Here is a 139352-nt window from a genome sequence, read left to right on the forward strand (position 1 = left end):
ACGGGCGAAGCCGGGGCGGACCGCTAGTTTATAATAAAAATAAATGAATAAATGATAAAATATAAATTCAGCCAAGTCCGAGTCGAACTCGCGCACCGAGGGTTCCGTATAAATCTGTTTTTTTTTTTAATATTTTGTAACTGTAAATTTTACACAATTTTCCTTTATCTGTATATAGGTATTGTATTTAACAAAATATTAATTTTATATTTTACCGGTGCACGATAAAACAGTTCCTTTGGGCGTAGTCAACGTAGCAAAGCCCTTATTCTCAAGCCTCTTGCAAGGTATTACAGTATCTGGAACAATTATGCTCATTATTTGAATACTCTAAGGATCTACTCGTACTTGTAAATTTACTTTTACTAAGCAAAAGGCAGCCTTAGCCTAAGTATCGAGCCCTTAAAGAAAAGGAAATAAATACTTAATAACAAATCGAAGGCGAAGTCTATTAAGACTTAATAACTTGAAATATGAAAAATACTCATTGGCTAAAGGCTCAACGGCTCATTAATAGATGTTTTTTATTATACAGGGAGTTTCAGTTCTGCCAAATATTTTTTTAATATGTAGATTAAATAATTATTACCTGTAACAGTACTGGATGTATTGAGGAAACCATTGTCGAAAGTTATCGTGCCCGTTGATACTTTGGTGTTCGACGGTTCTGGAGTTATTCGCATCGATTTCACTGTTGTATTATTATAAATTATTATTTAGAAAAGTGATAATCCTTATTTTTAAATTAGTTGTTATACATTGTTTATATAAAGAGATAATAATCCATATTAAAAAAATAAATAATAGTTATCTTGGTTTTTTTAAATGTTTACCGTTGCCTCTACAAATTTATGGCTCTACTAGCGGTCCGCCCCGGCTTCGCCCGTGGTAGATATTTCACAATAAAAAGTAGCCTATGTCCTTTCTCGGGTATCAAAATATCTCCATACCAAATTTCATACAAATTGGTTCAGTAGTTTAGGCGTGATTGAGTAACAGACAGACAGACAGAGTTACTTTCGCATTTATAATATTAGTATGGATTTCACATCCTTAACCTTATTTTTGAGTTAAATAGGTAACATGTGTCCTGCCTAGTCGAATTATATCTACATTCAAATTTATCCAAATCAGTTGATGAATTAAAGGCCTTAAAAGGAAAAATACATCTTATAACATTATTAGGGACATCCGGAACCTACAACTAAAAACAGACTTACATAATGTTCCATCTCTTTTTATAATATAAGAATAATATTAGCAGTAGCCCTTGTTTCTTCCTTTTCATACTCCAGACGTGAATAAATACATAAAAGTACACCGAATAATTGTATGAATATCGAACCATTACATTTTACGATATCGGAATCGAACCGACACCGTCATAACGATTTGAGGTATTAACGCAGTTCATAAAATATGATAGAAATCGCTTTGAGCAATGAAATTATTATGTGGATTTGGTTCTATCTATTCGATTTTTCCTTTTATTATAATGTATCCATACTAATATTATAAATGCGAAAGTAACTCTGTCTGTCTGTCTGTTACTCAATCACGCCTTAACTACTGAACCAATTTGCATGAAATTTGGTATAGAGATATTTTGATACCCGAGAAAGGACATAGGATAGGTTTTATCCCGGAAATCCCACGGGAACGGGAACTATGCGGGTTTTTCTTTGACTGCGCGGGCGAAGCCGCGGGTGGAATGCTAGTAAAGAATAAAAATTAAATAACATAGACATACATGGTGAAATTAGGGGACATCCTTTGTTTTTTGTAAGCCTAATAGTTTAAAGCTTTAATAGTTATTCCATATTGTATTCGATGATATTTTTTATAATTTCTGAAGCTGTGGGCTATCACCCCACCTAGTCAAGTATACTTGTAATATGAATAAATAAGTGAATTATATTTTCTTACTCATAGACTTGTGCTCTGACGTAAAATCTTCGGTTAATTTTGAATCGCAGTATAATTCTGATGTTGTAGCCGATGCCTCCAATGTTGGATTGAATTTTATATCGGTGGCTGTAAAACATAATATTAATATATCAAGTTATTAAATAATATCAAACAAGAGCTGCAAAAATACTAAGACAGTGCGCGCACGAGCAACTTTGTCGGCGCAACTATTTTGTCTCTCCACCCATGGGCTAGTATGAAAGTGCGCGCACGTAGCGACGCAACTCCCCATACAATTGACGGGAGAGACTAAATAGTTGCGGAGACAAAGTTGCTCGTGCGCGCTAGCTCTTAGACTATGAAAATCTTTCTCTCCTTAATTCAGTTAAGCTATATATTAATAATTATTCATCATCACTATGTTGTTATAGTATAAAATCTATGAACAGGATAGTCTTGGTAAGCATTAATCATATTATCATCTTCAGATGTATCTATTTAATTTACATTTCTCAATTATTTTGTATCATCCACTAACTTATCAACTATAGGCCTACATCATTCACACTCACACACACACATTTAGATACAAACATAAGTTAGATTCACACTATCTAGGGTTCGGGAAACTAAACAATGATTCACATCAACGGACAAATAGTACAATATTCGATGATATAGGACCCATGGAAGCGTCTAACAGCTTTATGATTCGGAAATATAGGAAGGAGCAGTAGGTATTAATCTATGGGCTACGTTTTGGGTTACACTGTATGTAAGATAAAGCTATACATTTCATCGTTAAGACAATTGTATCCTACTAATATTATAAATGCGAAAGTTTGTGAGGATGTGTATGTGTGTGTTTGTTACTCTTTCACGCAAATACTACTGAACCAATAACAATGAAATTTAGCACACATATAGAGGGTAACTTGGATTAACACATAGGTTTTATCCCGCAAATCCCACGGGAACGGGAACTATGCGGGTTTTTCTTTGAAAACGCGGGTGAAGCCGCGGGCGGAAAGCTAGTGTTTGATAATAGTTCTCGTTTTTAGAATATGTTAATCGATTTTATATCGAATAGAATATAATAATTGACCTAAATTTTACAAGAAAAAAATGTCAGTGAAAAAGTTATAAATAAATTCCGCCATTTTGTGTTCTATTTTCTTTTGTGCCACAAGTGTTCTATGAAGAATAATCCTATTGTAATGTCAATATTATGTTCGAAGAGAATTGGGTCTACATACTAAGACTGTATATTATATTGAAAAATCACAGTAGGTACCTTCTAAATATTCATATAATTAGATCTAAGTGAGTCTTAAATTTATATAACAATTATACAGACTGTGTCTGTAGTTTCGGCACTGTGTGAAAAACTTCAGACAAACATACATTCGTTAGCTTTATAATATAATTATTATTGAAGTGAAACTTATTTAGGCGCGTTGAAATTTCAAGTCCGCGTCATGACAATACCGTCACGTCATGGAGTAAGTATCTATGAATCTTGCCAAAGAAGTTTCACTTCTGACACGTGTGCTAGGCACGCACGCTCTTTTTATTATTTACCTGCATTATTACACGTTATAATCATCTGTGTGCACACGTTTTGTGGTAGTTGGTCCTTCAGGTGTAGCAGTGTGCTCGTTATCTTATTGGTCAGCGGAGGAAGGGATTCTGTAACTGAAAATAGTGTCCTTTTCCGTGTAGATATAATTATAAATATCTATAAATTAGACTCTACTAAATTTCTATGTACTTTTATAACTATGTTGAAAGGGTAATTATTCAGCTATCGAATGTCCGCTGAAGTTATAATACAATTAATTAATGTGAGGTGGGTGTTTATAAATGTTAGAAGGCAGTAAAGTATACGAAACATAATTAGGTAGGTAATACCTACTGAGAATGATATAATACTTGTATGTAGGTAATAATTGAAATGATCAAGCAATCCAGTAGGGTCGAGATAGAGCAAATAATTAAATGAAATTTGAACTATTCCACAACAACACACGTATTACTTACGGTAAGGAATAACGTACATTTCAACGAAACAATTATGTAATTGAATACTACAAATTAGATCTACAACACAAGTTTGAAATAAGCATTTACCTACCGGAGTATAGACGGCCTAGAACTTTCTCATACTCAACAAATACACAACTTATTCATACAAATAACATTGAATACCTGTCCCATTCTCGGCTTTGTCACTCGGAATAACCACATAACTCGTCGACTTACTGAGTTGACGACTCACTGAGAAAAAATGTAAAAATGTTGGAAAAAAAGCGAAAAATTGTGGTAATAAACCGGCCAAGTGCGAGTCGGACTCGCTCACGAAGGGTTCCGTACTATCATGCAAAAAAATACAAAAAAAAAACACGTTTATTGTATGGGGACCTTAATATATTATATTTTTTTAATTTTATTATTTGTTGTTATAGTGGCAACGGTATTTCCGTTTCATTTGTGAAAATTTCAGCTTTCTAGCTATCACGGTTTATGAGATACAGCCTGGACACAGACAGACAGCGGAGGTTCTAGTAATAGGTTCCCGTTTTACCCTGGGGTATGGAACCCTAAAAAAGTGGGAAAAATGACAAAATACAAGAGTCATTGTCGTCCTGCCGCCTTACCATTATTTATCTTTCAAGAGAAACGTGGCGAAATTAGAATAAGTGTTATTAAAGGTGACAATGAATATCTGAGGTTTTTACACCTTTATAAGGTACGTTGCTCACTGAGATGGAATTATTTTCAAGGAAATTATGATAGCATAAAAAATAATTTATTATATATGGTATTTAAAGTAAATTAAATTTGGTTACATTATGCAAATAATTATAAAACATGTGAGCTATATATCAAAGTCGTATATACAATTAAAGGTTTTGGAAAAAATTGTTTACCTACTGCATTAATAATTACTGACAATAATTACTACTGCACAACCAACCACAGAATCTTATAAAGTATACAATATTATATTATATATTATATTTATTTTAATACATCATATAATATTCAGGTGAGCGCTCATCTTTATACAAAAAAGGATTTGTTTTTCAGAGCCTTAAAATTTAAGGATTATATTTTAACACTACACTTTTGGTACCTCAGAGTATAATGTCGCGACTGCTTAATAAATTAAATAAACGAGATCTTTATTGAAATTATTTAAAAACCTTCGTTGGCATTTTTATAATGATATCTATTATGTAATTTTACTTATATACAAGGTATAGGTACTTTATAACAATTTTTATTGAACTACTAGCGGTCCGCCCCGGCTTCGCCCGTAGTACATATTTACATTTTCTCTACATAAGAACCATCCTCGTACTTCAAGGAATATAATAAAAAAAGAATTATCGAAATCGGTTCAGCCGTTCTCAAGTTATGCGCTTACCAACACATTTTGGGATTCATTTTTATATTATAGAAGATATAGGTGTTTGAAAAATATTACACTCCTGTGAACTACTTACCTATTAAGAAAAGCTACATAGTATTAAAAAATTAAATACTTAATATCAATCTTACATCTCATCTTCGCTGACTGATCCATAAGTTTAATTAGTTCTTTGAACGTTTTCAAATCTTGGAAAGGCGACGATTTTTCCACCGACGTTGTTTGAGACACCATTGGTAATTCTTTAAAAGAACAAATCAACATAATAATGGTCTATCTATATATAATATTTCTTGATCTGTATTCTATGTAGAGTTGTTATTGTTAAAGCACTTCATTTTTCGTTCATCCCTGATCTAAACTCACACAATGTCTTCCGATAGCAGGTCAAGAGGTTTCCGCAGTGAAATAGACGTCAAATCTACGCCGTAAATTATACATCTTCTGACTTCTCTGCTCTATATATTTAAAATTCGAGTTACAATGATAGTTACAATACTCTTTCAAAATGGCTGAACCAAAACTCATGAAATTTTGTATGCCTATTGGGTATTTGTTGGTTGTCATCCCATTTTCCTAGCAGACTAGCGAATGTTCGCAAAAAATAAAAAAATCAGTTAGGCCGTTTCTGTAAGTTTAGTTACAAACTTTGTGATACTTTGTGATTTTCTAACAATTTATGGATATTTTGTTCTCCAAAAATTAAAAATGAAAATAGTTCTATATCTAGAAATCGAGTTGATTCTGCGTCGGGGGAAATTACAAACGTGTCGTATTACTGTGGACTATTCTGGAAGTATTTTTCGTAGTTTCTTCTATGTAAAAATTAAAGGCTAAATTAATTGAACAAAACGATCGTATTTATTTAGCATAGGTTAGGTTAGGTTTAGTTAAAAAATTACCTAAAGACTTTTTAGTGAATTTTAAACGACATTATCATGGGAAGACGGACCGCGCTTGCTTTAAAATACTTGAAACGTCCAAACGAAATAATTTACTGAATCACGTTTAAAATCAATTGAAAAGTATTCAATTTCTCTTGCTCTTTATGGGTTGTATCCACACATAGGGAAAATGTAAAAGAATGTAAAACTCAACTTACTCGTCAATTTGACGAATGAGAATTCCGATGGGCCAACATTAACGTGATTCGGATCGCAGTTTGTACACTTTTTTAGTCTTGACGTTGTAGAGGCGACTGGAAAAAAACAATATTAAAAATAATTGTTAGGCAAGTTTTCCTCTAAACTCTCTGAATATTAATATCTCTGATTAACTCTCTAAATTGTGAAGTTTAAATGAATGAAGTTGAAGTGAAGTTCTACATTGTGAAGTTTTTAAAACATCTATTCTTATTTATATATGGCTTGTCCGCGGCTTTGTTCGCATATTTTCTCAATTGTTACCTGTATCTTCTATTGTGATAAAACCCAATTCACTGAAACTCAATGAATTCACAATTCAATGGATTATTATCGATATTGTTATTATAATATTATCAATATTCGTATGTAATACGTCCCTAACATAAATGTAAATATCAAAAACAAAAGCTCGTGTGGATGGTGCTTTTCTAATATTATGAATGTTTTTTTCCTATATCTGTATATTGTTTGAAATATTTTCAAATAATGTGAAGCCAATGAATGTATAAAAATATGGTTTCCTATTGTCAGAGAGCTATTTGTATATAAGACCATATTATAGATATTACTAACGTGGGAAGATTTTATGAAATTTTAAATATTATATTTTTGTATTCAAGATCAAGAAGATTGTAATTATGAATATTACAAGATTTTCTGGAAAGTACGCCTAATTATAATAACGCCTAATTAAGTACGCCTAATAAGCATGTCGAATTTTGAAGTATGAAATTTAATAAATGAAGCTGGGGTTGTTAATGAAACTCTGCTTCATAAATCATAAGTGTAAGAATGTACATATTTTCTTTTCTCATTGGTGAAAAAAAGTAGTCATCACAGTTAAAATTTGAATGGCCGTTTTTTTCGAGACTGCCTATTTTAAGACATACCCAGTATGTCATTTAATTTATTTACCCACCGATCTACAGGGTGTCCCAAAAAGTAGTGATGAACGGAAGCTGGGAGGTAGAGGACCTAAAGGGCTATCCGAATCACCCCCATGTATGTTATGCGATTTTTCGTATTTTCGGAGTTATGACGTTTTTTTCAATTTTTCACCTATCGCCGAGTACGGTGATATTTTCACTCATGGTGACGTCAATTATTGCGGAAGGTGCTTGATTTTTTTTTTGTGTGCTAAGCTGAAAGATAGGCCAATTCAGTATGGTAACATTTACTATCGTTAGATCTTTGAATGGAATAAAAAAAAGAATTAAAATGCCAAGAAAGATAAAATTACCCAGTATGTTCTCCACTTCAAGGGCCCGTAAAAAAATAAAATCACATAAAAAAAGTTTTCCATTTGGCTTTTAAAAACTTGCTCTATCTATCAGGTAGCTACCCTGAAAATTTCATTTTATTATTCAGAAGGCTTCAATCGAAAAATTGAAATCTAAATGAGGTAAGTGCAAAAATTGAATTAACATGATGATTAATAAAAACAAATTAAAACCAATAACAAGGTGTTTAATTACAAGAAATTTTTAAAATGACCCCGCTATTGCTCAGTGCAAGTGCGACATCACCGTAAAAAGTTGTCTTTTAAATGTCTGAATGCCCTTTTATCATTTTTAATGGTTTCTTCTGCTACTATGAATTTCCAGGTTATTTCGTTCAAATTGTGGCAGTCTCTCGTCTTTGTAGTATCCCCACGGAAAAAAATCAATAGGGTTTATGTCCGGGGACCGTCGAGGCCAGGCTAAAGGGCAAAGATACCCTGAAAGATGGATTGGTCGTTGCAGCCTGCGCATGCGCTGGTGACGCCTGCCTTAAAGCCTGGCCTGCACGGTCCCTCGACCTAAACCCCATTGATTTGTTTCAATGGGGATACTAAAAAGACCTCGGCTACTTGAGAGAATGCTACAATTTGGACGAAATAACCCGGAAATTCATAGTAGCAGAAGAAACCATTAAAAATGATAAAAGGGCATTCAGACATTTAAAAGACAACTTTTTACGGTGATGTCGCACTTGCATTGAGCAACAGCGGGGTTATTTTAAAAATTTCTGGTAATTAAACACCTATTTATGGGTTTTAATTTGGTTTTAATGATCATCATGTTAATAAAATTTTTGCACTTACCACATTTAGATTTCAATTTTTCGATTGAAGCCTTCTGAATAATAAAATGAAATTTTTAGGGTAGCTACCTGATAGATAGAGCGAGTTTTTAAAAGCCAAATGGAAAACTTTTTTTATGTGATTTTATTTTTTTATGGGCCCTTGAAGTTGTGAACATACTGGGTAATTTTATCTTTCTTGGCATTTAATTCTTTTTTTATTCCATTCGAAGATCTAACGATAGTAAATGTTACCATACTGAATTGGCCTATCTTTCAGCTTACCACACAAAAAAAAATCAAGCATCTAGCGCAATAAGTCACGTCACCATAAATAAAAATCTCATCGTACTCAGCGATAGATGAAAAATTGAAAAAAATGTCATAACTCCGAAAATACGAAAAATCGCATAACATACATGGGGGTGATTCGGATAGCTCTCTAGGTCCTCTACCTCCCAGCTTCCGTTCATCACTACTTTTTGGGACACCCTGTATAAGGATACCTAAGTGTATAGATTTTTTCTACAACATTATTATAGTAACATACTTGATCCATTTCTAACTTCTGTATCCGTAGTGATAGCGGCAGACCGTTGCCCCTTTGACAGCGCGTCCGTCCCTAAAAAGTAAAATCGTGTCATGGGTTACAATATCCGCAGAATTACGAGGAAATGTACTCCGATCTTCGTCTCAAATGGCCGTGCTAATGCGTCAAATTATATTTTGAAACCTCTTAAGATAATGTCAGCGGAACGATGAGAGAATTTTTCATCCACCCTTCGAGCGTTTGATTTTGCCACGTATTTATTATACGCTTAAAATCAATTCAGAATTTCAAGAGGGTTCCGCGATTTATCCTAACATTTCAATGTCAAAATGGATGCGTCATGGATAGTAATCAGCCGATATTTATTCCAACGACAAAACATGAAATGAAATTAAGTGTAACATGGAATTTCACTTTGTTTTTGTAAATTATTATTCTCCGTTTTTTTTTTCGGATAAGTGGGAATCGAACTGGGTCAAGTCTGCAGGAAACCACACGCTCACAGAAATCACAATAAGTCACAGACGTGATATTATATTAACATGTAAATGTTTGTCTTTCGTTCATATCATTTCCCTAACCTATCCCAGTCCTCTGCTTTATTATATTACTAGCTTTCCACCCGCGGCATCGCCCGCGCAGTCAAAGAAAAACATAGTAACCGCATAGTTCCCGTTCCCGTGGGATTTCCGGGATAAAACCTCGTCCTATGTAAGGACATAGGTGAGGTTTTATATGTCGAGAAAGGTCTCGGGTATCAAAATATCTCTATACCAAATTTCATGCAAATTGGTTCAGTAGTTAAGGCGTGATTGAGTAACAGACAGACAGACAGAGTTACTTTCGCATTTATAATATTAGTATGGATAATCAACTTATTCGTAGAAGCCTAGTATTTTGGGTCCGTAAATGCTCAATAGTTCCTTTGCCCGCTCTTGTATAAAAAAGGTAAATATGATGCTGGTTTATTACCTCTTTCGTTGTATACTAGGACAGTGGTTTGGACGACTGCGTTGTCTAAGTTGTAGCGTTGTAAGTAATGCATCATTCGAACTAGAAGAAAAATAAGTGGTTAAATATAGCTTAAGAAAAGCGTTTTAATTGAGTAATACAGATAAAAAATGTTTATACAATTATCTTCTTTATAAACTGCTATAAAATATGGCGATAAAATAAATGTTGATAATATTAATATGAGGTGGATTATATGCAATGGTCTATAGATTTTATTAGTATACTAGCGACCCGCCCCGGCTTCGCACGGGTGCAATGCTGATACTAAATACACTACAGAAAAACTGTGAACGTTGTATATAAAAACATAGTGGCCCGCTCCGGCTTCGCACGGGTAGGTATTTAAAATATATAGCCGGGCGGCCGGCCGGTACAGCCGCAAACGCTACATCCCGCAATTTTTAAATCTGTAATATCTTCGAAAATATTCACTTAAATCATACTGCCATTTAATCATAGGGCCATATAGATCTATATTAAATGAACAATGTATTCAAGGTACCTTAATTGGTTAAGGATTAATGCTGTACCTATTGGTTAAAATCGCATCGAAAATTAGCCATTATTTGTCGTAAAAAGTAAATGACAAAAAAAAGTTATTGTGGGTTATCCATAAGAGATAGACATATACCATCGCGGACTTTTCTGTAGACCATTTCAATGTGTACAGGTAAATTAGCTTGGAGAAATTTTTGCATATGTAGTGGTGTGTATATTACTCAGATCTTAGAGCGCGTTTCCACTATATCGTTCTGGCCTATACAAAAATGTTTCGATATCCTAACATTACTATTTAATTTTATACTTATTCCTAGCAACACTTTTGTTTTCAATAAAAACAAGTTTTTATTTGAAAGAAAATGGTTTTGACTTTATAAAAAAAAATATATCATTCAATTTTACGTCCTTGAGCAAACGACAAGGCGACTACCGTGAAACAATAAAATATCGTGTCCATAATAATTTGTTTCATAATTAATATTTGACCATAATAATTACGAAACAAAACAAATAAATAAATCGTCACTTGATAGTGGAAAGTGGAAACACGCACAAAACCAGAATAAACCAGTTTACGCTGTCCGCAGGTGCCACGTGCAGTCGTTTGGTACCGTTAGAACATAAAGCACATTTCATTCAAAAATTATAATTATTATGTACGTAGTTTAATTGATAAATTTTGTATTTGTTGATTGTTGTTATTATTGTTATAATATTTGTTGAAGTGAATTACATGTCCCGCAGCCGGAGGCCCCAAATGAAAACTCAGATGTACTTAAAAACTACATTTAATAGCTAAAATGAGACTTTTACACCCATGTCTGCACGATGCAGACCGGAGTTAAAGAATGAATTTATACAGTTTAATAATTATAAAGACGTAAGCTTGGATGCTAACTAAGGGAAATCGCATCCACATTCTATTCCCGTGCGAACGGCGTATTCAGCAGTTTTGTATGAAGGCAGGGCCATAACTAGTGTTTAATTTGTGTGTAAGTGTTGTAACTTTATATTGTTAATTCAATATGGCTCCAGTGTTAAAACATGGTCGAGGCAAGCCTTTGACTTCTCAAACTAAAGAATTAAACTTTAAATGTCGTTTCTTTTTCAGGTTAGTAAATTTTTCATTTTAGTAACATTGTTAATGTAAAAGTTATATGTATGTTAAATGTGCAAATATTAAAATAAAGTCTCATCTTTTTCAGAGGAGAAACACATATAGTTTAATTTAAAATCCCTTATATATACAGGGTTACTTGTAAAACACCGGCAACCTCGCAGGACAAGATAGCTAACATCATAAGTAACAACATTTCGACTTTTGATAATTTGTTAGATTTTATTTTCATACAAAAATAAATATTCATTTAATTTTCCGTCTGAATATTATAAACTCTACGCCTCCCAAAAATTACGTAAACAAAAAGCGAACGAGAGGGGGAAGGTGGCGTCGCGTCGTCCATCCGATAATTAATAGAACATAGACTTACAAATGTAAGGAGAGTACAATAAAAGTTTAAAAAATCATTTAAAAATAATTTATTGCGTTATGCCAAAAGTCGTAGAACAAATGTTGTTACTTATGATGTTAGCTATCTTGTCCTGCGAGGTTGCTGGTGTTTTACAAGTAACCCTGTATAAAATAAAAACTAAAAATAAAATGTTGTTTTATTTTATTTGCTGACCATACACTACTACAAACGCAAAAATTTCTCCAAGCTAATTTACCTGTATAATACTTAGTACATTATTTTGATAAAATTCGTAGGGTTCAGCCTGCGTTTGCAATGTAAGCGGAAATTTATTAATTTTTTACGACATCACATTAGAAAACTCAAAAATAACAGTACTTCTCCACTATTTAATGGATGTTATTATACATATAAACCTTCCTCTTGAATCACTCTATCTATTAAAAAAAACCGCATCAAAATACGTTGCGTAGTTTCAAAGATTTAAGCGTACAAAGGGACATGGGGACATAGGGACATAGGGACAGGGAAAGCGACTTTGTTTTATACTATGTAGTGACATGCAACGGAAATTGTGTAATTCGTTTGCTCTATCAAGATATTTAAAAAAAAATAATAAAGAAAACGTTTTTTATATGTTTTGTTTTCAACGCGTTATTTTATTATAATATCCTCTTCCTAAATTAGTTATACATAGTATGGGTAAGTAGGTCTCATATAAGTTTCGCTTTCCAAACCATACTCTCCCTGAGATTGATTCAATATAGACGTCAATGTGCGATTCCCTCCAAATAAGATTTTCACACGATATTGATATTCAGTTTTTCGTCCTCTAGACGTAAATAAGATCAGCAGTTTGAGTCGATCTTTGAGAAAATTTCATTTTACCATACAGTCATAGTTTTTCTGAGACACCTTTATTTTGTTATTTATATTATATCGAGAGAACAGTTATTTTATTCAATATCAGAATATTAGTGGTACGAAATTGGTTTTCATATGGAAATAAAAGTACCTATATTTTTGGGGTGAAGTTGAACGTTTGAATGTTCAAAGTAATATTCGGAGTTTGACGTTTATTTTAAGGAGTCTATTCTTTTATAAATATCCTGAACTGAATAATATTAAGTTAATAAAAGTCTCGAGAACAATAAACACAAGGACATCATGAACTGTTTTTAAACACAGTAACCGTCCCGTTTATTTATAATATATTCATGTCAGGTTTTAACGCACGGAAAAAACTTGGGACTTTTTAAACACAGTATAAGTAGGATAGCAATTTATACCTTAAAATGAATTTATTATATAAACTAGCTTTCCACCCACGGCTCCGCTCGCTTTGTCACTCTCTATCTATTAAAGAAATATATGTACCATCAAAATCCTTTGCGTCATTTTAAAGATCTGAGCATACATAGACGGTAGAAAGTGACTTTGTTTTATACTATGTAGTGATGATACATACGCAATAATATAGGATACTAGAGGTCCGCCCCGGCTTCGCGCGTGGTGCATATTATTATTTCGCAATAAAAGGTAGCCTATGTCCTTTCTCGGTTATCAAAATATCTCCATACCAAATTTCATGCAAATTGGTTCAGTAGTTTAGGCGTGATTGAGTAACAGACAGACAGACAGAGTTACTTTCGCATTTATAATATTAGTATGGATAGTTACATTTAGCGAATTTTGACGGTGATTTCGACCATTTCGTGAACCGTTGTGTGGTTTTCTTCCAAACGCGATTCCAGCGATGTTTGCACCCTCTTCCAAACACTATGCGGTTTTTCAAGTCTACAAATCGTTTGGATACTGAAAAAATTGTCTTAAGACATTAAAATAATAAATAAATACTATTATTTACTACTACTAATAAAAAGCAAAGCAACCATCATTATTATCAAGGATGAAATTTACCAAAAAAATAAATATTACAGAATAATCTATTAATTGTGGCTTACTCTTGTTGTTTTTATTTGAATATCTTCTATACTTCTGACATTTTTTACATCTTCCTAAAGAATCACGAAGTTTTTGAATATTATTTTCCCGTATGGCCACTTCCTTTCTCCAACAATAATGGTAGTAATATTCATGATAACTGCAATTCGCTAAAACACCCATGAAGTCGTTTAGTATTAAATCTCTAACTTGTCAAACATATGAAAAAATCAAAGTTATTTGAGTCATATCTACATTTCAACCTTCGGAGGTAAACGTTATATTATGATACATTTTCCTTTCAAAAAAACATTTTACTAAGACCACGATCTTTACGACAAATAACAAGCTTAATAAACGCAAACCTGCACATTTCTGCGACGAAAAGTTGCTCGACGGCTTGCACAGGTCACCCCTCTGTCTCCAGGAACCATCCGTCGTCTCCGAGCACTTTGACGACTTGAAGATGGCGCTGCACTGCGAGCTCGGTAGCCTCCAGTCGTACTGGTGACCATAACGTGTCAAAAGATCATAATGGCTTTGCGAGAAAGAGATAGTGCTATACGAACTGTGTAGCTCTGTCTCTCACACACCGGAATAATGCTCTATGCTATGCCCATTGACGTACAACAAATAACTAGACTCACAATCAGCTCAAAAATTGTTTGAAGTTAAACTCTGCATGGACTGCGTGGCAGAGTTAACAATCATTCCTAATTCAAATTAATTTAATTGCCAAAACATGGTATACAGATAGTTTTCTAATGAGCAATACAATGGACTGTGAACTTTACTGTCATGAAATAAGGTGCTAATTTTTATAAATGGTTTATATAGCCTAAAGTAGAGACCTTTTAGTAGGCGATTGTGACTCTAGTTGTTTATCACATCGGTTTACCTGGTCGGTCGCTTCGCTGCTATCATCCATGTGTTCGCAGGCGTGGCTGGAGAGATCGTCTTGTATGTCCACGTCTTTGCCTGTGCTTGACGTGTCGTTGCCTTGGGGCGTATTGTTTATTTCAATTAGGTAGGTTAAGGATATGTATTTTAAATAGGGAATGTTTTATATACACAATATATAATAGGTGAATAATTCCCATAAATTTCACTGGTGGTATGTTTACTTGTGCTTAATGTAAACAGTGGTGATTAAATTTACAAAACACGGATGAATTTTCTACATACAATTCAAAGGCCCACCTACTTGTTGCTCTATATAAATTTATTACTTTCTATTTCGACGTGTCTTCTAAAATTCCATATAGATTTAGGTACCTATTCACTGTTAAAGTTGTGATATTCGGGATTGTATATGGGTAATTAACTAATTTTGAAATAACTTATGCGTAAATTATAATATTGTGTTTAGGCCCCAAAATAATGCAAGAGTTACACGTGTGGATGATTTCATCACACTTACAATCTCAATCCCAAACAACCCGGCCAACCCATATAACTTAACACTATACCGTCTGTTTCAAAGTTGGTGGTCCGTTGTAGAACTTCTGAAGGACACTCGATGTATGAGGGAACTTGTATGCTGTTGTAAGGTTCTTTCTTGCGGGTCGGGTTTGGAGTGGAGGGGAATTTGAAGGTGGCGTAGAATTCTGAGGAAATTAATATGATGATCAATTATTTATATTGTACAGGTATGAGTGGCGTGCTGTTAGATTTTTGTAATGGAAAAATCTCTTTACGTAAGGCGTCTTCAAAATTAAATTTATCCCGAACACCTATTATGGATGTAATGTAACTCCATTAAGCAAATAAAACTGTTGAATTTCAACACATATTATAATTATTTCGTTCATAAATTTTTGTAGCAAAAATATAAATTACTGAAATCAACATGACCCTTAGAAGGAGGAATTACTAAATATAGAAAAACTTTTGATATTAACCTACCGTTGGGAGGCTTCAACGGTTTTGTATCAGTATTCATTTTGTGCAAAGGGTTTACAGGTTTTATTTTAGAGTCCTTAGCTAATATCACAGTTTCTTGCACTGTCATCGATTTAGCTGAAATTAAATAAAAATTTGAATGCCATGAGATAAAAAAGCAATCAATAGTGATTGTAAATTATTGTTGATATTGATATTTAATTAGACTGAGTCCACCCTGACGGCTGAGGGTATCCTTACCAGTTATAAATAACTGGAACGATTTTGAAAACAGCAAAATTGATTATGTTTAATATACGTAACTAAGTGATTAATTTACTTTTTAATAATTACTTAATATTATTTTTTTCCCACTAAAAAGACATAGGATCTTTTTTTTCAGTGATTTTGGAATAAGTTTGACGATCCAGAGCATTTAAATTTATAATTTTACATGCATACCTTTTAATAATAATGAATGGTCTAATTTTTGTAGTTAATTTACCATCGGTATTTTTCTCTATGTCCGTCGTCGACACAGATTTCTTAGTTTGATTTTTGTTATTGAAAAGAAGTGAGTACTTTCTGATAATTTCTGCTCTGGGATCCAAAAAGCCGTTTGATTTCGCTCCACTTGACGTGTATTTTGGCTGACTATCAGAATGGTAACCTAAATAATATTGAAAGAGTTAATAAATGTAAGTGCTAAGATTCTACTGTAGTTCAAGTTTGTAAAAAATAGACTAATAGTTTTTGTACTCTCACTTTGCTAGGGTTTTTCCTTGTAGCATTAATTATTAATGCTCTAAGGGTTTTTCTGAGCTAATAGATACGATCGAACTGATATGATAATTTAGAACGAATTAAATAATTTCAGTTCTTTTTCGATTTGTCCCCACTTGGGGAAGGATAATGTTAAACATAATATCAAAAACGCATAGAAATTTCTACACGAATGAAGACGGGGCGAACAGCTAAATTATTTATGGAAAATGTTTCCAAGATATTTACCTGATTCATTATCTCTTGTGGGATGATCTAGTTCAAACGATAACCAGTCTCTAACGTTATCGTTTGTGGATTGGAAATATCTTGCTCGGTGATTTGCGTTGCTTGTAAAGGAAGAATGCTGGTTGCTCATCCCTTGTTCTAGAACATTTTTATGAAGAGGTTAAGGAATAGGATTTTTATAGTATTTACCAAATTAATTTAAATTAAAAAGAGTTGATAATAAAAAATCATTGTTTTTTGGTTCAAAGTCTTGATTTAATCATAATTAATTTGTCAAAATAAAATTGGTAGAGTTCCTCTTGAACCTTAATTTAGAACACAAGATTGTTACCTTTATTAGTATCGGCCATGTTGAATCCGCTTCCAGGAGATACGTTACTTATATTATTACTATTGCCTGGGGTCACAAATTGAACTTCTAAGTTTTCATTTACTGGACCCAAGAAAAAATCTAAAAATTATTGTACATTGAGCCCTTTACATGATTAGCAATGTGAATATAAAAATATCATTTATCAGGATAGTGTAGCTAATTATTTTATATGAATATTTCTAAAATTATCAAAACATGATTATCAAAGACTAGCTGTGCTCCGCGGTTTCACACGCGTGGTCTTAGAATGATGATAATAATATATAGCCTATAATAGCCTTCCTCGATGAATGCTATGTAACACCGAAAGAATTCTTCAAATCTCACCAGTCGTTCCTGAGATTAGCGCGTTCAAACAAACAAACCCTTCAGCTTCATAATATTAGTATAAAAAACATCATGATCATGTTTACATAAATTAATAAGAAAATTAAACAAAATGGTATTACCATTGTAAATGTCGCTATTAACGACTGAGTTGCCATAAATTTGTCCTAAAGTTGGAATAGGTCTTGTTGTAGCTACAGTAACTGGAATATCATGCAGTTCTGAAAAATCTGAAACTTCTAGTTATAACTTTAATATTTTATTTCAATCAAATAATTTTACAAAAAAATAAAGACGTTTTATTTCAAAAACTCACCCGGTGAAGTGTTATAAATTTGCAGTCTTTGTATATTTTTATTTTGTGATAAGATGCTTTGTGTATTTTCCTTTGATGCTTTTTTCTTCAGAGTGTTAACTTTTCGCATTGGAATATGACTTGGTTTTGGTTTTTTATCTACTTCTAAAAATGTATGCCATATTTTAAAACCTTTAAATTTATATTTAAGATACAAAAAAGATTTAAATATTTTTTTACATACTTGGTCGATTAGTCGGTGCTGGCCTGGGTCGTCTATTTATGGTTGTCGGGTCACCTTTGAAGAAAAAAAGGCAAAATAAAGCAGAGTATGATAATTATATTTCAATTATTATTATTTCAATATTAATTAAGTACCTGCAATATCAATTCGACCGTTGCTATTTGGTATAACTCTTCTAAAATTAACTGGCTGTCTGGTTCTATAGAATTTATTTTCTTCTTTCTTATCCTCTTCACTTTTATGCTTAACATCTATAATTTCATATATTTTATAAATATTTAAGTCCGAATAATTAAATAATATTTTTGTTTAATTTACCTTTGTTTATTTTGTTCCTAGTTGAAGTCATACGGCCAAAGGCAACGGTATAATCCTTGGACTTGGATAGATTGGAACTAACTTCGTGAGAAACATCCATTTCTGCTCTATTAAAATAAATTTTATAATTATAACTTGTTTGACCTGATAAAAAAATAGGGATAACAAATTACTCCAGTGTCTAACGTATAAAAAAATCAAGAATAAGAAATGGAATAGTCACCTTTGGAATTTCTCTATTTGTTGATTCTATTGTTACAACATGCGCATTATAAAGCATGCATTCACTTTTAAATTTTGTAAATAAAACGAACAAAACTTATATTTTTATGTATTTATTTTACAAAGAATTTTAGAAAACCAAAACAATCTTTAATTCATGTTGACAAGCTGTCAGTTATGATTTCTACTTCATATTTTCTGCCAGTCCAGTTATTTCTTTGTCGATGAACATTCAGCTTCAATCATAACATTCATTGGGGTATTTAATTTATTTCCTTCTTCTGCTTTTATTTCTTCTAGCTTTTTGATTAGATCCTCTTGTACGCTGTCTACAATCTCCTTTAAATTCTTGGCTGAAATACACAGAACTTGATTTTTGACATGTGATTTAATAGAAGTGGCATTGATCTATGGTTTATCAATACACAACATAATGTGAATTTACTAGAATATTGTTGACTTATGCTACTTCAAATTCCCTAGGACGCCAAGGATTTACCTGTTTTCTGATTAAACTCTTCAGCTATGAGTGATATTTTTCTCAACGTCCCCACATACTTTGCTATTTCACCAGCGACGTCGTGATCACCTCCTGTGTTCACTGCAACATCTTCCATAGGCATTTTGATCCGTCTCTCTGTTGGCTTGAACACATCACTGCTTGAGACTGGCATTTTAGGCATTTTGAAACCACTCTTTAATATTGGATTTTCTATTTCTGGCGGCTCATCAGCTGCTATGGTTAATGGTTGAGGTACACTCAATGTATCGTTCGGCAATAATTCTGGCGCGTAAGATTGTAAAGTTTCAATTTTTAAAGGTGAATCTTTCCTTGGAGGTGACCGTTTTGATAATCTCACAGGTAGTGCGTTAGTGAGGCTTTCTATTATTGTTTCTATAAAACCAAAAATGCGATTGCTTAAATCCATAATAATTTGAGTAATGGAAATGAATAATATTTGGACACTAACGGACTATGTTTATGGGCGCTTCGGCTTCTTGTTTCTTTTTCAACATGAACTTTTTTGTCAGTTCAGCTATGAACATTGAGCATGTAGGACCTGGAGAAGAACAGTTTAATAATAATGATAACAAATTAGATAATTTTCTTTATAATTTGAAATTACGCTAATAAAAATAGTTACCATCACTCTTTCTTTTCTTCGCTGCTTTTTGCTTCGATGCAGCAGTTTTATTCTTACTCTTGATGCGGATCGGTTTTTCCATAACTGTCGGAATAGCGCTCGTACGTGGCTTTCATATATTTATCATGTGTTTATTAAAGCATCATGTTTTTGAGTTTATGCTACAATTACTAAGGTTCTAAATATAAATTTACCTACCAAAGACCCCGGGAGGTCCCGATACAGCGGGACTCCCGAGTAATATGATATTTAAATAAATCAAAGCTAAAATTAACCCAACACAACAGTAAATTTTCGAGGATAGCTTTTTGACAAAGTCATATTGAATGTCGTGGTTTTGTCAAATTTCTTATTTTTTTAATTAATAATATATTTACAATGAGGTTCATGTCGAGAGTACGTAACAAATGAGTGTTAAATGAACATTTTTTGATATTATGTTCCTTGGTTATGGTATGCTCTATAATCTTGACATCCTACATATTATATTTCATATTTTCATGAGCATGAAAAAGTGAGTACTACGACAAGACTACGATGGTATGTGATATCCAAGTGATATCTCAATAGCATTAGCTACAAAACAGAATTGTAGCAGATTATAGCATAATAAAATATTATATGTACTTATGTGTTAATTAACAATTATTGTAGGTTTTACAATTTCAAAAAATTTGCAATAAATATGAAGGATGCTCTTGAAATATGGAAATGATTGGTCCTGGGAATTAATAAATAACACATTATTATTCCATAAATACTTTATTATATTGTTAATTGTATAACACTTGTTTCTTGAAAGCCAGATGTTTCCCTGAAGATCTGTAAAGATAACATAATATTATATTTAAAGCAAAGTATTATAAGTAAAATATTTAGACCTCTATTCATATATAATTTTTCATAATAAAATTTATAATTGTGCCAGCGAGGTAATATACGTAAAGGTGAGTAGGTGATAAACTTAGATTACAAAATAAAAGACAGATGGAGCGTTGCCGAACTAAACCGAATAATTTATCGTCATTTCCATAAAGCTATGTGTGCTGTCATTTCGCCGTTGCACTGTACGTACACGGTGCTTCTGTGTGCGTGTTATGTTACCAGATAATGAAAAATTTCCCAAATTTTTGCCCGACTACGGAAGAAAGAGGGTTATGTTTTTCGAGTGTAGGTATGTATGTATAATATTTCTTTGACACGCCCTGCAGACCCTGCAGTATAAACTGTTGGATCGATTTTGAGTTGTGACTTGTGAGGTGTCATTGCAATCATCTGAATTATGAAGGTAGCTGTGGTGGTAGTGACGTAGGCTACATAAATTATTAGCAGTCATGTTTTAATTTTTATTTTAATATAAATTCGGGTTTTTGATATTATTTTATAATATTGTAAAAATTATTTTATCACCTATCTAGCTAGTATCTACTAAAGTTATCTATACATGGACAAAATAATTTTATTCAATTTTTATTAAATAAATTACATTAAATTTATTAAATAAATTACATTAAAAAAAATTTTTATTTTTCAAAACATATGAATGCGAATAGCGGTAGTTTTTAGTCGAGAATGCTGGACATTTTATTTTCATCATATCCATCATGTGTCCACATGAATTAAATCGCAAGCGAAAACGACGCTTTTTATAAAAGTAACAAAAAAATGTATAATGCTTTTTAAAATAATCTAATAATGACCATGAACTTTTATTGCACTATACAAATAATCACATTCACGATCGAAAAATCCAACAGCACTACCCCGAATATCTTTTAACCATTTTACCCCTAAAAATGGCAAATTCATTTTCAAAATACTGGCAGCATACGTTGAAGTTTTGAATTCCTTCGTATTTGTAAAATTATTATTTGTATACAAAATTAAATAAGCCAAATAATCTACAGAAAATCTGTAAAACGATGTTTTATCTTTTTGTTTGTTTTCGGGAACAAGTTTTACAGCGTTTTAATATCACAAGACAGCATTTTTTTACTAAAATATCAAACCCCTTTTGACGTATTGCATGACACTAGAATCGCTATAGCACTAGCGGAGGAACGTATTCGTTTTTGATTTCGTATTTTCTTTGACAAGGTCGATGAATGATTGACATGCTCCATCTGTATTTTATTTTGTAATCTAAGGTGATAAAATAAAACGGTTCATAATAATGATTTAATTTTAAAAAGTGAAAAGCTTTGAAAGCGACATTAGACTTAAATTTTACCTTATTGCTTTGCATCTGGAGGAACTACGGGTTTCTGAAAACCATAATATTTTTATTATAAGTTAGTCTTCAACTAAACAAAGTAATAAAATTACACCACTGTTACCAATCATTATGTTATCTACTTTTGCAAAAAAATTAAAAGACTGGTTTTAACTAGCTATTAAAGAACAGTTACTTTATGCTAATCAAATGATTTAAAAATTGATTAACATTGCTCAGTTTTAATATTCACCAAAATGAAAATGTCTCTATGCCTTAAAATTATAGCACGGAATATCCAAAACTTCTTTCGTGTCATAGTATATTCTATCTTCTTATATATAAAAATGAATCGCAAAATGTGTTGGTAAGCGCATAACTCGAGAACGGCTGAACCGATTTCGATAATTCTTTTTTATTATATTCCTTGAAGTACGAGGATGGTTCTTATGTAGAGAAAAAGTAAATATGTACCACGGGCGAAGCCGGGGCGGACCGCTAGTTACCAATATAAATTGTATGTATTACCGTAACAGTAGATGGTTGTCGCGGGGTGGCTGAAGTCCTTTGAGTTGTTGCAGTTTGTTCTACCTTTGGATCTTGACCGTGTTCAGAATGTGCCTGGGCCAAAGCGACTGTTGCTGCGGGCTTTGCTTGGTTATCTAAAAAGTTTTAATAGAACAGATCATTTAGAAAGTGGTGTTATTATAACAAAAATATTAATAAAAAAATTAAGAATTCGATGGTTCGAATTGTATTTTGACTTTTAAGTATTATTACCCTGACTGGTAACTCAAACGTTTGGAGACTCAAACGTTGGCTTAGAGCTGATAACAAATTTTCGAAATACAATACTGAATTGTTTTGATATTTTTAATGTTAGGTACATTCTTTCAAATGCTGCTATCTGCTGTTGAAGTTACTATAATCTTTATTCGATAGCTTTGCAAATACATAAGTACGTATTTATAAGCTGTAACAGTTTTTACCTGGTATATCATGTAAACTGGCATTCGCGTCATAGAACTCCTCCTTTCCCAGATCCTCAACTTTAGGAGTACTATCCGACAAGCTAGATGCCGACGTGCTACTCCTCTCCGCAGTGGGTTGAGCACGTTTCTTCCTCCTCTTCTTTATTCTCAAATCAGTTGGTGCAGTCTTCTCTGCTTGAGGCACGTCTTTCTTGATTTCGTGGAGTTCTAGTACAAACGGTTGATTAGATTCGTAAATTCCTGAATTGGAGGAGGACGACTCTGTGTCTGTCAAGTTTAATAGGTCTTCTAATGTCCTGTCTGCAAGTGAGTTAAAATTGCTCTTGTGAATAACAAAATATAATGCTCAATATACCAAAGAGTGGAGATTGAAACTAGTACACTTTTTCTCGGCACTTTTAAGTAGCTAGAGCCAGTATATTTTTGCTGGGTTTTAAGGTCACAGCTCGGAGGACAAAACTAAGTTTTCCAGCCCTTTTTATCTAACTAAATAATAGAATATTGTTATCATCATCATCATCATCATCATCATCAGCCCATATATGTTCCCACTGCTGGGACACGGGCCTCCTATGAGGGTACAGGCCATAATCCACCACGCTGGCCAAGTGCGGGTTGGCGGATGACACATATCGTCGAACTTTTGATTCTTCGACATGTCGGTTTCCTCACGATGTTTTCCTTCACCGTTCGAGCAGTGGTGATGTTACAACATGCGCAGATAAATTGAAAAATCAATTTATTTCCTGCGCGCTCGCCCGGTCTCGAACCCCGGACTTATCGATTCGAAGTCCGAGGTCTCACCACTGAGCCACCACTGCTCAATATTGTTATAACTGAAGAAAAATCTAATTTCTTCACACGTTTCGGGGATCAAGTGTCTCCTGCATACGAATTAAACGACGGACAATTTCAAATGCTATGACGATGTTTACGATAGCAAACACTTTTCGACTCGGTACTGGAATTTTAAAATTGTTATGTTTGACTAGCTTATACCCGCGGTGTTACTTGCAACGGTATATAAGAGACATCTTTGGCCGTCATGAGCGGTAATGCAAGAAATAAATGACCCTCATAACCATAATTTATTATGGATGAATGAGTTGATTTAATTTTACATTAAAATCATGAGTATTACGTAGAGGTTGAGTAAGATAAATAAATCTGTCTTTTTTATTTATATTTGATTATTATGAATAAAATAATGTTTCATTCTTTGGAATGCCAATAGGGACACATGTGCCGTATCGGAATTCAGGTCGTGGTAGTTAATTTCAAACTAAGATGTTAATAATGGCTCCTCCTCTAACATTGAAGTTGAACTAGGTAGTAAATTATAGATATGTTTTGCACACCTCTACCCAGTCTTTAAGATAAGGCAGAAGTGCACATAAAGAGAACTTACAATACTTACTTGAGTTATCCATTCTATATGGGGTTATCTTTGTATTTATATGAACTGAATGTGTGATTTTACTGTGTTATTGTTTTTTTAAACTTCCATATTATAAATGATTTAATTGTATTATTAAACGGGCATTTTGAGAAACTTGAAGATTTTACTTAATTTTTAGATGTTCTGACTATTTCTGTCAAGAACTGTTCTTTGTCATAAAGTTTTAAATTAGGAATTTATTTTTTAGAATGCGTTAACTATGTGGAACGAGGTTTCAATCGTTACCTAGTGCTTGAAATAATTTATCTGTAACATACGTTTTACATACGCCCTGTAGCAAGATGGAGCGACGATATACGCAGGGTTGCTGGTACTTAATGGCGGCGAAAAGCTGTAGACCAAGCTCTATGGCGTGCCTTAGGAGAGGCCTATGTCCAACAGTGGACGGAAAAAGGCTGAAGAGAGAGAGATACGTTTAAAACTTGTTTAAAACCAATTACTTGTAAGTAGTAAAAAATGTCTTATTATATAAATAGGTAATGTACGTATGTATTACATACGCAACTTCGCTTTGACATGAATACGCATATAATGTTTCATCGTCTATCAGGTATTTAAACAAAACTACCGTCAGCAATTTGTATCCATCGATACCGTTTCAGATAGCAAATATTATTGTAATTGTAATAATATGTGTGATATTACTCCAAAATGTTATAATATCTTCATTCGTGTTAACGTCTCAATAATAAATTGATAGAATTTAAGATCAAAGTCACTCGAAGCTATAATTTGTACGATAAAGGAAAATGGTCCGCTCACACACTTTATGTGACTGTTATTGACCTTTCAGTCCTTTGAGAGTCACTCAATGTACATACATTTAAAAATAATAGTTAAATGTCATAAATATGATTGGTGATCCTATTCCTTAATTCTGAGTGCTAGGAAACATATACACTTAATAAATAAAACCGTCTGTTATTAATTTGAATTAAATTTGACTAATCGATGCATTAGATAAACTGATTGTATTAAGCTTAGTATTAAGACATTACTTTAAAAATGTTTATATATTATGTAATTATAAATTAGTAGCTTTCCGCCCGTGGCTTCGCCCGCTTTTTCTAAAACCTAATAAATTATATACTAAAATCACACTAAAATCCTCTTGAATCAATCCATCTATTAAAAAAAACGCATCGAATTGCGTAGTTTTAAAGATTACTTACATAGGGGACATAGGGACAGAGAAAGCGACTTTGTTTTATACTATGTAGTGATAGTGATTATGTAAAAAAAAATCATGTAGATAAAAAAAAACGTTGGCTCTTGCGTTTTAATATTTCTTCAATTGAATGTGCTTTTTTAAATCAATGTCCATCCAACCATAATAAAATTGAGCCGTGCTACATAAAACTTATAATCATATTATAGAATAATATAAATTATGAACTAATGAGTCGTAGTTGTAATATAAAAGAATATTTGTATTTCAGTAGAAACATTGTCATATTCTTTGTATTTTTGTAACATTGCGGGAGTTTGGCGGAATTTACATAGATTTATGTTCAGTGCTTGCGAAGCGCGTTGTCTAGATTTAGATACTAGTGCCTCGAGAGACCGAGCTTCGTAACAAAACATATACTTATTATATATGACACACTTTGCGTTGTTCTTATGTAATAATGTTATCACAATATATTTATTTATCTTTTCTTATGGATATTGTACAATTTGAAGTAGTTTAATTGGGTTTAAGTTTAACGGTTGTTATTATTAAAATACTAGCGGTCCGCCCCGGCTTCGCCCGTGGTACATATTTACGTTTTCTCTACATAAGAACCATCCTCGTACTTCAAGGAATATAATAAAAAAAGAATTATTGAAATCGGTTCAGCCGTTCTCGAGTTATGCGCTTACCAACACATTTTGCGATTCATTTTTATATATTATATAGACTAGCGGTCCGCCCCGGCTTCACCCGTGGTACATATTTACGTTTTCTCTACATAAAAACCATCCTCGTACTTCAAGGAATATAATAAAAACAGAATTATCTAAATCGGTTCAGCCGTTCTCGAGTTATGCGCTTACCAACACATTTTGCGATTCATTTTTATATATAAGAGAAGATAAGTAAGGTCAGTCTTCGTCCGTTCTAAAAGGTAAATTAAGTGTTAAATGCTCATGTTTTAACTCTATTCTCATCTTTAGGTATAATAAAAATGTGTCGCCAAATGTGATGCTAAACGTAAAACTCGAGAACGGCTCGACCATTTTGGATATTTTTTTTTGTTAAGGTTTTTGAAAACGTAAACAACGTGGTACACACGGATTAAACCGCAGCGAACCACTATTTTATGAATTTATTAATAAAAAGGCGTCTAAATTTCATCTTTCATTATTAAATGTATAACGAAGTTATTTTAACCAGAATTTTTAGTCAAAAGGGCCAATAAAATCGAGTATCTAAATAAAAAATTGCAGCCAATAACGACCAAGCGTAACCAACAATTTTCGCGGCTCGTCGCGTATTGTATTGCCCGTGAAAATATGGTTCCCTCGATTGGATATTCCTATGGAAATATGTTTATTGTGACAATGTAATAAACGGCACGTTGTGTAAGCTATCGTGTTTAAAGAGTTTAGTAGTTCTAAATTTAAAACTTATATAAAAAATGTACTAGTTCAGAGAGCGTACTACAGTATTCAGGAATATATGGACGATAAAAACCCATGGAGGGTTGTCGCGAAAATACCACAGGACAGTTCATTGGCATGTTATTATAATATATGATGTTACATATGTATTTTGTAAAATTGTAAAACTGACATGATAAAGAGCAACTATGGGGTTTCTTGCCGGTTCTTCTCCGTAGATACTGCTTTCTGAATCGGTGGTAAATTTTAAAATATGTAATGACGTTTCAAAAGTGCTTCTATAAGAAATCTAATTGAATAAATAAATATTTGAGTTTGAGTTTGATAAAAGGGATTAATATTTATGAGTCTATGTATATGAAGAGGCTCTAACATTCGTCTATGTGATCAATGATGTTTACATAAAAGGAAACTATACAGCGAAAACGAAATATTCATTCTTAATCGATGAGTGTGAATTTTTAAGTTTGCTTTTTGACGAAGAATGCTGAATGGTACTGACTTAATTCAGAGGTTCTTACTTCTTCCAGTGCAAATGTAGTAATTTTGGCTACTGAGAGTCGCTACGAAGATTTATTAAAGGTATTTGTGTTATATTATATTCCAATATCTTAGAATGTATAATTATCATGTCATGTTAGGTGTATTTTTTATCTGCTCTACATTTATTTCAATATAGACAATAATTATATCTATACTAATTCAAACTACCAAAATTACAATATGTGAATGTGAAAATATAAAATAGTTTACTAGATAATCCGACATCATTATAATTCATATGCCTTTAGATACAAGATCTATTAGAGTCATTTTTCATACTGATCACACGCGTCCAAAGTCCACAAAGACCCTACCATATGTATTATTTATAATTTGGGGTCCCACGAATGAGGTCAATAGGGTAAAAGTCAACAATCTTTACAAATAATTCGATCGATATTCTTATCTGTAATATGTCACCAGCTGGTAAGCATCCGATGGTTGCCTACTCAAAGATCCCTTGATGCGGTGAAAGGAAATGTAACTTTATATTATGAGCGTTATGATGTATCGTGTTTAAAGGTGATTGATTTGTTTTAGTATTGTTTATAAAACAATATGCATTCCGATTGCATTTTCTTATGCTAATTTAAGACACGTCTTTTGTGCTACATGTGCTACATGCTCGTGCTACGCTACGATCTATGCTACGTGCTACGACACCTGTTATCATCTGTTACAGTCTAGGGCCTAGGCAATAATTAACATATACAATTATTTTACACAAATATTTACATATCTTAATTTAATGCACTTCATTTTAAAGCTATAAATTGATCTAATTAATGATCTAATTTAAGTTTTATACATGCCTATTAATTAACCTCTGAAAGTAACGAACTATCAGCTTTATTACAAACTAGCTTTCCGCCCGCGGCTTCGCCCGCTTTATCTAAAACATAATAAATTATATACTAAAACCTTCCTCTTGAATCACTCTATCTATTAAAAAAAAACCGCATCAAAATCCGTTGCGTAGTTTTAAAGATTTAAGCATACATAGGGACATAGGGACCTAGAAAGCGACTTTGTTTTATACTATGTAGTGAAGGTAATAATATTCGTATACCCAATAGAGTATTAGTAAATCATACATTACATTATTCGTTGGAGGCTGCGCTTTATCTCCCGTAATGTAACGTTTATGACTTGCTGTTGAAGATGACAATAAATCGATAGGGACTGCAAATTATCGGTCGTCAGTGACCCGATTTGTTTCGGGTCATGGGTTGCATGGGGGAATAATACTGGCTTTACACTGAGCTTTATAGTGGAGCCTTAATTATGGAAGGGTTGTAAGAAATGTTTATGATGGATTGATTAAGTTTTGAACGTTGGGTTTTAAAGGTTTATAGTTTGTTTTGTTAGTATATTGCCTTGTTTATAAATAGAGTATTTTAACAATGTATGCAGAAAATAAACAAAGGAGTAGGGAATTGAAACTGGTATCTAATAGGTTATATCTACTGGTATACTAAAATTAAATTAATATAAGATTCCTTTACTGTGTCTTATCCTTATTTAATACTAGATTTCCGCCCGTGGCTTCGCCCGCGTTTGCAAAGGAAAACTCGCATAGTTCCCGTTCCCGTGGGAATTCCGGGATAAAAACTATCCTATGTGTTAATTGTAAGTTATTGTAAAATGTAAATTGTAAAATGTAAGTTACCCTTTATATGTGTGCTAAATTTCATTGTAATCGGTTCAGTAGTTTTTACGTGAAAGAGTAACAAACATCCATACATCCTTACAAACTTTCGCCTTTATAATATTATATATTAGATATTAGACTAGCTTACCCGCTTAGCCCGCGGCTTCGCCCGCTTTGTCTAAGACCTAAATTATATACTAAAACCTTCCTCTTGAATCTCTCTATCTATTAAAAAAAACACATCAAAATCCGTTGCGTATAGTTTTAAAGATTTAAGCATACAAAGGGACATAGGGACATATGAACAGAGAAAGCGACTTTGTTTTATACTATGTAGTTATCACTATTATCATAAAATCCATACTAATATTATAAATGCGAAAGTAACTCTGTCTGTCTGTCTGTTACTCAATCACGCTAAACTAACTACTGAACCAATTTGTATGAAATTTGGTATGGATATATTTTGATACCCGAGAAAGGACATAGGCTACCTTTTATTGCGAAATATGTACCACGGGCGAAGCCGGGGCGGACCTCTAGTTTAATATAAACTCTACATGTAATGTTACGTTAGGATAAAATATGGAAATTTAATTAGTTACTTAATAATAATAAATTGACTGAAAATGTAATCAAAGTTATAACTTATAAACATAATATCAGTTTAGATATTCGATATAGGTAATACATTTTGAAAAGCCCGATTCAGTAGACAAAATGTTGCGGAATATGGAGCATGTAGTAAAAATAAGGTGATTAGACAAGCAAAAATACTTTCTAGATAATAAAAGTAACTGTGTTTTTCGTTATCTTTCCTATTCGGTATATTGTTTTCAGGAACTTGTCGCCAAACAAGTGCTTTTTAATGAGTCGATGTCTGGTCTAGTTTTTAAGATTTGTGGGTTTTCTCTATGTGTAGGTATATACTATTATGGCAGTTCCTGGACAGCATAATAGCAATATAAAATTAATGATAATGTATGTTTAATCTATTACATTTCATACGAAGGCTTAAATATAACGTAATATGTGTAATAGAATATTTTATTTAGTTTTCCTTTTTCGTATTGCCTTGTTTTTACTCACCCACTTTTTGCTTTTGTGTATTTCCTATATTTTAAGGGTTGCCTGGCAGAGATCACTGACAGAGCCTAGCGATAAGGCCGCCTTTTGCTTGTTTTATATTATGTGTTGTGTGCTTTTGCATCTGTATTTATTTATAAGCAATAAAGAATTTTCATTCAAGGCTTAATTGCAGCTTTTAAACAAATGTAAGAGATAATAAGAAAGGGAACTTGTACATAATTATGGTTGGTTTATATCATATAAAACAGCGGTTATTAAGTAAAAGTTATGCACAGTATATCACTTCATAGTATAAAACAAGTCGCTTTCTCTGTCCCTATTTCTCTATGTCCCTTTGTATACTTAAATCTTTAAAACTACGCAACGGATTTTGATGCGAATTTTTTTAATAGATAGAGTGATTCAAGAGGAAGGTTTAAGTATATAATTTATTAGGTTTTAGACAAAGCGGGCGAAGCCGCGGGCGGCAAGCTAGTGCATAATAAAAACAATGAAGTAGTATAACTATCTCTTTAGGGCCAGACAATAGTTGCAAAAACACGATTACAAGACATCACGGATTTATGGCGAACAATAAACTGAATTTCACTTCTCTTGCCAGAGAACATTTTATAGTTGTCATATTAAGACATCAGTATAAAATATTTCACACTTTATTGCTCGGGGTAACACGAGTCTCATGGAGTATCTTGCGTTCGCATGCGACTTCGCTTTGCTCTCACTGTAAATGTATTACTATTTTTAACTGTAAAATAACTTTAATGCACGGAAGATTAGTAGATTCTCTCTATTGGGAGCATAATTGACAGGTTTATGTTGCACTACAATCTACATTACATTTAATTACTGGATAAAACAAGAAATGTAAAAAAATGATATTGGTATAAATTAAATTAATTTCTTCATTTTCACACAAGGTGGTATTGTATAAATCATGTTTTCATCAACCGTCACATCATAAATGTCCGTATTTAAGCAAAAAGGAACCACCCAGCAAAAACGCACTTCTGAGATATCAAAGGATTTACAAAAACATTTGCAGCTCTGTTAGATGAAGTAAAATTTAAATTTATTTTATTTAAATTCATTGATAAATTACTTATTTAAGTATGAGTATATAAATTAGCTCTGAATATTCTTAAACTTTCTAGATAATTAAGAAAATGTGCATGTGGTTCCTTGTAACATTTATCAATTGATAGGTTTTCTCTTATACAAAAAGGAACCACATCCCAGGGAATTAATGATATAAATGAAACTATGTATTTATAATATCGTAATTAAAGCTTTAATTAATAAAATATATAAAATAATACTTATATAGGACGTTTATTCGACGTTATCATCAAATTGGATTTCGAAATCCACCGTGTCTAGTCCATCTATGTGGTCTTCTATTGCATCATCACTAATGAGACCGTTATAAAAACTGTGCATCTTGTGGAATGAGATATTGTAATATGGACTGAATATCGCTAGAAGGTGAAGAAAGCTTCTCCAGAGGCAGTGACGTATAAGGTTCTTCGTTATCTTCTGTAATAAAAAGAAAAAAGCTTTAAATCAAAATAATAAAGCCGCGTGGCTTTTATACGTAGGTAGGTATATGGCGACAGCAAAATATTATTAGTTCTTGTAAAACAGTGGCAACCCTAGCAAAAAATTAAATAAACTTGTTAAAATTTTGAATTTCGCAGGCTAGGGCCTTGTTCCGGTCAAAACAGTAGCCGCGCGAGTTTTAAAATCAAACATATTATTATATGCGCTGAATGATGTGGCTGAATGTACTGTACTGAATCTGAATCTAAACGTATTTTACCAAAATAGTAGGTAGGTACCTAGATCATCGACAGTTATTTTTAAAACAGGGTTTAGACTTTAGTAGTTTCATCTCACAATGACAAATGAATCGTAACAAAATGATCTCTTAATTCGACTCGCCGCGCCTTCGTGAACAACGACATTGTCGTTAAAATACGTAAATCCCCAGAGGATTCCTCTTGTACTTACTTAATGAACTATCTTCTTAAAATCACACCACAATCGGGAATGAATCAAAAGTGGATAAAGCGTACCTGCATCTCAGATTCAATAAGTACTTAAATGCATTAAATAAAACTACTTACCCGTTGTATCTTCATTATTATCTTTGGTGTTAGTCTCCAATGCTTTTCTTACCAATTGCTTGCTTATTTATTTATTACTAAACATTTTCACATTTAATTTTAAAGGTAATTAACAAAAACAATAGAACTTACTTCGCGGAGGAAAATTACACCGTCACGTATTCGAACTACTTCGCTGAATATGTCACCTATATTGACAGATGTTCGACGTTTTACTTTAAAAATTGGAGTTTTGCACTTTGAGCTATTTAAGTAATGAAATACGTTGTTTAAAGATGAGAAGCATGTAACAAGTCAAGGCATTTGGTTCCATATAGCGATGATGGGTTTCAGGATGTTTTACAATATTTATTTATGCATAATAGAACCGAATGCTTGTGGTTTTATTTTGCAATAAAAAATTACAATTAAATTATGTATTTATTTTACGCATAACCATACCACAGAAACCTGGTTCCATTTTGTGTATTAAAAATAATTGTTATTAATAGAAATATGTGTAATGTATAATGGTACCAAGTAGGTGTGGATCTGTTTTGTATAAAATGACATGATAGTAATATCGTTTATTTGTTTGAACAAAGCAGTCCCATGGTGCTGTGGTTCGGTTTTGCTTAATATGGTATTATTCGTTGTTGCTGGTGGTTCCTTTCTGCTTTTAGTATACCTTGTTTCCAACGTAAAAATCATGTGGTTCTTGTTTGTATAAGAATTTAGACCACTTTTGAATGAGTATTCTTCAATAAAAGTAAAAAACGAAATTTGTCGAGTGGTTCCATTTTGCATAAATACGGACAAATATAATCCATACTAATATTATAAATGCGAAAGTCACTCTGTCTGTCTGTCTGTTACTCAATCACGCCTTAACTACTGAACCAATTTGCATGAAATTTGGTATAGAGATATTTTGATACCCGAGAAAGGACATAGGATAGGTTTTATCCCGGAAATCCTACGGGAACGGGGTTTTCTTTGAAAACGCGGGCGAAGCCGCGTGCGGAAAGCTAGTTATACATATAGGGATCTAAGTACTAAATAATGAATAAATATAATTATTATTATCTACGCACCACAACTTTCTGGTTGTGATAGACACGCTAAGTTTGTAATGAATTTTGGTACTTAACATTACTTTTAACAAACTTTTTGATTTGATTTCATTAATATAAAATATATTACATATATTACTATGAACAGAATTGGGTGCTCTTATATTAATTTTACTACTTAATCGAATAAATAATATGTTATTTATTTTCAGCAAATAATATGTAATTTCGGTTTCATCAGCCAATAAATAGTTAAATAAAATAACGAGTACGATAAAATTTACTCTCTTGAAAACAGAGTACTTACGATAAAATTTACTGTCTCATAATCTTTGAAGTCTTTTCGAATCTGAACTGTTCATGGTTCAATAATAATAATTAATCAATATAAACCACAGCTATAACTGTCAACATGTTGAAAATTAACGATTGGCATTTAATAAAATGAAACAAAAGTTGAAAGGGCTTTTAGGTAATCTAGATAGGTCATTAGTGTTATTTATTTCTAGTATATATGGAATTAGATATAAACTTTTAGAAACGCAGTTTAAATAAAATATAGTAGGAAATATTTTATACAATATGGCTCTAACTATCACAAACTTTTTTTGCACATAAAAGCAATTTCTTTCATATACTTATATGAGACGACTTAATAGATTCTCCTATTGAAATCGAACAAAAATCACAAAATCACCTGATTTAGTAGCACGTGTATGGAAGTTTTATAAAATATCATTCCAATAGGTAATAATAAGCTGAGAAAAAGCCCATAGAAACAAGATTCGCAATCAAAGTGTCCAACTAGTGATTAATGGCAAATAATAATTACTTGGTTACTTGCAAGTGATTAAGTTGCTTGAGAAGGGTTAAATATACCCTTTGCTGATAGTTATGTGAATAGACTGCTTTTATATACTGTGGAAAAGTAATAGAGAACGGAGTTTCTAGTAATATTTATTATGAAAGGGTTTATTTTATAGTTTTATGTGAATGTTTGTCTCTTTGATCAAGTCATTGGTAGGTATGTGAGATACTTGAGTCTAGTGTTAATCGTAGGTGGAGATTGATATTTAAATTTCAGCCTTGTTTAAAAAAGCCGTGATAATGACCTTTTTTATTAGCAGAATCCACCTCAGAAGTGAAATGCATCTCTACTGTCAGCTGTATCTCTTCCTTATTACTTTTCTGTTAAAAGCAGGAAATTCATTTGTAAAGGCCCTACCTCTACAAATATTCATGGACGGCGGCCGGTTACCATCAGGTGACCCATCACTTTAGTTGCCCGCTGTATCTATTATTAAATAAAACATCTGTAAGAAAAGGTTCATTAAAATTCCAATAAAATATTACTTTAAAAGAATATTTCCTCAAACAACGCCTAACTCCTAATACATTTACACAGTTTTAAATTAATCAAACAGTTAGTATATACTAATGGATCTCTAAACTTTCAATTCTATTTAGAACTAAACTGCAAAGAAAAACTTTTCACTCACATAAAGCATCAGACGCTGTCTTTATTTACACCCTTTGAGATTTTTATAATATTATCAGCGCGACGAATCTCGCCTCTCAAGATTTATTACAGTATAATTTAACTTACAATGGTTGCATTTGAGACATAATTACATTAATCTTTTTATTTAACTCGCAAATACAGTCTAAATAACCAAAATATTAGTTTTCAACTATTTAATTAAATGTTTATGTAAGTAATTTAGATACTAACACGAATCATTTCTTAGAATGGTACCTACACTTGAGAGTTAATTTATTATTTTAAATTTACTAACTTTTTAAACATAAATATGTAAAATGTATATCTCTTATCTTATGATAATAATATCTAATTTAAGTACATGAATAAAACTTTAATTTTTACTTTACGAGTGATCGGTTTATCGATCCGAGCAGAGCCTAAATTGATGTACAATATCTACTTAAATTCATACAAACTTACAGTGAAACCATAAAGCATGATATCCATTCCATATTTATTTTAAGACTAGCTGTTGCCCGCGACTTCGTCCGCGATTACGTCGTTTTTCGTCATTCGTCGTTTAAAAAAAATACGTGACACTTTATTTTTGAATGTTCTTAATTGTCTCTTATAAAAATAAACTACATTAAAATTGAATACTCTGATAAGAAAATCTTAAAATCGGAGGACATCGAAAATCTGAGGAAAACATGAATTTGATTTAAATTCTACATTACTTAGTAATTCAAATAATAATCTAAATTAAATGTAGATTAACAGTTTGAGCGCATCATTATATAATATGTACCTAAGTATTAAATTACGTTAGTTTACATAGTAATTTTACTAAAAACACGATGACTTTCTTTCGCGCTCGGTACAACAAACTAAGCATGTTTGTGGTACGTGGCCCGCGTCACTTGACCCCCCGCGAGTTCCCCTCCGTTGCAAGCATGAAAGGATCCTCTGATAATTGTTGAGCACCAAAGGATCATTTAAAACGCACTACTATAAGAGCGAATATTGTCTAAGAACTGTTTAGATTGCACATGTTCCTCTAAAAGTAGTGATTTCAAAGGTTCTGGTGTATCTTCAAACGAAAGCCGACTCCTTACTCCTCTTTAAAGCATTACAAAAAGAACATACTACGTTAATATCGCCTATACAGAAGATGATCTGTAATCAATTGTGAGGTTATAAGCAAACCCACTTTTATATTTGTCGGACCACACCACCGAATTCGTAGATTGATCTTCCATGTTTACCTCTTAAGTCATTAAGACTGTCGAAATCTGTCTACAGTAAGACGGGCCTCTCGCTATTCGTCCGTTTCAAGGGACCAAATAGTTTCAATTCTTAATCTTTAATTAAAACAAACTTATTAATCGTACTTGTCTCAAATAATCTTGTCTCAAATAATGGTAATATTCGCGTCCCTACTCTAGTCATTGCTTATGCTCATGTTCATCTTCAAGAGATCGAATAATATTATGGTGCACCCTATCATTTGTCAATCGGTCTTCATATTGAGTAAAAGTTTCAGATTATCGAGATAAAATATGCCATTTGCGATCAGCTGTGAGACGTTATACCCTCTCAGTGAAGGTTTCGGTCTCACAGGATAGTACATGCCGTTCGCGGTCAGCTGTGAGCCGCAATTCTCGTTGTGAAGCGGTTTCAGGTTCTCGGCATAACACAATATGTTGTTTTCGGTCAATAGTAAGCCTCTTACCTCTAACGATCCTTGAGAACTCTTATTTCTCATTTTCTTAGCTTTGCTCGAATTTCGATATAAAGATTTTTTAGGTGGCACTGATGCGAGTAAATAAAAATTAAGTTAAAACGGACTGAGAGTGTTATAATCATCAATCATCATCATCATCAATACATATAATAAAATTGTGTAAAAGCGATGTCTGTACAATGAAAATATGTAGAAAAAAATTAGCAGGTGTTATTATTAAATCGATCTTGAACCCAAAACTGTAGTTAAAAATTTTTTTGCCTGTTTATCTGTATGTTTGTGCACGCTAATCTCAGAAACGACTTATCCGATTTAGATGCGGTTTTCACTAATGTATTGTGGTAATCTTCATTTAACAGTTAGTGTTTATTTCATGTCAATCGGTTCATAAATAAAAAAGTTATGACAATTTATAAGTAATCACGGCGAACATTTGCTAAGGCATTCTATTGTACACTGTACAGTGTACGATAAAACGTAATTTATCTGTTATACGCTACAGTTATTCCTTTACATGTCCAGATGATCATATCAAAATTCCCCAAGGGTTTGGGGGTAAGCTGAGGTAGTAGGGGGGGCGGGGTCAAATTAACATTATGGTTACTTCTAATAGGTAAATTTTCCACACAAAATGTCCTTTAAATTATGTCGTATTATATTTTTAACCCCCGACGCAAAAAGACGGGTGTTATGTGTTTGACTGCTATGTATTTCTGTGTGTGTGTGTGTCTGTCTATGGCACCGTAGCTGGCTAACAGGTAAACCGAATTAGATGCGGCTTTTTTTTGTTAGGCAGCATATTTTCCGACGCTGGTTCTTAGATAAATTGTATCGAAATCGGTTCATCCACTTATTATACCTACATGGGGGTAAAAGTGGGAATGAAAAAAATGATATAATAATTTATTTTTAAAGATCGTTGGGAAGTTTATGAAATTATTTATTCCTTTTTCTATACACTTTTCTTCGTCTAAACGGTTAAGTTACGTGCTCCCTCTCTCTCTCTTCAGCCTTTAGTTACGTGCGTGAGACAGGAAACATCTAATTTGGATTTGTTGCTGGATTTGATAAAAATTGAGTATCGATTAAGCTGATCAGTGGCTACACCATACATTATTAAAAACATCCATTTAAGAAAGGAAGGAAATAGAATTTGCTCCTCTCCCCCCCTGGTTCCTAAAAAATAATATGACATAATTTAAAAGAAATCTTACGTAGAATTAGTTAGGCATTTCTTTTTTGATTTTCGATATTATATACTAATCATAATTTTTAATTACAATATTATGTAGTAACTGGTAGTTACTATTTGGTATAGGTTAGGCATTTCATTTCTTGATTTTCTTTAATAAGTTGGTACGTAAGTTTTTTAGCTCAGTTTAGTAAGAATTTTTAATAACAATTCTTTTAATTATTTATGGTAGTACGTATTTACTCAATAATTGTATGCTTACCCTGGCTTTGATCTGGTAGGTACCAATTGTGAAGGGGAGTGGGCGTGGGCGTTGGCGTGGGCCTGGGAGTGGGCGTGGGAGTGGAAGCATGAAAATAAAAACAATTATTGTTGCCCCACCTTGAGCCCATGGTCATAGGTCCCATAGTCACTATTCCACGCGGACGAAGTTGCGGGCACAGCTAGTAGACAAATATAATCAGAAAGCTTTGAACTCCTAAGCTCAACCATAAAAGATAGACATTAATTATGATGTCGGGAGATATTTTTAGGGTTCCGAACCTCAAAAGGAAAAAACGGAACCCTTATAGGATCACTTTGTTGTCCGTCTGTCCGTCCGTCCGTCCGTCCGTCTGTCAAGACCCTTTTTCTCAGGAACGCGTGGAGGTATGAAGCTGAAATTTATATCAATTACTCAGGTCTACTGTCCCTTGAAGCTGTGAAAAAATCAAACTTCTAAGCCAACGCAATCAAAAGATACAGCCGTTTATGCCGCAAATTTTCGACACTTGCAAGGGAATCAAAACCTACAGGGTGTTTCCCGTGAACTCAGAATCTTGAAATTTGGTACGAAGCAACGTCTTATAGCATAGATAATGGAAAAATTACGAAAACCATAAAAAACCTTGTAGGTTTGTACGGAACCCTCGGTGCGCGAGTCCGACTCGCACTTGGCCGATTTTTTATATAATATGGAGAACATTTCTTTCATACTAATAATTGTACCAAGTTTCGTTTAAATCCGTCGAGTAGTTTTTGTTTCTATAACGGTTATACAGACAGACAGACGGACAAAAATTTTTGGCGTCAGTGTCGATCCCTAATCACCTCGTGATAGTTATTTAGGAAATATATTTCATGTACAGAATTGACCTCTACAGATTTAATATAAGTATTATTCATATAATTAGATGCCAATTTCCATGTAACGTTAAATTCGACTATACAATAACTAACAGACAACGCAGGTTACTCTCGTTTCCGTAAGTTGAGGCGGCTACATATTCGGTCCTCATAACTTCACTTTTTGTGAACGAAACGACAGCGCGGTTTAATTCGATGCCAATACCATCAAAAAAAGGAAATATTTTTAATTGTGAAAAAATATTATGATTTACACTATTAATACTATTTTAACATTAACACAAAATATAAGACTGTGAGTGTGTAAAAATAAATCCAGCTAGTTTCACATCAAACTTATGTTTTTAAGTAGGTATACGACATGAAAATATATTAATTACCAAGCAATAATCATACAGGTAAATACTGAACAAAAGTATTAACAGTCAAAGTATATTTTTACTTACAACAAGTAAATGATGAAGGAATAATAATTATCAACGAACTAACCTTTTTGTATTATTGTTTATAAATATAAATTCATAAACAATAAATTTATAAAGAATAGAAAAAATTCGACCACTAAAGAATGCTGGTTCGAGTCCCGCCTCGTTATCGAATTTTTAAAACACGAAGATTTTTAAAAATGTGACCAATGAACACAATCAATATTAGATTAACTGTAATGGTGTCTAGTTTGACTTAAAATAATAAACATCTACCCTCACTTTTAAAAATGTAGTATATTCACACGAATTATAAGCGCACCTTATAGGGAAGGGAAGATATGGGTTAAAGAGTTAAATAAATAAATAACATAATTATATTTAAATTATTAATTTTTAACATTGTGTTCAGTAGTGTTAACATGTAAATTGATTTGATTTTTACGAAATCTCATAGATGGCGCTGTTTCAAATTTGTATACTAATAAATTCATTAAACTGATTCTCTGCCCAAATTACGTAAATGACATAGTTTTTATTGTGTAAAGCTAGATAATAGCGTGGCTTACCCGAAACCAACATTTAAACATGAGTCTTTAGATTGTACGCTGTCGTAATACACGCAATACGTAAGAAAAAAAAAGGTTCACAGCTCCTCCCCCGGAGGTGATAGCATGATAATATGTTTAAAAAAGCGTCACCCGACCTGTTAGTAATATTCATGCAAAATTTGAAGTCAATCTATGCAGTACTTTTCGAGATTAGCCTGGACAAACATACAGACAAACAGACAAACAGACAAAAATTCTAAAAACTATGTTTTTGGCTTCTATATCGATTATAGATCATGGATTATGTATTCTTTTAAAAAAATATTCAATGTACAGTTTTGACTTTCCTACGATTTTATTATATGTAATAGACATTGGACTTGGTAATAGGTATATATCAGGTAATTATACATAATTTAATTGATTATTATCAGGATAGGAATGTTAAAATCAAACACACCACATCGTTTCATACATTTATTTCCCTTATCTATTCTAAACATAGATTTACACATAAGGTACTCATTAAATTCAATTAACATCGATTACACCAAATGACTTAGAGTTTGACTCGGGGCCATTTTGGCACCAGCAGCCGATCCATATATCGGCTTGGAATTTATATTAAATAGACTAATGGTAAATGCTTTGTAACTTCGTGGTATAATATGTTGGGCTTAGAAATATCTCAATTTCGATCATACTTTAGTACTCAATTTCGATCATACTTTAGTAGATAAAATAAGCCTTCCTCTTGTTATTTCTGTTTTAAATTTTTTTCATATATTTTCCTTTTTGTTATAAACATTGAAATCATAAAACCCTTACGATATACCTAATTGTGCAATATTTTGCCAATACTTTAAGTATTTCGCAATTATATGAATTATTTATATTTTAATAGCATACTATATTAAGAAATCAATATTATGATTATTGAAATGCCGATTTGAAATATACTATAGTTAGATTTGAGCCCACGAGATCAGATCATATTAAATTTTCTTAAAAAAATGTAAAAAGCACAAGAGACCCACATAAAAAATTGTAATAAAAGTTCCGATAATTATTATATCAATATAAAAACACCATTCAATCTAACAACGACTTATTCTATCTTTAGTACAAGAGATCGGTAACGTCGTACAAAACATTTAGACAAATTTTGAAAAAATAGCCATTAGTATACATATAAATAATCCCTGTAATATATTTTAACCCTAAGATACAGTGATATCTTAAGTATAATGGCAATGAGATTAAATGCATCGAAATCAAGGTATTTATAAGGATTACTTATTCATTGGGTATACTTCTAATTAATAATAAGTTTTGTAATTGTGTTATCTCATTACCACGTATTATTTTACATATTTAATTACATAGAGACATGATAAAGATTTAATATTGGCAGTTTTAAATCAAACACTGATTAACTTTAAAATAGGTATATTTTTTCCTGAAATATTACTTAGTTTAAAAAATTAAAATCTTTGGCTTTAGTCATAAAGAGTAAAATAATAAAATGACCAAATAAAATATGGATTAGGTAACTGTTTTGCAAATAAAAAAGTTTTGCAAAATACAAATTTTGTCATAATTCAAGTGTCCGTATATAATTCGAGTCATTTTAAAATATAGCGGGATTATTAATTTGTGATTTATCTACAAGAAGGTGTCGTCTCGCCTTCGCGGCTGGCAATTATTATTTATTTGGGTTTGTTCTGGCAAATGGAGCCGAACTTTACGGGAACTATTGCACTGATGTAAGCGCTGCTTTGGGTACTTAATGCTGTCGTCTTTTACCTGAAAAATTAAATAATTATATGAATTATGCATACGGTGTAGTGTAGTGTCTAACGTTTACTTTATTACAGAATCTACTCAGTATAATTAAATATTTTAAGTAAATATTTTTAACAATTTGTAATTCCGGAACTAATGTTTATTAAAAAAATTGAACAATGAGTTTGAAAGTTGTCAAGGTTTTATAGTAGATTTGCGTATAAACAGTATAAGAATGTAATAAAATGTCGAATATTTTATAACTACATTGAAAATTTTGAATCCTTAGAATACTTGAAATCTTATCTATACTAATATTATAAAGCTGAAGAGTTTGTTTGTTTGTTTGTTTGAACGCACTAATCTCGGGAAATACTGGTCCGATTTGAAAAATTCTTTCGGTATTAGATAGCCCATTTATCGAGGAAGGTTATAGGATATATTTCATCACGCTACGGGCAACAGGAGTGGAGCCACGGGGTTGAAACCGCGCGGAGCAGCTAGTTTGAAATATACTGTGAAAATTGCGTACCCATACCTACTTTCCTACCACACAAACTAGTTGACAACATGTCACTACAAAGATACATGAAGATTTTTTATCAAAGAAAAGGGATTTTTTATTAATACGCGCTGTTGCTGCGGAAGACAGACCATTTATTATTAAGGTTTGTAAAGGAATATGACGGTGCTCATAAGTTCTGCATAGCGAAAATGTACTGAAATATTAGTTCCAACTTTTCCTTTTTCCTTTTCATCTCGAGTTCTTTATTATTTATGTTTTTGCGTATTTCTTAACATAATGTTTCATTCTTATTTAAATGATGATTGGATTTGATGAATCATGAATAACAAACGATATTTCAATTTAAATTTGAAACGGTGGACCACAAAGTCGGAATTTATTTTAATTTTTCGACAGTTGCCGGGGTAAATTTGGTCATTTGATTTTGTACGGCATCTGTGTCATACTATTTCTATACTACTTTTAATCAATTGTTCCGCAACGCCGTACAAAAATCATGGAGACAAGGGGAGAAAATCTCTACCTGAACCTTCGAATTCTCATCTGCACTCAGGTGGACAGCTTACAAGTGACGTCATAGTGCTGAATCTTATTATTTTATGCTCTTATATCATTCTAGATAGGTCAGGTGGTGGGTCAAATGACCCATAATTTTTTCAACACGGACCTGTAGTCTTTCAAAGTAGAGTTTCTTGATGTAAACCCATTTGAACATTCCTTATTTCAATTAAAACGAATAATTTGTACTAACAAAACATTAATTTATGCATGAATTATTTATAAAAAGTCTAAATAATAAAATTATGTTTGATTTCCAATAACCTCTAAATTTAATCCCTCCTCTTCCCGTCACTTTAAATAAACATTTCATACCGTAAATGAGATAATAGGCTGTAAAATAACGATTCATAAATATGCAATGAGCTCGCTCCAACAAATATTCAGATTACGGTCGACTGCGGGATAATCCTCGGTGACGATATTGTTGTCAGACATGGGGAGGTTTCCTTACATATTGTTTGGATAGAGCACTCGAGAAGGAAATGTATGGGAAATAAAAACAATTAACGCACGTGCTAAAGATTAGATTAACAGGCTAAGTAGTAGGAGGATGTACTATTTTTCCAGCCCCCCTATGCAAGTGGCTTTCTGTTAGCGTAGCGTTCAATAGAATAGACTACGAATGTATGAGATTGACCTATGCTGTAGATAACGTTTATCTACAGCATAGGTCAATCTCATACATTTATCTACAGCATAGGTCAATCTCATACATTCGTAGTCTATTCTATTGAACGCTACGCTAACAGAAAGCCACTTGCATAGGGGGGCCTGGATAGTTTTATGTCATCGTCAGCACTCCGCCGCACAGTTAGTAATGCATGCATAAATATTCCTGCATTCCTAGATATTATTATCGTCGCTGTCATGCACAGTTGCAAAGGAGTAAATCGTTTGCAGACCTTACGCCTCTACAAATGGGTTATTGACGTCGATGGGGAAGGGGATAAATAAATAATTGACAAAAGAATTAAAGGACTAGAAAAGTTAAAGAAAAGGATTCGGGCCAGGACAAATTTTAAAGTAACAAATATTATATTTTATAATCTGATGTTATTAACATCAATTTGTAAGTAATAAGCACAATTCACGCTACACCATGCCGGGGACGGGCCACGGCTAAGCATGAATCACTTACCAAATACCAAAACTATACAATAATGTTTGATCAAGCCCTGAACGGGGCACAGACGAGGCACAGACGGGACAAGTCCCAAGATGTAGCGTAAATCATCCTTTATTTGCCACCCGGGCTATACGCTTGTTACCAGCTCAGCCACTGGTTACACACCCACCCACACACACACACACACACGCACACGCACACACACACGCACACACACACACGCACACACTCACCCGCACGGTGAGCTCGTGGCGGGTCCGCCGGTGCGAGGAGGTGAGCAGCTCGGTGTGCGCGCGCGACTCGGCGCCGCCCGGGCTGTCCGCGTGCAGCCAGCACAGCCACTTGTATGGCGGGATGTTTCTGCGTTTGTAGTGCTTACCCGTTTATATGTTTTGTAGTAACACATACATTTACGCTTAGTCACAGTAAATAGAATACGAATAGTAAGGCAACTAAAACTTTTTAATAAAATAATTACCTACGCAGTATTGAAACAAAAGTTCTGTTAAAATACGTTTATTTTTACATAATGTGCGTATTCTATTTACTGTGTCAAAGTTAAGCTTAATTTCAAAATAATTTAGACTCGAAACTCTTTATTAACGTTAGCAAGCTTTTATTTATAGCCTAATGAACAATATTTTGTTTAAATAACACTGATTCAAAAATCACAATGTCTTTTTCAATTTCTTCAATTATCTTAACCCATTTTATTTATTAGGCCAATCCAAAATTTTACATAAAAATATCGCTTCAATAAAAAATTATATTAACAGCACTTAAATGAATACAAACAAATCTTAAATTAAAAAATACAAAAGCATTATTATTTATTGGATTCGGAATTTTATAAAGCTCTTTGATCATTCAATTTATTATTGGGCGAAGAGAAACTTCGTCTAATCGGAAAATATTTATGGACATAGAATTTAATCTCAAATTTATGAAACCATAAAACCCTTCCCAAGTTAACAATTAGCTATAAATCATTTGCAATAACAACTGTGGGTAAACTTTATTCAGAAGTAATTTACCTAGTGACTCAAAGATATTATATTGTTGCCGTTTTTAATAATATTTGTAAACGTTTATTTAAAATCAAATGCGCTTATTAAAGACAATTTTAACACGTTGCAACCTTAATTAGCATACACAATACATCATAATTAATTGTTTGAAAGCTTTTCATAGGGCTACCAAATCGATGTTAACTTTGGGCATTTAGTGAAGGCTGAAACTCATTATTTTGTAATGCTATTTGTAATCTATCAATTATGATTAAAATACTTATTCACTCTATGTAATAGATAATTTTACCTCAGTATCTTACAATCGATACTAATAATAAGAAGTATCATAAAACGACGATTAACAACCGAAATCAAATTTAATATTGCAATAACAATTTATGTTATAAATTGTCAGTCTGACTTCGATTTGACATTTCGATTCATTGGCCTGTATCTGATCATTAAACTATGGTTTCTTTTATATTTTTAAGTTTGTATGAAGACATTTCATAGGAATATGACTACTTTATAAAATTGCAACTTTGCACTGCAGTATGCATTGCATACATTCACTGGACAAATATTGGATCGATTTTTAAAGATTACTTTAATTGTAGATAACAATGTTCAGAGTACAAAATTTAAAGATTTAAACACGCTTGTTTTAAAATTGAAAGAGAGCTTAACTTATTTGGTTAAATAAGCATATTTTAGGTTTTAATTGATAAAAGCTGTGATATGATTATTTGCATCACAACATTCAAAACATAACACAAATACAATACTTATTTGCTTTTTCTAAAGTTAAAGGTTTTGACAACACAAAAACACATAAATTTTAAAATCAAACCATAATTAGTGATCTTACCTCAAACTAATAAATATTCTATTAGAGAAGATGAAATATATAACAGGGTTGGCTGCTGAGTTGAGAGGCGCCAGGCTTTGTATCAGTGAGGCGATGGCGATGTTTGCTTGTGTGTCCGGAACGTAGCCATACACTTGTAGCAGGTCGAAGATCATGTATGGCGACCAGCAGAGGACGAACACTGTTGATAAGTATACATTTTACAAATATAGAACTAGGAATAAAAATTTACATAAAAAAAAAACGTAAAATGGTACCAATCTCTCAATCTAATCTAATCTAATCTACCAATTTTCTGTGAAGTACATTTTTTATTTTAAATAGATATAGATTGCACGTATTTGCACCTTTTTTGCAGTCGAATAAAACTTAAAATGTTTAATATTCAATCCATACCTGTATAAGATAACCATTGAAGACACACATGGACAAGGTTTAATATGACCTTACATTCATGATTCAACATATAAGGTGTTTGTTCTTATAACTTAGCATATAAAGTGTATTACGCAGAAGGTACTATTATTTTTATTGCGTTAAAACCCCTAAATTTTTACATTTATTTTATTAGTCACTACAATAATTGATTATAGCAATTTCATGCTATCTCATAGCAATAATTCACAGGAGTAAATTCGACAGCCGCCCAATCTTTATACAGCCCTAAATAAATAAAGTCACTCAACACGTTTAAAAGAAATATATGAGCATAGGGGTTAGATGAAAAGTCGAGTCACGATTCGAATTGTAAATTTATAAGATTCCTTCACACCGCTGCAGCTGCTATGTGGGGGCACGTGACGACGCACTATAACGTAAAGGTATCAGTAAGTTTTTAGAGCATTATGTAGTTTTGTGGACGAAAACTTTTCGGATATTTAGCAGTTTAACCACGCTAAATTCTATTGTGAGTATGTTTAAACTGTAGGTGCCGTTTTGATAAAATTTCGTTACAGTAAGTACCTACCTACAGTCAAGCCTTTAATTTTATTTTCATTAAGTTACATGAAGCCTTCTTACATATAATTATAGTAAGTTTTGAACGAGTTTAGATGGAACCCTATAGTAGAGCCATTTTAATAGGCAACATTTGACAGTTCAACAAAATTCAACAACGTAACCTAGTAACGACGACATAGAATAACATGATATTTCGTTTTGTTAGAACTGCACATTTGCTTAACTTTTTTTCAATTACGATTACATATTTATAATAATAATGACCGATACAAGTAATTTTAGGATTTGATTTTACTGATAAACCATTCTAAACATAATAAACAATTTCTGATTTAAAGAACTGACGTCGCTGCAATTTTGTGTCAATAAACCTTTTTTCTTTTTAAATACCAGAGACGTTACTCTAAAAATCGAAATCTGACATCTAGAATCGAATGCATTGATTACTTGGGAATAAAAATCATCATAAATTATTGACATGTGTTTCAAGTTCGATTGACAAATGTTTCAAGTCCGTATCGATTAATTCACTTTAATCGATGTTTTTAAGCAGGTTACCACCCTATGAAGATAAAATTGATAGACGTCAAATGTTGCCTATTAAATTGGCTCGACTATAGCTATGTCAACGAAGTAGGTATGTATTTTTAAATACTGGCCATATTTATTTTATACAACACAAAATCAGCAAACTACCAACTAAAACAAAGAATGTGCATAAAATATTAGCGAATTGTTAAAAAGCTCACAAATATTAGTTTTTATGCGTCAATTAATTGGGGTTTTTCATGCTAAAGCTATAAGAATAACAATTTTGTCCACTTAGACATAATGGACGCGATCGTAAAAGGCTTTATCGCTGAAGAGCATTTACTTTTCATATTTATTATTTTTATAGTAGATGTATTTCTTTTCAAAGTAGGCTATAACATTTTTGTTAGTAGCCCGCAATATGATAAATAAATAAATATTTCAGGACAATTTTCACACACGACACGATGATGATGATACTAAGCATGGCTGATATACGTACATATATAATTTAAAATAAATACTCATATAGATAATTAACACCCAGACACAGAGCAAACATCTATGTTCGTCACATGAATATTTGTCCCGGGTGGGAATCGAACCCACGACCTCTCGCTTGGAAGGCAGGACCACTACCAACCAAGCCAACTGGTCAGTCGTATGCTACGTAGCATGTGATTTGCTTTAGACGCTTTTTTAAATATTTTCTTCCTGTTCGATATGACAAGCCTTATCATATATTTTTCTACCTATATATGGGTGATTATACAAAAATGGGGTAACTCGATGTCATCAGCCAATTTAAACAAATTCTTATTATATTTTATTCAAATAACAATCTATTTTAAAACAATGAAGCGTCCTTTATTTGGTCACTCAATTTCACTTCTTTATTTAAAATACAAATGAATAAAAATAATAAATTAATACCTCAAACGTCAGTACTTTGGCATGTCACAACTCCGAAAACCAACAATCAAGTGACTATCGTTTAAACATTATCATCGATTTAAGAAAACTTACTAATTCACTACAATCTTTGATGTACATAGTATTATATACTACAACTTTCATAACGCAATGTTTTCCATTTTATTTAAAAAATAAAATTAAACTTTGTCATCGTTTTCACTAGTCAGTCCGTTGTGTGTTTTTTAAATTCGAAATTCTCGCTAAATATCACCAAGTCGAGGTCAAATCCCTGTCTAAGTATTAATGTTGGTAATGAAGTTACTTGTGCACCGCATATTTTGACGGCCGTCATAACTGTACCAGCGCTAGGGTTGTGTTTGTCCTCTAAAATCTTGCTGCGCCAGTCAACATTTCAGTCCTATGGTGAGTCGTTATTTTATTGTTAATCCGATTTTTATTTTCATTTATAAATGGTTAACTGTGATTTGTAAAAATATAGTTTGTTGATATTAGAAATTAGGCAAAAAAACCTAATTTGTGATTATAACCTCATATTAAGTCCCTTTTCATCAATCCGCTGGCATCAGTCCTTTGTCAGATATCGCGCCAGAGGACTGACGGGGCCCCATAGTACTGATGACTCTATCATTTTTGAGAACTTTTGTCTTGATTGCTATTGGTATAAGCATTTCTATATTATATTTCAGTTAAAAACATCATGCGCCACGCTAAAAGAAACTGAATTTGACTAGGGAAGAAACATTTAAAAAAGAGTAGCAAAGAAAAGAGCTATTGAAACAAACTACTAATAATTTTATTAAAAAGATCTTATTTTCTTTTAACTATTGATTTTGATGCTTTCAGGGCATAGCTTTTTATATTTATCAGATAAATACGTATACGTATAATACTGTGAAGTAAAATTACCTCAAAATAACATAAAAGTTAATTAATATACTTAATAACATTATAAAAATGTCAAGGGGCTCTTATGAAAACTCAGATGAGACTTTCATTCGAGCCTTTGGTTTTTAATTTTATAATAATTAGTACTTTTAACATAAATATTGGTAGATTTTTAGGGCTCCGAACCTCAAAAGGAAAAAAACAGAACCCTTATAGGATCACTTTGTTGTCCGTTTGTCTGTTAAGACGTTTTTTTGGAACGCGTGGAGGTATCAATCTGAAATTTATATTGGATACTCAAGATTAAGAACCCTTGGGGCTGTAAAAAAATCAAACTTATAACGCAACGCAATCAAAAGATACCTACATCCGTTAATACTGCAAATTTCCACAAAATTCAATATTCGCAAGGGAATAAAAAAACACACAGGATGCTTGCCGTGTATACAGTCTACTATAGTTTACTTCTACTCGGTAAATAGCAACGTCTTATAACACAGATAAAGGAAAAATTGCTAAAAGTGTAAATTTTAAGTTACAAACATAATAAACAATAGGTTTGTTAGGAGTCCAACTCGCACTTGGCCGTTTTTTTGTTTCTATTGTTTGTGAATTACTTAAAATATCAAGTAAAACTAATTCAAAGTAGTAAAAGTTAAGTAAGAGAGTAAGAATATTCACGTTGCGTTAAATGTCAGAAGGCTGTTTTAAAAATTGAGACATTGTTTTTCCCAGTATCACATATTATTAATTATCATTTTTAAACATGTTAAGTACGTAAAAGACATGTGCCATTATTAAAACTGAGAGATTTGTAGTAATTTTCATTGAATTTCTTTAAGAATATTACAAGTTATAGTTTTTTATCAGTACCATGTTAGCCTCGTCAGTCCCCTGGAGGCCAAATCCAGAAAATTTAAAATATCTCACAATCTATTTAAAAAAGTGGCTGGCCCGATTTGGAACAATATATTCATTAGATTAGCTATCATATACACCCTAATTTGTATCAATCTGATATAAAAAATATAGTAAACAAAATATCCTCAAAAGTTACCCCATTTTTGTATAATGACCCATATACATTTAAGGTAACTAATTACCACCTGTTTTCACCCTTACTTGTAATTTTCATAAAAATATTTACACCAGTCCCTTCCATATACATAGCCATAAAAAGTTAAAGTCACCATCCCAATAAAACCATTCAAATACCTACTAAAGGATTTCAGCTTATAATATACTTATGTTAAAACTAGATTTCCGCCCGCGGCTTCGCCCGCGTTTGCAAAGGAAAACCCGCATAGTTCCCGTTCCCGTGGGATTTCCGGGATAAAAACTATCCTATGTGTTAATCTAAGTTACCCTCTATATGTGTGCTAAATTTCATTCTAATCGGTTCAGTAGTTTTTACGTGAAAGAGTAACAAACATCCATACATCCATACATCCGTACATCCTTACAAACTTTTGCCTTTATAATATATATATTAGATACTAGCGGTCCGCCCCGGCTTCGCCCGTGGTACATATTTACGTTTTCTCTACATAAAAACCATCCTCGTACTTCAAGGAATATAATAAAAAAAGAATTATCGAAATCGGTCCACCCGTTCTCGAGTTATGCGCTTACCAACACATTTTGCGATTCATTTTTATATTATAGATTAGATTAGATTTAATAAACTACGTATTATGTACAAAGAGAAAAATTTCAGCAAACAAAACAATCTCTCAGGATCCCAAATTAATACATAAGTATATCTTCGTGAATTCCCGCAAAGCATCTTTTAAGAAAATGAAGTTAATAAATAGCCAAAGAGAAGCGGGTAAGTTATTGGACGTTCCCGCTTTCATAATTCTGTTTTCTTGTCAACTAAGTTTTCAGACATGGATTTACCGAGACCAAACTAATTTCGCTAGCATTTTATTAAAAAGTGCTATTGATAAAATGTACTAAGTATGATGGAATTGAAACCGCATATTGCTGTGACGTTTTTACTTTGGATGTAAAATTTGTATAAAATATTGACTCACAAAATCATAAATCTACTTAGGTTGTAAAATTATTTATGTTATGGATAAAATGCTAAGTAATATTACAAATAAATGGTAACAGTGAACGGTATGGAAATTATAACATATTTGTATTAACTAACATTTTGAACGAAATTCAAATATTCTTGAAGTCGGCTGCTATTTCCAAAAGAAACCTTATTGTTTTTAATTTTCCACCTTATGGAAAACTAGCTGTGCTAACAAAACTAGCTCCGCTCCTGTTGGTCTTAGCGAGATAATATTATAATACAGTCTATAGCCTTCCTCGATAAAATATGGGCTATCTAACCCCGAAAGGATTTTTCAAATCGGTAGGTAGTTCCCGAGATTAGCGCGTTCAAACAAACAAACTCTTCATATTAATATAGATTAACTTTACATTTTTCTTTTATGAAGAGTACCTAGGTGATCTAATCTTAAAATAAATTACCAGTCACAGAATTAGATATGTTTAATTTTTAAATTAATTATCACACTATAATATGTTCTGTGTATTATCATTACATGACTCACGAGTATTGCAAAATTTTCAGGTTTCTAATAGTACGACTTACGAGAAAACAATAATTAAGGTCTGTACTATGAAAAGTACTTAAAGCCAGTTGTATTTTAATATTTATCACAATTATGCTATCCATTACCCTAATTTTAAAAGCAAGCAATTTAAATAACTAGGTCAAAAAATTAATTTTTAAAGCTACTGTAATCAAGTTTAGATATGAAAATTAAAAGCCAACACGAAACAAATCACGCCAACTTTAAATATATGAAGGGGTTAGGAAATTGAATTATTATTGTTCACTATATTAAGATAATTCAAGTTCAATTTAACATCCATACTAATATTATAAATGCGAAAGTAACTCTGTCTGTCTGTCTGTTACTCAATCACGCCTAAACTACTGAACCGATTTGCATGAAATTTGGTATGGAGATATTTTGATACCCGAGAAAGGACATAGGCTACCTTTTATTGCGAAATATTATGTACCACGGGCGAAGCCGGGGCGGACCACTAGTAATATAATAAATATGTAGGTAATACTTGGAATATGTATAATTATTAATTGAAATGAATGTTTCCACAGTTCATAAAACAAAATACACATTTTTACGTAATTATAAATTTTCCAAACTATTGTATTAGCTTCTATAGTGTCGTACTCAATATACGTATAATTTATTTTACGTATGAAAAAGTCCTTTCTTATCATTAATTAGATCTATTTTCGACACTAATTTTCCAATAATATAATACGAACCCTTATTATTTATTATTCAAACGCAATTAGAGAAGATACGGAGACGATTATTACTTTCATACAAATAGGTCTATTAGTATTTATTAGGATATTGACTAAACGTTCCCATTAAATAGCTACTTATTTGCTATAATTTGTCTCAAATAAGTTTATCCTCAAGGAAAATGGGCCACAAATTAAGGGCAGAGATACTTATCGCACTACTCATCCCTTGTCACGAATTACGTACACGGAATATCTTCCTAGTCAAGGTTCTAGCGGCAACTAATCATAAATGAAATTAACTTATTACGCAACAGATATATCATATACACTGATATCCATACTAATATTATAAATGCGAAAGTAACTCTGTCTGTCTGTCTGTTACTCAATCACGCCTTAACTACTGAACCAATTTGCATGAAATTTGGTATAGAGATATTTTGATATCCGAGTAAGGACATAGGCTACTTTTTATCTCGGGAAATAGGATAGGTTTTATCCCGGAAATCCCACGGGAACGGGAACTATGCGGGTTTTTCTTTGACTGCGCGGGCGAAGCTGCGGGTGGAAAGCTAGTACATAATAAATAAATGATTTGTTCTAATATGACGAAACGAAAGTCAGATGCGGGTGTAAACTAAAGATACTGCTTTATTTGATTATTTTTAGCCAATTTTATTTAAATTTAGTATGGAAATTATATGTAGGCATATATTATGTAGGCTATTACGTATTCTATATGAGTAACTAGATAACGTGGCCCACATAAGACAGCTCGAAGCATTAATCGTTCTACAAGACAGGCTAAAAACTTTCTTAATGTATAGGTATCCTTTGAAGAAATTATTATTATAAATCACAAAAAATAAACTTTACATAAAAATTAATGTTATTGTGGTCAAGAGAAATCAATAGAGACCCATTAATCAGACAATACAACATCCTAAAAGTCCTAAAAGCTTAGACATACGCCACAACATAGTACTTGAGAAGTCTCATACGTGATTCTAAGCAAAGTTTCATCGTACGCTATAATCCTATCTCACACAGTTCGTCCCCAAATTCTATCAACAGTTACAGGGGAAACCGTCGATGATCCTAGTAATCTCATTCAGTCTAGACGACAATTGGTTCCTATTTTTTTCCTTTCGTTATACGCGTCTCTCGCAATATTATGTACGAAACGCGCGTTGAAATTTGAATTAGATATACCTAATGTATTATGATATTGCAAATTCCATTTTTTTTCAGACAGTTAATCTTTACTGTAATTTTTATTACAACTACTTACTACTTACACCTAGTGTATTCACAACAAAGTTTATACAATATCTATGATTGATTATTGTGCTGAAATTTACAACAAATTAGTAAAACACACTGCTAAAGTATCATAAATGTTTGGGGATGCGTAATTATGAACATTATATATATATTTACATGTAAAATGTTCTTAAAAATTCGATCAATATTATCATGTTTAATTTATCTAGGTTATAAAGTAAACATAGAAATTGATGTTATTGTTAGTTATAAGAATTATTTACATGCTAAACTTACCAAAAACGATAACAAACGTCATTTTGACGGTTTTGATTTTTGCTTTGGGTATGATGCCGCGGCTGCTCGCGCGTCGGCTGTCCAGATCATCACTATCTAAAATGAAAATAGATGTATAATACTTGGTATTGAAGTATACAATATAAGTTAAATACTAAAAATAAGTAACTATTATTGTCAATACCTATAATTGCATTATCTATGGTCTATTTTTAATCTGGAACTCGAAGTACAATGATTTTGTTGTGCAAAAAATTAAAAACACCTCTGCTTTTAATTAAAACTACCAAAATATTTTGGACGAATAATTATGACATGAATGTAAAACCTTATAAAGAAAGAAAAAGTAATTAACGAAGAAAATAATGGTGACTAGTGAACAATAAAGAAAAAATTGAAAAGGGAAATGTGAAGGTTTTAGTTCAAAAGAAATATGGAAGAAATTATTTCATAATACATAATATTATAATGTGTTTTTAAAACTATGTGGAAATTTTGTTGTAGTTTGAACTTTAAGCAAACCCTAAAAATCTAAGTCTTACTCATATTATTCGTTTTGCTTTTATTTTTTTGCCAAAAAAGGCATATTACAGTCCCCATAGTTCAGTTTATCTCCGTTCTAAATTTCATCAAAATCGGTTCAGTGTAAATGTTCGATCGTAACGTACGTTTCTTTCGCATTTACATCTTCTTCTTCTTCTTCTTCTTCTTCTTCTTATCTTATATATAAAAATGAATCGCAAAATGTGTTGGTAAGCGCATAACTCGAGAACGGCTGAACCGATTTCGATAATTATTTTTTTATTATATTCCTTGAAGTACGAGGATGGTTTTTATGTAGAGAAAACGTAAATATGTACCACGGGCGAAGCCGGGGCGGACCGCTAGTCTTATATATAAAAATGAATCGCAAAATGTGTTGGTAAGCGCATAACTCGAGAACGGCTGAACCGATTTCGATAATTCTTTTTTTATTATATTCCTTGAAGTACGAGGATGGTTCTTATGTAGAGAAAACGTAAACATGTACCACGGGCGAAGCCGGGGCGGACCGCTAGTTATTAATAAAAATGTACACGAAAATATATTTAACAAAAATCTCCCTAATCAAATTAGCCTCTTACATCGAGCTTTTTGATTCAATTACTGTATAATATGATTTAAATCCGTCATGTGAGTCGAGGCAGTATTCCCAATTATACGTAACATGACACTGTTTGAACAAATAAACACCGTATATTACATTAAATAAACACCGGTGAAATAATCTTGAATGGAATAATTATGTTTTGTGACAATTCAAATATTGTATATGCAAATTTGCAGTTCTAACAAACGAAATATCATGTTATTCTATGTCGTCGTTACTAGGTTACGTTGTTGAATTTTGTTGAACTGTCAAATGTTGCCTAATAATTTTGTTTAACTGTCAAATGTTGGCTCTACTATAGTAATGCTTATCCTACGTTGCAGTTGGTTACAGTTATAGGGAAATTCTTCCTACGGCAGAAGTACCATAAGAATAAGGAAGAAAATGCTCTTGTTAACGTATTTGCGTCATTTTTTTAATGATTATGACCTATGACAGGTAGTTTACAGTAGTTAATAGTTATTAAAAAGCATTTTCTATTTTAATGATTATGTTTAGGGATTCACAATTTTATTTCATTCGTTAATTTTGAAGCAATTCGTGCAATAATCACAAAAATAAATAAACGTAGCAGCTGCATAATCTCGGCAGGGTAATACTAACTCAGGCCCCGGAACCACAGACACAATATAAAATCTATTTTGTCTGGGACCGATTGGGCTGCTTGGGGCTCAATGGGTTAATCCTTCAATATACATATAGGTGTTAAAGATTGCAATCAAAAAAAGAATGAGTCATCATTTAAAGATACGGCTAAAAAACAACCAAATGTGTCATTTAAATCTCGCAAAATAATATTATGCCTATCCATTCTTATTCTGTTCCAATAAATTCAAATACCATAAAACAAACCATTTAATGCGGCCCATAAAATAAATCCACAACTAATCTTATTACCAAAAGATCCATTCACTAGATTTGTTCCATTCATTGAATAGTTTGTCAACGTCTTACATTACCGTTAATTTAGCAGACGTCCCCAAATTTACCGACAAAAGATCAAGTGACAAAGTTTTTCTTACAAGACACCATTAGTCTACACTAATATTATAAAGAGGAAAACTTTGTTTGTTTGATTGTAATGAATAGGCTCATAAACTACTGGACCGATTTTTAAAATTCTTTCACCATTCGAAAGCTACATTATCCACGAGTAATATAGGATAGGTTTTATCCCGAAAATTCCACGGGAACGGGAACTATGCGAGTTTTTCTTTGAAACCGCGGGCGGAGCCGCCGGCGGAAAGCTAGTTGAATATAAATGCGTACGACTGTACTTTCATGTTGTATGATATACAAGTATTGTTATCCGGCTTTTGATGGCAATTGTACATAATTTATGTGTGTAATATCTGCCAATGGTTTGAGAAATGTTGACAAAAGATTGGCCTGATACGAGAAAAGTAATATAAGAGCTTATATTTTCAATGGTATTTCTGTTTGTAGGTACAAAAGATTGAATGGCTACTATTCACCGATGTGTCTATACAAAAGAAAATCAATTGCTACGCGTTAGTCTGTAACAAAACTCAACGGGCTTGAATTTTTGCTGGGACTGTTTAATAAAGTACTTTGGGACAGGCTGACTGAAAACCGAAAAACTTACCGAAGTTCAAATCGTCACACTGATAAATACAAAAACTAACAAATACTTCTAAAATTTCTTCATCCTTCATGTTATTAGGTACTAAATGCAGTGGGTTGCCCGAAAGATATCACTCTTAACAATAAGACAGCTGTCTATGCAGATATCTAAGGACATGCCTCTGCCCGTGCAGCACAATCACATAAATTTTGAAAACCTAACAACAAGTGTGAAAAATAATATACAAATAAACACTCACATTGCCTTGTAGCCGCGGTCCGCTTGCCCAGAACCCGTCTACTCTTCTGACGAATGGTGACCACGATCACACCATAACACGCCGATATGATCAGCGCGGGCGCCACGAATAGAGAGAGGAACACGCTCGTCATCCAGATCCGCCATTGGGTTTGGCTTATACTTGACCAGCATTGTGGAGTGCCTGTGGAGAGCTGGTAGTATTAGTGTGAACGACAGAATCTTATTAGAAAATAATATCTAAAATGTAAGATACGGTGTCAGCAATGTAATGTCGTCAGAAATTGAGAGTTTGAGGTGAAACGCTATGTTCGCTAGGTTCGTACGTCGCGGCCGGCCGCGGCGTAGCGAACCGCGACTGCTACTGACCTTTAGGGCGTTACAAGTAATAAAAATTATGCCTGTATGTGTATATTATAACAACCTGCTTGCATGTTAATTATTTATCGTCATTAATTTAAAAGTTAAAAATACTTGTGACCAACGTCCTTAGTTAAAAACTGTAGTAATTACATCACTTAGATAATATGGTTATCAACTTATCAATCATTTAACAAGAACATTGATATTGCACGCCTCATAAGCGAAGCGTTGAGGTGGGTACTACTGTCACTTCGCGCAAAACATCTGGTTAGGGAGCCAGGTGCAAATTTGGTTAACTATTTCCTCTCAAGAGATAATTCGTCAGACGCATGAGAGTATAGTATTATAAAGCCTCGTGAACGTCAGCTGGCGCTCGGTTGGGGGGGTGAGCGGTTGTAGCCTCCCACGCACATAGGAAAAAAAATACATTCATTCATTCATTTCCTCTCAGCTAAAAATTTGTCAAATTGTAGCTAACCCAATATCTCAACGAAAAAAAATAGTCAGCTGGTTACAACATGGTGTATTATACGTCAGCTGGTGTCTCGAACATGAAAGTTAAATTTAAAGAAAAATTTATTTTCCGTTATTTCCTCTCAAACAAAAATTTACCTGATGATAGCTTATATGTAACTGTGGATAAATATATATGTCAGCTGGCTGTATCTTGGTGGAAAAACCGTCAGCTGATACGGGAGGCTACAACCGCTCTTCCCCCCAACCGAGCTCCAGCTGACGTTCACGAGGCTTCATAATACTATACTTTGATGCATTTTACTAATTACCGCTTGAGAGGAACTTGGTCATAAAATCTGCTGCTGGCTCCCGGACCAATCTGATTTTTCAAACTTAAAATGTCTTTATGTATCATACATTGCACTTGTAAGATAATACATACACACACATATTAAGAAAAAACACTATTTTTAACGTTCATGATATTTTTGATGTCATTTTTGTTATTTAAACTAGTTAAAAAACAGTTTAAAAAAGTTCTGTCTTGGACGTCCGTGTGTCTGTATGTGCGGATCCTTTTTCTTGTTAACACGATAGCGACCGAAATACTTTACTAATCGAGTCTTTTTTTTTCTCTTACGCTTGAGTATGCTCAGGAATAGAACCCTTTCATTTTTCAGGGTCTGATTCGATGTGGTTTAATTGTTATTAAATAAACAAAAATAATAATTAATAAATATTTATTAAAAAAAAATTATGAGGCGTGCACTTTTGGATTTTCCAAATTTTTTCAATTATGTAGAGCTTAAAAATGAACATTAAAGAAGTTGTATACTCAATATTGAACTTTCTTATAGGTGTCAACCCTTATCGTAACATCAAGAAAAGTTCTCGAGTCGTCTTGAACTTTTTAATCGAGTTTATTTTCAACAAATTCCTTCTAACATTTACACGAAGACTTATAAGAACCTATCAGGGAGGTTTATTGTTGATTTCTTACAGCAAAGTTAATTATGTTGAAAATTGCTAAACTCAAACAAGAAAATGGTTGAGAATCAATAGCAAAACTCGTGGAATCGTTTATCTATACTTGAGTTTAACTGAGATATGCGAGAGATATTCAGATTTGGCTTTGGTGATAAATTCTTATTACGGGAATGTTTATTAGGGCATTAGAATATCTGGGTACCTTTACTGGGTGATATTTTAATGGAGTTGACAGATTCTGTCATGTATAGGCTTGATATGCGAAGGTAATTGAATTGAATTGTGTACCTACCTACAAAATTTTTGTTCGCTGTTGGTGATTAGTACTTTATAAGTGTAATAAAATAAATGGGATAAAATACCATTCCATAATATTAATTAATCGATAGTCTCGGCTAATTTTAAAATATAAAATGCTGTTCAACAATTTGGAGTTTTCTTTTCTATTTCGACAATTGTAATGACCCAAAAAATAACGTATTTCAAAGTTTTAAGGTTCGGTTTTACTGTGGAATTGTATCTCAAAAATGTTTTAAGAGTTGTAGATAATAATATTTTGCAAATTAAAAACATTACAATAATTCAATTATAATCCTAAACCGTTCAGTATCTATCCAAGATGTACGAAAAATATTTACATTCATACAACTTGTATCTACAATAAGATAATTCTTCTGGACATCAGACAGTCACGGTCGATTAAAGTCCTTAATATTCATAACTTTTATTCAATTTTATTTCCATATAAGTAATACTTTAGTTATAAACCAAAAGCTTTTTCTATCTTTGAATTTCAGCATGAATAAGTATGAAAGAAATCGCTTAAGGATATTTGAATTTTGTGAAGTAATAACACTTATTCAGTCAACTGTGAACAAATATCTAACCACTTATGAATATTTACTTGTATGAATATTCGATGAATTTCCAACAGATAAATACACCTTTACAATGGTTGGAGCTTATCTTTTGTATACATTTCAATATATTGATATTACTTGAAAACGACGTAATATGTTTATTGTTTAATAAGTAACAATAATTATGTTTCTCTCGTTAGGTATAAGATACTTGTATTACGTTGATTAGTAGATAATTAATTGTTACATATATTATGTAACCGAACAGTATAACAAATTAAATCAGTACAATCTCAGATAATTACCTACATTACATTTATAACAAAGAGATAATAATTATTTATGTGTAAAGTTAATTATTATTTTAAATATAAATTCAAGATTTTAGTTTAAAATCGGAATCACTACATTATTAATTATACATTTCAACCACAATCCTACTTTTTACGACAACACAGTATGACTGTTTTTACCTACTTCATTTGATTGCCTTGTAATTAACATTTTCCTGATTCTTTCAAAATGCTTGTATATTCTTAAAGATAACTAAGAACTATTACCATCACCTAAATATTGGATTTCGTAGATCGGATTATCTAAAACAGTATGCACGTGCTTAAACCATACTATTGGAGGATTTTGCTAGTAATCCTCTTACATATTATCATTACAGTACATTTCCTTAAAGACGTCCATATTATATTTTAAAGGGAATATAATAAAGATATTTGCATATATTAATACTAGATTTCCGCCCGCGGCTTCGCCCGCGTTTGCAAAGGAAAACCCGCATAGGGGAAGTTCCCGTGGGATTTCCGGGATAAAAACTATCCTTTGTGTTAATCCAAGTTACCCTCTATATGTGTGCTAAATTTCATTGTAATCGGTTCAGTAGTTTTTACGTGAAAGAGTAACAAACATCCATACATCCATACATCCTTACAAACTTTCGCCTATATAATATATAATAGATAATAGATTGTTTCATAATAAAAGCTCTTACTTTGCTTAAATTGCCTGAAAGATTTTTATCGATCATCTGCCTATTTGTACTACTATAATAGGTATTTTCGTTGTTTGTATTTTTTGTTTATTATGTGTACAATTATATTAGTATTTTATAAGAATGAAGTAAATGGTATAAAATTTATAGCAGATAAATTTAGTAAAAAATAGATCATATATTTTATTTTATCAATTTCTAAAGTTTTCAAAGAAAATATAAAATTTATAGAAGACATCTTACCTTGTATGTCTGCTTCATCGAATAAAATAAGCATCGGTATACAAAATATGAAGCTGACGAGCCACGCGCCGAATATCAAAGCTCTGGCGCGACGCCCTTGGAAATAATATAATATAATATTATTATATTATACTGAAAACCATTCATAAAAATACAAGTAAATACAATAAATAAATCATTGAGTTAACATTTTCGTATTTTTCTTACGTTTCTAGTAAAATATTGGTTGAAGAATGAACATGAATTTAAGCATTGAAATATTATTAAATTTAATAAAAATATATTTACCGCATTTCGAACATACAAAATGTCCTACTACATTACGCTAAAAGTTAAATTTACTAATTACTTTAGTTATATAAAATGATATAGACTTACAGCTTCCCGTAAAATTCATAGGATGCGTGATGGCATCACACCGGTCCACGCTGAGCGCGACCAACACATACGTCGATGAATACGTAACTACACCCTGCAACAATATTTCTATTATTTATTTTATTTTTTACTAGCTGTGCCTCGCGGTTTTACCCGCATAACTCCGCTCCTATTGGTCTTAGTGTGATGATATAAGCCTATAGCTATCCTCGATTAATGGGCTATCTAACACCGAAATAATTTTTCATATCGGACTCATAGTTCTCGTTCAAAGAAACAAACTCTTCAGCTTTGTAATATTAGTATAGATTACTTCTGGTTAGGGAGCCAGGTGCAAATTTGGTTAACTATTTCCTCTCAAGAGATAATTCGTCAGACGCATGAGAGTATAGTATTATAAAGCCTCGTGAACGTCAGCTGGCGCTCGGTTGGGGGGGTGAGCGGTTGTAGCCTCCCACGCACATAGGAAAAAAAATACATTCATTCATTCATTTCCTGTCAGCTAAAAATTTGTCAAATTGTAGCTAACCCAATATCTCAACGAAAAAAAATAGTCAGCTGGTTACAACATGGTGTATTATACGTCAGCTGGTGTCTCCAACATGAAAGTTAAATTTAAAGAAAAATTTATTTTCCCTTATTTCCTCTCAAACAAAAATTTACCTGATGATAGCTTATATGTAACTGTGGATAAATATATATGTCAGCTGGCTGTATCTTGGTGGAAAAACCGTCAGCTGATACGGGAGGCTACAACCGCTCTTCCCCCCAACCGAGCTCCAGCTGACGTTCACGAGGCTTCATAATACTATACTTTGATGCATTTTACTAATTACCGCTTGAGAGGAACTTGGTCATAAAATCTGCTGCTGGCTCCCGGACCATTCTATATCAACTACGTATATAATCGACTAAAAACCAAGAGAGTAATCGACATAAAAACATTAAAAAATGCTGCGTATTGAGAACCTCAGTTGTTTTTAGGAACATTGGTTAAAAGTACCAACTAATTGCTTGGAGAAGCATTCGTCGTCAAATTGTAGATGATTTTATTTCCAGCAAGTTCATTCGTAGTTTCGTACAAACCTACGTATATACTACCACCGATAACAGTATAACTACCATCTTAAAATTAATAAAATTTCTGTTGTCATGACAACTAACATAGTCAAATAAGTGCAGTTAATTTTTTGTTTCATTTTGTCGCTTTTTTTTCAAATATTACATACCTGCTTACACTTAAATTGCTTTAATTTGTCTCAACCTGCTAATAATCCAAAAATAGCTATTAAAATTTAAAACGTTAATAAAACAATAAAAAGCTGTACAAATTAAGAACACGTCTATTTTTCTTAAATGCTTCCTTTTGAATTACTCCCAGAGTGTTTTGTATAAATTAAATGATGACAATATTAATAAGGAAAAAAGGAAAGAAGTACAGCAATGTTTTTTTGCACATTCATGTCATTTAATTTTATACTACAATTCTTATTTCTTTAGTAATGGTTAACCGTTTATCTATTTAAATCATTAAACATTATTTAATCCTTAGAATAAATACAAAAGTTTAAATATAATATGTAGGTATTTTAATCTATATGTTTAATAGTGTAAAGTTAAACCTAAAACTAGGTAGTACCTTCTAAAAAGTACTTTTCTGAAATAAAGATCTAAAACTACATTCAATTTACAGAAATAGGATATATACGATTGAATGAAATTTAATTACACACGTTAAAACTAACCGAATAAATCAATAGTACAATAATTACAGTATAACTACTGCGATTAAATTTATATCTTGTTCTTGGCACGATTCGACGAGGATTAAAGTTTCAATAGCATTGTTTATTCTAAAAATAGGACTGTCAATTACATAAAACATACCAACATTGAATTATTTTTAGAAATGGCGGTAAAATATTTTCTGCTAGTGGGACATGATAATTAACAACAATAGAGTGAAATAATTTGGAAAATCCAAAAGTGCACGCCTCATAATTTTTTTTTAATAAATATTTATTAATTATTATTTTTGTTTATTTAATAACAATTAAACCACATCGAATCAGACCCTGAAAAATGAAAGGGTTCTATTCCTGAGCATACTCAAGCGTAAGAGAAAAAAAAAGACTCGATTAGTAAAGTATTTCGGTCGCTATCGTGTTAACAAGAAAAAGGATCCGCACATACAGACACACGGACGTCCAAGACAGAACTTTTTTAAACTGTTTTTTAACTAGTTTAAATAACAAAAATGACATCAAAAATATCATGAACGTTAAAAATAGTGTTTTTTCTTAATATGTGTGTGTATGTATTATCTTACAAGTGCAATGTATGATACATAAAGACATTTTAAGTTTGAAAAATCAGATGTTTTGCGCGAAATGACAGTAGTACCCACCTCAACGCTTCGCTTATGAGGCGTGCAATAAAACTTACCAACTGAAGTTATTCATAATTAACACAATTCCACAATACAAATAACAATTATTGTTTCTTTAAATTCTAAAAAACACAATGTGACCTAAATATCAATGAGTACCTACTTATTATAGAATGTTAAATTTTCTTTCTCCGTCGAACGTACAGGATTTAAATTTCGAATATGATGTTTTTTTTTTAATTTAAGCTGCCAGCGCTAACCACGTCGAATTTTTGTTTTCCAAAAAGGTTTTATAAAATTCCTGATTCGAGTAAATTATATTTCAAAGTTGTTTCTTAATTTTATATTGCAATAGAAACCTCGGAAATTAATTTCTTTTTATAAAAGTTTTGCGGAAATTCAGTCAGGATTTTAATCAAGTGCTAACTCTATTAGTTTGTATGTGTTTTTTGATTTGAAGTTATTTTAATTGTTCCTATTTAAAGTAATCAATGTATTATACCTATTTATTATAGAATAATATTCTATCCTTTACTGTGATATATTCGAACTAGTGCGTATCAGTATTTCGTACAACTGCACAATAGCGCATTTAGAAATTACTGCCATTGTTGAATATTGTTGCATAAATTGACATGAAACTCTGTTCCTTCCAATTAAAATTAAAATATTAACATTGTGGTTTATAATTTTAGGAATAGTACTACAAATAAACTTCTGATAATAAGAGAGATATTTTGAAGTATTCACACCCCTTAACTTCAATAATCAATCAACTAATTCGTTTACTTTAACCCGCATACATAATTTTGCGGTTGTGAAATTTTGCATATAATTTGCATTCTATCGAATTATAAAATTTATTTGTAATCAAATATGTATTAAATATAGGAACTTAAAATAGAACACTGCGTTATTATTTAGCATACTTATTAAATAGAAAAACGAAAAGGCAATTTCACTGCAGTCTGATAATGTCGTTGATAAACTTTTTGACATTCTTTGACTTGATTGTCGTGTTAATTATCCTTTAATTCACAAATAAGTTAGTGAACGCTGTAAAACCGTCGCTAAGGAAAAATAGAATAAAATAATATGTACAATATTAATACTAAAACAAACTATATAACAAATAAATAATATCTTACCTGTAAATATTTCATCAGCTTACAAGCTATTGAACCAGCGAACCACGAGATGGTGACCCGCTGTATGAGGTCCGGCAGGACGCTTATCAGCCCCACCCATAAATCTGGAACAAAATTACTTTACGCACAACAAATCTCATTTATTAACTAGCTGTTGCCCGCAGCTTCGCCTGCGTGGAAAAGATAAATTTTCATGGTACAAACATTCATCCCCTATTTTATACACTTGGGATGCCAAATTGCAGCCCGATACGTCCTGTGGTATGGGCCGTGCGTTGATAGATCACTATGTCAGGCAGTCACCTTTGAGTTGTGAATATTTAGATAGAGATAGATTTAGATGGAAAGCTATACTGTGTGAGATGAGGTTTGGCTTGTTAATAGTTATGTTAAAAATGTTAAATGTATGGAAGATTAGGGTCATTTTCGGAAAGTATAACCACTTTGCGAAAATGATGTTATAAGTAAAAAAACGTACCGGCCGAATTGATAACCTCCTCCTTTTTTTGAAGTCGGTTAAAAACAAAAGGTGTTGATAGGTAACCAACACGACATTTGATCTTCTAAAATTGCATCCTAGCGCACACACGATTAGATGTCAAGTAAGATGGCATGATTCATCTATCGTGAGCGAAAAAGAGATAACCGAAGTATATTGTGGCTAATTAGCCACATTTCTCGAAGATTCTATCTTCATCTTTTTACGTATAATTAAAATCTACTATGAGTGATACATAATATATGCGTCAGTCTATGATTCAGCAAGAATAGTAAATTAAATTTTCATACGAACAACGTATCTTATTAATTTACCGCCTTCTAAATCTCTTTGGAACACATTCCATAAGAATCCCTGAAAGTTGCTTTATAATAAACTAGCGACCCGCCCCGGCTTCGCACGGGTGCAATGCTGATACTAAATACACTACAGAAAAACTGTGAACGTTGTATATAAAAAAACATAGCGGCCCGGCCGGCCGGTACCGCCGCAAACGCTACGTCCCGCAATTTTTAAATCTGTAATATCTTCGAAAATATTCACTTAAATCATACGGTGTAAAGTGCCATATAGATCTATATTAAATGAACAATGTATTCAAGGTATTTAATTGGTTAAGGATTAATGCTGTATTGATGAAAATCGCTTCGAAAATTAGCTTTTATTTGTCGTAAAAAGTAAATGACAAAAAAATTGTATTGTGGGTTATCCATAAGAGATAGACATATACCATCGCGGACTTTTCTGTAGACCTTTTCAATATGTATAATACTTAGTACATTATTTTGATAAAACTCGTAGGGTTCAGCCTGCGTTTGCAATATAAGCGGAAACAATGTAATTTTTTACGACATCACATTAGAAACCTCAAAAATAACAGTACTTCTCCACTATTTAATGGATGTTATTATACATATAAACCTTCCTCTTGAATCACTCTATCTATTAAAAAAAACCGCATCAAAATCCGTTGCGTAGTTTCAAAGATTTAAGCGTACAAAGGGACATAGGGACAGGGAAAGCGACTTTTATACTATGTAGTGATTGAACAAACTTCGCGCTGCTGTTATCTTTTTTATCGTGAATCAGGTCTTCTGTTTTTAACTGAATAACAAATCTTTTCTAAAAAACATCCAGATTCTAAAGTGATACGAAATTATTTAAAAGAGCAACTATGGAGTTTCTTGCCGATTCTTCTCGATAGATACTGCTTTCTGAATCGGTGGTATCTAAATTTTAAAAATATGTATTGACGTTTCAAAAGTGCTTCTCGAAGAAGTCTAATCTTCTTATATATAAAAATGAATCGCAAAATGTGTTGGTAAGCGCATAACTCGAGAACGGCTGAACCGATTTCGATAATTCTTTTTTTATTATATTCCTTGAAGTACGAGGATGGTTTTTATGTAGAGAAAACGTAAATATGTACCACGGGCGAAGCCGGGGCGGACCGCTAGTTGAATAATAATAATAATAATAAATACACTTTATTCAGCAACATGTAAATACACGTAAAAAAAGAAACAGACAATATGATTATAAAGCTAAAAAGGCGGCCTTATCGCTACTAAGCGATTTCTACCAGGCAACCTATGGGTAGGATTTTTAATTATAAGAAAGAGGTGAAAACAATAGGTGGTGCAGCAATGAAAATGAATTACAGTATGTTTTGTTGAAATATTGATTTCATTTACAAAAGTTTCTCTCTTAAAAAGCAATTACGTTTCTTACACTATACGTGTGATTTATTGCAACGACCTTTTTTTTCTTATCATGCACATTTGGTAAACCTATTGTGAGTCCTGTATACACTCAACACTTGGTAACACATGTTAAACCTTGTGAATATTTATTGTATAGATTCCTAGAAGTACGGGTAAGAAATACTCGAAGAGGGTCATAAATAAAGGTATAATTTTGAGTGTTATATAGACCCTAAAACAGTTGAGTTATATAGCTCTTTGTGTGTAGTTCACTCGTATCCTTCAGACTGTTAAGACATACCTTCGATACTCTATTTGAAGATAAATAAAGTGACTATCTTCCTACAACAAAGTGCTTGAATTATTTACTAAAATTAATCACACCACTATCCATAATCCCAATAGGTTATGGGCCCAGGCTACGTTGTTGATTAATTTAAATACAAATTTTATTGAGAGGAAGAAAATTAAAATTTCAAAGTGCAATTGAAAATTAGTGAATGTATCGTAAGTAAAACATTCAGAGTGAAGATAAAGATTTTATAAACAATATGGAAACTATAAAATCTAAAAGAAACATCCAACCTTTCAACGGTGAAAATTATAATATATGGAAGTTCAGAATCCGCAGTCTCTTAAATGAACTTGAAGTGATTCATGTAATCGATAAACCAGCACCAGCGAATCCTGACAGCAAGTGGAAGAAATCGGAGTCAACCGCAAAGAATGTGTTAATTGAATATTTGTCCGATTCGTATTTAAGTTACGTGAAACCAGAATCGTCGACAAAACAAATTTTTGATGTACTAAACAATATCTTCGAAAGAAAAAGTGTAGCAAAACAAATTGGAGCTCGGAAGAAATTATTTAATTTGAAGTTGGAAGAAGACACAGATTTGTGTAAACATTTTATGATGTTCGATTCTTTGATATCGGAGTTAGCATCAGCCGGTGCGACTATCTCAGAGGTTGATAAAGTGACTCAACTATTGCTTACTTTACCACCTTCTTACAATGGTGTTATAACAGCCATCGAGACTTTGTCAGAAGACAACATCACGTTAAGTTTCGTGAAAACAAGATTATTAGATCATGAAGTTAAACTTGTTAATGAAAGTCTTGACACAAGTAAAATGGTTCTACATGTTGAACAGAAAACTAATGAAAGAAAACGAAATAATAAGGAGCTTAGAAAATCATCGAAAATACGTCGTGGAATCGTCAAGCCGAAACAAAATGGTATAAATTATAAAGGGCACATTAAGTGTCACAATTGTGGAAAAAGAGGACATTATAAAAATGAATGTCGTAACTTCTCGAAACGCTTTAAGTCCAAACCAAGTACAGAAAGACAAAGGACAATTCAAACCATTCAAGCTGAGCCAGTGATTGAAGACAGCTTTGCATTTATGGCTGGAAATTTTCAGTTAACAAATGAAGGAAGTGAAATATCCTTTTAGCAGTTAATAAGACAGCTGACAGTGAGGTGGAATGGTAAGACGGCAATGACTGGTAAGCCGAAATACAATATATCTATTCTGGAATTTTCGGTAAGTTAAACTTTATTAATTATTAAAATAAAGATTCTAATTCCGAATAAAAATATTAGCATCAGTGACGAGGTCAAATAAGAAAAGATAAATTTTAAATTATCTATTAGAAGTTTGATAAAGTTAAATTATCTAGTAGCTAATAGATGACATTAAATGAAAAGGTAGATTACCTGTTTGTGTGAAGCTTGTATAAACAATAAACAAGTGTAAATGTCATTTAATAAAATAATGTTGAAATCAGATGTTTATGGTTCTCATGATTAAAAGAAATGAATAAATAATAATAAAATTATTTTGTAATGTTTAATGATGAATTCACTCATAAGAGTGTAACATATTTTATGAGAAATAAATCTGATGTACCTATTGTAAACCTATTTACTGATCATGTTAAAGAGAATTTATCTTACTACTTAAAAGGTAGATAAAGGTATCAGTTATCATCTCACATTGCCACGAACTCCATATTTAAAATACCTTTAGGTTTTCGAATCAGCCGTATGTTGAAACCAGTAAAACAAATTTGATGAAAAGTCATCAAAGGTAAAATGGGTATAGAGCGTATAAAGTGGAGAGTAATAAATATGTGGTAGAAAGAGATGTAAATTTAAATCAAAGGCAAAGGGAGACGAGGTTGATTCAGGTTTAAATACTGAAGTCCCTAACGATTCGTTAAACTCAGTTGACAACCTTATATATTCAGTTAAAAATAGCTATATGGGTTAATCTCAGTTGGTTGAAACTGAATGAATAGCTATATTATGTTAAACTCAGTTGGTGAAAACTGAATGAATAGCTATATGTGTTAATCTCAGTTGGTGAAAACTGAATGAATAGCTATGTGTTAATCTCAGTTGGTGAAAACTGAATGAATAGCTATGTGTTAAGCTCAGTTAGTGAAAACTGAATGAATAGCTATGTGTTAAGCTCAGTTAGTGAAAACTGAATGAATAGCTATGTGTTAAGCTCAGTTAGTGAAAACTGAATGAATAGCTATGTGTTAAGCTCAGTTGGTGAAAACTGAATGAATAGCTATGTGATAAGCTCAGTTGGTGAAAACTGAATGAATAGCTATGTGATAAGCTCAGTTGGTGAAAACTGGAAGTAAATAGCAGCTATACGTTAAATTCAGTACCTAGACGAAAAACTGTAGTCAATAACTTTGCGTTAAACTCAGTAGCTAGTCATCAATAAAATAATAAGGCAGAAGGCTATCGAAGTATTGAAAATACAAACAATACAGTGCCTAAAATTTAATGACACAGACAATTAGTATTGACAATGAAACCGATATATCAGATAGATATTAAAAGCCAAACTTCATCTAATGAAGATGATTATTAGCCGTTTCATTATTTACTGTGCGCATAATACATTGTATATTTACTCCTAATTCACATGAGATAATTGAAAATAGGAATGATGCTAAACAATGAAAAATGCAATTAATGATGAACTATATTCTTTATTTGTAAATAAAAAGCTTGGACTTTAGTATCAAAACCAAGTAGTACAAATATTGTATATAATGAAAATGGATATTATAAAGTACGATGAGTTCGGAAATCCATAAAAGTGTAAAGCCCGTTTAGTTGCTAGAGGTATTAGTAAAAATATCGGTTGCAACAATTTTGAACTTAAGTCTTTTAACAGCAGCATGGCTTGTTAGTTTACCAGATTGATTAAACTGCATTTTAAGTGGTCAGTTAATCGTACAGTATATTAAAATACTTGAGGGTGTGAAAAGTGAAAACACTTGTGAACCCCGATTGTAAATTAAACAAAGCATTAGGTAGCATATTGCTTAAAAAGTTGCCAGATGTTGGATTGAAATATTTGAAAAGACTATTAGAAAAAGGTTTTACAAATGATTTTAAGGATCGATTCATGTACATACTGAATAGATGAGATATCTCTAATAATATTTATACTGAATTAAATGTGGACGATCTAGTGATTATAGTGAGTGACTATTGTTGAAAAACGATGCAGAATTTAATGAATTAATTTAAAATGGGTGATTTAAAAGGAGGTTAAATTCTTAATAAGCTTTAGAATCACGAGACAAAATAATGTCGTAACACTAGATCAAAGCACATAAGTAAATATTAAAACCGTATGAAATAAACTTAGTACAATGGGTGATCAAAATCTTCTTACATAAAATTCAATTTAGATTTTGAGGCAATGGAATCCAATGAGAATGACGGTATTCCATTTCGAATTCTTATTGGAAATCTAATGTATTTAATTTCATGTACAATGATCTGACTTTAACTATAAGCAGACATGTGAATGAAAATAAACAAGAACTCGGTAATGTTTAAAAACAAGTAGATTAAAATTAAATATGTAAAGGAAACATATAAGAACAAATTGATAAGATACTTGATTCTAATTAGACAAATTGATAAGATAATTGATTCGAGTATTTAAAAAGAAAAGTACAACGGGTTACTTCTTCTAGTTGTATGATTGATGTACAATATGTTGGAGTACAATAAGGCAGGTTCTTCTACAGAAGCTGAATATATGGCTCTGTATGAAGCTGTTAAATGCAATATGGTTGAAAAAAACTTTAGCAGCAGGTATAAACCTGAAAACTAAAGAACCTATCTTAATATATGAATAGTAAAATGGATGTACTAGCTAACAATCCAACAAGCCTTATTAGATCCAAACATATTGACATCAAATATTAATTCCTTTGGGATCAATATGAGAAATAATACTAAAATTATTAAACATATGTCAACAGGTGTTCAAATTGCAGACATGCTGACAAAGCCACTACCAGGGAGGTTCCTGGAGTTAAGAGCGAAAATGGCATCAGAACATTGATTAGTAAATAAGTTGTATCTTGATGTAAACTTATATATTTTTAATGATCTGATAAGGTTTTCCTGGGTTTCCCTTATCGTGAAGACAAATGTCGGATCACTATGTATACGGTTAGTAACAACCATCCCAGACAAAGAGTAAGCGGAAGGTATGTCGATCAGTATTAAGAGTATTGTATTCAACTTTAGAATTTTGGTTATCATGATGTATTAATATAATTGTATATGTATTAATATGTAATTGCAATTAAAATTGTAACTTGGAAGAGAGATTAACTTTTGAGGGGGCGTGTTGAAATATTGATTTCATTTACAAAAGTTTCTCTCTTAAAAAGCAATTACGTTTCTTACACTATACGTGTGATTTATTGCAACGACCTTTTTTAGGGTTCCGTAGCCAAAATGGCAAAAACGGAACCCTTATAGTTTCGTCATGTCCGTCTGTCCGTCTGTCCGTCTGTCCGTCTGTCACAGCCGATTTACTCGGAAACTATAAGTACTACAGTGATGAAATTTGATGGGAATATGTGTTGTATGAACCGCTACAAAAATATGACACTAAATAGTAAAAAAAAGAATTGGGGGTGGGGCCCCCCATACATGTAACTGAGGGATGAAATTTTTTTTTTCGATGTACATACCCGTGTGGGGTATCAATGGAAAGGTCTTTTAAAATGATATAAAGTTTTCTAAAAAACATTTTTCTTAAAGTGAACGGTTTTTGAGATATCAGCTCTCAAAGTCGTAAAAAGTATGTCCCCCCCCCTCTATTTTTATAACTACGGGGTATAAGATTCTAAAAAAAATAGAGGTGATGCATGCTAATTAACTCTTTCAACGATTTTTGGTTTGATCAAAGTATCTCTTATAGTTTTTGAGATAGGTTGATTTAACTGTAATTTATTATATTTGCTGCTACGGAACCCTTTGTGCGCGAGCCCGACTCGCACTTGGCCGGTTATTTTTCTTATCATGCACATTTGGTAAACCTATTGTGAGTCCTGTATACACTCAACACTTGGTAACACATGTTAAACCTTGTGAATATTTATTGTATAGATTCCTAGAAGTACGGGTAAGAAATACTCGAAGAGGGTCATAAATAAAGGTATAATTTTGAGTGTTATATAGACCCTAAAACAGTTGAGTTATATAGCTCTTTGTGTGTAGTTCACTCGTATCCTTCAGACTGTTAAGACATACCTTCGATACTCTATTTGAAGATAAATAAAGTGACTATCTTCCTACAACAAAGTGCTTGAATTATTTACTAAAATTAATCACACCACTATCCATAATCCCAATATGTTTAAACCATACAACTACTTATATTATAAATACATAATAATATGTAATAAATATAATTTAAGAATACCTACATATACATTATATACATATTAATATATACGTACACATAATATACAATACATACAATACATAATATATATACCTATACAATACAATTATTAAATAAAATATAAGGATACTAACAATTTATTTGGGAGAAGAAATGGTTGAAAACTAAATTTTTAAATATGTTCAGCGATTTCGCACGTCTGATTTCAATTGGCAGAGCGTTCCAAAGAAGTATCGACTGTATATGGAAGGATTTGTGGTAAAATTTTGATTTATGGGGAGGAATTTTCAATAGCAAATTGCCAGTGCAGCGCAGATTTAAATCAACATTCGAACGAAATTCAAATTTTTCTTTAAGGTAGACAGGGGCTTGAGGATAGAAAAGGATTTTGTACAAAGATGTAAGTAATAAAAAGTGAATAAATAAATGTTTGAGTTTTTTTGAGTTTGAGTTTTGACAACTATTCTATCAAATAAAAAAAAAATCACGTCAATCGGTAGAAAACACACGGAGTTATCGACTTCTACTACTATCGACAAAAAACAATACAGAATTGAGAACCTTCGTTTTTGGGAAGCTTGTAAATAGACTTTGTATAAAACATAGAAATCTAAATAACAAGACACATAGAAGTGCTATAATGTCATAATTCGTATGAAAACCGCTGTCGCCAAAATGAACACATTCAAACCGAAAGCTAAACAGTACACACAAGTAAACTATGCCTTTTATTGGACAGCTTGATTTTAGTGAAAACTAACTTAACTATTAAATTAAGCTTTTGAATATGTATCCTAACGCACGAATTTACGGTTTATTTTAGAATAACATCCCTAAGTATATGAGACTTTTTGCTCCAATACGAACAAACGTGATAATAAGAATGGTCGACTGTGTCATTCATTGTTATTTCGATTACTATGGTGACACTCGTAATACTTGTAAATATTCTATAATTTTAAGGAAAAACGGCATTATTTCTAAAAAAAAATATTTTCCGATGAAATATTATTCCTTTATAAGTATAATTACAACTTGTGGAAGAATTTCCGCAATGGGAATTGCTGAAACACACCATGTATACACTCATACGTCTCCAGAGCAACTGAACAGTGACGAATGCACTGGTGATGTGAAAATCACCTGAGTGGCGACAAGGTCACGCACGCTTACGACTTCTAGTGTCTTGTTATTTAGATTTCTATGGTATAAAAGCTCCATTAGCCAACAATTATTTTCAATACGATAAGTTCTATATAAATAAATGTTAATTGGCATGTTTTGGCACGTACGATAACCTAAAACTAACTACTTCGGATTTGGAGGATCATATTGAACAACAAAAGACGCTTAGTGGGTCGTCTTAACATTCTATTTCAGTGTTCTAACCACACAACGCTGTAATGTGTCTATATTTTCGTATTAGAATTCCATTTTATGAATTAATTAAGGTGAACTTAAGCTATCATTTATTATCACTACGATATATGTATATGTCGTAGGCAAATTGTAGGTATTATTTTGCCGTTTACAAAAGCTCGGCATTTTGTAATATTATGTCGAGAATTCGTCATCAGAAATTTTTCGTTTGGATAAGGGGGTGGCTTAGGTTAGGTTCGTGTTTTTAAAACTATACAGAAATAGGCTCGCGACCGTCTTTTTGTAGAATTTTGGAAAAAGTAAATCCTCAGCATATTACAAAATGCCGAGCATTTGTAAACGGCAAGATAATACAATTTGCCTGCGACATATACAAACGTAAAATTATTAGTGTTTGAATGTCGAGTTTCGCTACAGAATTTCCTAAAGTTAGATCAAAGAGATTAGAGAACACAGGACAAAAACTGTCTATTCTTTTTAACAGGTAACGTGGGTAATTACGTCACGCAGTGTAGCCTACTCTTACAAAGGACCTAATTGAATTACCTTTGACTAGCATTCACTATTGAAACCACACAACTGTCACAAAATGACCTTTTATTGGGTGAATCCATTAATTAAGAGAAGATGATTTTCCTTAATGAAAGATAAGTAGATTACATGTTTTATTATGATCGAAGACAAAATAGCAACTGTAATTTTTCCATCTACCCTCCACATTCATGCATTATTATCTATTGAAATTTATATTTCTGCCGTTTGTTTTTGCTGTATTTACATATTATGTAAGATGTGATACAAATCATATTATTACATTACAGTTTGAAATAAAGTTTGGAAAATCCAAAAGTGCACGACTCATAATGCTCATTTAATTATGAAATATAAAAAAAAATATATATATAGATATACAGTCTTGTAGTTTTCGTTTTTAAAGTGAAACTTTTATTACATCGTCTCAAACTTTTTGGTCTGTGTAGCGCATGTCGCGTGTATCGCGGCTGCCGAGTAAGTATACCTACTCGGCAGCCGACCGTCACGCGACATGCGCTACACAAAGCAGTGTTCGGAACCGTTCGAACAGTTTCACTCTTTTTTAGAGTATAAGTATTCTTTGGTTTCACTTTTACCGTGGTTTCATAAAACCACACAACATTTTTTTTTTATTAATTGCAATTAAACGACACTGAATTAATTAATCATTCGCATTCAGTGACCTACAATCGTCGATTAGAATATTTAAAAAAAAAAATTAACTCAAATGATGGATTTTTTCACAAGTTATAGTGTTTTCAGGTTTCACACATGACGGACAGGAAAATTTTTTGACCTATTTCGGTGTTTTTTTCCAATTCTATTGAAGTAAATCAATTTTTAAAAAGTATGGGATTAATCTCCATTAAATTATCTCGACAATAGTATGCAAAATATCTTGATTCCGTGAACTAACAAGGCTATAATAATAAGAATAGCTGCAAAAATGAGGCGAAAAAAATTTTTCGATCGTAAAGCACTCTCTGATGCTTCGCATCATGAGTCGTGCAATATTCTTTGTCTAAACAATATTTGTCTTCTTTAGTTTTTAACTCATATTACTGTTTCTCTGTGTGTGTGTGTTTTCTGTATTGTTTAATTGCTTTTTGTGTTTTGTGTTTTCTATGAATAAACGTTTAATTTATCTATCTATTTGTCTAAATAAAGAATAAAACTTACCAGCTATAGCTAAATGCATGATAAAAAAGTTCATTCGACTTTTCCTGGACTTTGTGAGCAGTAACGCCAGGATGACGGTCGCGTTGCCGGCGACGATTGCCACAAGCAGTACCCATAGTACTGCCAACTGTGCTGTCTGAAGGAAGAAGAAACGACCTCGGGATATTAAATAGTAATTGGAACATTAACTTACATTATACTATGTTGACTTATCTGAACTATTAATAAAGACAGGTATGCTGTAATTATTTTGTGAGTTTTTAAACGATTGATTCGATTTTTAAATTGTCCTCGTTTAATTTTCTATGCATTTGATTTTTGCATTGTGCGCGTAGTACCTATATCAAAACAGTTTAAACGTGAATACGTAGGTACTTTTATTATATTATTATAAACTATAAAGGCATTGGTTGGATAATGTCCCTTATAGCGAACAAAATAAACGACACAAAACTAGTCCTTCCTAGATAATGAGGAAGCATAAAATACCTCGGTAAAAGTCCCGTTAGTTCAAAAAAGTTAATTATATAAACATTTGTCCTACCTTTTCCTTCCTAACCGGAAAACGAGTTATTAATTATTACATTGTGTATTCGCATCGAAACTATTTTTCTGAATGTTACGCTTATTTAAATCTACCTTTGTTTTTGCTTTCATTAAATCATTTTCATTTCAAGGTAATATTTTTAGTTAATTCGAAGAACCGAATTTCGTCTCACAACTCACAATGTTCCTCTATTCAATCATTTATGCCCTTGTATAAAAAAATGTTCTAACTATTATGTTTTCTAATTGCAAAATTATTTTATGTTTTGTTCTAAAGAAATTGAAAACAAAACATTTTCGTTCCTTATTTTCCATTCAAGCGTTAACCTCTCTTTAAGTCGAGATTAAATATTTATTCCATGACACGATCCTCATAATGCAATTTAAAGTGAACTGAAAAGAATTTGAATAACAGGCTAACGTTAATGGTTTTCTGTTGTAAATTATACGAGGGTAAAGTTTTGCATAATAACGCCCCAGTGCAGTTAGCAAGCAATCTTCAACGAATAAATTGACTTGAAAGTTGTACCTATGGATCATTGACTTGACTTACTACGTCGTAAACTATTGAGTTGTAGATTTTTGTAAACAAAATAGCGGATGTATTTGGGAATTAGCGATGCGATCTTATGAAAAAGAGAGATGGTTTGATCCGGATGGAAATCTACTATTAAAATTATATTGAAATAAACAAACCCATACTTTAGTAGTGGATTAAAAACTGTCCATAGAACGCAATAAATTTAATATTTCCCCATCACAAGAATCATTGTCTGTTCCAGTACAAATAAAAGGATAAGTATCAAAATCAATTAAATATACTATTTTATTCAATAAAGCTTGTGTAGTGCTTGATGCACTGCACTTCAACCAATTAAGTTCTTCTTGTTAATAACATAAAATTATTAGTACCACAATTAGTGCGTGTAGTTTGTAAAATTATACGTATTTAAACAAGATTAGAATACTGTGTCTAGACCCATACTTCAGTGGTCTCTCAAACAATTAATTGGAACCCGAGTGAGGATCTCTAAGGAACATTTGACGTTTAAACAGGCAATTATGAACTTTATCGCTCAATTATACAGTTTAAAATTGAATATACGAAGGTGTCGTCTCCATAATGCATAAGACGACGAAATTTAAGTGACTTTTATGTCTAAATCTATAGTGTTAGCGTAAGTTTTTGCTTGCCAAATGAGCCAGATAATATTTAAATAAGTGAGAAGTTTACAACATTTTTAAAGAAAATAATAAATTCGTGAAAACACGAAGCTTTTTTTTACATAAAGCTTATGGCTAAAAAAAATAGTGGAAACTACAAGTCTACTAAAGTTGTCATACCTACTACATATAATATTAAGCAACTACAACAGTTATTATTGACGAAAAACATTATTTTCATTATGCTTGTACTTTTTATTTCGATAAATCATAAACCATATTTCATAGGTATTAACAAAATAATTTTTTTAATAATTTACACAACAATAAAACTAAAGCTATATGTACCTGGTAGAAATAAAATTTGTTGATGGTAACATTGCTCGTCGTATTCCCATAGTATGTATCATTTTCGTCCAAAAACAGACTGCAGTTGTCGCACCCCACCTCTTCCATGCCGCTTCACATTTTGTCCCTTGATTATCTGTGGACGAAATATCATTAAGGCAATGTTTATCTATGTCCGGGTAATTTCCTGTTGCTCTTTCTACTGTCAACAGAAAATTTAATTTCAAATTTGGAATTTAATAAGGTCAGTGTGACAGCCCTATTTCTTAGTTTGGATGTTTTGGATGTTGTTTATAATTTTAATTTGGCCTCGAGAATGCCTTGGAAATAATAATAATCAGTGTACTACGATTAGGGCAGTGTCTTTATATTTTGTGTTTTTAAATGAAATTACAATCATAAAAGAAAAATAGCAGAAATCTCAAATGGTTAGTTTCTATTTTTATTTGGATCAAATATTACCTTATTTGAACTATAGCCTATATTTGGTATATTTTATTAATTAACGATTTACGTCAATATGTATTTTATTTACATATTATAATTAATAGGTAATTGAACTATTTGGTTTGATATAAATTGTTTTATTGCTTTTCTCTTAATTCTATTCCTTGGCCTTTTCTCCTTGAACGAATTCGTTTTCATAACCAATTTCCTTCCCAAATATTATTTTATGCGTGAAATTTGACTTCCAGAATGTCCACCAATAATAAAAGTAATTTTAATGTAAGTATTATAATTGTATTTTTAATTTCACAGACAAAAAAATAACACTCGATCATTGAACATAACAATCCAATTCTATAATCTATAATGTCGTTCGATTCAAATCGAAACAGATTGGTAGAATGTAATGCTTATTACACACAATCCGAAGTAACCATTTACTGTATCGAGTTGAACGAATTGCTTCGGATTAGACGGGGTAAGTATGTAAGTACATCAGTCCTTCAATCGTGTTACTTACATGTTGTAATTTTCATTATTTTTGGTTGTAAGGTTCTTCTGATAAATAATCCATATACTAATATTATAAATAACTCTGTCTGTCTGTCTGTTACTCAATCACGCCTTAACTACTGAACCAATTTGCATGAAATTTGGTATAGAGATATTTTGATACCCGAGAAAGGACATAGGATAAGTTTTATCCCGGAAATCCCACGGGAACGGGAACTATGCGAGTTTTTCTTTGACTGCGCGGGCGATGCCGCGGGTGGAAAGCTAGTACAATATAAATTATACGTTCCATATATTATGTAATATTTTATATTTATAAGTTATTATGTATTTATTTATATATTTATTATAATATTTTATGACATAATTATTTATAAATTTTATTCAATTTTTAAAGCAAAATGTACCTAAATGTAATGCACCATCACCATAAAATATTATGTAATCCTTATGGTTTTGCGGTTTGTCTGGCAGAAATCGCTTACAGCGATAAGACAGCCCTCTGTACATATTTTAACTTGTTTCGCTCTTATTTTGTAATCCTGTATTTTTGTGTGCAATAAAGAATTTTTTATTCATTCTTTTTCTTTCAATATGTTCCCACTGGGACACGGGCCTCCTATAAGGGTACAGGCCATAATCCACCAAACTTGCCAAGTGTGGATTGGCGGAACCAAATTCAAAGAATTTGAGATTATTAAAGACGTCTGTCCGGTTCAAAATACCTCAAATATAAGTTTTAAAGTTGTTAATGATTTTTGCAAAAAAAAATTGTTATGTAGACATCGATTATAGGATAAAGGTTTTTCGTTACTAAATTTCTGGATTCGGTCCCCGCGCTCAAGGCCCGTGATCTAAGCCCGCGATAGAAGCTATGCAATAGCTTAAAATTAATTAATTTAATCACACTGTACGTATGTTAACACACAAAAGAAAAAAAGGGTATTATATAAGGTAGTTAAGGTAGTTCAAATTTCAAATAAGCCCGTGTACCGTGTGTTGCTCTTGAATTTTGTGTAGAAAGTGTATAGTGTTAGAAAGTGGCTATAGCCTAAGCAAGTTTTGTCAAAACTAAAACAAACACATAACATAAACATATAATTACATAACACAATGAGCTAGTTATCAGTTGTTATCTCAACCTTTTAGTAAAACCCAGATAATCCGCGCCACAATGCAACCCTTTCCTTATTTTAATGAAATAAACGGGCTTAACAGAAATTTGGGGCCCAAAAATTTAATTAGGACCGTTGATGAAGTCTTTTCATCTCGATATTATTATTTTTAACAAAAACTAAACCGCCTTTACTAGACTAAATTTAAATAGGAGGCACCCGCAAATAAAAAAGAGCGTGTGGCCGAACACACGTGTCAGAAGTGAAACTTCTTTGGCAAGATTCAAAGATACCAAAATCGTCGCCTTACTCCATAACGTGACGGTATTGCCATGACGCGACCTTGAAATTTTACCCTCAATTCACCTTAAGAAGTTTCACTTCAAAAATACTCTTCAGAATCGCTTCAACCAGGTAAAAGTTCTATAACAAACAAAAGAAACAGTCGAATTGAGAACCTCCTTCCTTTTTGAAGTCGGTTTAAAAAGGGTTTTTGTCAAGCGTCTGTATCGAGAGACGTATAGTGGTAATCTACAATAGCATTGGATATCTATAAGATTCCACACTTGTGACGAATAGCTTTTAGGAGTAAGCTTAGATAGGATTTCGTTGTGTTTTGTGTAGAAAGAATTCTCATCATTCAATCAATATAGAAAGACTGAATAAAATCCCATTTTAATAACAGCAATCGAGATCAAAACTTTAAGCTTCTTAATCACAAATCTACTATCGGCTTTATTATTTCTAACATATCATAAAAAATGTAATGAAACTTCCAAACTGATGATTCACTTCAATAACTTGTGTATAAGTTTATTAATTCCTGATATCATAACGAGTAAGGAAACAAAAATATTCAGCTCAAGTTCTTAATAAAAACAACTCTTAACTTATGATCAAGTTTTTTCCTCTCCACATAACACATAAAGCTGTGTCATCGCCCTGTTTACGTCTAGGGCATTTACATACTCTGTATTATCTAATACTATCTTCTACACCCGTCTTATCAAAATATTACGTCTTAAGACCACTGCTCTCAAATGTGTTCCTAGAAAATTCTAGCAATTTCATATTTCTGTAGTCATGGATATGGCATTCGGAAAAAGGGGCTCAGAACTTCTGACTATGAAGTAAAAATCTTAGAAAATTTATCTTATAGGGCTCCTGAATCCAACAAATACATTGGAGACTCCGAAGCGAGCAGGCCAGTTAAATATTTACTTTACAGATAACCATATATACCAAGAGATAAGACCGAGGGTAGTATTGATTTAAAGGTATATTTCAATTCAGCAACTGAATTCCAGAAATAATAATATTTGCCACATTGTACCCAAGAATATTGCCTATAATAACAAGCAGAGAGAAAAGATTTCCAAAACTATGCCCGTAAATATTTATGCTAAATAGTTAACATGAGAAAATTCTTCACATCGCAAAGGATGGATTCTGACATAAAACCAACATAAAACTGAATGTGGATACGAACGCTCATAATGGAATGGTTTTGCTCGATAATATTTTTCTTAGGTGAGTTTATTATTTTGTTCGTACAATTTACACAGGCAACTAACCCGAAGGAATGACATTTGGCGCCGTAAAAATTTATTAAAACAATACTTTCGTTCGTTTTGCAATGGAGTTTTTGTACTTGTCTCAGTGGTGCAAACTAAAGATTTATTAATTTGATTTCACTTTATAGGAATTGTTTTATGGTAGATGAAATTAAGCAATTTAAGAATTAGGTACAACCTCATAACTTAGACTAGTTTTAACCTTTTTATTTTTTAATTTTGTGTCTAAAGATATTCTGCAAAATATAGCCACCATTATTTTAGGACTGTCAAAACAAAACAATCTAATGTAACAAAAAAATTCCTCTTTCAGATGTTCTCATCAATATGCCGCTGTATAAAATATTCAAATTCGTCAATAGCCATGAGCAGATGGTATCTGTTGTTTTATCATTTGTATCCTTTCTACATTGGATTTAAGGTTCAATTTCGCTGAAATTAAAATTGAATAATCAATCAATCTGACAGCGATTCGGGAGCCGATATACAAAGTACTTAATTCAGTCGATCAAATTTGCGAGACCCTGTGTTAACAGGTGGGTTACAATTGCTTTTCTTTTGGCTCCTACTTTTTTAATAAATGTCAGTATTTTTTTAACAAAAAATTAACAACTTGTAAAATAACTCTTATAAAATATTTAAAAGAACTACAACAAAATTATTTTTATTATTTTGGATAATTATTTAGGAAGAAAGTGTAATTGGATTTTCAGGGTTTCGATTTTCTAAAAATAAATTCTCGAGGAAACGATGAACAGAAGGTTAAGTTATTTATAATTTTAATTATGAATCTTAAGATATAAATAGATGGCATTTTAATCCATTCTTGTTATTTTCTCAATTAGGTTTACTTAATAAACTTTTCTTAATAACTACAAAGGCAAAGACTCTTCAAAGGATCACAATAAGTCAACGTTTTCAGGCAATGTCTGAAGAAGTACCTAGTGCGTAATATAACAAATTAAATGTATCGTAAACCCAGTGTCTACAAGGTCAAGGGAAACAAAATCTCATTTCAAGGAATTAAGTTCCTTGTGCCTCGGTATTCTTAATGTGGTAAAGTGATTCGGAGGACTAACTGTAATCCAATTTGGGAAATTCGTGCGAAATATTAAGTGTTATCTCTAGTCTGTAAAAAGGCAGACACACAGAAAAAGAAATACAAAACAAAAAAGACTGTTTGTGCCGAGAACACGTGTCAGAAATGAAACTTCTTTATCAAGATTCCAAGATACCAAAATCGTTGCCTTACTCCATGACGTGGCGGTATTGCCATGACTGAACCTTGAAATTTTACTCTCAACGCGCCTTCACGAACATTTTTACTTCAAAAATACTTCTGCAAGCTATATTCTCTTCTGATTTGCTCCTTACATACAATTTCTAATTTCTCATTAGTTAAAATAAACATCCGACACATTTCCGGGCCAATACCATGACACGAGAATTTAGCTTGACCCACATCCCTGTCTAAAATTCTTAAGCTTTTACAATAAAATCCGATTCATGTAATTAATCAGTGACAAACACCATGTCCCTTAAGAAGGGTCCAAAAATGGCAAATAAACGCTTCTTTTCAAATTACGCAATCAAGAAAGTGGAAATATAAACTTTTCGCTTGAAATATAATTAGGAGCCTTCTTTTTGCATTACGGTTGAACTTGTACTCTGAAAAGGTAGATGTTGCTTATTAAAACATACCAAATATAAGATTCCAGTGTGGGTGTTTAATATTTCATGGGTTCCCAAAACAAAGTTTAACAGAACATCTATGAACGCTTTTCATTTCTTTTCATCTAACCATCATCATCTCAAGTCGGTGTGAAAATATATTATGATAAGCTTTTAAATGTCGAGAAAAAAATCGAAAATCATTCGTTTACAATGAAATAGTAGCTTGTATCCGATTCTGCATAAAAATCGGGATAAATTAGGTTGGAAAATAGTTTTCGAGTCCCGCCTCGTGATCGAATTTTTTCTATTCTTTATAAATTTATAAATAGTTTTCAGTTAACCTTTTTGACTTTCCCAATAAAAACATTTTCGAATAATAAATCAGCCTAAACCTTATTTATTTATTTATTTATTTATTTAAGGTCAGCCAACAGTTATTACATCAGTACAAGCATACAAAAAAAAGATTACAAAATAACTTACATAAATGTAATAACTACTTAAAGGCTAACACCACATGCGAAATAAAACGGTTTACGGTTACATATTATGACAATAACTACAACGATTAATTTGAAAAAAATAAGTTTAAAAGAAAACAGTGATAGTTAGTATCTTACATTTAAATATTTTTTTATGTTGAGAACTATGAGAAAACAAAAAAATGTAAATAATTAACTTATAAATCTAAATTGAATAAACATTTAAAATTTATATAATAGTAAACACACAAAACTTGACCGGGACAATGATGTTAATCATGAGACAAATGAAGCAACAACATTATTTTTAAATTTTGGAAGACTGTCTGAGAATATGTCTATGTCTATTGCACGATCTTTTGACAATTTGTTATACTGTTTTAAGAGCCTATTTATTGTGGCATTCTGACCCAGGTTGGTTTTAGATATTTTGGTCGAAAAAGGGGCGTATTTATCTACACGGGGCAACCTCGAAGGTGCGTTAATATTTATTCTCTCAATAAGAAACGGGCAGTCCAACAAACCATTAACTAATTTGTACAAAAAGCTCATGTCCAATAACTGTCTCCTGTCCGATAAACGATGGAGATTAAAGTGTTTTAATTGATTTTCATACGTCGGTAACAATTTTGCTTTATTGCATTGATACGTTAGGTGCCACAGGAAACGTTTTTGGATTTTCTCTAGACGCTTAATATGTACCTCGTAGTGCGGTGACCAGACTTGAGAGCAATATTCAAGACCGGGTCGAACTAGAGCCGAAAAAAGTTTGATCTTAGTTTGTGGTTTCCTGAATTCTTTTGTGTTTCTAATTACAAAGCCTAGCATTTGAAAGGCTTTATTTGCAACAGAGTCGATATGGGTGTTAAATTTAATTTTATTATCAAAAACAACTCCGAGATCTTTAATAGTGGTTACTTCTTCCAATATCTTATTATTTATAGTGTATGTCTGTGTGTTACTGAATGTACTTCGCGAAAAACGTATATACTTACACTTATCTGTGTTCAGAGCTAAACCGTTTGTCAAACACCAGTCCACCAAGCAATTTAAGTCAGCTTGTAAATAAAGAGCATCGTCTTTATTATTTATTTGTTTTGCGAGTTTGAGGTCATCAGCGTATAGAAAACATTTACTGTATTTAAAAAGTGGTACGACATCGTTTATAAAAATATTAAACAGGATTGGGCCCAAAACCGATCCCTGGGGAACGCCTGATAGGTTTGAAAAAGGTTGAGACGAATATCCGCCAACAACCACCCTCGAAATCCGACCGTTTAAGTACGAGGAAAACCAATTCAGCAAGTTTCCTGTGATACCAAAAGAAGAAAGTTTGTGAATTAGAGCCTTGTGGTCTACGGTATCAAAAGCTTTGCTTATATCAGTATATATGGTGTCAACTGGGATATTAGCGTCTACTGAATCCGTCAAAAAGGTCGCAAACGAGGTGAGGTTCGTTGTTGTGGATCGAGCTTTGTGGAAACCAAACTGTTGGTGTGAAATCAATTGTTTTATGTGCCACGTTATTTTTGGTCTTATCAAAATCTCGAACAATTTGCCAAAGACAGGTAGTATAGAAACTGGCCTATAGTCCGTCACAGATGTTGAGTTACCACATTTGGGAATGGGAACAACCCTAGACTCTTTCCATGCACTAGGAAAGATACCAGAAGCTATTGATTTATTGAATATAATTGAGAGGGGTAAGGAAAGGGCGACATGACATTCAACTGCAAATAAAGAAGGTAAACCATCGGACCCGGCTCCTTTATTACGGTCTAACTTTTTTAGGCCAATACGTACGTCACTTTCCGAAAAAGACAATTCAGCTAGAATATTGACTAATGAAGAACATTGTAAATTGGAATCATGATAGTGTAACGAAGTGGTAGAAGGCGATTTATAGACAGATGCGAAAAAGGATGCAAAGAGATTGGAGATGTCAGAACCATTAGAGGCCTGCCTGTCACCTAGATACATTGAAGAAGGATAGGTACTTTTATTCTGGCGCTTGTTTTTCATATGTGTCCAAAATAATTTTGGATTTTTTGATAAGGAATCCTCAATGTGCTTTATATAGTTCTTATAACAAGATTCAATTAATGATGCACAACGCTTTTTCAGTAGCAAAAAAGAAAGCTCATCCAAAGGATTTCTGTACTTAATAAATCTTTTTCGTATTTTATATTTTTCATTAAGCAATTTTATAAGTTCTCTGCTATACTTATCTGGAAATTAGCATAAAATCACAAAGCAAACTAAAGGTATCCAAAAGTTTGGATCATAAACTCAATCCACTAACGGGAACATTATCGCATGATAATGAGGCAAGTTTAAAGTTATAATGTAGAGTGCAAATTTGTGTAAGCCACTGTGGCTGAGCGTTAAGGAAGGACTTGGAAGTATCTCATCCCAACGGGATTACAATAGCAAGGAATTACTGCTTTCCGTAGGCGGGATCTGGTTTGTGCCGGTTCTATCGTTCTCATAATTTGATTTGTTATACTGGAAAATAGTGCTTCTAAAGTTTGTTGTCTGAATTGTATAGTTTAGAACATTGAGATAATATTAATATGGAGACGACACCGCCTACATCACTTATGTTCCACTCAACATACGTCATGTGACGTATGTTGAGCGGTATTTTTTAATGGTTTTAAAGTGAAACGCATCAAACATGCCTTCGTGTGTGTTACGATATTGCACAAATAATACAAATAATACGGAAAAGTGCAAAGGAATAACTTTCATCGTTAAGTACCTAACTAGATAATAATTTTTAAAACTTAGAGCAAAAAAATGGCGCACAGATTTTGTTCGTGGTGTCTCCTCCATACGTAGTAATATTATCTCAATGGTTTAGAAAGGTTTTGTTGCGCTTCAGTGAAATATAAAGAGATTAAATATTTTGCTCATGGATGCTTTGAGTTTAAATCATAATTTTGGCAACAATTGTACAGAAGCTTTGGTAGATGCTTATCTTTGTATTGCGCGGTAATATTCTCTTGCCTTCAGGGGACTTGTAAACTCGTTTGCCCACTCTGCTAAATACATAAAGAAATAAAGGGTTCTAATAAAAAACCTCACCATGTGTATCGTAGATAAAATAATATAGTGGCGTCTCATTGAAATGATGTCAAACAAAAAATAAACCGTTTCATTGGTTAAAATATATGTACTACTTAGTTCTTTCAAGAAAAATTAAATTAATATGCAGATTTTTATATGAGTTTCTGACTCAACCACTTATAAATCACTGGCATACTTTTTAATATCAATAAATCATTTACAACATCTTGAACTAGAAAAGTAATTTAAAAGCTTGCAAAATTGTTAACTAAACGTAAATTGTTATGAGGCAGTAACTTTTTCTCACCTTAAGGAATTAAGTTAAACATTAACTCGAAATTTCTTCGGAGATAAACAGCTTGGGGCAATTTACGGGAGCTTCAAGGTCAATTACGAAATAAATTCACTTTTAAATGTTATTTGAAATAGAATTTCGCTACTTTTCGTATTTATTTTGGGGTGTTCAAACAACTTGTAATGCTGAGTGTTTAATTGATATGATTACCTTTGCTTCTTTTCTTGTAATTTGGGAAATTTTAAATTAATTAAGATTTAAAATGTATACTATATTTTTTACAGCAAAATCTATACTAATACTATAAAGCTGAAGAGTTTGTTTGTTTGTTTGTTTGAACGCGCTAATCTTAGGAACTACTGGTCCGATTTGAAAAATTCTTTCGGTGTTGATAGCCCATTTATCGAGGAAGGCTAAATCTCATCACGCTAAGACCAACGGGTGTGGAGTAATGCGGGTGAAACCGCGCGGCACATTTAGTTAATTATAAGTAGTACGTTTTAGTATACGTAAAAGACAATCTAATAATAGATTGGAATACCTACACACTGACATAAATCTTTTTTCCAAAAAATAGTTCTCAATCTATTTATAACTATTTCATACATTTATCAAAACCATATTCACAAGAGACGAAACAAAAGCCACAACTCTAAGTGAACGTATATTTCATAATAATTAACACTTCCTTGTTTCAAATTACCAATACATAACGTACGAAATGCGAGATCTTGAACACGAATAGAATAATAATTGTCTCGACGCAATTAATTTTACGTATGAGATACTGTTATTTAGTTAATTTTGTACTATCTTGTCATCGTGTGTTATTGTGAAAGGAAATGTTGATATATTTATTACTAGATTTCCGCCCGCGGCTTCGCCCGCGCAGTCAAAGAAAAACCCGCATAGTTCCCAATCCCGTGGGATTTCCAGGATTGCGTAATTTTCCCGGGATAAAAAGTAGCCTATGTCCTTTCTCGGGTATCAAAATATCTCCATACCAAATTTCATGCAAATTGGATCAGTAGTTTAGGCGTGATTGAGTAACAGACAGACAGACAGAGTTACTTTCGCATTTATAATATTAGTATGGATTTTATTAGAACTTACTAGCTGACCTAGCAAAGGTTGTTCTGCCTTACTCTTATCATTTAACGGGGTGAAAAATAGATGTTTTCTTATTCTCAGACCTATCCGATATGCGCACAAAATTGGATGAGAATCGGTCCAGCCGTTTTGAAGGAGTATGGTAACTAATATTGTGACACGAGAATTTATCTTAATATATATAAATCTCGTGTCACAATGTTTGTCCTCAATGGACTCCTAAACCACTTAACCGATTATAATAAAATTCGCACACCATGTGCAGTTCGATCCAACTTGAGAGATAGGATAGTTTAAACATGTAGGTACCACGGGCGAAGCCGGGGCGGACCGCTAGTATACCTATATAGAGAAGAGATGAGGAAGATGGAAGGTGTGACTCAAGCACATATTTCTCGACCATAATAAATTATTGGTCAGCTGTAACATAACAAAGTTTCCAAAAGGTATGTAACGGGTTAATCAGGTAATTTCTTAATCACTGTTTATTTTTTAATTTACCTTGTGCGATGAGTAATGAAAATTCGTAAAGCCATGAGTGGAGTCAATAATATTGTTTACATTGTTTTTTAAGTAGAAAATTAATTATTCTCAAATGATTTCCGATCCTGAATCCCTGATTTAAATTCTATATTTATAGAGCTTATTTTTACATATTTAAGTATATCATATTTTGTACCTTGTTATGTTGAAATTGTTTCAGTTAGTACTGATTAATATTTTGTCTGTGCCGCTTACAGACAGATTGGGCAGATCAAGTAGCAATATGAACATGAAGCTGGTCAAAGAGTTACATAAAAATAAAATATTTGTTCAAATGCATGAAAAATCTGGGCACTAACTCATTAACCACGTATTTGTTAAAATAATCAAACAAAAGGGACTTTATGGTGAACAAAAAAATTCAATTTGTCGCCTTCATAACTTAGACGTGGGCTGCTAATGCCGACCACATTATGGAAGTTTTCGTCGTTGGTGTTTTATTAAAAAGATTTCTTACATTCTTGTGCATAGTTTTCACGAAATATTTTAAATTTAAGCTTTGTAAAAATATCAAAGGTAAAATTTAAGCGATAGTCTACTCTATACAACTTTTTATAATCTATTTTCTAAGGTAAATTCTATAGTAGAGATTTCAAAGCGTAAACCTTTCATAATTAATTCATTACATAAAATATAAGGTAAGCATTTTATAGTATTGGTGCCTTGAAAAGAGCAAGTATCATTCTTGACCATTTTCTGCATTCCAAACAGATGTTACCTCCTCATTGATAATTCTTCCAACATTTTAAACAAGGAGGAAAGAATAAACCTTTGAGCTCGAGTTGATCCTTTTTACTGGATTAAGATTCACATATGAATTCAACGGATTATGCTAATATCAGATTAAGAAAAGTGCAATTTGTATGATGATTCATAAATTAACAGAAACAGGAGAAAGCATAAATATTGAACAGATAAACAGTAGCAATCTGATCTGAAGTCACATAGTGCTGCGTTGGCTGAGGGCAAATATATTCACATAATAGCAATGTTTGTTGTGACAGAGCTTGATGGAACAAACAGTTTGATGTAGCAGAAATATTGCTTGATTTATAGTTTGGTATCAGTTTTTGGTAGATAGGTATCTAGATATTAGTTTGAAAATTATTCGCGGTTGAACTGTGAAAGTTATTTAGTAGGTAAATGAATGCGTAAAAGTTATTTTGGTATATATTATGTAGATGTGAGAGAATCATAACAGAGTAGTTGTTATGTGGCTATACCTTCCTATTATAATGTACTCTATTGTGTACAACATAATGTCGATATTGAATCGATATGAAATGTATGGGCTTACGGGCCATGCTATGGTTTATATTCCTTGAGTCAGTAGCTCGATGATATAGTCTCGGTACTACCATCGACCGCGCAAGGTGTGCGCACTGAGTCATTATTTAATATTATTTCACATATCTACCTAATTATAATTAATTATGGAGAGTTATTTAAATTCTCCGACAGCAGCGGTGGGATCGGCACTTATTACCCCCGATTCCAATAAGAATAAGACTATGTCAAACGGTGCAAATCTGCAAGTGAGTGAAACGAGTGATAGTGTTAGTGAAGTTCAAGAAGAAATAGATAGTGTTAATGAGGTTCGAGAAGAACCGAAGTTTCCACCAGTAAATCGTGAGAATGTTAACACAACAACAACATCATGTGTTGTGTGTGGGATTAAAGCATCATGTCTTGCGCATCCCTGTTAAAAGAAATGGCAGATACACTTTCCCGAAACGAAACATTTTGTTTCCGGGTCTAACGCATAATTAAGGAAGGTAAACTATAATGATGTTTACATACCGATGTACGACCCGAATGATAGCGAGTTTACGGCGGCACAATGGTGTAACGAAATAAACTATCATCGGATTCCTGTACCGACTACGAAGCCAGCCTTTATCTACCTTTGAGGACATTATTCTTAACTTGGAAAGAAGCTAAGATGCGAGAGGAAATACCTTTTCGATGAAATGGTATGGTAAAAAAAAAAGTGATAAAGATTCAACATACATCGAGTAGTCCACTACAAAGTTGGTGCTAACCGACCGGCTGCGAAGGGGCTGGAACTACGCGAATATAGTAAATTCGTGGTAGAAGGTATTGCAGATGACCAGGTATGATCTGATTTATTATGATACACGCCGATTGATTTTGTGGGTCTTGATAGACATTTTGGCACAAATCAATTAAAGCGTTGCATGTTGCAAATTATTGTTTGCTATAACTGTGTGTTCACATGTCATTACAAACGTGACGGTAAATCTCGCCTATGAAACAAAATCAGTTAGTTTAATCAATAAGAATAACAAAGGTCCGTTGAATATTTAAGAAATAGTACAACAACGCACTTATAGTCATAAATTTGGTCACATAGAAGAGGTTTGTTTTTCTAAGCAACGGGCGGCACGCTCTTTAAGAAACAATACCCTGTTAATGTGTGTTTACAGCACGATACCCTGCTTACAGTCACAGATGTTGCCGGCGTTAAGTTCAAGTGCCTTATTGACAGCGGGTCCGATTGTTTTTTTTTTCTTTTGTAAAAGGATAGCCGCGGATAACATGACCAGGCCTCTAGAGTTTGTATACACTCGCGTAACAAGAATTGGCACTGTATAAACCTATTCATTCGCCCGTACAACATTACCTATAACTGTTAATGATGTAAATATTATGAGCTTTGGTTGTTGTAGACTTTCGAGTACTTTCGGGGATGAAGTAACAGGTTGAGATGTTTTTACTAGAGCCGGACGTAGTTTGATTATGAATAACAATGGGAGTCAAATTATTCGTGAATTTAAAATAAAAAATATTTGTTTTTGCGGACAATAATATTGAATTTATAGACGCGGATTCCAATGATTTTAATTATGTTCATCCTGTGTGACCCATCATTGAAAGTAAAGCACGAATTTTGTGAAATGGAAATAAGACTTGTGAATACAACACTAGCACAATCTATAGAGCTTTCAACGTTTATAAGGCTTTGTAATGCCCTTGTTGTTAACCAAGGACTAGATAAATTATGTGACTTCATAGCTACTTTTTATATTCAACGATGTTCTCGAGTTTTCAAAATTATAAGAGGTTACATTCTTTTGTTTAAGAAGAGTATTGAAAGTCTCACTTGATCAGAGTTTTCATTTCATTGGAATAAATGCAAGTTGCTGTTGCAACATTGAATAGGTATTCACAACAAGGTTTCATAACATCGAACGGTAGCTTCATCAGATAAATAAGAGATATTTATTCGTGAGGTATTGTAGAGAGATTACTCCTAGCTTTTCTTAAGTCTTAGCCCCTATTGTATGAAATAAATAAAAAAGACGTAAAGTAGGATTGGTGCACTTCGCATACGGACACCCACCTGCGGAGAAATTAACAAAACAAAAATAATGACGTCTGCTTCTTTATTAACGATTTTCGGACAAATCTCGTTGTTGAAGTACACACAGATTCCTGTTCAATAGATTATTATGGTTCAATTTTCCTACAAGAAAGTAATGATCAACTTAAAAATCGAATATTATAATCAAAGAATCACTGACACAGAAAGTTGTTATCATAGTTATTGAATAGAGTTAAAAGGTTTAAGAAGACCTCAAGCATAATCAATTATTAAGCGTTGACATTTTAACAGACAAAAATAGCCTCAAAGCATCATGTCATAAGAAAAAGATTTTCTCCTCGTGTTCATAGATGATGAGCTTACATACAAGCTTTTGATTTCGATGTTGGTACCTACGCAAGGGTGCAAGAATACCGCATGTAGATTTTATTAGTAGAAACTAGTTGTCTCCACATAATGTTCAATTCGGGCAAAAATAGTAAAGATTCGCGACATGTGCGATGAAATGACATTATTGATTTAAGTTTAAGGTTGTCACATACGATAAAAAAAATGCCTGCTATATAAACTTCTTGTTTTGTTAGGTGCAAATGAAGTGTTACCATTCATTTATTGATACAATCATTTCATGATTATTTGAAACATTTAAGTTTGGAAATCCTGCAAAAATTTAGTGTAATTTCGTTAGAACGTACATTGAACGTTTTAACATCGCAAAGTTAATAAAAGGCCCTCTAGAGCTGGACAGTCGACTTAACATCCGATAGAAAATGTGTCAGAGCCACTTCATACATTACACTCGATACGAATGGCACTTACGAGTTTAAGAAATGCGCATTGGTAATTGTTGACGCATTTACTGTTAAATATTGTCACCTAGCTCCTGTTAGAAATGTGTCTTCACAAAAAAAGAGCATGTTTAGCGTTGTGTTTTTGTTGTCTTATTTAAGGCGCTGAAAGGAATAGTAGCCGACCAAGCTACGTCATTTGCAGGTAGCGAACTCATAGACTTGTGTTGGCAGTGTTCTTTTGAGTTTTACAAAATTACAAGCGGGATGAGTTGCGCTAACGGGTTATTTTAAAAGGTTTATGTCTGTTCTTAAGTTCATTGTTTCATTATCGCTGAAAATCATGAACGTAGATATTGGCATTCTACAATTATTGGCAAAATTCAACTTACTTTGAATTGTATTGTATGAAAGAAACGCACAGCACAGGAGACAGCCCATTGCAATTGTCTATAGGCTGCAAGTCCACCGTGTAATAATGTTTTAGTACGAGTGTCAACACTTTAGTAGTTGACCTATTTGAAATTAGAAATAACACAAAAGTCAGGATGGACGAGCAATTGCACGTCTATAAGGCTCGTATTGAAAAAAAAAAAACGCATTCTATTTAATGTTGATGATTTTGTGTTAGTAAGAAAGAAAATCCGATTGTAACATCAATGTTATTTTACTTGTTTTGATAGTCATTTATGATTATTGAATCGTCTGAAGGTAGACTGTGACAATGTAATATCGTCGGTAGTGGCAAATGATATGGAAGTCGGTGCGACTTTAGAACTTTAGACTTGGTTCAGTCTTCGTAAATTAATTATGAGTTGTTACTCTGCCCCAATTGTAAAGTGTTGTTATTATACCTAATATACATCAAGTTATAGGTGCAAGGTGGTTTTGTGTATTCCTGTAAATAGTGTCACTGGATGACGAATTGATGGCGTGTTATACGATGTTTATTACTGAGTTAGGAGAGAAGTTCTCCAGTCCATGCAAAATAATCTAAAATTTGCGATAACGAGAGGTATCGAATCGAGTCTCAAACTGGAGGCCGCAGTTGGAAAGTGAGTCAATGAATGAAAAAAAAAAATGTAGTCCACAAGTTACTCCTTACTTCCAGTAACTTCCAGGTTGCCTGGCAGAGATTGCTGTGTGTGAGCAATAAGGCCGCATATTGTGTAAAATATTTTTACCTTATAAGTCTGTACTAGATTTTCTTACATTGTTTTGTACAATAAAGTATTATTAATAAATAAATACATACTCCGTATAATTTTATTTTTGTTTTATTTTATTATTTTTACCTATTTATTCCTTCGGTTGTTACATAGTTCCGTATAGTTAATCTAAGTATTACACAAAAGTTTCATAACACACATGCACACCACAATTTAATAGCTCAATAATAGCTCTGTGTTTGACATAGCAAGGCGTGTATGTCATATTGTACATTGGAAGCTCCGCGCTTCGTGTAGTTGTGGGTAGCGCTTGCGCTCCTTGTGATCACAGTACATGGCAGGCTCCGCGCTGCATGTAGTTCCAGATGTTATGGGTAGCATTGCGCTCCTTGTGATCACAGTACATTGGAAGCTGCGCGCTTCGTGTAGTTCCAGTTGTTGTGGGTAGCTTTAAGCTCCTTGTAGTCACAGTACATATGAGGCTCCGCGCTGTATGTAGTTCCAGATTTTGTGCGAAGCATTGCGCTTCATGTGACTACAGTACATGTCAGGCTCCGCGCTGCATGTAGTTCCAGTATTTATTCAGAGCTCTACACTTACAATATAATACACACACACACACCAATACATGGCAAGCTCCGCGCTGCATGTAGTTCCAGTATTTGTTCAGAGCTCTACACTTACAATATAATACACACACACAATACATTCAAAGCTTCGCCTTTAGGCGACAGTAGCAGTTGTTGATATCACCGATGGTGACGATGATGAGTAATGATTTGAGAGTCGGCGTGAAAGTTACAAACCGCGAAGGGAAAAGAGTTTGAATACAACAAATGAATTGCGACGCAGAAGTAATCTCGCAAAATTACTTGTCGAATTGTTCGCGCGAGAACGCGCTCGTTGTCAGAATGGCCGTGTGAGAGAATCATAACAGAGTAGTTGTTATGTGGCTATACCTTCCTATTATAATGTACTCTATTGTGTACAACATAATGTCGATATTGAATCGATATGAAATGTATGGGCTTACGGGCCATGCTATGGTTTATATTCCTTGAGTCAGTAGCTCGATGATATAGTCTCGGTACTACCATCGACCGCGCAAGGTGTGCGCACTGAGTCATTATTTAATATTATTTCACATATCTACCTAATTATAATTAATTATGGAGAGTTATTTAAATTCTCCGACATAGATATAGGTATATATTACGTAAAATTAAATCATAATATTGACATGATTTTAAAACTATGGAGTTTCTTGCCGTTTCTTCTCCATAGATCCTGCTTTCCGAATCGGTGGTAAGTGTTAAAAATGATGATTCAAAAGTGCTTCTAGAAGAAGTATAATTGAATAAATTATAAATGATTGAGTTTGTAGTATGTTGAGTATATATTTTGAATAATTACCTTTAAATTTTGATCCACTTTTATTTGTATTAAAATATATTTCTCATACCAATTTTACTTTAGAAAATAATTAGATCGTTATGCGGGATTTAAACCCTATGTTGCGTTGCCGCTAGGCACGTTCCAAAATACCGTCTCAGACATTTTTTCTCTGTATTATATTCTAATACCTACATAATATTAAAATGCTATGAATAAAAAAATATAACTTAATTTATTTAGACGTTGGTAAAGCATTCCTGTAATGTTGGAAGTTTCATAATAGATTTTCGCAAAATATTTCCAGTCAAGAGATTGATTTTCACGATTTTTGTTACATTTATTCATATTGTTTCCTCATATAAAATTGCACTTTTGCTGACATGAACTATAAATAGATTCAATAGAATTCCACGATAACAGTTATCTATAAATAATTGTATTGCACTCCATCCGTGCGTTTCATTGATAAATGGCCCTGCGAATATTAGATAAATATTATTTATCTATTTCGTGAGATGAGGCATGCTGGGACAAACCCGCGTGCAAAAGCTGTACTAGCTTTTGCACGCGGGTTCTATATATCTTACTAGCTGTGCTCTACGGTTTTATCCGCAGTGCTCCGCTCCTGTTGGTCTTAGCGTGATGATATTATATAGCCTATAGCCTTCCTCGATAAATGTACTATCTAACACTGAAAGAATTTTTCAAATCGGACTAGTAGTTTCGAGATTAGTGCGTTTAAACAAACAAACAAACTCTTTAGCTTTATAACATTTTAGCTGTATAGATGTGTTACTCAGTTACATAAGCTACATCACTGTCCAGTTTTAAGTCCAGTTTCCAAAATCGGTTAGTTGTTTTCCCGTGAAAGAGGACCAAACATACATATATTATTAGCCAACCATCCTCACAAACTTCCACTTTTGTAAAATAAGAAAATAAGGTTATTCTTGTTAGAAGTATCTACTTGTAGTACCAAATTTAATTTAATGAACAACTTATCCTAGGTATGTTTCAATTTTGCTTTTAGGAAAATTTTAAAAGCATGTAAAGTTAGTCCAATTAATTAGGCAAATTAATTACATCCAGCTCTTACTAACTTCATAATATGTTCAAAGAAATCCACTTGAAACCTAAATTGCGACATTAATTTTAATGTTTTCATTGTTACATTTCTTTTAATTATTGTATTATGTAGTACCAAAGTTGGAAATTTCATAGATTCGGTCAGCAAATGAGCGCAAAAGAGAAAACTTCATAAGTAGATAGGTGGTAGGTAATTAACAAGAAAATCTGGTTGAATTATTTTTTAATTTTGTACGTGACAACGTTTTATAATTCGATAGCTGGCTGCACGCACGAAAAAACATGACTCATACGGCGTTACCTCGCTCTGAGGCGTTCCGTGTAGGCTTGAAGTGCAAGCGAGAGCGCGGAACGAGCGACAAAGAAGCACAATAGGCCGTTGTCACGTTCAATTATCGTCAGTAAACCGACTTTACAGACAACCAATTTTTTTTTTATTTTTTCGTCTATAAGACAGCTTATTTCGGACAAAATAAACAGCAAAAAACAAAGCTGTCGTGTCAAATCGAAGTTATGCGCGTAAAAAAATTCACATTTTTATTTTTACTTAAAAATATCATTTAACCGCAATAAATAGAAAGTAAGTTCAAGGTCAAATCTAATGAAAATTACTCCACTATGTATTACCGTAATTCACAAGTTAATTAGCCGATAGTATATAAACCACTGCTAACTGTGTGTAATTACGCTTGCCTGCTTTTATGTCCAATCAAAGTAAGTAATTGTATGAGATTTAACATTCTCTTATTGTCAACTTTATAGTGGAAAGTTTTAAAGGCGAAAATACAATTTTATATATTTTATATTATATTTTATAATATTATAAGGTTGTGTATTTGAATAAGATTATGTAGGAACATTAGTATTTAACGGATGTAAAAAAAATTATATATTTGTATCCGTGTAAAAATTATAGTTAATTTATAGAAATGACCAAACTGCGCTAGTATTTTATGCTAAAATTAAATTTTAGGTTTCAAGCTCATGGGTCGTCGTCGTGACCGATATAAAAACTTATTTTTGAATGAATTAATTTTAGACGCATAATTGCGTCTTTAGTAATATATGTCCTACTGAAAAATTTATATTCATACATTTTTGCTGTAAAATAAACATATAGGTAGGTGTTATGTATCTTAATTTGGATTCCATTCTTCAACACTATTGCAAAGCTTTTAGTTAACTAAGTTTACTGAAATTGTCTGTGAAAAAATAGTAGTTTTCAGTTCAACCATTATCTAAAAACGTATTATTTCTTAATTTCATTCAATTTAATCAAGGTACAAACTAACAAACATATTACAAAATACAGCAACTGTTTGTCGCTTCTGACTTTTCCAATGACGTCACATGGTCTAGAAAAACTTTGCATACGATTATATCTAGGAATGGGAAATAAGAGTTTTATTTTCCTTGACAAAAGTGTTATAGAACTTTTGTTTTCTTTATGCTTAGATAAGATGCTAGACTCAGTATTATATGAGCGACAGAATCGGGACAAATAGACTGTTTTCAGCGAAAAATATTTGACTAATAAGAAACCTTTTCGATTGTAGTTATAGTTATTTAGTTTGTTTGTTCTACGAGATTAATTTGAATTCAACCTTATAATTTTAATAATTTAAGAAATTTGTGTTAAATATGTAGGTAGTTGTCAGAATTTTGACAACATTTCATTCTGAAAAAGTGGTTCAGAATATTCTGTGATGTTAATGTCACATGTCAGTCAATTTTATATGGATCCAAAATTGTAAATTCAAAGGCTAAAACAAAACAAGTTAAAGAAGCGTTAATAGACTTTGAAACAAAACCAAATTATAATTTAATCCCTTTTAAGGCAAAAACTGTACCCTTATATTTTACCAATTATAAAATCGTCTGCAAAAAGGCAACCTTACACAGATCTTTTGTTTGAGGTTCCTTGGTTAATTAATTTTCATTCATTTACAAACATCAGGGCTCTTAATCTCAGCATTCTTGGCTTAAAGGCCTTATTAACTGGATGATAAACAAAATTACAGCAGTTTGAGTCATCGATTCCTGTCAGAAACAGAATGGTTTCAATTTGTCCCATTACGTCGACTCAATGATCCGATTTTCAGTGAAAGCCGGCGTAAGTATCGTTTAGGGTTAACCTCTTGAGTTAGTAAAAAAGGAAGTTTAAAAACTATGGCTATATCATATTTTCAACCTACTCCATTTGCTGGATCGTTTCCTAATAGCTTTGTGCATTAGACACAGGCATTAGTCATATAATGCTTTATGTCGTTAAACGGAAATAACTGATCTTTATCGTATGATTAATAGGTATATAATTTCCCAAATCACATGTTTTAGTTCGATTGTTAAAGCATTTTTGTTTAAGAGCTAATATACATAATACATGTATACATAGTAGCTACTTTTTGTTAAAATTTTGCTCTATGAACCTAAAATCTATTCTTTACGACGTCTCGCGTAGTTGAACTCATTTCAACAATCATAAAATAAAAAAGCGAATAAATAGAGCATTATTATCGTTTCCATTAACAAACTTTTCCAGAACTTTCTACCTCATTTAACTCATTAAAGCCAAGGATGGCACAAGGGCGCACTGTCAAGGGCAGTCCCGGATATATAAATGGCCATGAAAAAACATTAATAATATATGTAATTTTCCGACTTACTTCACATCGGAATATATCGAATCAAGCCAGATACCTAGTCTGAGAGCGTGGAATAGTTTTATATTTTCTGCGGTGATTTTCGTCAAATATTAAATCTAGTATTATTAATGTTATTGAAATCTTTTGGAATATAAAAATTTAATATTTTTCGCCTTATTGAGAAAGCGTTTCGCCGAACTGCGTATTTACGTAGGTACTATAAAAATTTCATGAAGTACTTGATATTTATTATCATTTCTTAATAATTTTAAACTTGCTTTCGAAAGCAGAAAAAGAATTGTTTTTTTTCTGTGTTGAATAAGTAAAAACAAAAAACAAAACCCCTATTTGAAATTCTGCAAGCTATGCACGTTCAAACCAGTCAGGGGCAGTATATTACCCTACAAATATACTACAAAGAACTCCATTGCCATCATAAATCCCATACACACATCCTACATATTTTTACCATAATCTCCTAGACTACGTATCAAACCGATTCCGTGACCTTTTCCGTCTATAATTTATTTATATTTCCGTCGGACATGCTGTTGATACAGGGACTTAACGAAGTCATATTTCATTTTATACTTTGTTTTCTTTTTCGGTGATTGAAGCTACATTACGGATGATCGACAATGGTTCTATGTAGGTATATAAATATTCTTTCGTCTTTTCCGAGATTATTTTTAAATTATGAAACTTTGTGTTAGGTATGTTCACTGTTTCTTGAATATACTCAAAGCATGTGATTCAAAGTTTAAATTAAACTATCAAACTATAAGTTACATTATACTTATAATATGTTAACTGACCGTAGAATATAACCGTTTTTAAGGTACTTATATACAGATTTTTATGAAAATCTAAATGTTTCCTTATTAATAGAACTACCGCCAGCGGTTTTGCCATGCCATTTGCCATGCAAATTATACACATAAACCTTCTTATCTATCTTAAATCACTCTATCTTTTATAAAACAGCATCAAAGTCCGTTGCGTAATTTTGAAGATTTAAGAATACATAGGGAAGAATACATAGAGCCATCATGAAGGCAAACGTGGTTCAGCAGATAAATGAAATTTGATAAACATGAAAATTTCATCATCTGGATTTCATATTTCATGGAATGTCAACTAAAAAAAAAGTTTTTAAATACCCAAAGATGTCATTACGAAAATTATGTACCATTTATTCCGTAAACAAATTCTATAGAAAAAGGCAGCAAGAAACTTTGTAATTACTTTTTTGAATCAGATAAAATTTATAGAATTTATTTACAGTTTTCATTTTATGAAAATAAACTTTTCTCAACCCCTCTGAATCAAATTCAATTTAATATTATAAATTTAAAAGTATGTGTGTATCTCTCATACGCTTTCGTAGTCATCTTAATTACGTGTCAATTTTATTTAAAAAAATGTGTGCGTGTACTAGTGTACACACGTAAGAAGTGAAACTTCTTTATGACCTTACTTTAAAGAAATACGTCGAATCACGCGTGGTAGGGATAAGAAAAAGATGGCGCGTAACGAAAAAATGTTACACTAAATTTGTTTCCAACCCCGATAAAGAAGTTTCACTTCAAAAATGTATGCGTGTACTATAATAGTGTACACAAGTAAGAAGTGAAACTTCTTTATGACCTTATTTTTCAAAAAATAATTTACATCACGCGGGGTAGGGATAAGAAAAAGATGGCGCGTAACGGAAAAATGTCACGCGTAACGAAAAAATGTTACACTAAATTTTTTTCCAACCCCGATAAAGAAGTTTCACTTCAAAAAATAGATGAACAGATTCAACACAGGTTTCTTTTATTATCAACTGATATGATGTATAATAATGGATGGCCATACATGACATAATATGTATAATTAATATAATATTATTGTAACTCAGTAGATGCGTCGTGTATGTTTTTAAGTTTGTCCGTCATTCACATCGTAATGGTGAGTAATTGACTATTTTTGGATAAGAATAACTAGTGGTAAGTAATTATGTTATCATAAACAAGGATGAGGAACGAAGAATCATTATGTTTAAATTGTATTTTTTTAGATCATATTAAAATTAGAGCTTAATCCAAATAGAGCTTTCTGTGTTCTTTAAACATTAACAAATCAACTTAGTATTTTTAATAGCTAACTAGATATATTATAAAACTGGTTTATAATAACAAACGCTCCAAATGTTAGCATCAATCAATCGATAGGGTATTGAATAAATCCAAGAACACATAAACTTCAGTTTATACGCGCTAATTTCAGCAACTTCCTAGCGGGATTTTCCTTTACTTACAAAAATACAGATCAGTAAAAGAACAGATAATTATTTTTTATTAGAATTAGATAGATTTAATAGAATTCAAATCCTACTAATAATATTATAATCCCCGGGTTACGGTAGGCCGCCAAACCCAACTGACCCTCGCAACGTACAACGGACGCACGCTACGGCTCGACGAACATCTAACACAGCTAGAAGAAGAGCTAGGGAAGATAAAATGGCATATTCTAGGGTTATGTGAAGTTCGAAGAGAGGGAGAAGACACCATAACCCTTGAATCGGGGCACGTTATGTACTTCAGAGAAGGAGAACGTCTTTCTGAAGGAGGTGTGGGTTTCCTGATTAATAAAGTCCTCTGTCGCAACGTTGTTGAAGTCTCAAGTGTTTCTCCTAGAGTTGCGTACCTAATAGTGAAGCTCACCAATAGGTATAACCTGAAGGTGGTACAGGTCTACGCACCGACATCGACCCATTCTGACGAAGAAGTTGAAACATTATATGACGACATATCCAAAGCTTTACACAATACCAAAAAGGCACATTTCAACGTTGTGATGGGGGACTTCAACGCTAAAGTGGGAGTACAAATGTGCAGTGAGTCAGCTATAGGACCGCACGGTTTTGGAAGCAGAAACCATAGGGGCCAAATGCTGGTTAATTTCCTCGAAAAAGAGAGACTTTTCTTGATGAACTCGTTCTTCAAGAAAAGGTCACAGAGGAAATGGACCTGGCAAAGCCCTGACGGTAAGACCCAAAATGAGATTGATTTCATCATTACGGACAAAAAGCGTATATTTAGAGATGTCTCAGTGATTACAAGATTTAAAACGGGTAGTGACCACCGATATCTTAGAGGCACTCTAAATATCAATTGCAAGCTTGAACGGAAACGAATGATGAAGTCAACTCTCCGGCCAAGTATGCTAGAAACTGTTGCGGAACCTGAAAAATTTCAATTAAAACTGAGCAATCGATTCGCTGCTTTGGAAACCACCGATGATATTGATCAGAGACTTAACCAAGTGGTAAACATCTTAAAGGACGAAGGCGGAAGACTCTTTAAGAAGAAACCCACTGGCAAAAAGTGTAAGCTTTCGGGGGAGACTCTGGCTCTGATGAATAAACGACGTGAAAACCCACCACCAGCTTTGTCAGAACAAAGGGCATTAAATAAGAAGATAAGTAGGATGGTTCGCCGCGACCTTAGATCCCATAATGCTCTTGAAATCGAAAAGGCAATCGAGCAAAATCGTGGATCAAAAGTGTTTGCGCAAAAACTCGAAAGGTCCCATCTGACAAAGCTGAGATCATCCACGGGGAGCGTCTTAACGTCGGAGTCGGAGATTCTGTCGGAGGTTGAGCACTTCTATAGCTGCCTATACACATCACAGGCACCACACCCCGTTCCAAGTAATAAAGACCCGAGAGCCACTTTAACCCGGCATTATACTGACGAGCTGCCAGAAGTCAGCCTAGACGAAATGGAATTGGCCCTAAAGCAACTTAAAAATGGGAAAGCCTCAGGAGAGGATGGAATTACGACGGAGCTTCTAAAGGCAGGTGGAGCTCCTATCCTAAATGAGCTTAAGGAAATATTTAACTCTGTCCTTTTCACTGGGAGTACCCCGAGGGCGTGGAGCGAAAGCAACGTAGTACTCTTCTTTAAGAAAGGCGATAAAACCCTCTTAAAGAATTACCGGCCCATATCGCTTTTAAGCCATATCTACAAGTTGTTTTCCAGGGTTGTTACGAACCGTCTTCAACGGAGACTCGATGAGTTTCAACCCCCTGAACAGGCCGGGTTTCGCAGTGGATACAGCACCATAGACCACATCCACACAGTGCGGCAGATTGTACAGAAAACAGAAGAGTACAATCAGCCCCTGTGCATTGCTTTTGTGGACTATGAGAAGGCTTTCGACTGCATCGAGACCTGGTCTGTTCTGGAGTCCTTGCAGCGTTGCCAGGTTGACTGGCGATATATCGAAGTGCTGAGGTCATTGTATGATGCCGCAACCATGTCCGTCCAAATCCAGAACCAGCGTACGAAACGTATCCATCTACGGCGAGGCGTGAGACAAGGTGACGTAATCTCACCGAAATTGTTCACCAACGCGTTAGAGGATATGTTTCGGACACTGGATTGGAGAGGGCGAGGCATCAACATAAACGGCAAGTACATCTCACACTTGAGATTCGCTGATGACATTGTCATAATGGCTAAATCGCTGCAAGAACTAAAACAAATGTTGAACGACCTAGTTGAATCTTCCTCACGCATCGGACTCCGCATGAACGCAGATAAAACAAAGATAATGATCAACCATCATGTTTTACCGGAGCCGATTAACATCAACGGAATCTCTCTCGAGATAGTTCAAGAGTATGTCTACCTAGGGCAAACGCTCCAATTAGGCAAAAACAATTTCGAGAGAGAGATCAACAGGAGGATACAGCTGGGTTGGGCAGCATTTGGGAAACTTCGTCGAGTCTTTGCGTCGTCACTTCCACAATGCCTTAAGACGAAAGTATTTAATCAGTGCGTCCTACCAGTTATGACCTACGGAGCCGAGACGTGGACACTGACAGTACGACTGGTCCACCAGCTTAAAGTCGCTCAGCGAGCTATGGAGAGAGCTATGCTTGGTATTTCTCTAAGGGACCAAGTCCGGAACGAAGTTATTCGCCAGAGAACGAAAGTCACCGACATAGCTCAACGAATTAGCAAGCTGAAGTGGCAGTGGGCCGGTCATATGTGCCGCAGAACGGACAACCGCTGGGGCACACATGTCTTAGAGTGGAGACCGCGGCTCGGCAAACGTAGCGTAGGACGCCCTGCTACACGGTGGAGTGACGACTTCCGCAGGGTTGCTGGCCACAATTGGCGGCAGAGGGCCGTTGACCGGGCTCAGTGGCGTGCATTGGAAGAGGCCTTCGTCCAGCAGTGGACCAACAAAGGCTGGTAATGATGATGATGATGATGAATATTATAAATGCGAAAGTTTGCGAGGATGGATGGATGTTTGTTACTCTTTCATGCAAATATTTCTCAACCAATTTCAATGAAACTCGGTATGTAGGTAGCTGAAGATCCAGAACAAGACATAGGCTAAATCCCATATGAACGGCAACTGTGCAGGTTTTCTTTGAAAACGCGGACGAAGCCGCGGACGGAATCTTAGGTGCTATATATAACTCGTTATCAAAAATTTATTTGTAAAATTTCTCAGCACAGATACTTTTTATACAATTACCTGTTCTAGTAATAATTGTTACAAGGAACCAGACATAAATACTATCTAATTTTCAACTAAATCCAATAAGAATGTAATTATTCGGAGTGGCTTTTTTCGATTGCGCGATGAATAATATATTTCAATTATTTGTCCACTTGTATAAGTAATGTAAAATGTAAATAATTGTTTCTCTAGCTAACAGTAGAGGAGCTAATTAGTTTGGTTTTACAGATTTTTTATTAATTGCAATTTGATATTACTTGTAAGCATTTAAATAAATTTGTAAGATATTATTACAAAAAATATAATGAGAATTGATATTTTTTTTGAGAAACACTTATATTAGATATAAATACATAGTAGAACATTAATTATTAATGTATTGTTCATAAAATTTTATAACTAGTTTAAGCCCGTATTTTAAGTTTTTGTTAAATTAAATTCACAATTAAAATTTAGAATTAAAAAAAATAGATATGATTATTATTATAAGAAGGCATAATTTATATAACCTATATGTTGAAGTGCTTTTATGACATTTTATTTGTAGCTGGATTTTCCACGAAAATTGCTTTAATTTATTAGATAACTATTCAGCTTTAGTATTTTATAAAGGTTTTAAAAGAAAAAAAAATTCATAAAAAGTACTCTTTGTATGTTGAACGATCTAAAAATTTCGCACAATAGTTAATGTAAAACAATAATAATTTTTGAAGTTAATTTAAGTTCATGGCACTGAGATTTTTAACGCACAATAGTTAAAATGTAAAACAATAATAATTTTCGAAGTTAGATAATTTAAGTTCATGGCACTGAGATTTTAACTTTAAAGCTTTAGTATTTTCTTTCTACTCTACTATTTTAAATGATATAAGTACTCATTACTCGATGTAATCTATGTAACTAAATATTAATTAAGTTTTTTAATTAGCGTGCACCAAACCAATTTAAATCACTTAAAATTAACCAAAAATCGTCACACAGATTGTCATAAAAATTAATAACAAAAACCTTATAATCTAATAAATTGTTTTGAATTAAAAACTAATATTCACCCTCAAAATAAATTCTCTCAACACTAAATCACTGAACAGTTAACAGTTATACACACTACACAACACTCGTCAAAGTTGGAGCTTCCGAAAGCACAGGCGTGCGTCGTCCAGCGAAGCCACTACGAGAATACGCGCCAAAACCCTGCGATAACTTCGATTATTTATTGTATAATTATATTGCTTGTATAATTGTGTATTATATGCTGTATGATACCTATTAATATGTAGTCAATTAAGATTTAAGAGGCAATGTTGTAACAATGTAGAGCTTTTGGACCTTGCTGTTTGGTTCGGGGTTCGATGATTCCGGTTAACTGGAGTCGATAAAATATGTTAGCCCCAAAAAATTAACAAAAGAACAATTGATTTGTCTATGATTTGATTTGTAACTAATTATTTTTCAGAGTTCATAGATATTTTAAAACCATTGATTTTTTTTGTGCGTATTATTTGGTGCAAATGACATTCTCTACAGTAAAAAATACCTCATTAGAACTAGTGGATTTTAATGTGTTTTGTTTTGTTTTCTAATAATTATAGTTTTAAAATATTTGAACTATTTAATCCATTCAAATACAGCAAGAATTTCTCGTACAATCTATGAAAATTTAAACGCCACTCTAGAACCTTTCAGCCTTGTAATATCTATTTTTAAAAGTCTTCACACAATCATGTTTTACTGTTCCATAATTTAATAGTCAATTTTCGATGTTTTATGATGCGTAGACGTAAAACCGCGCATCATCAGTTTAACTAAACAGATATTTTTACTCATCTAAAAAATGTTAGTATTCATTCTATTTATATATTTATGTACATCCGTATGTTCGTTATTTACATAGTGTATTTTTAGTGTTTACGGCTTACGCATTCTTACGAAGGGAACACGCAAATATTTTTACGTTTTCTTAAATGTTTTGAGAAGATTTATTTCACTCAATCTTGTAGTAACTTAAAATAAACCTTTTAACACATAAAAGAGTGATCGTAAATCTTCTTAAATGTTTTATGATGTTTAAGAAAAATGTACTGAATACACATATCTATATAATACTAGCTGCTCCGCGCGGTTTCACCCCCGTGGCTCCACTCCTGTTGGTCGTAGCGTGATGATATATAGCCTATAACCTTCCTCGATAAATGGGCTATCTAACACCGAAAGAATTTTTCAAATCGGACCAGTAGTTCCCGAGATTAGCGCGTTCAAACAAACAAACACTAATATTATAAAGCTATAATATTAGTATAGATGTGATTATTGCCAAATTTTATTGTGAAGATTTAAATTTTACTTTTCTGCCTTTCCTCTTTTGCTACAAAGGTAAGGGAGGTTTCGAAAAGATTTGGCCTAAAAAGGTTTCAATCTACAATTGGGTTAAATGTTTCATAAGTATATTTCCGTAATAAAAACCAGGAAGTATTTCCCAGCCGTGTGCGGAGGTACAAACTAGCGTACTTTATGTCATGTCACTAACACACGAATTTCATGGCGCAAGTTTGGAAAAATTTACCGACTTCCAACATTCAGAAGTTTAAAACTCAATATATTTCCCGGAATTCTTGTAATAAAAATTAAATGTTCTGTCGCGTATAAAAGTTGGGTTTGAATCACCTATTAGGTAGAGGGCATTGCACTTATGTGCAAAACTTTTTTCTATAGGTTGTTGAGATAATGTCACGATCATTATCAGTATTATATTTATTGTTACAGTCCTTTCAGAGGTTTAGTTCTAGAAATTTAAGATTATTTAAGAAGACATTTTAATTAAATATATCTTAATCGCTATAGATCACAGCTTCAAAATGTACCTAATTCCAATCCTAATTATTCAGACAAAATTATCAATATTATGCTGACAGAAGCAGATAAGAAATATAATTATAATATCTATGTAATAAATATGTAAAGCATACAGGTCTCATCGAGTAATTAACAAAAACAAACCTATTTCCTATCCTTCTTACTAATATTATAAATGCGAGTTTGTGAGGATGGATGTGTGTGTGTATGTTTGTTACTCTTTCACGCAAATACTACTGAACTGATTACAATGAAATTTAGCACACATATATAGGATAACTTGGATTAACACATAGGATAGTTTTTATCCCGGAAATCCCACGGGAACGGGAATTATGCGGGTTTTTTTTGAAAACGCGGACGAAGCCGCGGGCGGAAAGCTAGTAGTATATAACTCTATACTTTCTTGAAAAAAAAATTAAAATTTGAGTACATGATCCCATTACAATCCGGCAAAATGAACTAAGCTTTATGGAAAGTGGTTAAGAGTGAGTTTTATTGAGTCATATTCTTTAAAAACGTGTTTCATGACTCTTTACACACTTGAAATCTATAAAAAAGACATTCTGTCGGTAAAGTCCTGTAGGGCAGATTCAGGTTACACGTTCTTTATATTTTGGACTTCTTTGTCTTTGCGATTTTTAATTATTTTAATGACAACGAATGATTAATTAATGTCGAGTCAAATTTTTTATTTTAATACCTACTTTATATTATATTTTTTTAATTGAATTTTAATAACGTTTTTATAACGTAGAAATTATTTTTAAGAGACACTTCTTTAATCGCGTTGAGAGTATTTCAAGGTCGCATCATGGCAATATCGTCACGGCGACGATTTTGTTATATTTCAATCATGCCAAAGAAGTTTCACTTCTGACACCTGTGCTCGGCACACACGTTCTTTTTTAATTTAATTAACTTTAACTTTGATAAGTGATTTCATTCGCTTAGTAACTTAGTAACCCATGATTTCCTGCTTAGGTACTTTATTGATCGTCACTAAAAAGAAAAATGTATGCGTGTACTAGAGTACACACGTAAGAAGTGAAACTTCTTTATGACCTTAAAAATGTCACGAGTATGGCGTAACGCAAAAATGTCACGCGTACGGCGTAACGCAAAAATGTCACGCGTACGGCGTAACGTAACGCAAAAATGTTACACAAAATTTTTGTCCAACCCCGATAAAGAAGTTTCACTTCAAATATATTGTACCTACATGCCAATTTTTATTCATCCAAACATTTCATTCATAGATTTGAAATTCCGTAAAATACATACATTTAGCCGAGGTTCTCCTTACATAATATAACGGTCCAACCCTACCTATATGTAGGTACCTATCCCGTGAAATCCTACCTTCTAATGGTGTTACACGAATATGTCAGTTGATAAAAGCTTATATAGGTAATAGCAAATGTATAGTGCCACAAACTTATCTGACCCGGTGACAGTGTCACTGATGTCGCTTTCTTTTATATAAACAAAATATTCCGTATGAAAAGTCTGTGAAAATGTGACATTTCAAAATGGCGGCACGTAGTTCCAGTTTTTGCCACCGGGTCAGATAAGTTTGTGGCACTGTAACATAATGTATTTGTCACATCAGCGCGTCTCCGATTTTTACCTGTATTTTTATCCTAATAAATTCGTGTATGAGGGTTTTTTGAGGGAAAATCCTTGTGAGCTTGTGACAGCGGTTACTAGGGAGGTTTTTCGATTAATATCCTATATTTGTTGTATTGTATTAATAAATAAAAAAGTATAAGCTGAATCTTTATTTTAAGCTCTTTTTCTAATAATTATAATACGAGCTTTCTTAATTTATTGTAATCAATGACTCCATTATACTAGATTGTAATACGTTCCTACAGTATCGATAAAAATTAACATGATAATTCATAGGAAGATCACAGTAACGAACATTTTATAATATTTACAACGTAGTCGTTTAAGAAAAGATAAACTGTACCATTTCAAGTAAATAATAGAGTTATAGATATTACTATAACTTGACCAATAAACGTTTACCAAAGTTTATTCAAAACTCCTAGATTTTTAATTGCTCTAGCCGATTGCAGTTCAAATTTTACGATACAATAAAATCAACGCTTCGCTGAACAAAGTTCAATTAATGTCTTTGAAATACAAACTGAAACGAGACTATTGTTTCCAATTTTGTTCTTCTTTGCGGGAAATGCTTGCTTTGAATATGCGAAATATAGGCAGCTTAAATGTATCTGGACACGTATTGTGCTAAAATGATGGTACCAACTATTAAATATATATAATAACTAGATTTCCGCCCGCGGCTTCGCCCGCGTTTTCAAAGGAAAACCCGCATAGTTCCCGTTCCCGTGGGATTTCCGGGATAAAACCTATCCTATGTGTTAATCCAAGTTACCCTCTATGTGTGTGCTAAATTTCATTGTAATCGGTTCAGTAGTTTTTACGTGAAAGAGTAACAAACATCCATACATCCATACATCCATACATCCATACATCCATACATCCTTACAAACTTTCGCCTTTATAATAGTATTAAGAATTAAGATTAAGATTAAGATTTTATTTGAATAGTATAATATTGTTATTCTATTATTATTGAAGTGAAACTTCTTTATCGGGGTTGGAAAAAAAATTAGTGTAACATTTTTTTCGTTACGCGTGACATTTTTCCGTTACGGGCCATCTTTTTCTTATCCCTACCACGCGTGATTCGACGTATGTAAAGTTGCATATAGTAAATTTTTTTTAAAAAATAAGGTTTCACTTCTTACGTGTGTACCTACACTAGTACACGCACACTTTTTTGCATAGTTCTGATAATAAAATTGAACAGGTATTTCAAAAACATTATCTTTGCTGTCTCCATGTCTAAGAACGCTACGACAATCAACCTCAGCTATTGTATTTTTCTAGCTTTGTGCCCGTTCTCAAAGTTCCATTTTTTGCAGTATGCAACCAATATAATTTATTTTTATGAATAAAAAAAGTAAAATAGAAAACGTAGATCGTATTGTGCGATTGGAGACCCAATAATGATATTTGAGCAGCAGATCTCTACTTTCTATGCATCTGAAGATACGTAAATATGCACCGGAGTTTTTTAAGAAGAATTTTTCAAATCGGACCAGTAGTTCCTGACATTAGCGCTTTAAAACAAACAAATTAACTCTTCTAAATATTAGTAAGTACAGATTTTGGCCTTGACCTTTGTATCTATGGTATCCAGACTGGAAATTGAAATTATTTGAATACCAATAAAGTTGCGTACTGCGTAGGCTTATAATCGGGATATTTCTCCTAAAATCAGTGTCACGTCTGCCTGTTTATTTATGTATCAAAACAAGCTACATTAAGCTAAGATTGTTACTGTTATCTTCTTCTTCTTATATATAAAAATGAATCGCAAAATGTGTTGGTAAGCGCATAACTCGAGAACGGCTGAACCGATTTCGATAATTCTTTTTTTATTATATTCCTTGAAGTACGAGGATGGTTTTTATGTAGAGAAAACATAAATATGTACCACGGGCGAAGCCGGGGCGGACCGCTAGTCTTATATATAAAAATGAATCGCAAAATGTGTTGGTAAGCGCATAACTCGAGAACGGCTGAACCGATTCCGATAATTCTTTTTTTATTATATTCCTTGAAGTACGAGGATGGTTCTTACGTAGAGAAAACGTAAATATGTACCACGGGCGAAGCCGGGGCGGACTGCTAGTATTTTATAAAAAAAAGAGTTGAATAGGTAGTAGTTATGACAATGGTTTAATTTGGATAGTAATTTACTTAAAAGTTATACCTTCATCATAAATAGATAGATAGAGAGAATTAAGAGAATTAACCACAAACAGTAAGCTGTTAAGCACTCCATTAAAGAAATCAACACTGAAATTTGAAACTAAGTCTTAGGAAACTGTAATCTATGTCCTAATGTTAAGTGCTATTTTAGCACATCAGTCACATCTTTAACAACAGCACTTGAGATGAAGAATGGAAGTGTTTCAGTTTACGACGCATTTGCATTCGCAGACTGTTTCGTTGTTTCTTATGTTTGTACTATCATATTCTTACTATCTCATTACAGACTATAGCTTTACACCCAAGGGTTCGCTCACATTATCCTCTGGAATAAAATCCATCTTATATCCTTTCTCAGGGTCCGTTAGCGGTACCTGTACAAAATTTTATCGAAATCCGTTCAGTAGTTTAGACATGAAGAAAAGACAGACATACAGTTTATTTTCGTATTTATAATACTTGAAAGTACTATGAACAAAACATAATAACACCTAGTACGGTGTTGTAAGACATTAAATTTTTATTTGTATTTTATTGGCACCGGTGTTTGAGCTACAAAAATATTACAGATGTGTTGTGTTAAAAGCCGGTCAAGTGTGAGTCGAAACAAAGAGGCCAGAGGGTTTTAAGTGTTCAGTAAGAAATTTATTATACTATTAGAAACAAAAATGTCTATCGGTCGCAATTTCTGCTTAATTACAATTAATCAATATAGTTGATAGCCCACGATCCGACATAGCTTACATTTTTCAAAAATCAACAACATTTGATATACCTACCAATATTATTATTTGTAACAGACATTTTCACACAAAGACAAAAAATACATAGTAAAAGCACCCCGGTTGCCACTTTTTACCATGTCTTTTATCCAATACTTTAAAAATCGCCTTTCCTTATACCTTCTCACAAAGATGAAAAAAAAATAAGGTTATTTCATCATGGGGTCAAATAGATAATGAAACATTACGAGAATATGAGAATAGAAGCCTAATACGAGGCCTTCCCAGAGGGACTGCTATAAGACTTCGCAAAATAAATGAATTTCCTTAAATTGAGTCTTCCAAATTTGATGGAAATGACTATGGAGTTTCTTGCCGGTTCCTCTCCATAGATACTGCTTTCCGAATCGGTGGTAAATGTTAAAAATATGTAATGACGATTCGAAAGTGCTTCTAGGAGAAGTCTAATTGAATAAATAAATGTTTGAGTTTGATTGTGATATTTTTTCGAGAGCTTTTAAAACCGCAACGCTAATACGCGCTTGTCAATATCCAAATGTTTATAAAATGGACTAGCTTTCCGCCCGCAGCTTCTCCCGCGTTTTCAAAGAAAAACCCGCATAGCTCCCGTTCCCGAGGGTTTTCCAGGATAAAACCTATCCTATGTGTTAATCCAAGTTATCATCTATTTGTGTGCTAAATTTCATTGTAATCGGTTTAGTAGTATTTGCGTGAAAGTGTAACAAACATACATACACATATACATCCTTACAAACTTTCGCATTAATAATATTAAGTAGGATAGAATAGGATAGGTTGATTCTGGAAGTTTCTAGAGAGGTTAGATTTCTAAAATCTATTGTAATAATTGTATTTGAATTGTTGAATATTCAAAGTTATTGTAATAGATGCTGTGTTTTATTAAGAAATTTGAATAAAATTCTAAGTAAGCGAGTTTCTAATGATAATAAATATTGTTGTTCAAAAGGTTTGGCTCGTTTAGCAATTTAGGATAAAAAATGAATGTAATAATTTATGTTTCTTGCCCAGAATTAGTAACCTTTGTCTGTCGTCGAGGTCTAATTTATCTCTAAGCAAATCTCATCAAAAGTAGTCTAGCTATTTATGATAAAAGAACATGCGTACAAAAATTCATAACTTTTAATAAAATAAGATTTGTATGTGTCAACATCCTTCTAGGTATAATTCCATACATGGTTCCAAGGTCTAATTTGTTCTGAGTAAGTTCTAAGTTTGATCCCTGGTGACATATTATAAAAGTAAGTTGGACTAAGAATAACACATGTACCTAAGAAGTTAATCTAATGAAACACAAACAAACAAACCTACATCTAGTATCTCTATAGTGAATATATTAATTTATAAAAATCAATCTTTTTTTCAATTTTGTAGTGGTTTGTTTTAATTACACTCTTTATTTATTTTTGAAGTGAAACTTTTTATCAGGGTTGGAAAAAAATTTAGTGTAACATTTTATCGTTACGCGTGACATCTTTCCGTTAAGTACGCGCCATCTTTTTCTTATCCCTCACACGTGTGATTCGACGTATTTCTGTAAAGTTGCATATAGTAAATTATTTTTTGAAAAATAAGGTCATAAAGAAGTTTCACTTCTTACGTGTGTACACTCGTACACGCACACATTTTTTTTTATTAGGTATTATCAGCCATGGCTGACCCACTGCTGGGCAAAGGCCTCTCTTCCCTCCGTCCACGTTTTATATGCACCACTATTCCTTGCAATGAGAGTCCAGTTCGTCTCGCCATCTGATTTTGGGCCTGCCATGCAGCGTTTTTCCATTATTGGGGCTCCACATAGTGGTAATTTTTGCTCACAACTCTTCGGACATTCGGCAAACATGTCCAGTCCAACATGAGCTCGGCAGCTTTATGGGCTACGTCGACAATCTGTGTTTTTGAGCGCAGCGTTACACTCATATTAGTATTTTTAATTATTACTAGCGGTCCGCCCCGGCTTCGCCCGTGGTACATATTTACGTTTCCTCTACATAAAAACCATCCTCGTACTTCAAGGAATATAATAAAAAAAGAATTATCGAAATCGGTTCAGCCGTTCTCGAGTTATGCGCTTACCAACACATTTTGCGATTCATTTTTATATATAAGAAGACTAGCGATCCGCCCCGGCTTCGCCCGTGGTACATAATATTTACGTTTTTTCTGCATAAGAACCATCCTCGTACTTCAAGGAATATAATAAAAAAAGAATTATCGAAATCGGTTCAGCCGTTCTCGAGTTATGCGCTTACCAACACATTTTGCGATTCATTTTTATATATAAGATTTAAGTATTACTTTACTATTTCTCTATATTTTCCACATAAATTATTTAGAAGGGCTAAAAAATAAAGGAAGGCATATTTGGCAGATATTTCATTTCGTGTAAAATTTAATCAAAGTACGGCTTCACGCGTAACTTAATTTGCTCTGATTAAATAATCAGAACGAAATATTCCTAGTTGTTCTACATTTTAATATGTCAAATATATTTAAATATCTTCAATAAAACAGACTATGAAATGGTATTTAATTAAAAAATTTATTTCTGGTGATGATTTTCTTTGGACTAAAAAACACGTTGCTAGGAACGGTGGTGAGATGGTGGTGAGTTTAAAAAGGTAGTCTGGATGGTCAGAGTACTGGGTTTGATATTTAAAATAATATAATAAACTCTAAAAGGGCAAATATATACAGTAGAATAACATCACTATCAATAAATGTCATCGAATTAATGCAAGTATTTCTAAAATTAGTACAAATAGATCACTACTATCGAAACATCACTGTAATACAATGGTAGAACGTTATAATATTCAATTAGTATACTCTTTATTATTTAAATTCACAGAACGTTTACGCCACTGTACAATAAATGTGAACCAATTTCTAAATTCCATAACACTATATATTATTCATCATCGAAACAACAGCAAACTACGCAAAATCTTAACAGCCGTACAAATAAAAACTTGCTTATTCAAACCTTATGCAATGAATAGATATGATAAGAATAAATAAATAATAGGCACATTCCATTGAATCATTTTAAATATCTTATGCGTAAATCGAATACAATGAATTGTACACAGTGTGGAGTGGTTGAGGATGTTTATCATGTCTTGATGGAGTGTGTCCGGAACCAAACTGAACGGAAAAGAGCCCTACCAGATGACTATTTGACTAAGGTTGGATTTTGTAATAGCTGTCTAGCATTTCCGATGTCGCACAATGCAAGACAGCTATATAATCTAGGTAATGTGTATTTAAATCAGAGCTAATTTCATGTTTTTGAGGACATACGGAGCGACATAATCGACTTCCGACTAAGCTCCTTAAATAAAGAAAAAAAAGTATGTCATAATTTCTTACAAATAAATTTGGAATAACGTCGATGTAATTATGCTCACGCTATGCAATAGGCACGAAGCGGCAACGTAGCAGTTCATTCACAAAATTATGAAAAACATTGAAATTGTATACGGTTAATCCTTGGTGCTGTCATTTTGACGCTCGTTTGAATTCGTTGAATTTGTTGTGAAGTTTCATCATACGATGTTCTGTTTATTTATTTTTTAAATATTTATTGGAAATATTTTAAATATATCATTAAATATGCAAGCAAATGAAAGAGAACGCTATCCAATATCTGGAGAACAGAAGATAAACCCACCTTGAGAAAGAGAGTTGCCAAATAACTGGTACTCAACACATACAACTCCAAGCTTAAAAGATTTACATTTTCAACGAAAGTTTATATTATTGTGATAAGTTTAGAAATAAGTTTTATGTGTGTATGGTTTGGCGCATGTCGTAAATAAATAAATCATTATAAATATCAAAAGGGTTTTTCATAATTTCGTATATTTTGACATTACATTTCAATAGGTACGTAATGAAATTATTAATTATTTGATCAACTTTTTCTACTTCTCGTATTACTCTCATTGCTATTATCTCAAATTTAGATTGAAAATTGCTTCTAAAACTTGTAAAACACAGCACAATGTACTAAAAGATAGGTTATACTCCTTTATGTTAGACTTATACTTGGGTGTTAGCCGGAATAAGGACGAAATAGCATTAATATGAATACTTATTACGAAGTTATATTAGGTTTCATTTATTACGTGTTTATTTGTATGATTTTTCCTTATTCTTAGTTTATTCTTTTCATAAAATGTTATAACTCGTTTATTTGTACGGCTGTAATTAAATAACGCCTCAAACAAAAGCCCAAAAAATCCAATTCCATCAGGAAATACATGGATAACAAGGATTATCTCGCAAGAATACAACTAGACCTATGAGTGTTATCTCTGCCCTTGAGTGACCTTCTCATCCCTGAAGTGTAACAAAAGAAATTGCCGCTTTTTTATCTGTGGTGGGATTGATGGATTATGAACGAAATAGAATAATGTATGGGTATTATGATTTTGTGGTTTCTTTTAAAGCAACTGAACGATCGATTCAACGAACGATTTCAACGATTTTGCAAGAAATTAAACATTACTTACTTTATACTTACGTATGTAATTGTATTATTAATTTACTTGCATTATTGAAATATAATATTGTATTCAATATGTCTTTTTTTATTATAAAATGTATTTTCAGTGAAAAATAACACTTTTTAGATTTAAATAATGATGTAGGTAAACAATGATTTTACTGCAATTAAAACTATATTACTAGTGTAAAGTTTTATATGCTGTTCCATAGAAAAACAGAAAAAATATAAGAATTCCATAGAATATTATATTGTTAAGATGTTATAATGGAACGAATACAAGAAATTTCTGAATAAAATGAACGTTAGTTTGTCTTTCTTTCGAACTACAAACACAATTTACTTTATAAATGTTAGTTTTTGTACATCAGTTAACACTACTTAACTTAATTAATGTTCAGTCGCTACATTCAAGTTGTTTGATTTAAAGAAAAGAAAAAAAATCAAACGCTATATTTGAAAGTTTACACAAAAGTAAAAAGTGTTGAAAATCAGAAATATAATACCTTATTATCCACAATAAGTTAAAATTGTAATTAGTCCATTGAATGAATCCCTCCAAGGGGGGTCTAGAGTGCGTGAGTTAGTAACGTAAGATGTTTCTTCGGAAACATGTCAAGAGTCCCTAGGTAATAAACATACTAAAACCCCGGGACACTAGGAGGAGCCCCGGAGTGGGGGGAGGGGGGGAATGGGTCCATTTTTTCATTTTTCGCTTAAATCTCAAAAACGGTACATGTTAGAGAAAAACTTTCAAGGAAAAGTTGAAAGGCCATAAAATTATCTACAAGTTGTACCTAAATCATTTTTTCCTATATCCTACCGTTTCTGAGTTATACGCAGTAAAACATGATTTTGGCTCAAACAATTTCCACATCAATTGATCAAAAAATATTTCTTTCTTCCAAAAAACTCAAATGTGCAACTTGTGACCGGTACTGATAGATTGCTCTTAATTAGGTCTATAATTGGTAAAATAAACACATTCCTCCATGGAAGCCTTTAGGAGGAATCGATTGTCAAAATATTATATTAGGGCAGTTTGAGTTACTGAAGTTGATCTTTTTATTTTTTTCTTCCAAAAAACTCAAAAGTGCAACTTGTGACCGGTACAGATAGATTGCTCATAATTAGGTCTATCATTGCTAAAAATACCAGATTCCAACACGGAGGCGTTTACGGGGAATTGAATTTTATCAGGGTAGTTACGATATATTATGAACTTTTTATTTTTTTCTTCCAAAAAGCTCAAAAGTGCAACTTGTGACCGGTACAGATAGATTGCTCATAATTAGGTCTATCATTGATAAAAATACCAGATTCCACCATGGAGGCGTTTACGGGGAATTGAATTTTATTAGGGTAGTTAGTTAAAAAGTTCATGTATCGTAACTACCCTAATAAAATTCAATACCTCCTAAACGCCTCCATGGTGGAATCTGGTTTTTTTATCAATGATAGACCTTATTATGAGCAATCTATCGGTACTGGTCACAAGTTGCACTTTTGAGTTTTTTTGGAAGAAAAAAAATAAAAAGTTCAAGTATCGTATCTACCCTAATAAAATTCAATTCCCCGTAAACGCCTCCGTGGTGGAATCTAGTATTTTTATCAATGATAGACCTTATTATGAGCAATCTATCTGTACCAGTCACAAGTTGCACTTTTGAGTTTTTTGGAAGAAAAAAATAAAAAGATCAAGTTCAGTAACTCAAACTACCCTAATATAGTATTTTGACAATCGATTCCTCCTAAAGGCTTCCATGGAGGAATGTGTTTATTTTACCAATTAGAGACCTAATTAAGAGCAATCTAATAGTACCGGTCACAAGTTGCACTTTTGAGTTTTTTGGAAGAAAAAAATAAAAAGATCAAGTTCAGTAACTCAAACTACCCTAATATAGTATTTTGACAATCGATTCCTCCTAAAGGCTTCCATGGAGGAATGTGTTTATTTTACCAATTATAGACCTAATAAAGAGCAATCTATCAGTATCAGTCACAAGTTGCACTTTTGAGTTTTTTTGGAGAAAAAAAATAAAAAGTTCAAGTATCGTATCTACCCTAATAAAATTCAATTCCCCGTAAACGCCTCCGTGGTGGAATCTGGTATTTTTATCAATGATAGACCTAATTATGAGCAATCTATCTGTACCGGTCACAAGTTGCACTTTTGAGTTTTTTGGAAGAAAAAAATAAAAAGATCAAGTTCAGTAACTCAAACTACCATAATATAATATTTTGACAATCGATTCCTCCTAAAGGCTTCCATGGAGGAATGTGTTTATTTTACCAATTATAGACCTAATTAAGAGCAATCTATCAGTACCGGTCACAAGTTGCACATTTGAGTTTTTTGGAAGAAAGAAATATTTTTTGATCAATTGATGTGGAAATTGTTTGAGCCAAAATCATGTTTTACTGCGTATAACTCAGAAACGGTAGGATATAGGAAAAAATGATTCAGGTACAACTTGTAGATAATTTTATGGCCTTTCAACTTTTCATTGAAAGTTTTTCTCTTACATGTACCGTTTTTGAGATTTAAGCGAAAAATGAAAAAATGGACCCATTTCCCCCCTCCCCCCACTCCGGGGCTCCTCCTAGTGGCCCGGGGTTTTAGTATGTTTATTACCTAGGGACTCTTGACATGTTTCCGAAGAAACATCTTACGTTACTAACTCACGCACTCTAGAACTTTTTATTCAATGGACTAAATCCATAATTGTCTTTTTATCTATTTTAACCGAATAACACAAATAATTTGGAAAATCCAAAAGTGCACGTCTCATAATTTTTTTTTAATAAATATTTATTAATTATTATTTTTGTTTATTTAATAACAATTAAACCACATCGAATCAGACCCTGAAAAATGAAAGGGTTCTATTCCTGAGCATACTCAAGCGTAAGAGAAAAAAAAGACTCGATTAGTAAAGTATTTCAGTCGCTATCGTGTTAACAAGAAAAAGGATCCGCACATACAGACACACGGACGTCCAAGACAGAACTTTTTTAAACTGTTTTTTAACTAGTTTAAATAACAAAAATGACATCAAAAATATCATGAACGTTAAAAATAGTGTTTTTTCTTAAAATGTGTGTGTATGTATTATCTTACAAGTGCAATGTATGATAATTGATACATAAAGACATTTTAAGTTTGAAAAATCAGATGTTTTGCGCGAAGTGACAGTAGTACCCAACGCTTCGCTAAGAGGCGTGCAAAACAGTTCTACACACAATAACCAAAACCCAAACTATAAACTATAAAAAATCATCACTTTAACCACAAAATACCTCCTTAAAGTGACTGTATTGAAACCACTTTTCAATCACATTCAAACTTAGTCACCAAATATTTCAGTGAATCTAGATTAAGTAACTTAAGCACTAAGTTGAACAACAAATGTTCATCTCACTGTCGCGGGATTATCTAGAATTTGCTACAACTTTATTATAGTTTTATCTTTGGCAAACTAAGTAATGGTGAGGAAGTCTTACCATGTCTTGTATTAACTGATTGAATGTATAGGATAGAGATATCCTTACTAACATTATAAATGCGAAAGTAAGTTTGTGTGTTTGTTTGTCTTCCTTTCACGTGGCATTGGAGCGATTTTATGATATGATTTTTTGCGTCTGGAGAGAGTTATTGAGTCTAGAAAGTGACATAGTGACATAATTTACACGAGGGTGAAATATTTTATTTATTTTAGAAATATTATTGCTATGGGAAAATCCTTTGAATATGCAATCGAAGTTGCGGGCTGTAAGCTAGTTAGGTAAGTAAAAATAATATATAATTTTTATTCTACGTGGCCTACGTACTATCCGTTTACCAAATGACGAAAGGCCAAATTAGGTCTGAGAGCCCTGGATGTAGAGACAAAACCAATCAGTTTTTAGATAAATTATTATATCTATCTATTTCTATTTCGATTTCTAGGTTGCTGTGGTAAAAAAAAACTGTATTATTCTCTAGGGAAGACAAATTTCTCGTTTGGCCAAATCAATCTCTACAAATTGCTTCCAAATTAGATAAATAGGAATATATAACTTGGATAGGATTCTACAATAAAGTCCAAAAATATCAAGTGATAATGTTATAATTTTACACAAATATTACCGTGAATATTACCCATTAAAGCTGTGCTGCAATTTCAAATTAATTAAAATTCGTTTGAATAAGAATTTTATAAATCTGAAGTAAAAACGCCATTTAACCCATTTTATAAGGTCCATAATACGTTTTACGGTGGAAATGTGGTTAAAAATTTAAAAGAAAACGGACCCTGAATGCTGAAACCCCTTCCTAGTTGATAGCTCGCGGGTGCGATGATCCCTTACGTATGCAACTACTGGGCGGGCCATAAAATCAGCGATTTTAACCGCTTGAGTTGAAAAATGAGTTATATTAGTTCTTATAGTAATGATCTATTAATCTATAGAGTATTATTTCATGACTTGTCAATGGCTGATCGAATTGCTCACACTGTATCTATTGTTGATAATTTGATCAAACATTTCTTAAAATAAAAAAGGTAATAACACTTGAAATAATTTATTGTATTACGGACAAAACAGCCTGCAAGTTATTTGTTTAATACTTAATGCAAACAATAGTTCTGAGAAGATGTGTGGCATGTTAAAGGTTTGTATGATGACATGGTTCAAAGCACGAATGAAGATATACACTAAACTGATATAGTACTATTACTGCAAACACATAATAGAGCTTTTCAAAACTCGCCTTTGCATTCGCTTAGCTGATCCAATCCTATCGCGTTTGCCCTGGCCTTTCGTAGAGTCGTCAACTAGAATAGAAGTGCGGTTGATCGCCTTTTTATTGTTCACTTTGTACGCTACTCGCATCTGTAATGTTTGGTTTGTTTTCATTAAGACACTTCACTACTTTAACCCTAGTAAATGTTTTTTATTACGAGAGAAATACCGAGACTTAACGGCTATTGTGAACTGGACTGGACACATGATAATAATTCCTTTGTTCATGTTTTTGGGGTAATGATTAAGTTTATTGGCGAGTAAGTAGACCGTTTTTGTGTCAATCTCTGTGTGTTAATTTATACATTAATATTATAGCGTTATAAGAAAGAAGTTATAATGTGTTTGTGTCCATTTATAATAATTATAATGTGTATATAACACATTATAATTATGATGTGTTATCCTTTTTAAACCGCTAAGTTAAGCATAACTTTTTTCAATGTCCAAACATTTTACGATGTGGGAAAAACCATATAAATAAAAATCCAACAATATTTAGGGCTTTTAAAATATAACATACTACATCTTTAAAATGTATACACATACTGTAGTATTTACAAATAATATTTCAAAAATTCGGAAAAACCATGAAACATTTTAAAAGCTTTCTCCTATTAGCGTTCCATTTCCGAGCGTCGTTTTCCATCTTGCTGACGTCACTGGTAATGCATTTCTATTTGTTTAGTGATAAATGAATTTCCTATTTACCCGATATTGATATGTTGACTGATATACTTGATAAAACGTGGATGAAATATAAATCCAGGAATTTAATTTGTGTCGAGTATGTTGCAAATTCCAGCTGAAATAAATGATGAGATAAGCCAATTTAAAAATAAACATTTGCCATTTGTTTTCGACGTGTTTGATCAAATATCACATATATAAGGACGGATATCAATATAATCCAAACAATTAGGTGAATAATCCTCCAATTAAGTACAAAGCTCAAAATCTACGTTACATGAAAAAATATACCATAGTCAATATCCATAATACGTAGATGCAATTACAACTTGGTCTCATTTTTAAATCGCCAGTATAGACATGCGAGATCAACTTATTCTGGTTGCGCTTAAAATTAAAAACCCCGTTTTACAGTCCATGCTCTTGTCATAAGATTGATGAGCCATAATTGATGAGTCACGATACAATACATCAAGGTATTATGGTATATTGTTCGTAAAAACGTTTAAATGCTCTTGACAAGGACATGGTATTAATAAACGCGAAAATTTTTACGTCCGGGAGGAAATAAATCGCGGCTACGTCATGTTCATTGTAAAATTTAAAGAAGGCGAATACATTTGAATGATATTGCGTTTTAAAATTTATATAAAAATATGAACTTATTGATTGGTATTTACTGTTTAATATAAATAGTCTTATTTTATGTAAATTGTGTAGTGCATTAAATAGTATTATGTTTAATATGTGAATATTACACATAATACATAATATATATTGTAGTTTAGTATGATCTAGATCTTCAATGAAGGTGGTATTTGTCCCTGCAGCGAGCCCAAATATAGGCTGGTCTGGCATTTTATTAATATACTATCGAATATTGTTTTTATATCTGTATAGACAAATAAACGAAGAAAAGATAACATATATGAGTCACTAAAGTATTAAAGATTTTTATTATACTTTGGTACATTTAACCTGGAACAATGTTTTTAAGATAGATTATAGCCGCGTCAAAACAGAACTGAGACAAGAGAGCTTTCTTATTATGATTGATGACAAAGAGCGGTCAATCACACCGTCTTTACTTCTCAAGTTAGCAATGTTTGTGAAAACCACGATATTTATTCTATTTCGTTCTTGGAAATCAGAAATCACTTTGATAGTTTCTGCATATCTCTGGTGTTAACTGGTCCGGTATAACAATAATTACAATTGATAAAATGAGTCTCCCAAAAGCTTATATATCTACTTTCAAATACTGGAGACTTTGTTATTAGCAGTTATTCATGAAAGATTTAAAGGCATTTTAAGTAAATCGTTAACTGTGATATGATTGAGCAGCTTCCAAGTATGTGAACTACAACACTTAGCGATCTATTAATAATAATATATATAATCTAGGGATTAGATAATAAATAAAACAACGCATTACAGTATATGTTCTTTTATTATATCTTCTTATATATAAAAATGAATCGCAAAATGTGTTGGTAAGCGCATAACTCGAGAACGGCTGAACTGATTTCGATAATTCTTTTTTTATTATATTCCTTGAAGTACGAGGATGGTTCTTATGTAGAGAAAACGTAAATATTATCTACCACGGGCGAAGCCGGGGCGGACCGCTAGTCACTACATAAAAGTTTACATAGATACTGCTAGAACTATTTGTATCTTGAATATGTATAATATTTTTCATGTAAACCCAATATGGTAAATGTTAAAAATACTATGTAATGACGATTCGAAAGTGCTACTAAATAGTAGTCTAATTGAATAAATGAATGTTTGAGTTTGAGTTTGAGTTCGAAATATTTTATTCATGGTTTCCAGTCGTATAATGAGACTGCTATAATGTGACCCCTGTGTTACTATTCACTGTAAACATTATAGAAATATGTTACAGGTAATATGGAAAATATATTTTACTTGAAAGTAGAAATTTTATGAACAAGCAAATAATATAATGACATTAAATTATGTGTGAGTAATATTATGTTACCTACTATTATTTAGTTACCCATATTTTATAAATTCCGGCGCACGTGAAATAGGACTGAAAAAACATCTTTTAACAAAAAGTAAGCTGTAAGTAGTAGGTATTTATTATAAAATGCGTTCTTTTTTATCCTGTGTACTAACTAAGCAAATTTCTAACCATTTCTAGTGAAGATAGGTAGCCTTTCCAATTAATGGTTTTCGCGATACTGTAACCACATAAAGACTCAACTTATTTTCGTGGTACCGAATAAATCTGAGGTATTGGCGGTCGTCCAACAAAACAGTGTGTTCACAACAGAATTTATTATGAGACACCTCATAAAGCGGCTTCATTTATACAGTAATTTGATATCTTCACGTTACTTTGGGTCTGGGCTCAAGTTATGATGGTTGTCGATTAACGGTGTCGAATAAAGGCTTTTTTTAGCTGAAATTGTTGATTATATTTTAGTTCTAATGTTAGTTTGAATTATTTATTATATAAGCAACATATTGTGTTGATAATGTTGTAGAAACTCATATAATTTATCTTTAGTTAAGATATTCTGAAATCTCCTTTTATTTTAGAACACAATAAGTGGAAAAAACAATGTTTAATCATTATTATCTTTTTCATGTTTATTTAGTTACAAATTCGGAATTTACACAATGATTTTATATTATTATGTACACTTTATATACATAATATTATGTTTAACATTCGTATAACAAAATTTAAATACAGTCATCATGTAAAAATATAGTAATCTTAAAGATAAACAGGCATTCTGTAGATATCATCCCACATTTTAAGTATACAGAGATATTAGGTAAACATTTCAGTAAAGGTTTAGGATTACGTCGAAAAACGACAAAGTTAATACCTTGACTTATCAGTGGACCCCCAATAATGTTAAGTAAAGCTGGGTACAGAAACCGTTTTATAATTGAGTTCAAACGATACAGGGGATTAGACACGACATAGGATTAGAGGAATCTTTATAGAGTTTTATTCGTTTAAGAGCTATTTTATCTATCATTGGTTAAAATAAATTTAGGAAGAAAATTCGGTGAATATCGTTATAAAAACCCGTTTCAAAATTGCCCATCTTTTGACATCACTGGTGATATTTCTTTCTCGTGATTTCTCTCAATAACAATCTTCTTTATTTTACAAAAAAGTTTAAAAAATTTTTGTCGAATTGTTCTAGCCGCGGATTGTTAAGTATTTTCACTGTGACATGTTATAAATGAATTCCAAAATAATTAAACTTTTGAGCTCATTCTTCATTGTGACATAATAGTTCATATTCCAGAACTTTGCAATTACTCGGACTTAAGACGTTCACAAATTTATCTAAGGATTAATGAAGGAAATTCTCGTCTAATGGAAATTTGTTTGCCAAATCGGCAGCCGCAATACGTCATCCGAACTTGTTGTTTACAAAACTTCTATCAATTTTCTGTTATTTATTAGTGCCCTCAATATAATAACATATTTCATATACTATCACCGAACTGTTTAAGAACGACTTGATGTATGGCAGTAACATCAATAGTTATAGCTTAATAACTCTTAATTTATGGACTATTTTATATTGATAGCGTCCCGTCTGTGCTTTGTTTTTGGAATAGAAATTATGATTAACAAAGACAATTGCGGTGTATCATATTTATTATTATTCCACATAACATTCAGTTTTCGTTTAGTCATCCTAATAGATATTGATTCACCAAACGTTTAAAATATTTATTAGTTGTTGGTAAGTACCTAGTATGCAAAGCGTTGTGTTACTTAACCATTACAACCATTAGGTACAACCTTTCCTTTTCTAGATTTATTAGGAATTATACTAAGCTTTGATTTTCAGATACGTAGCTCTAGTTAAAATAGATCTCCCTAGATTGTATGCGTTAGCAGTTAGTGATTTAGTAACTACTGTCACAAATTTTTATTTGTTGATTGATAAAATGGTAAATAACAAACTAAAATATTCTCATGTATTATCTTTACGTAGGTAGTATATTAGTTAAGCAAGTTCCACATAAACAAGTTCATCCAACCAGTCGCCAAAACCAATTGATAGAGAAAGCTACGTGATTCCAAGGCTTCCCGGAAGGGTCCCATAAAAACGGCCGTAAAACCTGTTGGCACCGAGATGAGTCAAGGACATGCAAGGTCAGAGTCCTGTGACCTCTGCTCGATCTCGTGCCATATAACAATATTTCAATGTTACGTAGAGTGATACGTGCTTGTGCTTAAGTCTTCTGTGAAGAATTGGCCTGTATCAGGGAAGTAATAGTATGTTTGCGTAATGTGGACTCATTAATATTGTGTGATATCTTGGGTCTGATCTTCCGATTCGTTGAAGTATGAGGGATTGGATGTGGAATGAAAAATAAAATTAATAAACTTGTATGTAAATATAACTTTGGTGAAAGTCACTCTAGGTACATAATATTAGATTATTTAATATATTATAATATCCATTTCCTGGATAAAGATACGCATCTTTATCCGATTCCAAACTACCCAATAGTAATTTTGTGTCTTGATATCTAGTTTACTGCAAGGACACATAGAATAAATAATACAGTATTGATTAAATACAATATGAATTTCAAATATACTTTTATTAAGTGTAACGATGAAATAACATTTAAACGGTGTTTTAACGACACTGAAATATAGGTAGATTAGAGTAGAGTAGAGATAAGAAAATTAAGCTCAAAAAAAATTAAGCCCAGAATAGATATCTTGGAAAGTAAAAAAAAGTTGGCTTATACACCAATCTACACGTAATCCAAGATTCATAAAAACTATAGTCCTTTTCATTTAGGATGATTCCTGTGACACTTCATCGTGTTCCGAATTACGTATTTTATGTTTAAAAAGTCAAAATAATTTTAGTGCATAATATTTTTATTTTATGGCGGCATTATTACCAAAAATATAAAAATGAAACATCTTAAGCTTATAAATCAAAAACAGTATTGTTTAGTTTAATATAATGAAAAATAAAATAAAATAACACAAAAATATAATACCTACGCAATTCGTGTACATGAAATGGATCGTTGAAAAATCATAGAGTTGGAAAATCATATAATCGGCGCCCATCTTGTGATCGTTTGTCAATCGAGTCAATCGTCTGTACGAGTACGTCAGCCTTGTATACAAGTTGCATTTTTATATTGATACTTTACGTGGTATTCTGTTATTTTTACTAATTGTTACTGTTGACTTTTTGTTGCTGTTGTTTGCTAAGTTTCCTTAGTTAATTGTTGGCGAAATGCCGAAAAAACTAATTTTGGTACTTTATTCAAATTGATTTCATTTCCATATAGAATATTATCGATTATCGGAAACAATTGATACGATTTCAGTAACCGACATCTCTACACGTGTCAATAATCGATGTGTCACAGAAATCATCTTAGGTGGAAAGGACTATAATATTCGATCTCGATTCCACAAGCATGTCATAAACAGCCCCCCACACGCTCAAAGTTGGCGCGAATTGTGATGCAAATACGAGTCCGAGGATTTCGGGACGAAAAAGTTATTGAATAGCTTGAGGTTAGATTTCGGAAAATTAGAATGAATTCGGGAATTCGATATCGGCTTTCCTTTGATGTGGAATGAGATTTGCCTATTCTGTAGTATTCAGTGAGATAGTATTCACTTCGATCTTGGTTTGTAGGATAGGATTGGTCGTTGAAGTAATTGTTTAGATGTAGAATAATGAACATAGCTGATAGGCTGATCAAATCAATCGATCATACAATTATTGCGAGATCAAAAAAATGGCATTTCAATAATGACTGCACGTACCCTTTTTTTTTCGCACACGATCACACTGCATGTTATGGATTTTCAAATGGAGTACTAATTTATAACGAGATTTTTACTTAATCGTGAAGTTTCTACAAAACTTTCGTAGACTCTACCAAGATTGACTAATTTTGGTGTTTGGTATCAAAGTCAAGGAGTTGATTTTTCACTAAATATATACTAAGATCACAATATTATAAGGAGATTAAAACCAAATCCATCTTTTATATGAAATCCAATAAATTACTGAACAATAGCAAAAGTTTCAATAAACATTTTCCCACCTGGATACATAAACCATATTTCAGTTTGATTCTAAATGGATTTCCGGAATTATTTGTTTTACCACAATACGTAAACTTTGTTTTAGGATTGCCCTGACCCTTGTAACGGGCCCTTCTAATTATACCATTAAATTAATTTACGCTAAAGGGTTTGAAACACCTATGAAGCCTTATAACACGTATTATTATGTAGAGTAACAAATAATAGTTTAATCTTCGTTTATTTTTTTCATGAAACTGAACAATATTGTCTTATACTCTGCCAATTGTATTGTTGTTAATAGTTAGTTGGCAGATGCAACTCGAATTTAACAGAACTCATAAAAGTTTAAAGCCTTGAATATTCTATTGTACTTTTATTACTTTTATTTAAAATGCAATATTACTGAAAAATTGAACTGAATCTTACACAGGAATATTTAAATATATTTTTTGGGATTTTTCAGAAATAGTGATTTGATTTATAAGTATAGGAAATAATAGGGTTAACAATTTTCATGTTACCCAATACTGTCGATAGTTGTATTTCTGCGACATGCTGGTTTCCTTGCAATATCTTGCTGCACTGATTGGAGTACCGTATGTATGTTATTAGAAGTTTTATTAAAAAAAAAAGCAAACATAATTATGATTAAATTAATATTATTTCTGTTACGTTAGTAATCACGATAAGGTGACTTCTTAGTAAACGTATTAATGTTTTTATTTTATAAAAAACTAGCGACCCGCCCCGGCTTCGCACGGGTGCAATGCTGATACTAAATACACTACAGAAAAACTGTGTACGTTGTATATAAAAACATAGCGGCCTGCTCCGGCTTCGCACGGGTATAAAATATATAGCCGGGCGGCCGGCCGGTGCCGCCGCAAACGCTATGTCCCGCAATTTTGAAATCTGTAATATCTTCGAAAATATTCACTTAATCATACGGGCGATATAGATCTATATTAAATGTATTCAAGGTATTTAATTGCTTAAGGATTAATGCTGTATTGGTTAAAATCGCTTCGAAAATTAGCCATTATTTGTCGTAAAAAGTAAATGACAAAAGAAAGTTGTTGTGGGTTATCCATAAGAGATAGACATATACCACCGCGGACTTTTCTGTAGACCTTTTCAATGTGTATAATACTTAGTACATTATTTTGATAAAACTCGTAGGGTTCAGCCTGCGTTTGCAATGTAAGCGGAAAAAATGTAATTTTTTACGACATCACATTAGAAACGTAAAAAATAACGGTACTTCTCCACTATTTGATGCATGTTATTATACATATAAACCTTCCTCTTGAATCACTCTATCTATTAAAAAAAACTGCATCAAAATCCGTTGCGTAGTTTCAAAGATTTAAGCGTACAAAGGGACATAGGGACATAGGGATATAGGGACATAGGGACAGAGAAAGCGACTTTGTTTTATACTATGTAGTGATAACAAACAGAGCACACAGTGCAAACAGAAATAAAATTTAATCTGAAATCGAATTAAATTAAGTTTCCATTCAGAGTTTGTTCGAAAAATGCCCACTTTCAATTTAAATACAAATTAATACAGTTAAGGGTCTATATAAATGTAATAAAGTTGAAAATTAGGCTAAGACCGATGAACTTCGATACCTTATTTACGACTGAGAGTTTTACAACGCAATAAAAATTTTCACGCGACTCCCGACAATTAGGAAAGCTATGCAAATCTGGGGCTTATATTATTATAGTACTGTATACAATCATTTAAATAATTAACCTTTATTTGTTCAAACACAAAAGAACATTATTTTATTACAGATGAATCTCAAATCGAAATTGACTAAAATCTGAAGTAACATCCATTCTCTTAATCTCATATGTGACACCTCACTAAGCACATCTAAGGCTGGTAATACACGTCCGATCCGCAGAGACGGCATAAGGCCTCGCGGTACAAAGGGCCTCGCGCCTTACAGCCGAAAATTAGAACTAAAACGACACGCCAAAATTCTACTTACTACTATGTAGAAGTCGTAACTCGCGAGTCCGACACCGATATTTTAATTTAAATTTTCTGTTAGAGAGCCTCGCATCTCACGACATGTGGCAATCGGGTCAGGCAAAGTGGGCAAAGTGTTTTAAGCATGATTTTTTATTTCTCATTTATAAATCATTCGATTAAAATTTAAAATTAATCTTTGCGACAAAATAAAAAATATGAAATTAATTCAAAAGTATGGCATGAGAGCCTTCAGACAGTCTGAACAGCCAGTCAGTCAGACTCTTGGATGAAAGAATGTGACAAAGAGAATACAAATACTACGTGAATGTGACGTATATTCCCAGCTTGAGTGTTGATGAATGGCATGCAATCAATATGTCATTTTCAAAATGCTCCGCTGATCGAAACGACCCGGATCGCACTGGCATGTCCTAAAATTTAAAAAAGTTTAACGTCGTGTGACAGGCCACAGAACAGTAAAAACAAAGTGGGCCAATGGCTAAAGATGATCTCTTTGGGTAGGATAGGATTAGCAGCATAATCAGATAATATCACAAATTACTATTTACTAAATAGTTACTGCATGATATGTTGATTAATTTATGTACATTGTACATATTATGTAGGTATTAAGGTTAATATTTTATTTTCTTCTTTAATTATAAAAGTACACATACACGCCCAATTAATACATCGATAAACTTTTATGGCTAATATACAAAGTTTATTCCGGTCATAAAGTTCTAGGACTAAATGTATTAATGGCCTTCCAAACTATGGCTACTCAATTAATGTAGCTATCATTTGACGACAAAATTACATTTGAAACAAGCCGAATTCTGTGAATTAGGTTTTGGGTTATGTTATTTGTTATATATTTTGCACTAATAAGGGGAATACAATATGATGAAGTGACTGTAAGTGAGTGCCTACTTCAACTGAAGCACTTTGTGTGTACGAAACATTTTAACATAGGACATTTATTATTTTTTTTAAATACAGTAAAAGAACCATTTATCTATCATTAATTGTCTTCTATGCGAAGATATTTTCAACAAGATTATTATTAAAAAAACAAAATACCCGACTGCACACTAAATAAAGGGAAATTTAGAAAAAATATTATTATGTCTTTATCCCGTGGGACTTTTAGGATAAAATGTATCCTATGACACTCCCGTAATCAAGACAAATCTAACGATACCTCATACATCAAAACCCATCAAGCCGTTTAGGCTACAGGTGGTCACAAAGGAAAAGACATACATACATACTTACATACACTCGAAAAACATTACCTCCTTCTTTGGCAGTCGGGTAAAAAGAGAGACTCATCAAAAAAGGTTCATCTAAAATATTAAAAACTTCTAGGTACTAGGTACTAACTTCTAGGTGTTTTCATGTAGGTAATTTCATTAAAACGAACTTACTTTTCAGACTTTTGTCCTTATTACATAATAAACCTTGAGAAACATCACAATTCCGACCAAACAGTCCCAAATCAACAAGGAAAATATATCAAAATGCGTCCGCAACAATCTCAAACAAGGCAATATATTTCCATACAAGTAAATGCAATTTACAGTTTCTTGTAAACTGAAATTAATTGCTTGGGAAAGCGCCAGATACGTTGCATCGAGAATATTATAAATAAACAGGGGTTTTATGCGATTTTCGACTGTATGGATAATTACCTGCGTAAACCTGTTTAGTGAACAATATGGATACTAAAATACGTATTAATAAATATTGTTTATATGAGTAATGTTTTCAGTCTTTTACTGTTTGATTCACTTCGAAATTAAAAAAATATACCTATATATTATATACCTATATGATACGATGCGATATAAAAATTGATTTATAAAACAATAAACATATTACATTGGTAAATATCTATTTTTATTACCTAGTTACGCATCCACCCCAACCCTCTGTATTAGGTTGAGCAATAGCCTTCCGCTGGCCTCAGCAAGACCACCGGAGAGTTCTTGCAATTTAGCATAAGCGTTGCAGTTATTGAAAAACATTTATTTCGCAATAAGGTATCGATTGTATCATTGCATGTAATTCTGGCATTAACATTTGTGACTCCAAATCGTCCACTTGTTATAGTTAATAATTAAATAAGTTTAATTTTAATTTTATTTTATTTTTTTAAAAAAAGTCAAATCGCTCCCGCAAAGTTTAACTGGCGCAGCCGGTAGGATAGCCATATAAGGTCTGCATGTCTAAAGGTCTTCAAAATTAGCCCTAGAACATTGCTATAAAGGCCGTGCTATCCTAAAAGAACCGAAATATAAATTTGTTAAACGACCACGACGAGGAATAATGGGATCGACGATCGGTTGGTGAGTAAAACTTTTTGCCATCCTTTCTGATATATTCCCATATCCTTTTCACGAGAGTGTAATTTTGACTTTTAACTATTTTTAACTGTTATTTTGGGATTGAACGTCTCGCATTATAACGGATCTGGTTTTAATATGAAATTCTATTAAATCAGTAATTAGTTAGTTATACGTAAGAAATATCGTATTTAATTCTAAGAATTGTCTTGCATAAAACTCTGCACAGACTAATTAACTATAGAGTGTAACTTAATTAAAAGTTTTAAATTAGAAAATTAAATGATTTTTGCATAAAGAAATATTAATATTAATTGATTTAATTGATCTCAAAATCGATCGTAATTCAATTAATGATTTTTATATTTTATATGTGATTTTATAACTTATTTCAAGTTTTAATTTTTATAGTAATTGATAACATATATTTCTTTTATTGTGCTATATTTTAAGAATTTTTATTACTTATATTGTGTTTTAAATTGATTTCTGTGTGTGTGATTTTTATAATTCGAAATTATTGTAATTGGTTAAAGACTTCAGAACTTTAATTACTCTGTACTTATTTAACATGGAAAGCGTAAACGTGATAACAATTCCGAGTGATATGTTAAAGCTTATTCCTCTTTTTGGTGGAGACAAAAGAATTTTGAATCTATTCTTTCGAAAATGTGAATATATAATTAATAAATTTAGAGGGCATGAAGAGCAGAATATTTACGTTTTACATGCAATAACTAGTAGATTAATAGGCGATGCCGCCGCGTTATTATCCGAGCGCGAAGATATTAACACTTGGCCCGCGCTAAAAGAATTGCTGGAACAACATTTTGGTGATCCGCGAACTGAGGATTGCATAAAAATCTCTCTCGAGTCCTGTAAAATAAAATCCGGGGAAAGTTATCTTGAATTTTGTAATAGGATACAGAAAATTAGATCGTTACTAATATCGAAGGTTAATTTATCGGTAGATACGGAAATTAAACGCGCGAAAATTGCGATTTATAATCATACAGCCCTGAACGTTTTCTTGTATAATTTGCCCGAAAGTATGGTGCGAATTGTTAGACTAAAATCGCCTAATACATTAGAACAGGCTCTAGAAATTGTGTTAGAAGAAGTTAATTTTCACGAACAATATCAGTCGCGCAATCGTACCCATAATAATACAACGGTGCCCCAATTTTTACAAAATCCTCAACAAAGATTTAATTTTGGGACACCAAACGTACCTCAAAAATTTGGTTTTAAATTTGCACCTCAACAACCGTTTTATATAAACCCACAGTTCGGGTATAGGCCTTCATTCAATCAAAATCCACAATTTGGTTATAGACCAACATTAAATCAAAATCCACAATTTGGTTATAGGCCAACATTTAATCAAAACCCACAATTTGGTTATAGGCCTCCTGTAACTTTTGGTATGACGCCACAGAATTTCGGTCAAAAACCTCCTCAAAATAACCGATTTGAGTCTACTGACGTTTCCATGAGGACGGCACCCCCTCGACCACAAAATATAACTCAGCCAGGTTTTAGAGTGAATGAAACCGACTTACATAATGACAATTCACTATATGACAATTATTACTATGACTATAATCCTTACGACTATACGAATTATTATGGCTGTAATCCTTACGATACGAATTACGAATACGACGCGAATGAGATTTATACACCCACTGACGATACTCAAGACGTTAATGCGCTTCCGTCTGATGAAGAAAATTTTCAAACGAAAGCCTCTACAAAGAAAAAATCATAGAATTAAATTGCAATTCAAATCTGAAATTTCCACACATTTATATTCCTGAAACTAATTCCAAATTTATGATTGAAACTGGGAAGCAAAATTTTAACGCGGACGCTTTATCTAGAATTAGAGTTAACGCTACGCATTCCGATAATGAAAACGAATCTATGGTTGTTAATATAGGCGATAAAGACAATAGGCCAAGAGCGCGTAACGACTCTAGTACAATTACTATATCAGAACGCGATTCTAGTGAAACGATATCTATTCCCGACTCTGAAACTCTATCAGCGCTAAGTTCTCCTAGAACATGTGACTACCCAGTCAGGTCACCATCTGTAACGTCAAAATCGGATACAGTTCATTCAGCTAATATAGTAGAATCGTCCGGTATACCTATATTACATGAAGCAATAGATACGAAACCAAATCAAATTTAAGTATATAAGTGGTTTAAGAACGAAAAGCAAGTTCACGACCTTTCACGTGAAAAGCAAAAAGTAAAGGATAGGATAGGTGGTGAATATCAAATCAGTCTCCCTTCAGGAAAAATTATATTTGCGAAAGACGTTAATAAGCGAAAAAGCAAGGATAAGCCGCGATTCCATAAAGCTAAGGTTATAGGTCAAGGTTCAAGGAACGTTATACCGATAGAGATTGGTAAAAGGAAGACTATGGTCCCTATTAAAAATGTAAAACGCCTTCCGCGTTGTGGTGTTGGCTGATAGTGATGAGGTCCGCGCTGGCCCTTCAACTACAACTTCTTCAACATAACCCGGGAATTTATCCAGTGAAAGAAGGGCAAGCATATCTCCAAACAAACTATTGGACTATAATTAAGGTTTTAAATTTAGATAAGATAAATGATGACTTAAATTTTATTATTAGCAAATACAGTGAATTCGATAGTTTAATTAATAAGAATATTTCATACTTACACGATTTTCAAGTGGCAAAATATCACGCTGAATATATTCGCGACATAAGGTTCAGAAATACGAACAGTTAGTTCCACACAAACGCGTCAAAAGAGGTATCCTCAACCCTCTGGGTTCCTTAATTAAAATTATAACGGGAAATTTAGACTATAGTGACGCAATTAGATACGATAAACTTACAGCTAAACTTGAAAACGATCAGACTATCATTAGAAATAAAATTACCTTAATATCTAAAATGCTCGATAGTTTTATCAATTCTACTGAAGTCTTAAATCAAAATTCTAATATATTAGATAAGCGTTTAAAAATTGTAGAATCTATGATTAAGGAATTAGCATCTAAGGATAATCATTGGGTTTATACTACTTATGTTGTAAGCCTTTTAAATTTATTTGTTAGTAATTTTCGTTCTATTTTTATAAAATTAGGAGAAATAGAGACTGCTCTAGCATTTAGTAAAGTATCCATATTACATCAAAGTATTATTAATTCTACTGAGTTGTTGCAACATTTAATTCTTATATCTCAAACTGAAAATTTAGTGTTTAAAGCGAGTGAGGCAAATTTAGTAAAACTAGAAGAAACTATTAATGTTAAATCGTATATTAAACAAAACCAGATTACGTTCATAATGGAGGTTCCAATTACAGATAATTATACTTATAACTATTACAAATTATACTCTATACCTATGTACCGTGAATCCGATAGTAATACCGTTTCCATTTTTCCTAAATATCCTTACCTGTTGGCAAAGGGGATGAAATACTTACCGGTCGTAAAACCGTGCCGATCGCTCGCTGCTGGAGAACAATTTCTATGCGATGAACAAAATCAAACGCCATATCCTGAAACTACTTGCATAGAACAACTGCTTAAATTTGAAGGAAACCCAATGCACTGCGAACAACAGCTAATCAATATAGAGAATGTGAGAATTCAAAGAATCACACCTATAAGTTGGATACTTTTCTCAAAATACAGAAATACTCTGACTCAAATTTGCAATGGTGATGTCAGCAAATATCCTGTCGTGGGCACATACATAATGACCATCGACGAACCATGTAGCATCGAGATCCAGAATATAACGATTCGCCCTCACCAAGTAATCACTGAGAATGATCCTGTACAACCAACAAAAATTATAGTTTTGCCGCAATTACCTGTGAATAGAACTCCAATATTATCCAGTACACGTGTACTCAATATGCGAGGCATCAACTTGGACGAAGTTAAATATATTATGTCAACGATATTAAAGCAATCAGTGTTCAGTGATAGTGAAATGGTTAACAGTGAAAGAAATATTAGATTCAGTGCTACTTTAGGCTATACGTCTCTATTTTTAATCTTTGTACTTGTAATTCTATTTTTACTTTACTTACTTCGTTATAAGATATTAAATGTAACATGTCTGCGAAATCATCGGATAGTTATTAAAAATGAACAAACCGATAATTTCGCACTTAAGGAGGGAGGAGTTACGCATCCACCCCAACCCTCTGTATTAGGTTGAGCAATAGCCTTCCGCTGGCCTCAGCAAGACCACCGGAGAGTTCTTGCAATTTAGCATAAGCGTTGCAGTTATTGAAAAACATTTATTTCGCAATAAGGTATCGATTGTATCATTGCATGTAATTCTGGCATTAACATTTGTGACTCCAAATCGTCCACTTGTTATAGTTAATAATTAAATAAGTTTAATTTTAATTTTATTTTATTTTTTTAAAAAAAGTCAAATCGCTCCCGCAAAGTTTAACTACCTACTTATTACCTAAGTATTTTGTTTTGCTAAAATACTACATGATATTTAAAAATTAAACTTGTGTTTTTACTCGCCTTATTATTACCTCGTACCTAACAAAATTGTTGTTCGATATCTTAAATTAGTACCTACAGCCTCTAGTTATTAGATCGAATCCACTATTTTGAAAAATTCACCATTACAAACATTGTTACATCCAAGTCCAACATCATTTCCTAAAGTCTGCTTATCAACGTCAAATAAAACTAAATGCACACAAAATAAAGTTGTAAATGGAACAACAGATAAAATACATGCTTTACGTCACAATGTGTCACGGTCGTGAATTTCACGAGACTTTTCAACTCATAAAATTTCATACAAGCTATTAGTATGCAGATTCGCACTATCTTTGGGTTGTCTCCAAAAATATTTACTTCGTGTCAAACAATATGAGAAGTTTGGTTCGCCAAGCCTTTTGTCCTGGATTTAACAATACATCAAAATAAATATACGTTTTATATTCGAGGAGTCTAAGTTCAATGGCGTGAAAACTTATAAGTCATGTGAGCTAAATATTTTATTTTTGTGAAATTTAAAAAATTATTGTCCTTTCTACATACTTAATATATACAAGGTATTAAAGTAGTCTGCACTATAAGTATAGCTATCAGTTTACAGTGGTCATAATAATACCTTATTTTACTAAGCAAAATTACTTCGAGCAACCTAGCCTACTTTCTATAACCACTCTTATACTATACGCTCTAGTGTGCTCTGCGGTTTTACCCGCAATGCTCCGCTCCTATTGGTCTTAACGTGATCATGTAATAAGCTTAATAGTCTTCCTCTATAAATGGACTATCTAACAATATATGAAATAATTATCGAATCGGACCCATGGTTCCTGAGATTAACACGTTCAAGCGAACAAATTCTTCAGCTTTATAACATTAGTTTAGATACTTATTATATTCTTGGTCTAGTACCAATGGGACTTAGTAACCAGGCCAAAATAATTAATACGTAATTATAATTCAGGTTCAACAAACCACAATGAAATTGGTTTTGTTCAACCAATCGACCTTTATCAATCTACGTCAGTGAATGTTTGTGACCAGTTGACACTTAATTAATATTTTTTTAGTATTTAGCACTTAATTGGAGCTAAGATGTATGGGCGGTGATTTAGGTTATGAATGCTTTGCAAAAACGTTTCAGAGCGTCAAGTGAATGAGTAGTGAACATTTTCTGTATTTCTCGATGTATTTATACCTAATTAATTAGTAAAAATGTGAACTTGAACTAGAATTAATCTATCTATACTAATATTATAAAGCTGAAGAGTTTGTTTGTTTGTTTGAACGCGCTAATCTCGGGAACTACTGGTCCGATATGGAAAATTATTTTGGTGTTAGATATCCCATTTATCGAGGAACTGAGGAAGGCTATATATATCATCTCGCTAAGACCAACAAGAGCGGAGCACTGCGGGTAAAACAGCGGAGCACAGCTAGTAATTGTATAAATACATACAATAATAATATTGTATTAAATTATAATTTTAACATACTCAGAGAAGATAATAATATAATTATATTATGTTCTTTTCGTTATCTCGTATGAAATTACATGAAGATAATCAACATAAGAACATAGTAATTAATTATTATTAATATCTAAAACGACCCAAGTGGCATAATTTGCCAAAATAATTAATTTTATATTAGTTCGTTATATTAAACTAAGACGATTAGTTCAATATAAGAATATTAAATGACTTTGGTTGAGTTAATTAATCTAAAAGTTGTTATAATTGAAATTTATTAAATCCACATTTTTGGGCTGTGCTCGGTTTCACATACGAACAAAAACTACGGGCAAAAACTTACATCTTCTATTTCAACCGTATAACATTAGGCTTTGGAACCAATTTCTCGTAAAATAACATCGTATAACTATAACTAGTAGTGAGTGAATCTAACTATGTGTAACTTTTATAGTATCCAATAGAGCTTCTTTTCTCGCTAAATAATATAACAATATTTTTATAATAGCTACAAAAGTTTATAGTGTCATTGAAATACGTTGTATAAACTACTAGCTGCTCCGCGCGGTTTCACCCCCGTGGCTCCACTCCTGTTGCCCGTAGCGTGATGAAATATAGCCTATAACCTTCCTCGATAAATGGGCTATCTAGCACCGAAAGAATTTTTCAAATCGGACCAG

General features: G+C 32.6%; 4 protein-coding genes across 4 annotated transcripts; 1 reads left to right on the plus strand and 3 right to left on the minus strand.

The window, feature by feature from the left end:
• Nucleotides 1-18909: 18909 nt before the first annotated feature.
• On the minus strand, nucleotides 18910-19926 carry LOC149904850 (uncharacterized). The gene is made up of 4 exons (XM_090107015.1): nucleotides 19845-19926; nucleotides 19671-19760; nucleotides 19199-19594; nucleotides 18910-19052 (listed from the first exon to the last, which is right to left on the minus strand). The coding sequence occupies exons 1-4, from the start codon at nucleotides 19924-19926 to the stop codon at nucleotides 18910-18912; spliced, it is 711 nt and encodes a 236-aa protein (XP_089963141.1).
• A 2149-nt stretch (nucleotides 19927-22075) lies between these two features.
• Nucleotides 22076-24478, minus strand: LOC149904851 (uncharacterized). Its single transcript, XM_090106970.1, has 4 exons — nucleotides 24466-24478; nucleotides 23046-23255; nucleotides 22585-22718; nucleotides 22076-22108 (listed from the first exon to the last, which is right to left on the minus strand). Exons 1-4 carry the CDS (start codon nucleotides 24476-24478, stop codon nucleotides 22076-22078), a joined length of 390 nt encoding a protein of 129 aa, XP_089963096.1.
• Nucleotides 24479-41580: 17102 nt separating this feature from the next.
• On the minus strand, nucleotides 41581-106008 carry LOC149904852 (cardioacceleratory peptide receptor-like). The gene is made up of 11 exons (XM_090107583.1): nucleotides 105897-106008; nucleotides 78065-78200; nucleotides 76007-76142; nucleotides 64962-65065; nucleotides 61425-61518; nucleotides 61047-61142; nucleotides 57136-57318; nucleotides 54142-54237; nucleotides 45966-46146; nucleotides 44321-44447; nucleotides 41581-41895 (listed from the first exon to the last, which is right to left on the minus strand). The coding sequence occupies exons 2-11, from the start codon at nucleotides 78170-78172 to the stop codon at nucleotides 41755-41757; spliced, it is 1266 nt and encodes a 421-aa protein (XP_089963709.1). The 5' UTR covers nucleotides 78173-78200; nucleotides 105897-106008; the 3' UTR covers nucleotides 41581-41754.
• A 27239-nt stretch (nucleotides 106009-133247) lies between these two features.
• Nucleotides 133248-134447, plus strand: LOC149904853 (uncharacterized). The gene is made up of 2 exons (XM_090107105.1): nucleotides 133248-133969; nucleotides 134084-134447. The coding sequence occupies exons 1-2, from the start codon at nucleotides 133248-133250 to the stop codon at nucleotides 134445-134447; spliced, it is 1086 nt and encodes a 361-aa protein (XP_089963231.1).
• The last annotated feature ends 4905 nt before the right edge of the window (nucleotides 134448-139352 follow it).

This window comes from Colias eurytheme, chromosome 11, assembly GCF_061535395.1.
Source record: "Colias eurytheme isolate Ceu_HAF_F1 chromosome 11, ilColEury1 Martin Lab GWU primary, whole genome shotgun sequence".
Classification (NCBI taxonomy): domain Eukaryota; kingdom Metazoa; phylum Arthropoda; class Insecta; order Lepidoptera; family Pieridae; genus Colias; species Colias eurytheme.

Bases quoted from the DNA above. Each gene is read 5' to 3' on its own strand.
- LOC149904850 (XM_090107015.1), bottom strand. From the start codon at position 19,926: ATGGAAAAACCGATCCGCATCAAGAGTAAGAATAAAACTGCTGCATCG. The intron at 19,595-19,670 runs GTTAGTGTCCAA...TTGGTTTTATAG, and splicing joins AGCGCCCATAAACATAGTCC to AAACAATAATAGAAAGCCTC. The intron at 19,053-19,198 runs GTAAATCCTTGG...TGTGTATTTCAG, and splicing joins AGAGTTTAATCAGAAAACAG to CCAAGAATTTAAAGGAGATT.
- LOC149904851 (XM_090106970.1), bottom strand. The intron at 22,719-23,045 runs GTAAAAACTGTT...AAAACTTTTTAG, and splicing joins CAGTTTACATGATATACCAG to ATAACCAAGCAAAGCCCGCA. The intron at 22,109-22,584 runs GTAATACATACA...TATGGTTTTCAG, and splicing joins GACAACCATCTACTGTTACG to AAACCCGTAGTTCCTCCAGA.
- LOC149904852 (XM_090107583.1), bottom strand. From the start codon at position 78,172: ATGGAAGAGGTGGGGTGCGACAACTGCAGTCTGTTTTTGGACGAAAAT. The intron at 61,519-64,961 runs GTAAGATATTAT...ATATTGTTGCAG, and splicing joins AGCTGATGAAATATTTACAG to GGTGTAGTTACGTATTCATC. The intron at 46,147-54,141 runs GTAAGTTTAGCA...ACTTATCAACAG, and splicing joins GACGTTTGTTATCGTTTTTG to TGTTCGTCCTCTGCTGGTCG.
- LOC149904853 (XM_090107105.1), top strand. From the start codon at position 133,248: ATGGAAAGCGTAAACGTGATAACAATTCCGAGTGATATGTTAAAGCTT. The intron at 133,970-134,083 runs GTATAGGCCTTC...ATTTGGTTATAG, and splicing joins TATATAAACCCACAGTTCGG to GCCTCCTGTAACTTTTGGTA.